This window comes from Salmo trutta, chromosome 32 (assembly GCF_901001165.1).
Source record: "Salmo trutta chromosome 32, fSalTru1.1, whole genome shotgun sequence".
Classification (NCBI taxonomy): domain Eukaryota; kingdom Metazoa; phylum Chordata; class Actinopteri; order Salmoniformes; family Salmonidae; genus Salmo; species Salmo trutta.
Window position 1 is genome coordinate 10519364 of NC_042988.1, and position 144179 is coordinate 10663542.

General features: G+C 44.3%; 6 protein-coding genes and 3 non-coding genes across 15 annotated transcripts in view; 7 read left to right on the forward strand and 2 right to left on the reverse strand.

The window, feature by feature from the left end:
- Window positions 1-344: 344 nt before the first annotated feature.
- On the reverse strand, window positions 345-11589 carry LOC115171044 (NEDD8-conjugating enzyme Ubc12). The gene is made up of 6 exons (XM_029727503.1): window positions 11271-11589; window positions 9445-9539; window positions 9097-9135; window positions 3244-3347; window positions 3053-3116; window positions 345-1328 (listed from the first exon to the last, which is right to left on the reverse strand). The coding sequence occupies exons 1-6, from the start codon at window positions 11383-11385 to the stop codon at window positions 1188-1190; spliced, it is 558 nt and encodes a 185-aa protein (XP_029583363.1). The 5' UTR covers window positions 11386-11589; the 3' UTR covers window positions 345-1187.
- Window positions 11590-18705: 7116 nt separating this feature from the next.
- On the forward strand, window positions 18706-48404 carry LOC115171045 (F-box/LRR-repeat protein 19-like). Its single transcript, XM_029727504.1, has 11 exons — window positions 18706-19427; window positions 27061-27246; window positions 36473-36616; window positions 36836-36922; window positions 38750-38932; window positions 40616-40648; window positions 40951-42176; window positions 42412-42575; window positions 42736-42897; window positions 47643-47864; window positions 48201-48404. Exons 2-11 carry the CDS (start codon window positions 27076-27078, stop codon window positions 48356-48358), a joined length of 2550 nt encoding a protein of 849 aa, XP_029583364.1. The 5' UTR covers window positions 18706-19427; window positions 27061-27075; the 3' UTR covers window positions 48359-48404.
- A 3989-nt stretch (window positions 48405-52393) lies between these two features.
- Window positions 52394-71850, forward strand: LOC115171046 (importin subunit beta-1). Of its 4 annotated transcripts, none has more exons than XM_029727505.1 (22): window positions 52395-52724; window positions 53699-53757; window positions 57182-57364; window positions 57754-57954; window positions 58190-58342; window positions 58617-58685; window positions 58800-58889; window positions 59204-59314; window positions 59707-59808; window positions 60663-60887; window positions 63947-64138; window positions 64675-64805; window positions 65342-65489; window positions 65727-65798; window positions 66182-66326; window positions 67213-67295; window positions 67663-67770; window positions 68080-68223; window positions 68652-68757; window positions 69273-69387; window positions 69802-69963; window positions 70348-71850. In XM_029727505.1, coding segments are annotated over exons 1-22 (2640 nt in total). In that variant the 5' UTR covers window positions 52395-52684; the 3' UTR covers window positions 70349-71850. The 4 variants fall into 4 exon arrangements, with proteins under 4 accessions (XP_029583368.1, XP_029583367.1, XP_029583365.1 ...); XM_029727506.1 differs by having other exon boundaries at window positions 58617-58676; XM_029727508.1 differs by lacking the exons at window positions 69802-69963; window positions 70348-71850 and adding an exon at window positions 68913-68981 and having other exon boundaries at window positions 52394-52724; window positions 69273-69362.
- Window positions 67389-67532, forward strand: LOC115172035 (small nucleolar RNA SNORA79). Its single transcript, XR_003871373.1, has one exon. It is a non-coding gene; the product is annotated as a small nucleolar RNA SNORA79 (small nucleolar RNA).
- On the forward strand, window positions 68281-68424 carry LOC115172037 (small nucleolar RNA SNORA79). The gene has a single exon (XR_003871375.1). It is a non-coding gene; the product is annotated as a small nucleolar RNA SNORA79 (small nucleolar RNA).
- On the forward strand, window positions 68933-69076 carry LOC115172036 (small nucleolar RNA SNORA79). The gene has a single exon (XR_003871374.1). It is a non-coding gene; the product is annotated as a small nucleolar RNA SNORA79 (small nucleolar RNA).
- Window positions 71851-74166: 2316 nt separating the features above from the next.
- LOC115171047 (suppressor of cytokine signaling 7) lies at window positions 74167-92466 on the forward strand. 4 transcript variants are annotated; one of them, XM_029727509.1, is made up of 10 exons: window positions 74167-76124; window positions 78515-78579; window positions 78853-78957; window positions 80397-80486; window positions 81748-81905; window positions 89118-89286; window positions 90236-90364; window positions 90674-90809; window positions 91217-91369; window positions 91550-92466. In XM_029727509.1, the coding sequence occupies exons 1-9, from the start codon at window positions 74557-74559 to the stop codon at window positions 91344-91346; spliced, it is 2550 nt and encodes an 849-aa protein (XP_029583369.1). In that variant the 5' UTR covers window positions 74167-74556; the 3' UTR covers window positions 91347-91369; window positions 91550-92466. The 4 variants fall into 4 exon arrangements, with proteins under 4 accessions (XP_029583369.1, XP_029583370.1, XP_029583371.1 ...); XM_029727510.1 differs by lacking the exon at window positions 80397-80486; XM_029727511.1 differs by lacking the exon at window positions 78853-78957 and having other exon boundaries at window positions 74168-76124.
- A 13067-nt stretch (window positions 92467-105533) lies between these two features.
- Window positions 105534-138225, forward strand: LOC115171048 (sterile alpha motif domain-containing protein 14). Its single transcript, XM_029727513.1, has 10 exons — window positions 105534-105789; window positions 112294-112346; window positions 121889-122046; window positions 123052-123385; window positions 123759-123858; window positions 123980-124048; window positions 124197-124353; window positions 129632-129760; window positions 131740-131895; window positions 137387-138225. The coding sequence occupies exons 2-10, from the start codon at window positions 112307-112309 to the stop codon at window positions 137549-137551; spliced, it is 1308 nt and encodes a 435-aa protein (XP_029583373.1). The 5' UTR covers window positions 105534-105789; window positions 112294-112306; the 3' UTR covers window positions 137552-138225.
- Window positions 138226-140750: 2525 nt separating this feature from the next.
- Window positions 140751-144179, reverse strand: part of mpp3a (MAGUK p55 scaffold protein 3a) — a gene marked incomplete in the record, with an annotated part of 14175 nt that continues 10746 nt past the window's right edge. Inside the window, 4 exon segments of the mRNA XM_029727514.1 lie at window positions 140751-143010; window positions 143349-143477; window positions 143806-143914; window positions 144026-144119. Coding sequence (XP_029583374.1) covers window positions 142831-143010; window positions 143349-143477; window positions 143806-143914; window positions 144026-144119 — 512 coding nt within the window.

Consider the following 144179-nt stretch of genomic DNA (forward strand, 5'->3'; position numbering starts at 1 on the left):
CAAAAGATCCTGTCACTGAATCCTAGCCACTAAAGTGAGAATGCATGGTTCATTTCAATAATCTAAATCACCACTGGCAGCCGTGAGATGATTACAACCAAATCATTAACAGAGCCTTGACTGGTTAAATGGGCCTGTGAGTAAACTATCACTGTTTTATGGCCACAACATTTCAGAACAATAACTATTCACTGCCTTGGTTTTGAGCACAGCTAAAGTGAAAAGGTACAATTAAATGTTATTGGTTGTATAACTCATGTTTCAAACCCTAAACCAAGGTTCGATTTTGGTTACAAAATAAACCTTTATTGAACTATGTTGTAATTTGTATAGACGCAAGAATTATAATCAGTTCATATTTTATTTAACATAATTCATATTGCAGTCATTGTGAACAGCTGGGATTTCAATATACACAATAGAATTGTAACATTGTAAGCCCCCACCCCTCTCCCTCCCCAATGAAATCTAACACCCACCCCACCCAGAAAACCATAACAAAACTAAAGTTCTCCCAATACCACAACAGCCCTGCCTCTGCCTGCATTACTGATCCTGTCAATCTGTCTGCGTCCGTCAGTCAGTCAGTCCTCTGCCAGTGTGGCTATGGCCTGTATTATGCCTCTGGGTTGGTATGTCTACCTGTCTGAAACACGTGTGCGCATGTGATAGCATATGCCTTGCGTGTCAGTAGGCATGTTGTTGAGGCGTGTGTGCGTGTGCGTGTGTATATATATATATGATAGGTTTTGCCACCAAGCATGTGTGCGATCCATCAGGTTCAGAGCTCTAGAAATCGAGAGGCGCTCGCATAGCGTTCAAAACATACAACGCAATTATTTTGTAAAAGGGAGCAAGAGGTGTCTAAGTGCATATCTCGTCTGTATATTTTTGTCCAAGTCCGCGAGTGTGAGGATCAGTTGGCATGTCTATCTCCGCAAAATAACAACTGTGGGCATCAGCGTAGTGGCATTTACCGATTCTCTGAGCGACATTCACTGACCATCCAAACCTGTCATCTTTACCTTCGGACCCCCTCCCTTCCCCCCCCATACTTTCCCCTCCCGGCCCCATGGATCCCCTCCCTCCCCGACCGCTCAAGTCTGTGTGTCAGTCAGTGTCTCAGCGTGTGTAAACGGTAATGCATCTTGGGGGGGGAAAAAAAGAAAATGTACATGGGCTAGGAGCTATTTGAGACACCGCTCAAAATACGTGGCACCCACATAGCCCCCCCGCAGCGACCGCTGGACATTCTGCTCAAAGAGCCGTCGGTTCGTCTGCAGGACCTCCGCCGCCTCTTTGTTCAAAGGGTCCTCTGGATTTGGCTCCTGAGGAGGAGTAGAAGGGCGTGGTTATTTGCCAGGTGTTCCTACCTGCTCCAACCAGTTGACCCATCTTTCAGAATCTGAAAGTCATAGCCAGGTCATAGGGCTTTTGGAAAGTATTCAGATCCCTTGACTTTTTCTACATTTTGTTACAGCCTTGTTCAAAAGTGGATCAAATCGTTTTCCCCCTCATCAATCTACACACAATACCTCCTAATGACAAAGCAAAAACATTTTTTTTAAAATATTTTGCTAATTTACAAAAAAATACATTTACATAAGTATTCTGACCATTTATTCAGTACTTTGTTGAACCACCTTTGGCAGCGATTACAGCCTTGACTCTTCTTGGGTATGACACTACAAGCTTGGCACACCTGTATTTGGGGAGTTTCTCCCATTCTTCTCTGCAGATCCTCTGAAGCTCTGTCAGGTTGGATGGGGAGCGTCGCTTCACAGGCATTTTCAGATCTCTCCAGAGATGTTCGATCTGGTTCAAGTCCAGGCTCTGGCTGGGCAACTCAAGGACATTCAGAGACTTGTCCCCGAAGCCACTCCTGCGTTGTCTTAGCTGTGTGCTAAGGGTCATTGTCCTGTTGAAAGCTGAACCTTCGACCCAGTCTGAGGTCCTGAGTGCTCTGGAGCAGGTTTTCATCAAGGACCTCTGTACTTTGCTCTGTTCATCTTTCCCTCGATCCTGACAGGTCTCCCAGTCCCTGAAAAATATCCCCACAGCATGATGCTGCCACCACCATGCTTCACCATAGGGATGGTCCCAGATTTCCTCCAGACGTGACAATTGGCATTCAGGCCAAAGACGTCAATCTAGTTTCTCATGGTCAGAGTCTTTAGGTGCCTTGTGGCAAACTCTAAGCGGGCTGTCATGTGACTTTGACTGAGGAGTGGCTTCAGTCTAGCCACTCTACCATAAAGGCATGATTGGTGGAGTGCTGCAGAGATGGCTGTCCTTCTGGAAGATTCTCCCATCTCCACAGAGGAACTCTGGAGCGTTGTCAGAGAGGTCATCTGGTTCTTTGTCACCTCCCTGACCAAGGTCCTTCTCCCCCGATTGCTCAGTTTGGCCGGGCGGCCGGCTCTAGGAAGAGTATTATTGATTCCAAACTTCTTCCATTTAAGAATGATGTCGGCCACTGTGTTCTTGGGGACCTTAAATGCTGCAGAAGGTTTTAGGTATCCTTCCACAGATCTGTGCCTCGACACAATCCTGTCTCTAAGCTCTACAGACAATTCCTTCGACCTCATGGCTTGGTTTTTGCTCTGACATGCACAGATGTGTGCACCTTCCCAAATCATGTCAAATCAATTTCATTTACTACAGGTGGACTCCAATCAAGTTGCAGAAACGTCTCAAGGATGATCAATGGAAACAGGATGCACCTGAACTCAATTTCAAGTCTCACAGGAAAGGGTCTGAATACTTATGTAAATAAGGTGTTTTTATTTTTAATACATTTTCTAAAATGTCTAAAAACCTGTTTTCCCTTTGTCGTTATGGGGTATTGTGTGTAGATTGATGAGGAAAAAAAATTGAATACATATTAGAATAAGGCTGTAACGTAACAAAATGTGGAAAAAGTCAAGGGATCTGAATACTTTCCGAATGCACTGTACATCCTGCTACATTCCTGATTCTAAGCATGGTGAACAAGCAAGAGTAATCAAACTATACTAGGCAAAATTGGAAATAGGATCATCCCTGTACTCACTAGAAATAGATACTGTAGTCCATATATGATGGAGTTTACTGTCAACACAGGCTTCCAGTCCTCTCTGTAAGAGAAAAAGAGATGTTAAAAGACACTGCTCGGTATAATAGTAAAAATGTAGAATTCTGTAGTCATTCTGAATTATCAAACGAGACAACGAAAACAAAGTGACCACCATGCAGGTGGTGTACCTCAAGATATTTAGGCAGACATTGCCCTCCAGGTCAATGTTCGGGTGGTACACCATTGTCTCACACTTGACCTTCGGGGGGTCATGAGGGTAGCCCTGTCCTACCTGGAAAACAGAGCAGTCACAAGAAGTCAAAGGAAGATATTCTCTAACTTTATATCCATTCACTTTCTTTCGACTAACAACTGAGTTATTAACAACATGCTTACCATCAAGATTCTTAAAGACATGATCGGGAACTTTGGCGACCACAAGTATTTTTAAAACCTCCCACTTAGGGCTGAATATGTCAATGTGTAGCTCATACATGCATAATCTATGATCTGAATTACTGTCTTACCTCAATTACCCATGAAATCCCTAGTTTGAAAGTAACTGTTTTTCCTGGAAGCTGTATTCTGCCATTTTCCACCACGTGAGCCAGCCCCTAGCAATTTGAGTTCTAGCCAATGAACTTCAGCCCTCGCCACCTGAGTGAGAGCTAGCAAGATGCACACACAGTCGAACCAGAGAGCAATGACGTGGTGCACATATCTTCACTTACACTGAGTGTACAAAACATGAAGGACACCTGCCTTTTCCATGACATAGACGGCCCAAGTGAATCCAGGTAAAAGCTATGATCCCTTACTGATGTCACTTATTAAATCCACTTCAAAAATCAGTGTAGATGAAGGAGAGGAGACAGTTAAAACTTTTTTTTTTTAAGTCGAGACAATTGATACATGGATTGTGTATGTGTGCCATTCAGAGGTTGAATGGGCAAGACAAAAGACTTAGTGCCTTCAGAAAGTATTCATACCTTACTTACTGCACATTTTGTTGTGTTACAGCCTGAATTTAGAAGAGTACCTTTCCCCCCCTCATCCATCTACGCCATAATGACGATGTAAAAATATGTTCGATATTTTTGCAAATGTATTGAAAATTAAATATCTAATTTACACAAGTATTCATACTCCTGAGTCAGTACATGTTAGAATCACCTTTGGCAGCGATTACAGCTGTGAGTCCTTCTGGGTAAGTCTCTAAGAGCTTCGCACACCTGATTTGTACAATATTTACCCATTATTACTTTCTAAATTCTTCAAGCGCTGTCAAAACTAGTCATTGCTAGACAACCATTTTCAAGTCTTGCCATAGAGTTTCAAGTAGATTTAAGTCAAAACTGTAATTCGGCAACTCGGGAACATTCACGGTCTTCTTGGTAAAGCAACTCCAGTGTATATTTGGCTTTGTGTTTTAGGTTATGTTTCTGCGGTAAGGTGAATTCATCTCCCAGTGTCTGTTGGAAAGCAGACAACCAGATTTTCCTCTAGGATTTTGCCTGTGCTTAGCTCCATTCCTTTCTTTTTTTTTTATCCTGAAAAACTCCCCAGTCCCTAACGATTACAAGCATACCGAAAACATGATGCAGCCACCACTATGCTTGAAAATATGAAGAGTGGTAACTCAGTAATGTGTTGTATTGAATTTGCCCCAAACATAACACTTTTCAGGACAAAAAGTTAATTGCTTTGCCACATTTTTTAAAGTATTGCCTTAGTGCCTTGTTGCAAACTGGATGCATGTTTTGGAATATTTTTTAAATTATGTACAGACTTCCTTCTTTACACTGTCAATTACGTTAGTATTGTGGATTAACTACAATGTTGTTGATCCATCCACAATTTTCTAATCACAGCCATTAAACTCAGTAACTGTTTTAAAGTCACCATTGGACTCATCGTGAAATCCCTGAGTGGTTTCCTCCTCTCTGGCAACTGAGTTAGTAAGGACGCCTGTATCGGTGTAATGACTGGGTGTATTGATACACCGTGCAGAGTAATTAATAACTTCACCATGTTCAAAGGCATATTCAATGTCTGCAATTGTTTTTTACCCATTTACCAATACAGTGAGAGAAAAAAAGTATTTGATCCCCTGCTGATTTTGTACGTTTGCCCACTGACATAGAAATTATTAGTCTATCATTTTAATGGTAGGTTTATTTGAACAGTGAGAGACAGAATAACAAAAAAATCCTGAAAAACGCATGTCAAAAATGTTATAAATTGATTTGCATTTTAATGAGGGAAATAAGTATTTGACCCCCTCTCAATCAGAAAGATTTCTGGCTCCCAGGTGTCTTTTATACAGGTAACGAGCTGAGATTAGGAGCATACTCTTAAAAGGGAGTGCTCCTAATCTCAGCTTGTACCTGTATAAAAGACACCTGTCCACAGAAGCAATCAATCAATCAGATTCCAAACTCTCCACCATGGACAAGACCAAAGAGCTCTCCAAGGATGTCAGGGACAAGATTGTAGACCTACACAAGGCTGGAATGGGCTACAAGACCATTGCCAAGCAGCTTGGTGAGAAGGTGACGACAGTTGGTGCGATTATTCGCAAATGGAAGAAACACAAAAGAACTGTCAATCTCCCTCGGCCTGGGGCTCCATGCAAGATCTCACCTCGTGGAGTTGCAATGATCATGAGAACAGTGAGGAATCAGCCCAGAACTACACGGGAGGATCTTGTCAATGATCTCAAGGCAGCTGGGACCATAGTCACCAAGAAAACAATTGGTAACACACTATACCGTGAAGGACTGAAATCCTGCAGCGCCCGCAAGGTCCCCCTGCTCAAGAAAGCACATATACATGCCTGTCTGAAGTTTGCCAATGAACATCTGAATGATTCAGAGGACAACTGGGGGGAAAGTGTTGTGGTCATATGAGACCAAAATTGAGCTCTTTGGCATCAACTCAACTCACCATGTTTGGAGGAGGAGGAATGCTGCCTATGACCCCAAGAACACCATCCCCACCGTCAAACATGGAGGTGGAAACATTATGCTTTGGGGGTGTTTTTCTGCTAAGGGGACAGGACAACTTCACCGCATCAAAGGGACGATGGACGGGGCCATGTACCGTCAAATCTTGGGTGAGAACCTCCTTCCCTCAGCCAGGGCATTGAAAATGGGATTGTGGATGGGTATTCCAGCATGACAATGACCCAAAACACATGGCCAAGGCAACAAAGAAGTGTCTCAAAAAGAAGCACATTAAGGTCCTGGAGTGGCCTAGCCAGTCTCCAGACCTTAATCCCAGAAAATCTGTGGAGGGAGCTGAAGGTTCGAGTTGCCAAACGTCAGCCTCGAAACCTTAATGACTTGGAGAAGATCTGCAAAGAGGAGTGGGACAAAATCCCTCCTGAGATGTGTGCAAACCTGGCGGCCAACTACAAGAAACGCCTGACCTCTGTGATTGCCAACAAGGGTTTTGCCACCAAGTACTAAGTCATGTTTTGCAGAGGGGTCAAATACTTATTTCCCTCATTAAATTGCAAATCATTTTATAACAGTTTTTGACATGTGTTTTTCTGGATTTTTTTGTTTTTATTCTCTCTCACTGTTCAAATAAACCTACCATTAAAATTATAGACTGATCATTTCTTTGTCAGTGGGCAAAAGTACAAAATCAGCAGGGGATCAAATACTTTTTTCCCCTCACTGTAGGTGCACTTCATAGCAAGGCATTGGAAAACCTCCCTGGTCTTTGAGGTTGAATCTGTGTTTGAAATGCACTGCTCGACTGAGTGACCTTACAGATAATTGTGTGTGTGTGTGTGTGTGTGTGTGGGGGGGGGTACAGAGATGAGGTAGGCATTCAAAAAGCATATTAAAACACTATTATTGCAGTCAGTCCATACAACGTATGTTGTTTTTCTACTCCTGAACATATTTAGGCTTGCCATAAGAAAGGGGTTGAATACTTATTGACTCAAGCCGTTTCAGCTTTCCATTTATAACTCATTTGCAATCATTTCGAAAAACAATTCCATTTTGACATTTTGGTGTATTGTGTGTAGGCCAGTGACAAAATAAATCTCAATTCAATCCATTTTAAATTCTTTAACAACTAAATGTGGAAAAAGTCAAGGGTTGTGAATGGTTTCTGAAGGCACTGTAAAGTGCATTTGAACCGGGTGCCAGGCGGACCGGTTGGTGTCAAGAACTGCAATGCTGCTGGGTTTTTCACGCTCAACAGTTTCCTGTGTGTATCAAGAATGGTCCACCACCCAAAGAACATCCAGCCAACTTCACACAATTGTGGGAAGCATTGGAGTAAACATGGGCCAGCATCCTTGTGAAATGCATTCAACACCTTGTAGAGTCCATGTCCTGACAAATTGAGGCTTGGTGGGGTGGGGGGTACAACTCAATATTAGAAAGGTACTCTTAATTAGCGTATGTGATATAGCACACAATTTTCAGAGGCCGCTTTTGGCTCGTGAGCTTTACTTTCAGAACTACTGGCTAAAAAGTATCGGAGAATCTCTGTAAGGCATTTAGAATTTAAAAAAACAAAAGAGAACAGTTTTAATCTAAAAACATGCAGCAGCACAACTTTTGTTAAAAGGTCCAGTGCAGCCATTTTTATCTCAATTTAAATTTATTTCTGGGTAACAAATAAATACCTTACTGTGATTGTTTTCAATTAAAATGGTAAACAAGCCAAAACAGCTTCTTGGCAAAGAACAGTTTCTCAAGCAAGAAATTTGCTCAGACTGTCTTGGAGTGGTCTGAGTGGAGAGGGGAAAACAAAAAAAATAGGTGTTATTGGAATTAAGGTTTGGAACTCTCGTTCTCATTAGTCAATGTCCATCTAGTGGATGTCACCAGGCAGGCCAAAACGCCATCCCACTAAAACAGGCTGAAATTTGAGGTGGTCTTTTCAAATCAGCTCTTACCCATAAAGGGCATTATCATAATTTTCACAGTATTATTCCAACGTCATTGTGTGGTCCATTTATTAGGCACACCACCCCGTTCATGAAAATGGTTCGCTCCTACAGACAGTTGCCGTGGCCTGCTATATAAAGCAGGCAGACAGGCATCGAGGCATTCTGATACTGTTTCATTGAATATAAGAATGGGCTAAATGAGTGACCTAAGTGACTGAGTATGGTATGATCGTAAGCGCCAGGAGCGCCGGTTCCAGTATCTCAGAAACGGAAGGCCTTTCACGCACGATAGCGTCTAGGGTTTACCGAGAATGGTGCGACAAACAAAAAACATCCAGTCAGCGGCACTCCTGTGGGTGAAAACCACTTGTTGATGAGAGAGGTCAAAGGAGAATGGCAAGAATCGTGCAAGCAAACAGGCAGCCCACAAATGGCACAGTACAACAGCGGTGTGCAGAACGGCATGTCGGAACGCACAACTCGCCGGACCTTGTCACGGATGGGCTACTGCAGCAGACGGCCACACCGGGTTCCACTACTATCAGCTATAAACAACAAGAAGCGCCTCCAGTGGGCACGTGATCACCATCACTGGGCAATTGAGGAGTGGAAAAATATGACCTGGTCCGACAAATCCAGGTTCCTGTTGCGTCATACTGATGGCAGAGTCAGGATTTGGCGTAAACTGCACGAATCTTCATCCTGCCTGGTGTCAACGGTACAGGCTGGTGTGGGGACTGTTTTCCTGGCACACATTAGGTCCCTTGATACCAATTGAGCAACGTTTCAACACCACACCTTATAGGATCCATACCCCGCAGAATCCAGGCTGTTCTGGAGTCAAAGGGGGGGGTCCGACCCAGTAGTTGGTGGGTCTACCTAATAAACTGGCCACTGAGTGTATATAAAACACAGGGAAATCACGTTTGACTGCACTGGGCCTTTAACCATTCAATACTGACATTAAAAACGTCAGATACCAAATTGTGACCCTAAATATACCACAAAACAATAGCCATCAAGCAGGTGTAATGCCATTAACAACAGTTTAGTGTGAAAGTAAAGAAGGGTGTAGTGACTCATGTCGTCCCGATGTCTGTCCACCCACATTAAGCCCCCTTACCTTAAAGCTGAAGACAAACTTTCCCCCTTTGTAAAAGCCCTAAAAAGAGAGAAAATAACCTGAGAATGTGTTTACATACGGGTTTCTATGAATGCTGTTCATAGCCTGTTTGGTGGATTGGCATGAGATAATGTCAATGTACAGTGCTAAATAATACATTGTGTACAAAGTATTTATCCTTGGATATTAGTTGATAAGCCACTATGTTAGCATTACAAACCATTCATTAGTTGCAAATGTACAAGTTTGAGTACAATAGTTAAATGTTTAACAAACACATATGACATATGGAGGATTCTCTCTGACAAGTAGCAGTAGCTACAGCTTGTTTCAGGAAAGAGTGAAGACCTCGTCTGGTGAGATGATGAGTTTGAAGTTGAGCAGATCATCTTGGTCAGGGAAGACGATCTCGCACGTCTTTGGGAGGTTCAGCTCATTGATGTCTGCAAGGAGAAAATGAATGTCTCAATGAATAGCAGACTTCTTGAATCAATTTCCCTTCAGTGGCATGCATGAAACCTGCCTGGTAGAAATATGAAAACCAAAGTGTTCTTATCTGCTTTTTTTTTAGGGACAAAACGTGGGGTGTAAATGGTATTGAAGGCACCCAAGCAGAGCAGTCCAATGATTCCTTCTGAAGTGCTGGGGTGATCCCACACCTGTGGTGGTATTTTCCCTCTCACTCTGAGGTCTTTCAAACTGTAATGGTTGCCCTCCAGTATTTCCTATATTCTGCTTTGAATAACAACTCTGATATTTTTCTACAAGTTTAATATGCGAACAGTCAGTTCACTTCAAAAGGAGGAAAACCAATTTGTGACTATGTGGTGGTCCTCTAGCCTAAAAGCTAAACAACATTCTTTAGGTATATAGGTCCTGTTGGTTTTAGACAGCCTTCATCCACTATGAATGGAGATTAGCTTAGTCTTTCAAAATCATGGGCTTGAGTCAAAGGCCAACTGGATATCTTATATGGGGTCCATGGTGTTACAAGGATCACGAACCAAACAAGTGAGCCATTTGAACAAAATCGCCACACTCATCACAGGGGTGGTTTGAATTTCATTATCCAAGTATCTGGGAAAACATTTGTTTACATGGCTGTGGGGGGCTTTTCAAAACATGATACATATGTCTTTTCACAGCATTTCCTCATTTTGGATAGCTGGAAATGTCACGTTCTCTTTTGAATCAATGTTATTAGCTAAAGACCTGGCTTAACAATTATGTAACTACTTCATAAGGCTGAGGTTATAAAACAATATTCATATTTCTTGCCATCCAACTCCTAGTCAGTCTTTCACTGTTCCAATTATCATGTGTTCTGTCATGAAATGTATGACACGTTTCAATGTCTCACATGCATCTTTTGTATTGATAACATTAACTATCCTAACTGTATGTCACACAGTTACTTTGTGACATACAGTGAACTGCAGCACATTGGCCAAAAACAGTTTGTAACCTAGGTAAGCGTGGCAAACATCCTGGCTAGTGATAGTTGTACTAACTAGAAGTAGCTAACTAGCATAGTATAAGTTGCTGTCTAATGAAAATCAAAGGTTACTTTTACGTTACTCAATAGCATCAATAGTGATATCCACAATAGTTTAAGACACGTTTGTGATATTCTGTTGAATAATGAACAACTATGCCCACGTTTTTGAGCTAGTTAGCATCAGACAGAAGTAGCAAGCTAACTAACTTTATCGGCTTAATGGGTGTAGCTACTGGTAGCTTGTGTTCTCTTTTGCACAAACTGCTTAGTGACACATCTAAATTGAAACACTGAAAACATGGCTAGTTACTGAACAAATAACATTATACAGTTATTTGTTCAGCTAGCTAACGTTATCTAAGTCACTGAACTAGCAGGGCAAATGAACCAACAAGGGTGCTAACTAACAAGTGTTGTAAATATGAGTTGACTCCCTGGCTTCACCATCTTCTGGCTGCGACGTTTGAGTTTTGTTTTCATAATAGCTAGCTAGCTAACGTTAGCCAGATGGCTAGCTAGCTAATTAGCCAACTAGCTAGTTCAGCCTCCTATGGCAATACAGACCCGTTTTTGTTGTTTCTTATTTATTAAACATGTGGACAGACACGTTAATTAAACAAACATGTTCATGGTTCAAAAATAAACCATCTGCTTTTAAAGAAGCCAGTTAGCCTACCTTTCTGTATTCGAAGCTGGGCCGCGCTTGCTTTTTTACCCCCGGCTCCTGTTCTGTTTCCTCCAGCAGATTCCTCGTCTTTCTTCTGCTGCTTCAGAGAAAAGAGCTTAATCATCTTCAATTAGTTTATTGAAGATCTATATTTCAGTTCCTTCAATTATAAACAGCTCTTTGTCTTAAATTTATGGAGAGAGTTATGACTCAATACAGCACCGTAATGTTGTTGGAGCCGGTGCGTCTCAGCTACAATATCGGAAGACAAGCTGATAGCCTAGCTCGGTAGCACTGGTGCGTGAGACAGTAACGTTACGATGCCAAGGTAGCGAGTGTGAAAGAAGGGGGAGTTCTGAAAGAACAGTGGCGGTACACAAACTGGACCAGTTTGTTTCTGTTGATATGAAATCATTGGATATTGCCTACTTGGGCTACTCATATTCATAAGCTTTATTTAACTTACACTCATGTTGGAGGGTTAGAGACTGCACGTTCATATTTTATGGTTGAGGAACAGCACCCTGAAGTATACAAGAATAAAGCATAACAGAAACTATTTCATTCAGATGTACAATGTTAAATCAATGTTGTACATAGCTTACACAAAATAATCATGTAGGATACACATAGCTATGTATTTGCAGCACCACACTGGACAGTATTTTGTCTCTCAGACAAAAACAATATGCTTACAAAATAAGTTAAAAAAATATATTTCTCACATTTAATTATTACTACCTCAGTACAGAGTACCACGGTATGAGTCATAATACCCATAAAACCTAGCGGTGAAACAAGGAAATCGTTCCAATAACTTTTCCATCATTCATTTTTCCCCATAGGGGATTTTAGAAACACTTAAAACAAGGGCTGTGTTTTGTGTAGGCTTACTCTGGAGTGACATTTTGATAACTGTAATTCACTCTAGGACAAGGAGACTTATCAATATATTCACCTGTATTTACCTGCCAAAAAATGGAATGCTAATTAGCTGATAATGTGACTATCATAAAGAATACAAATGCCATGATGATCTGGACGAGACTGCCAAATCAAAGCAAAGGTAAGAATCTCTGGATTAACCATCTAATGTTAGCTACATTTAGTAATGAATAAAGTGGCTTCATTTCTTTAAATTGACAATTTTGTGAACTGTCTTGTGCAAGTTTTAAGTTGACACAATACCTGTTACCAAAGGTGTCAGCTAGAGATGATGTGCAGGAGCATGCAGGGATTTGTAGTCTTGCATGATGTCTACTTTGATAACAATTAGCATTTTTTAAATCTGAGTAATAGAGCTGAAAATATTGTTAAGTCGACCTGGCCCGGGTATCCTGGACCTGGCTTCCGAGCTGGTCACGGGTGCACCTCAGCCATGCTCAAGGTACTAAACGATATCATAACTGCCATCGATAAAAGACAGTACTGTGCAGCCATCTTAATTGACCTGGCCAAGGCTTTCGACTCTGTCAATCACCTTATTCTTATCGGCAGACTCAACAGCCTTGGTTTCTCAAATGACTGCCTCGCCTGGTTCACCAACTACTTCTCAGACAGTGTGTCAAATCGGGGGGCCTGTTGTCCGGACCTCTGGCAGTCTCTATGGGGGTGTCACAGGGTTCAATTCTCGGGCCGACTCTTTTCTCTGTATATATCAACGATGTCGCAGACAACACCATTCTGTATACATCTGGCCCTTCTTTGGACAGTGTGTTAACAAACCTCCAAACGAGCTTCAATGCCATACAACACTCCTTCCGTGGCCTCCAACTGCTCTTAAACGTTAGTAAAACCAAATGCATGCTATTCAACCGTTCGCTGCCCGCACCCATCCGCCCGACTAGCATCACTACTCTGGACGGTTCTGACTTAGAATATGTGGACAACTACAAATACCTAGGTGTCTGGCTAGACTGTAAACTCTCCTTCCAGACTCATATTAAACATCTCCAATCCAAAATGAAATCTAGAATCTGCTTCCTATTTCAGAACAATGCCTCCTTCACTAACGCCGCCAAACATACCCTCGTAAAACTGACTATCCTACCGATCCTCGACTTTGGCTATGTCACTTACAAAATAGCTTCCAATACTCTACTCAGAAAACTGGATGCAGTCTATCACAGTGCAATCTGTTTTGTCACCAAAGCCCCTTATACCACCCACCACTGCGACCTGTATGCTCTAGTCGGCTGGCCCTCGCTACATATTCGTCGCTAGACCCACTGGCTCCAGGTGATCTATAAGTCTATGCTAGGTAAAGCTCTGCCTTATCTCAGCTCACTGGTCACGATAACAACACCCACCCGTAGCACGCGCTCCAGCAGGTATATCTCACTGGTCATCTCTAAAGCCAACACCAACTTTGGCCGCCTTTCCTTCCAGTTCTCTGCTGCCAATGACTGGAACAAATTGCAAAAATCGCTGAAGCTGTAGACTTATATTTCCCTCACTAACTTTAAATATCAGCTATCTGAGCAGCTAACCGATCGCTGCAGCTGTACATAGCCCATCTGTAAATAGCCCAAATACCTCATCCCCATATTGTTTTTGTTTACTTTTCTGCTCTTTTGCACACCAGTATTTCTACTTGCACATCACCATCTGCTCATCTATCACTCCAGTGTTAATTTGCTAAATTGTAATTACCTCGCTACTATGGCCTATTTATTGCCTTACCTCCTCATGCCATTTGCACACACTGTATATAGACTTTCTTTTTTTCTATTGTGTTATTGTGACTGTACGCTTGTTTATTCCATGTGTAACTCTGTTGTTGTTTGTGTCGCACTGCTTTGCTTTATCTTGGCCGCAGTTGTAAATGAGAACTTGTTCTCAACTAGCTTACCTGGTTCAATAAAGGTGAAATAATACAAAATAAGTCACCTTGTCCGAGAGTTTTACATGTTTATCAAAACGTCATGCCAGGATAAGCCTGCATGAAACATAGCCCATATTAAGTGTTTATAAAATTCCCTGTGGAAAAACAATTGGAACCATTTCCCTGTGACTGCTAGGTTTTATGGGTATTATGACAACTCCACTGTGGGGCTCTATAACTTTGTCATCCTACAAAAAACATGGTATAGAGGAGACAGACCCACTGGTTGCCCTCTAGGATACAGAGAGCTGGTAGTACCATCCACCAAACATCCAGGTGTGAAACAGGAAAGGGACTCAGGGGGTATGCTAATTTGTTATAGAGCTGACCTAACCCACTCTTAAATGAGTCAAAACAGGAACATTTTACATCTGGCTAGAAATTAATAAGGAAATGATCTCAACAGAGAAATGTCCTCATGTGTGCTACCTATATCATCCCAATAGAATCCCCATACTTTAACGATGACAGCTTTTCCATCCTACAGGTGGAGATCAGCCATTTCAAGACCCAGGGACATGTACTAGTCTGTGGCGACCTAAATGCCAGAACTGGACAAAAACCTGACACTCAGCACACAGGGGGACAAACACCTACCTGGAGGTGACAATATTCCTTCCCAAATATGCCCCCCCTAGACACAACTATGACAAAACCACCAACAAAAATGGATCATAACTCCTGCAGCTCTGTCGTACGCTGGGTCTGTACATAGTCAATGTTAGGCTTCGAAGAGACTCCTATGGTAGGTACACCTACAGCTCATCCCTTGGCAGTAGTACTGGAGATTACTTGATCATTGACCTCAACCCAGAATCTCTCAGGGTGTTCAGTCAGCTGACTAACACCCCTATCAGATCACAGCAAAATCACAGTCTACTTGAACAGAGCGATACTCAATCATGAGCCAAAGGAACTGCGCAATATTAAGAAATAACTGTAAGGAAAGTAGTGTAGAAACCTACCAAAAAACTATTAGGCAACAACAAATTCAATCCCCTTTAGACAACTTCTTGGACAAAACATTTCACTGTAATAGTGAAGGTGTAAACTTGGCAGTAGAAAGCCTAAACAGTATATTTGACGTTTCAGCTTGCCTATCAAATCTAAACATTTCAAAACAGACACCCAAAGAAAATTAACAGCAATGACAAATGGTTTGATGAAGAATGCAAAAACCTAAGAAAGAATTGAGATACCTGTCCAACCAAAAACATAGAGACCCAGAAAACCTGGGTCTACACCTTCACTATGGTGAATCACTAAAACAATACATAAATACACTACGGAAACAGAAGGAATAGCACTTCAGAAATCAGCTCAATGCAATTTAAGAATCCATAGAATCTAACTACTTCTGAGAAAATTGGAACACAGTAAACAAACAACCACACGAAGCGATAACTATCCCAAACAGAGATGTGTGGATAAACCACTTCTCCAATCTTTTTGGGTCTTTAACAAACAGCAAAAACATATACATGATCAATTACGAATCTTAGAATCAGCTATTAAAGACTACCAGAACCCACTGGGTTCTCCAATTACATTGAATGAACTACAGGACAAAATACAAACCCTTCAACACAAAAAGGCCTGTGGTGCTGATGGTATCTTACATGAAATGATGAAATATACAGACCACAAATTCCAATTGGCTATACTTAAACTCTTTAACATAATCCTTAGCTCTGGCATTTTGGAACCAAGGACTAATAACCCCAATCCACAAAAGTGGAGACAAATTTGACCCCAATAACTACCGTGGGATATGCCGTGGGATATCCATTGCTTGCTGTTTGGGGTTTTAGGCTCGGTTAATGTACAGCACTTTGAGATATCAGCTGATGTAAGAAGCGCTATATAAATACATTTGATTTGATATGCATCAACAGCAATCTTGGGAAAATCCTCTGCATTAACAGCAGACTTAAATTGGCTTTTTACCAAATTACCGTACGACAGACCACGTATTCACCCTGCAGACCCTAATTGACAAACAAACAAACCAATACGAAGGCAGTCTTCTCATGCTTTGTTGACTTCAAAAAAGCTTTTGGCTCAATTTGGCATGACGGTTTGCTATACAAATTGATGGAAAGGGGTGTTGGGGGGAAAAACATACATTATAAAATCCATGTACACAAACAACAAGTGTGCGGTTAAAATTGCCAATAAACGCACACATTTTTTTCCACAGGGACGTGGGGTGAGACAGGGATGCAGCTTAAGCCCTCTTCAACATATATATCAACGAATTGGCACGGGCACTAGAACAGTCTGCAGCACCCGGCCTCACCCTACTAGAATCTGAAGTAAAATGTCTACTGTTTGCTGATGATCTGGTGCTTCTGTCCCCAACCAAAGAGGGTCTACAGCAGCACCTAGATGTTCTGCACAGATTCTGTCAGCTCTGGACCCTGCCAGTAAATCTCAGTAAGACAAAAATAATGGTGTTCCAAAAAAGGTCCAGTCGCCATGACCACGAAGACAAATTCCATCTAGACACCCTAGAGCACACAAAAAAACGATACATACCTTGGCATAAACATCAGCGTCACAGGTAACTTCCACAAAGCTGTGAACGATCTGAACTTCCACAAAGCTGTGAACGATCTGCCATCAAAAGGAACATAAAATTTGACATACCAATTAGGATCTGACTAAAAATACTTCAATCAGTTATAAAACCCATTGCCCTTTTATGGTTGTGAGGTCTGGGGTCCGCTCACCAACCAAGAATTCACAAAATGGGACAAACACCAAATTGAGACTGCATGCAGAATTCTGCAAAAATATCCTCTGTGTACAACGTAAAATAATGCATGCAGAGCAGAGTTAGGCTGATACCCGCTAATTATCAAAATCCAGAAAAGAGACGTTAAATTCTACAACCACCTAAAAGGAAGCGATTCCCAAACCTTTCATAACAAAGCCATCACATACAGAGAAATGAACCTGGAGAGAGTCCCCTAAGCAAGCTGGTCCTGGGGCTCTGTTCACAAACACAAACAGAGCCCCAGGACAGCAACACAATAAAGCCCAACCAAATCATGAGAAAACAAAAAGATCATTACTTGACACATTGGAAAGAAATAACAAAACAGTGCAAACTAGAATACTATTTGGCCGTAAACAGAGAGCACACAGTGAAAATACCTGACCACTGTGATGGACCCAAAATTAAGGAAATCTTAATGTACAGACTCCAATTTTTTTTACTCTTTCTTGAACTGCATTGTTGGTTAGGGGCTTGTAAGTAAACATTTCACGGGAAAGGGTGCACATGTTGTATTCGGCGCATGTAACAAATAACATTTGATTTGACTCCGTGAGCATTGCTATTGAGAAAGGTTGCCGTAGGCAGACCTGGCTCTCAAGAGAATACAGGCTATGCGCACACTTCCCACAAAATGAGGTGGAAACTGAGTTGCACTTTCTAACCTCCTGCCAAATGTATGACCATATTAGAGATACATTTTTCCCTCAGATTATACAAACCAACAAAGAATTCAAAAACAAATCAAATTTTACTAAACTCCCATATCTATTGGGTGAAATACCAGTGTGCAAACATAGCAGCAAGTTGTGTGACCTGTTGCCACAAGAAAAGGGCAACCAGTGAAGAACAAACACCATTGTAAATACAACCCATATTTATTTATTTATTTTCCTTTTGGACTTTAACTATTTGCACATCGCTACAACACTGTATATAGACATAACGACATTTGAAATGTCTTTATTCTTTTGGAACTTGTGTGAGTGTATGTACTTTGTTTATCCATTTCACTTCCTTTGGCAATGTAAACATATTTCCCATGCTAATAAAGCCCCTTGAATAGAGAGAGAGAAAAACCACAATAAGTCTTACTTTAGACAGCATTTTCAAGTTTAGGGACCTCATTCCGAAACACATAATCTTATGTTGTCCCATAAACATCATACCTATATGTTCTATGTTGTCCCAAACCTAATGTTGTCTCCAGGCTCAATTGCTACCGCATATAGACAGGTTGCCCGAGAGCCAGGTGGTGGATGACATTATCCCATACCGATATGTTGTCCTAAGGGCATCATACCTATTTGTCCAAGGAACATCAACCTGGTGTTGGGTAACCTAGGGTTTCCCAAACTCTGTCCTGGGGCCCCCTCTGGGTGCATGTTCTGGTTTTTACCCTAGCACGACATAAGCTGATTCAAATAATCAAAGCATGATGTAGTGCTAGGACAGGACCAAATTTGGGAAACCCTGGGGTAACCTACCCTAATGTCTCTTCACCTTTTTTTAATGTAGTTTCATCACATACTTTTGTTTGTGGATATTGTAGAGACAAAGTACATGCCCACTGCTCTCCACAATCCTCCATCCATCTCAGAATACATAGATGTTAACTGACTATTTGAATGTCCAACAAGGCTTCCTTTGCAGCCTTTCAGTGGGACAATTAGAGCTTGGTTGGTTCTACACTCTTTATACTACAAATCCCACAACTCCATAGGCTTAGCTTCTGACGTCTTGAAGGGGAGGCGCGGCAATATTTTTCCTTCCCATATTTTATTTACTATATTTATTTATTTATGATTTTTTTTTTCTAGACAGAAATGGAGAACGATGGCCTCATATCTTACCAAGAGCATACGGACGATTAAACGTGTCTTCGATTCGGTAGCAAGGTAGCTGACGAGCTAATAAAAAACCCACAAAACAAGAATCACACAATAGAAAGCGAGAACAATAGCCACGTTCACCCGTCTATTCAGATTGTCTCTTTCATTTTGACTGGAATTTATAGGGAATACCGCAGCAGACATTTAAACTGCGAAATAAGATATATTTTTTAAATACGCTTTGTCTCGAAATCCTGTGCCATTTTGCATGTTTTGAAGACCTCAAGAACACGTTGGATGACGTTTGAGAGACCAAGAAACAGGGATAGGGGTCAAAGAAAGGAGTGAATGGCACCAAAAACGCTGTGTTGCGTCTTGAAATGTATTGTTACATACCCATTCGGCAACCCTTTACATCTCTGCCTAATCTAGAGTAGAGAGAACACTGGCAAGAAGGAAAAATCTAGCTATCTTTCTAGCGACAATCATCACTGTAACAACATGGAACGCATGTGAACGTGCCACACGGGACCCAGAATCTGCAAGGCTGCAGGAGAAAGAAACAAGGAAGCGATCCCCTAACAGCTAATATCAAAGCTAGCTAGCTAACTGTTGGCTAATAATATTATTTCTAATGCGCGACCAAGGAGTATGCGACTCGATACCAAGAGGTTAGTAATTATAACAGTTTACCACTAAACTCACATCTTCAATGTGATCAGGTATCTACTACATTGTTTTTGCAAGATGCTGAGCAATATGAAAGAGGAAGAGCATAGTGCAGGGAAACGAATTTAGGAGAGATGACGGAGGACTTTGTGTGTAATTAATTGATCATTTTCAGAATTTATATAACTAACCTTTTTTTTCAATGTTATTCATGTACAGCATGTTCATTACACAACATGTAGTGAACTAACTACGTACAGTAGCTAGTAAAGCAGCCACACTAGTTAGCTAGCTAAGGTTAGCTGCTAAGTTATTGGCTGCGCATCTTCATTGTAGCTAGTTAGCTAACATTAGTCATCCAACTCAATCTTGCGCTACAGGCCATAATATGTGCAGACATGTATTCTTACAGAAGTCCCTCCCAACAAACAACATTGCTATGAAAATTTCAAGCATGTTTTATCAATACATGATTTGTGTGCTAAGTAAATGCTTGTTGTGATTGTTAGCAAGCAGGCTAACAAGCTTGCTTGCCACAGCAGCTAGCAACGCCAATACTTCGTTGAATGATTTGTTTCCATCTAATGAATCAAACCCCAGTATTTACTGAATTACTTCCTATAATACATGTCACTGGATGTAAGTTTACTGCGCTATAACACACCCATTTAATGCCGTGGCTTGATTGGCAAAGGTTCCTCTGGTGAGGCACACATTGAAATTACTGTTTTGATTTCACGAGTGCCTGGCTGGTACTAACATCTATCTCAGTTCAGTTTCTGCAATATCATGCCTCTGTCCTTCCTTAGCCCCTCTTTGTGTGAGATGGAAAGAGACCGATTTTGGCTCTAATTTATAACATCCTATATTATCATCATCTATGCTTTTCACCCCCCCCCCAAGCCAGCAAGGTGTCATTGCATTAATGTCTCATCATATTCCACACGTATCTGTTTATCTACATTGATTCATGCAAAGTATAGCCTACAAATTAGGGTTGGGCTGATATATGATTAAATTGAATATTGTGATATTTGACATTGATGATATATCGGGAAGTGCACGACTATACTCTGTTTGATCTTTACAAATCCAAACTGCAGTTTTTATCAGTTAGGCTGTATCAATATGTTGTAAATTAAGTCCAAATGAATTAACAAAAATTATTTAATGAGAATGCAACTAATATTGTAAATAAGCACAAATTTTTACAGTCTATTATGATTTAGTCATTAACAGCGCAAAACGATTTTTGAATATCGTAGTATTTGGAGTAAGATATTGTAGAAGAGGTCTTCTCAAATGTGGCCCAACCCTACTACACATCTGACATGATATCAAATGTATTTTTATTCGTCACATGTTTCGTAAACAACAGGTGTAGACTAACAGTGGCAATGCAGATACAAAGAAAATAGAGAAATAATGGAAAAGTAATAATAGATACCCAATGAGTAATGATAACTGGGCTGTATACATGGGGTACCAGTAACGAGTCGATGTGAAGGGGTACGTTGAGGTATTTGTTCATAAAACTAGGGATAGAGTGACTAGGCGACAGGATAGATAGTAAGCAGTAGCAAACGGATATGTTATGAGAAATAAAATTTAAAAAAAGGTGTTAAAAGGGTCAATGCAGATAGTCCGGGTAGCTATTTGGTCAACTATTTAGCAGCCTTATGGCTTGTGGTAGAAGCTGTTCAGGGTCCTGTTGGTTCCAGACTTGGTGAATCGGTACCGCTTGCTGTGCGGTAGCAGAGAGAACAGTCAATGAATCGGGTGGCTGGAGTCTTTGAGAATTTGTAGGGCCTTCCTCTGACATCGCCTGGTATAGAGGTCCTGGATGGCTGGGAGCTTGGCCCCAGTCATGTACTAGGCCGGATGCACCATCCTCTGTAGCGCCTTGCAGTTGCTATACCAAGTGGTGATTCAGCCAGTCAAGATGCTCTCAATGGTGCAGCTGTAGAACTTTTTGAGGATCTTAGCGCCCACGCCATCTGAGGGCCCATCTTTTCCAGCCTCCTGAGGGGAAAAGGCATTGTCGATCCCTCTTTGCGACTGTTCATGTGTGTCGACCATGATAGATCCTTAGTGATGTGGAAACCGAGAAACTTGAAACTCTCAACCCGTTCCTCTACAGCCCTGTTGATGTGAATGGGGGCGTGCTTGGCCCTCCGTTTCCTGTAGTCCACAATCAGCTCTTTTATCTTGCTGACTTTGAGGGAGAGGTTGTTGTCCAGGCACCACACTGACAGGTCTCGGACCTCCTCCCTATAAGCGTTCCCATTGCCGTCGGTGATCAGGCTTACCACCGTCGTGTTGTCAGCATACTTAATGATGTTGTTGAAGTTGTGCGGCCACACAGTTGTGGGTAAACGGAGTACAGAAGGGGACTAAGCATGCACCCCTGAGGGGCCCCTGTGTTGCAGGTCAATGTGGCGGGTATGTTGTTGCCTACCCTCACCAACTGGGGGTGGCCCGTCAGGAATTCCAGGATTCAGTTGCAGAGGGAGGTGTTTAGTCCCAGGGTCCTTAGCTTAATGATGAGTTTGGTGGGCACTACGGTGTTGAACGCTGAGCTGTAATCAATGAACAGCATTCTCACATAGGTGTTCCTCTTGTCCAGGTGGGAGAGGGCAGTGTGGATTGCTATAGAGATTGTCATCTGGATCTGTTGGGGCGGTATGCGAATTGGAGTGGGTCCAGGGTGTCTGGGGTGATGGTGTTGATGTTTCATGGCTATAGATGTGAGTACTACGGGAGATAGTCATTTAGAGGTTACCTTGGCGTTCTTTTGCACAGCGACTATGGTGGTGAGCTTGAAACATGTAGGTATAACAGACTGGGTCAGGGAGAGGCTGAACATTTCTGTGATGACACTTGCCAGCTGGGCCTTGAATGTTAACCTGTTTTAAATGTCTAACTCACGTCGGCTACGGAGAGAGTGAACACACAGTCATTTGGAACAGCTGGTGCTCTCGTGCATGGTTCAGTGTTGCTTGCTTCAACGTGAGTTTACAAGGAATTTAGCTTGTCTGGTAGGCTGGCTGGGCAGCTCACGGCTGCGTTTCCCTTTGTAATCCGTGATAGTTCGCAAGCCCTGCCACATCTGACGAGCGTCAGAGCTGGTGTCATAGGATTCACTCTTAGTCCTGTATTGACGCTTTGCCTGTTTCATGGTTCGTCGGAGGTTGTAGCGGGATTTCCTATAAGCGTCCGGATTAGTGTCCCTCTCCTTGAAAGCAGCAGCTGTAGCCTTTAGCTCAGTGTGGATGTTGCCTGTAATCCATGGCTTCTGGTTGGAAATGTACGTACTGTCACTGTGGGGACGTCGTCATTGATGCACTTATTAATGAAGCCGGTGACTGATGTGGTGTACTCCTCAATGACATCGGATGAATCCCGGAACATATTCCAGTCTGTGCAAGCAGATGACATGCACGCATTGAATAGCTGGTCCTTCAAATCCAGACACTGCACGCCACAATGCCCCCGTAGGTAAAATTATTTTTTAAGTATCCACAGAAGTCCAAAAAAGCCTTTTGAATTCTATCTGAAAGGAATCAGTTGTCGTTGTGTATTACCTGTTAACAGGCAAAATATGCCTAACCCTCATGCAATTGTGCAGTAGATAGGCTTGTACAGTTGTTTCCTATAGGTTTTTAAATAAGCACTATGCCTTAAAGTACCATCCAGAGATTGTGGCACCAACATTAAACTTGGCCTCTTTTTAAAGGTTCTGTAAACAGAAGAAATGGATCCTAATGCAGTTCATCCACTGGCTGAAGGTCCACAGAGACAACGGTTGTGCCATCAGTGAGCACTTAATTTGAAACGCAGTTACTCAAAATGTCAGAGAGTGTAAACAAATGTCCAAGATCTAATGATGAATCATGGGACCATTAGACATTTCAAAGCCTATTATTCCCTCAGCCTAAAATATATCTGTTTAGTTGCCCACACAATGCAATTTGAACCTCCCAAAACCCCTCAACATCCTCAGTCACTCATGATGCAATAATGATCTTCCTGACCAGTCTCTTGTTCTAGGCAGGAACCACATTCTTCTTTACAGAAGAGAAGACCCAGGGCTTCAGTGCCTTCGCCACAGGCTCTTTGATACTGGCTGTTTTGAAGAAATGTAGGCTCACCTGTGATAGTTCCTAGAGTGAAGGGGCGAGGCAGGATTTGTTGTTACAAGAAACAATATCTGTTAAGGTCCCGAGGCGTTGTGTTCCAAGTTAAGCAAGCTTCAATGCCATACAACTCTCCTTCCGCGGCCTCCAACTGCTCTTAAATACAAGTAAAACTAAATGCATGCTCTTCAACCGATCGCTGCCTGCACCTGCCCGCCTGTCCAGCATCACTACTCTGGACGGTTCTGACTTAGAATATGTGGACAACTACAAATACCTAGGTGTCTGGTTAGACTGTAAACTCTCCTTCCAGACTCGCATCAAACATCTCCAATCCAAAGTTAAATCTAGAATTTGCTTCCTATTTCGCAACAAAGCATCCTTCACTCATGCTGCCAAACATACCCTCGTAAAACTGACCATCCTACCGATCCTCGACTTCGGCGATGTCATTTACAAAATAGCCTCCAATACCCTACTCAACAAACTGGATGCAGTCTATCACAGTGCCATCCGTTTTGTCACCAAAGCCCCATATACTACCCACCACTGTGACCTGTACGCTCTCGTTGGCTGGTCGCTTCATACTTGTCGCCAAACCCACTGGCTCCAGGTCATCTACAAGACCCTGCTAGGTAAAGTTCCCCCCTTATCTCCGCTCACTGGTCACCATAGCAGCACCCACCTGTAGCACGCGCTCCAGCAGGTATATCTCTCTTCACCCCCAAAGCCAATTCCTCCTTTGGCCGCCTCTCCTATCAGTTCTCTGCTGCCAATGACTGGAACGAACTACAAAAATCTCAAACTGGAAACACTTATCTCCCTCACTAGCTTTAAGCACCAGCTGTCAGAGCAGCTCACAGATCACTGCACCTGTACATAGCCCATCTATAATTTAGCCCAAACAAACTTCCCCTACTGTATTTATTTATTTATTTTGCTCCTTTGCACCCCATTATTTATATTTCTACTTTGCACTTTCTTCTACTACAAATCTACCATTAGTGTTTTACTTGCTATATTGTATTTACTTTGCCACCATGGCCTTTTTGCCTTTACCTCCCTTATCTCAACTCATTTGCTCACATTGTATATAGACTTATTTTTCTACTGTATTTTGACTGTATGTTTGTTTTTACTTCATGTGTAACTCTGTGTTGTTGTATGTTGTCGAACTGCTTTGCTTTATCTTGGCCAGGTCGCAACTGTAAATGAGAACTTGTTCTCAACTTGCCTACCTGGTTAAATAAAGGTGAAATAAAAATAAATAAATAAGCAACTAGCTTTGGGGCCTGTCACATGGGCTAAGAGTAAACCAACCCTATTTTTATTAGAGGCCATGGAATGTGGAGATTCCATACACTCCCTACAGTATGTGCCCTGTTGTATTTGTTAACATGGGGGTAAGGAGCATAGAGCATACGCTATAGCCTGTCAGCACTTATGGTGTCTGTCTGAGGAGTAGTCTAGAGAGCAGACTGGCCTCCTGTTGCCCACTAGTGTTTGCACTGTCAGTCTTTCTCTTGGTCTCTTACATGGGTCTATGAATGCACTGGCATGCGTGTTCAGTCTGTTCACTGAATAAGCCCTTGTCCTTTCTCCTCTTTCCTTCTCTTTATCTATCCTGCTCTCTTTGGCTCACACCCCAGTTTGTGTATGTTCCTGAACTGTTTGTCCTCCCTCCCATATGACATGAGGGGATATTCCGATTGGGGTGCTTATCTGTATTTGCAGTGCGTATTTGTGCTAACCTGTCTAATTTTCTTCAGTTATTGCAGAGTGGATGTCCGGATGTTAACCTGTCTCCCGTTTTCCAGTTGACTGTCGTGTATGTAAAGTTTGTTGACCTCTCTCCTCAGTTGACTGCAGACGGGATGTCAGACAGTATGTGCATATGGTATAGTCTTATACACTGCATATACAGTTACAGCCTATCTGTTATGTACAGTGCATTTGGAAAGAATTCAGACCCCTTCACTTTGTTAATTACAGCCTTACTCAAATGTATACAATTGTTTTTTCACCATCATCAATCTACACACAATACCCCTAATGACAAAGCAAAAACAAGTTTTAGACATTTTTGCTAATTTATTAAAAAGAAACTGAAGTATTACATTTTACAGTACTTTGTTGAAGCTCCTTTGGCAGCGATTACAGCCTCGAGTCTTCTTGGGTATGACGCTACAAGCTTGGCACACCTGTATTTGGGGAGTTTCTCCCATTCTTCTCTGTAGATCCTCTCAATCTAGTGTCAGGTTGGTTGGGGAGCGTCACTGCACAGCTATTTTCAAGTCTCTCCAGAAATGTTCGATCTGGTTCAAGTCTTGGTTCTGGCTGGCCCACTCAAAAACATTCAAAGACTTGTCCCGAAGCCACTCCTGCGTTGTCTTGGCTGTGTGCTTAGGGTCGTTGTCCTGTTGGAAGGTGAACATTCACCCCAGTCTAAGGTCCTGAGCACTGGAGGAGGTTTTCATTAAGGATCTCTGTACTTTGCTCCATTCATCTTTCCCTCATTCCTGACTATTCCAGTCCCTGCTGCTGAAAAACATCTCCACAGGATGATGCTGCCACCACCATGCTTCGCCGTAAGGATGGTGCCAGATTTCCTCCAGAAGTGACACTTGGCATTCAGGCCAAAGAGTTCAATGTAGTTTCTCATGGTCAGTCTTTAGATGCCTTTTGACAAACTCCAAGCGGGCTGTCATGTGCCTTTTACTGAGGAGTGGCATCCGTCTGGCCACTCAACCATAAAGGCTTGAATGGTGGAGTGTTGCAGAGATGGCTGTCCTTCTGGAAGGTTCTCCCATCTCCACAGCGGAACTCTGGGGCTCTGTCAGAGTGACCATCGGGTTCTTGGTCACCTCCCTGACCAAGGCCCTTCTCCCCCGATTGCTCAGTTTGGCCTGGTGGCCGGCTCTAGGAGTCTTGGTGGTTCCATACTTCTTCCATTTAAGAATGATGGAGGCCACTGTGTTCTTGGGGACCTTCAATGCTGCAGAAAGTTGTAGGTACCCGTCGCCAGATCTGTGCTTAGAGACAATCCTGTCTTGGAGCTTTACGAATAATTTCTTTGACCTCATGGCTTGGTTTCTGCTCTAACATGCACTGTCAACTGTGGGACCTTTATAGAGATAGGCAGGTGTGCCTTTCCAAATCATGGCCAATCAATTGAATTTACCACAGATGGACTCCATTCAAGTTGTAGAAATGTCTCAAGGATGATCAATGGAAACAGGATGCACCTGAGCTCAATTTTGAGTTTCATAGCAAAAGGACTGAATACTTATGTAAATAAGGTATGTTTTTTGTGTAGATAAAACCTTTTTTTTTTTTAATAAGGCTGTAATGTAACAAAACGGTGGTCTGAATACTTTCTGAATGCACTGTATACATTTGTGTTTACCTGTATCTTTTCTCCAGAGGGGAGGTCTGGCTGCTGGCATCTAGTATATGTAGTTTATGTTTGTATTGACCTGTGTGTCTCTCCTCTCCCCAGTTGACTGCAGAGGGGATGTCAGGCAGTAAGGCTCTGGGAGGGGCACGGCGGCGGCGGACGCGGTGCCGACGCTGTCAGGCCTGCATGCGGACCGAGTGCGGCGAGTGCCACTTCTGCAAGGACATGAAAAAGTTTGGCGGGCCCGGAAGGATGAAGCAGTCCTGTCTGCTCCGACAGTGCACAGCGGTAAGTTAGAACACACACACACTAGTGATGGGGGGAGAAATCAATACAGTTACATATCAGGATATTATTTTTGAGATGGTATCATTTTTGCAATATTGTTTTTTCTGCTAGTTGGCTGTACCTGCACCAAAACTCCAGTATTTTTCCTTCATAGCTTGTTCTCCATCTTTTTAAATAGACAGGCTATTTGTTTTCAGCAACTTACGCTCTTTCTTGTCCCTCTGCAGTAGACATATGGTGAGCAATATATATGAACATTGAATCGCAATAAAATCACAGTATCGAATTGCAATACATATAGAATTGAGAATTGCGATACATATCGTATCGGCACCAAATATTGTATTGTGAGGCCCCTGGCAATTCCCAGCCCCAACACACACTGCTCATTCTTGCCTCGTTACCAATATTTTTCTACTCTCACTAGGAAAAGTGCCACTGTTCTATTGCATCCAAAAGTGAATGCATTAGTAAATGTATCAACTGTACAACTGATGCCATTTTCTAGATAGGATGTAACATCTGACACTAACTTTTGTTAAATGCACAGTACATACAGTGCATTCGGAAAGTATTCAGACCCTTTTCCACATTTTGTTACGTTACAGCCTTATTCAAAATTGGATTAAAGAAAAATAATCGTGCCCCATAATGACAAAGCGATAACAGGTTTTTAGACATTTTTGCAAATGTATTAATTAAAAAAACAGATACCTTACTTAGGTATTCTGACCCATTGCTATGACACTCGAAATTGAGCTCCGGTGCATCCTGTTTCCATTGATCATCCTTGAGATGTTTCTACAACTTGATTGGAGTCCACCTGTCGTAAATTCAATTGATTGGACATGATTTGGAAAGGCACACCTGTTTTATATAAGGTCCCACAGTTGACAGTGCATGTCAGAGCAAAAACCAAGTCATGAAGTTGAAGGAATTGTCCGTAAACCTCTGAGACAGGATTGTGTCGAGGCACAGATCTGGGGAAGGGTTACAAAACATCTCTGCAGCATTGAAGGTCCCCAACAACACAGTTGCCTCCATCATTCTGAAATGGAAGAAGTTTGGAATCACCAAGGCTCTTCCTAGAGCTGGCCGCCCGGCCAAAGTGAGCAATCGAGGGAGAAGGGCCTTGGTCAGGGAGGTGATCGAGGACCTGATATTCACTCTGACAGCACCAGAGTTCCTATACGGCGATGGGAGTACCTTCCAGAAGGACAACCAGCTTTGCAGCACTCCACCAATCAAGCCTTTATAGTAGAGTGGCCAGACGGATGCCACTCCTCAGAAAAAGGCAAATGACAGCCCTCTTGGAGTTTGCCTGAAGGACACTTAGACCATGAGAAACAAGATTTTCTGGTCTGATGAAACCAAGATTGAACTCTGGCCTGAATGCCAAGCGTCATGTCTGGAGGAAACCTGGCAAGATCCCTACGGTGAGGCATGCTGGTGGCAGCATCATGCTGTGGGGATGTTTTTCAGCGGCAGGGACTGGGAGACTAGTCAGGAACGATGGAAAGATGAACAGAGTAAAGTACAGAGGTCCTTTATGGAAACCTGCTCCAGAGTGCTCAGGACCTCAGACTGGGGCAAAAGTTCACCTTCCAACAGGATAACGATCCTAAGCACACAGCCAAGACAATGCATGAGTGGCTTCTCTGAATGTCCTTGTGTGACCTGGACTAGAACCCGATCGAACATCTCTGGAGAGACCTGAAAATAGCTGTGCAGCGACGCTACCCATCCAACCTGACAGAGCTTGAGAGGATCTGCAGAGAAGAATGGGAGAAACTCCCCAAATACAGGTGTGCCAAGCTTGTAGCTTGCCAAAGGTGCTTCAACAAAGTACTGAGTAAAGGGGCAGAATACTTATGTAAATGTTATTTTTTTATACACTTGCAAAAAATTCTTAACCTCTATTTGCTTTATCAATATGGGGTATTGTGTGTAGATTGGGGGGGGGGGGACAATTTAATACATTTTAGAATAAGGCTGAAATGTAACGAAGTGGAAAAAGTCAAGGAGTCTGAACTTTCCGAATGCACCGAAAACGACAAAAGTATACAATGTGTAATGAGATTTGATTGGCATCTGGTATATAGAGCACATTACCTAACCTATAAGTTCTTTGAGATATCAGCTGATGTAAGAAGGGCTATATAAATACATTTGATTTGAATTAACCCCAGAATCAAATAATGTAATTTATCCACGCAAGACTGAAGCTAAGGTTGTTTTTCCTGTTACACAAACCTTCCACCCTGCCAAACAATAAACATAAAGAAGGGAGTCTCCACATACACTACTAACATGTGACCCGCGTCTTTTCCCGAACGTGAAAGGACGAGCTTTAAGAGCTTTTGGCATATCCTTCACACTCATTGAGATCCCGTCTAAACAGAAACCACTGTTTAGACTGGAATATAAACTCATGTTGTTTATGATACACAATTGATTGACAACGCATTGACTACGGTTACAGTGCCTTCAGAAAATATTCATACTCCTTGATTTGCATAAATATGCACACCCATTTGACACTACAAATTGAGCCCAGGTGCAGCCAATTTCCTTTGATCATCCTTGATGTTTCTACAACTTGATTGGACTCCACCTGTGGCCAATTTTAAATTGTTTGGACATGATTTAGAAAGAAAAAGACCTGTTGACAGTGCATGTCAGAGCAGAAACTATACCATAAAGTCTGAGGAACTGTCTGTAGATCTTTGAGATAGAATTGTGATGAGGCATATATCTGGGGAAGTGTATAAAACAATTTCTAGAGTGTTGAAAGTTTCCAAGAGCACATTGGTCTCGAAAAAATATGGAACTACCCAGACTCTGCCTGGAGGTGGCCGTCCGACCAAACTGCGCAAGAAGGACATTGGTCAGGGAGGTGACCAAGAACCCAATAACTACTCTAACAAAACTACGAAGTTCCTTGGCTGAGATGGGAGAACCTGCTAGAAGGAAAGCGGTCTTATATGTGCTTTTGTATGTATGCCAGTGGGTATGCTGTGTATAGGGTTGCAAAGGGTCGGAAACTTTCAGAGAAATTTCCGGAAATTTTCCATGGGAAGTTAAGCCCGGGAATTTTGCTTAAATTCATCAAAGTCAGTTTATAACAGTGAACTTTTTTTTGTGGGATACACAAGGCAATTCTAGGTCGTGTGGCATATTTTGGTTAAACTATCCCCAATGCAATGGAATTGCAACCCTCTGCATGCACGGTGCATTATTTTATCACATGTGCAGTGCACTTTTCTATCACATATGTACAGCTGATTCTCAAGATCTTGCACACTAATGAGATGCTATTGAGCCCACATTACTACACTGTCTGAGCCAAGGACTACATGCTTTCTGTTAAGTTTTGATTACAATACTGGATGGGGTGAATATATTTTATTACATACATGATTTTGTATTAACTATTAAATAGTAGCCTACAGCAAAGTGTTTAAATAATTTCTAACTTGTTAACAATTTCTGCTAGTTAGTTTATTCTACCATGTGGGTTTTAGCTTGCTTGAGCCTGCTAACTGAGTAGTGTTAATTCACTTGTTTCCATACATGTTTCATTTTAAAACATGTATCTTACAAATGAATTGTTTAATCTAACTGCGTAACTATTTATCTGTACATGGAATTTTAAACTCAGCAAATAAAGAAATGTCAATTTTTCAGGACCCTGTCTTTCAAAGATAATTCGTAAAAATCCAAATAACTTCACAGATCTTCATTGTAAAGGGTTTAAACACTGTTTCCCATGCTTGTTCAATGAACCATAAACAATTAATGAACATGCACCTGTGGAACGGTCGTTAAGACACTAACTGCTTACAGATGGTAGGCAATTAAGGTCACAGTTATGAAAACTTAGGACGCTGAAGAGGCCTTTCTACTGACTCTGAACAACACCAAAAGAAAGATGCCCAGGGTCCCTGCTCATCTGTGTGAACGTGCCTTAGGCATGCTGCAAGGAGGCATGAGTACTGCAGATGTGGCCAGGGCAATAAATTGCAATGTCCGTACTGTGAGACACCTAAGACGGCGCTACAGGGAGACAGGACGGACAACTGATCGTCCTCGCCGTGGCAGACCACGTGTAACAACACCTGCACAGGATCGGTACATCCAAACATCACACCTGTGGGACAGGTACAGGATGGCAATAACAACTGCCCGAGTTACACCAGGAACGCACAATCCCTCCAGTGCTCAGACTGTCCGCAATAGGCTGAGAGAGGCTGGACTGAGGGCTTGTAGGCCTGTTGTAAGGCAGGTCCTCACCAGACATCCCCGGCAACAACGTCGCCTATGGGCACAAACCCACCGTCGCTGGACTAGACAGGAATGGCAAAAAGTGCTCTTCACTGACAAGTTGCAGTTTTGTTTGACCAGGGGTGATGGGTGGATTTGCATTTATCGTCGAAGGAACGAGTGTTACACCGAGGCCTGTACCCTGGAGCGGGATCGATTTGGAGGTGGAGGGTCCGTCATGGTCTGGGGCGGTGTGTCACAGCATCATCGGACTGAGCTTGTTGTCATTGCAGGCAATCTCAACGCTGTGCGTTACAGGGAAGACCTCCTCCTCCCTCATGTGGTACCCTTCCAGGCTCATCCTGCCATGAGGGCTTGTGGGCCTGACAATACCACCAGCCATACTGCTCGTTCTGTGCGTGATTTCCTGCAAGACAGGAATGTCAGTGTTCTGCCATGGCCAGCGACGAGCCCGGATCTCAATCCCATTGAGCACGTCTGGGACCTGTTGGATCGGAGGGTGAGGGCTAGGGCCATTCCCCCCAGAAATGTCCGGAAACTTGCAGGTGCCTTGGTGGAAGAGTGGGGTAACATCTCACAGCAAGAACTGGCAAATATGGTGCAGTCCATGAGGAGGTGATGCACTGCAGTACTTAATGCTACTGGTGGCCACACCAGATACTGACTGTTACTTTTGATTTTGACCCCCCCCCCCCCCCCCCTCACCCTGTTCAGGGACACATTATTCCATTTCTGTTAGTCACGTGTCTGTGGAACTTGTTCAGTTTGTCTGTTGTTGAATCTTATGTTCGTACAAATATTTACGCATGTTAAGTTTGCTGAAAATAAACACAGTTGACAGTGAGAGGACATTTCTTTTGTAGAAGGAAAAGCTGTGTACATTTTGCAAATACTGTGCCAAATCAAATGTGAAGAATGCAACAAAGATGCAGAATCATCTGGCCAAATCCATAAGGTTTCCTCAGCGCTCACAACACGCAACGTCTGCCAAAAGTCCCTCTACTTCTATTCGATGTGAACATGATGAATCAGACACCTTGTCGATAGCAACAGCTCATGGTCCTCCTGGAATCAGGTTTTTTGACTCAATGGAGGAACGTAGTCAGAGAAATGCTGATGAATGTCTTGTTCGAGCTGTGTATGCAACTGGTTCCCCTCTGATGCTCACAGGCAATGTGTATTGGAAGAGATTTCTGAATGTTCTTTGCCCAGCATACACTCCTCCAACCTGTTGAACTCTGAGATGCAGAGTTCAAGTGGAGGTCAAGCAAATCCTAGAGAAAGTGGACTGTATTGCAATCATCTCTGATGGGTGGTCGAATGTTCGTGGGCAAGGAATAATTAAGTACATCATCTCTACCCTGCAACGAGTATTCTACAAGAGCACAGACACAAGGGACAACAGACACACCGGTCTCTACATTGCAGATGAGCTGAAGGCCGTCATCAATGACCTTCGTCCACAGAAGGTATTTGCACTGGTGACAGACAATGCTGTCAACATGAAGGCAGCTTGGTCTAAAGTGGAGGAGTCCTACCCTCACATCACACCCATTGGCTGTGCTGCTCATGCATTAAATCTTCCCCTCAAGGACATCTTGGCACTGAAAACAATGGATACATTCTACAAGAGAGCCAAGGAAATGGTTAGGTATGTGATCAAGGTCCTCAAGTTATAGCAGCAATCTACCTCACCAAGCAAAGTGAGAAGAATAAGAGCACCACATTGAAGCTGCCCAGCAACACCCGTTGGGGTGGTGTTGTCATCATGTTTGACAGTCTCCTGGAGGGGAAGGAGTCTCTCCAAGAAATGGCCATATCACAGTCTGCCGATATGGACAGCCCCATCAAGAGGATCTTCCTGGATGATGTATTTTGGGAGAGAGCGGTAAGCAGCCTGAAACTCCTGAAATCAGTAGCCATTGCACGCGTTGAGGGAGACAATGCCACCCTGTCTGATGTTCAGACTCTGCTTGCAGATGGAATAGGAGAAATCTGTACTGTCCTGCCCACTTCACTGTTGCTCCAAGCAAAGGAAACTGCAGTTCTGAAATGCATCAAAAAGCGTTAAGACTTCTGCCTTAAGCCCATACACGCCGCAGCGTACAAGTTGGACCCCAAGTATGCTGGCAAGAGCATCCTGTCTGTTATAGAGATCAACAAGGCCTATGGTATCTCGCCACCTTGGCCTGGATGAGGGCAAGGTTCTTGGCAGTCTGGTGAAGTACACTTCCAAGCAAGGTCTTTGGGATGGAGATGCAAACATATCTCATCAGCCATCTAGTGGAAGGGACTTTGGATCTGAGGCGCTTTCCCCTATTGCCTCCATCATTCTCCAAATCCCACCAACATCAGCTGCCTCAGAGCACAAATTGTCCTTGTTTGGGAACACACACACCAAAACATGCAACAGGCTGACCAATGCAAGGGTTGAAAAATTGGTGGCCATCCGGGAAAGTTTGAGGCTTTTTGAGCCTGACAACGAGCCATCCTCAACAAGGTTGGAAAGTGACAGTGAAGACGAGGCCTCTGATGTTCAAGAGGTGGACATTGAGGAGGTCCAGGGAGAAGACATGGAAGCCTGAGAGGAAGACAACCGAAGTTTCTAGACTAAAGCTATCATTTTACAGATGTATGTTGAAAATGTTTTTGGGAGATGCGATGGATCATTGGGGATCATTCAATATTCCCTTTTGTTGTTCAGTGAAATCATCCCATGTGAAGAGTCAACTCGTTTAATTAAAGTTCCAATTTGTAATTACATTTGTTTCTTTTATTCCTATTGGAACGATTTAATCATTTGCAATTGTCTTAAGGTAAAAGGTTTGTTTGTCTCCATATGATATGGTAAATATATCCAATGCAAAAAAAACATTTACATTTAAATGGTATTCTTTTGCATATATTTCTGTTAATTCCAATATTTTACCATATATTCCTGTTAATTCCCACAAAGTTCCCACCTCTGAATATTCCCCAAAATGTGCAACCCTAGCTGTATATATTTGTTTATGGATTCTATGGAACCCAGGACTCCCTGGAAAACAGTGGCAATTGTTACTGAGTGGACTATCCTGGCTAAATAAATTAAATGGAGGGGAAAAAAATGAGTTTCTACAGCACTTCACCAATCTAGGCTTTATGGGAGAGTGGCCAGACGGAAGCCACTCCTGAGAAATAGGCAAATTACGGCATACCTGGAGTTTGCAAAAAGGCTGAGATCATAAGGCAAAAGATTCTGTGGTCTGATGAGACAAACATTTTACTCTTTGGCCTGAATGCAAAGCGCTATGTCTGGAGAAAACCAGTCACCGCTCATCACCTGTCTAACACCATCCCTACCGTGAAGCATGGTGGTGGCAGCCCATGGTATGTGCAAATGACCTGAGACTGGGGCGAAGATTAACGTTCCAACGGGACAATGACCCCAAGCATACGGCCAGGGCAACGCTGGAATGGCTTCAGAACAAGAATGTAAAAGTCCTTGAGTGGTCCAGCCAAAGCCCAGACTTGAATCCCATTTGAAAAACTGTGGAAAGACTTGAAGATTGCTGTTCACCAGCGATATGAATCTAATTTAACAGAGCTTCAGAAAATCTGCAAGGAAGAATGAGAAAATCCCCAAATACAGATGTGCAAAGCTGATACAGACATACCCAAGACGACTCAGTTGTAATCGCCGCCAAATGTGCTTCTATTGACTCTGGTGTGGATACTTATGTAAATTAGATTTCTGTATAAAATGTTCAATAAAGTAGCAACTTTTTTTTTAAACATGCTTTCACTTTTTCATTATGGTGTATTGTGTAGTTGGGTGAGAGATCACTAATCAATTTTGAATTCTGGCTGTAACAACAAAATGTGCAATAAGTCAAGGGGAATGAATACTTTCTGAAGGCACTGTATGACATATACAATATGTCAACTGTTTTTTTGCTGCTTACATTCTGCAAATCGGCCTCTGGTTTAGCAAAGCTATTTCAGAGAGCGAATGTCATCAAAATAGAGTAGTCATCCCCTGCATGAAAATGGATAAGCTTGATCGAACACCTTTAATGATTTAGGGTGGGATTTTTTTTTTTTTTTTTTTTTTTTAATCGATTGGTTTGCGAATGCCTCAAATGGCATAGAGGGCTGGTTGCTGAGACGTGGGAAATGTGATGTGTTTCCTTGGTAACTGAGCACATTGTTACTTGGGTGTTATTTTTTGTGAGGGCAGCAATTTGCTTTGATCAGTTATGTTTTCTCGACAGATAGCTGGGAGACTGGTCTTGTGGCAAAGGAAGGAAATTAGGTTGGATGTATACAGAGATACTAATCCACAGAATCTGTGCAGATTAGGTCTTCAATCTCATTCATTTCTAGTCAATGGATCTTGGCCAGATTCTGTTGGCCTCAAATTTGTTTGGCTTGATAAGTGAGTAATTTTCACCTCAGTACAGTTTTTTTATTTTTTTGATAGTCAAAATTCCACTGTTGGCAGGTTCATGAAAATGTTGAGCTGGACAACTGGGGTAACGTGTCAAAGAAAATAAACCTAATAAATACAGTGATCTGTCCCTGTGCTTCTGAAAAAGCACTCCTCCCTTTACCTTTTTTTTAGTTTAAGTGGCCGGCAAATATCTCTATATTAATGCATTTGCTTTCATCCACGCACTCTCAATTAGCTAGGTCCTCCTAAGAGCAGCAGGTGTCAAATTCTTTTAATTTATTCCTGAGCTTCAATTTAGATACATAATAAATGTACCATCCATAATGAATACATGGTTACAGCTCCACCTCTGAGCCCTCTATCCTGAATGGACCCACATACAATATTTGATTTTATGTACAAATACACATTTATATTGGATACGCACATACAATATTTGATTTGTATTGAATAAATATTATATTGTGTAACATGGTTATATAACGTGTTATGTTATTTTCTTCCTTGCAGCCTGTGTTGCCCCACACAGCAGTGTGCTTCTCGTGTGGGGAGGCGGGGAAGGAGGACACGGTAGACACAGAAGAAGAGAAGTTCAGCCTCTCTCTGATGGAGTGTACCATCTGCAACGAGATAATCCACCCCAGCTGCCTCAAGGTGGGGCCAGATCCTCTGTGTATGGCCGGCTGTCAAAGACTCTCTCTCTCTCACACACACACACACACACACACACACACACACACACACACACACACACACTTCTCTAGCTATCTTCCATTCATACGGTCTTAAGTCAAATGTCTGCTCTATCTAGTATTGGTTATATACATTTATTGATTATTGTGATTTCATTGTTTTATTTTCTCCAACCTACAGATGGGTAAAGCAGAAGGCATCATAAACGATGAAATCCCGAATTGTTGGGAGTGTCCAAAATGCCACAAGGAAGGCAAGACCAGTAAGGTGAGAACTGTGACTGGGAACACTGGTCTGTCAGGCTCTGCTGATAAAACTAAACCAGAGAGGGTGACAAAGGACATCTATGATGTATGGAATAATCAGTGGTTGATAAGGTAGGAGGATTGATTTGGAATAGAACACGTTAGTCCTTTATAGAGAATTTATTTGTGTACATAAGCTCTTAAATTGGAATATCATTTTGTTTCATTGACCCGATCCCCATTTCATATACTGTAGTAGGCTATTACATATACAGTGCATTTGGAAAGTATTCAGACACCTTGACTTTTTCCACATTTCGTTATGTCACAGCCTCATTCTAAAATGGATTAAATAGTTTTTCCCCCCCCCTCAGTCTACACACATTATCCCGTAATGGCAAAGCAAACACAGGTTTTTAGAAATTTTTGAATAAAATAAACGGAAATATCGCATTTACGTAAGCATTTAGACCTTTTACTCAGTACTTTGTTGAAACACCTTTGGCGGCGATGATAGCCTCGTCTTCTTGGGTATGACGCTACAAGTTTGGCACACCTGTATTTGGGGAGTTTCTCCCATTCCTCTCTGCAGATCCTCTCAAGCTCTGTCAGTTGGATAAGAAGCTGTTAGATCGGTTTCAAGTCTGGGCTCTGGCTGGGCCACTCAAGTACATTCAAAGACTTGTCCTGAAGCCACTCCTGCATTGTCTTGGCTGTGCGCTGAGGGTTGTTGTCCTGTTGGAAGGAGAACCTTCGCCCTAGTCTGAGGTCCTGAGCACTCTGGAGCAGGTTTTCATCAAGGATCTCTCTGTACTTTGCTCTGTTCATCTTTCCCTTTATCCTGACTAGTCTCCCAGTCCCTGATGCTGAAAAACATCCCACAGCATGATGCTGCCACCATGCTTCACCCTAGGGATGGTGCCAGGTTTCCTCCAGACGTGACGCTTGGCATTCAGGCCAATGAGTTCAATATTGGTTTCATCAGACCAGGGAATCTTGTTTCTCATGGTCTGAGAGTCCTTTAGGTGCCTTTTGGCAAACTCCAAGGGGCTGTCATGTTAATTCCTTTTACTCAGGAGTGGCTTCTGTCTGGCCACTGTACGATAAAGGCCTGATTGGTGGAGTGCCGCAGAGATGGTTGCCCTTCTGGAAGGTTCTCCCATCTCCACAGATGAGCTCAGGAGCTCTGTCAGAGTGACCATCGGGTTCTTGGTCACCTCCCTGACTAAGGCCCTTCTACCCCAATTGCTCAGTTTGGCCGGGCGGTCAGCTCTAGGAAGAGTATTGGTGGTTCCAAACTTCTTCCATTTAAGAATGATGGCCACTGTGTGTTCTTGGGGACCTTCAATGCTGCAGTATTTTTTTGGGGTCCGTTCCTCAGATCTGTGCCTTGACACAATCTTGTCTTGAAGCTCTACGGACAATTCCTTAAACCTCATGGCTTGGTTTTTGCTCTGACATGCACTGTCAACTGTGGGACCTTTTATATAGACAGGTGTGTGCCTTTTCCAAACCATGTCCAATGAATTGAATTTGTAGAAACATCTCAAGCATGATCAATGGAAACAGGATGCACCGGAGCTCAATTTCGAGTCTTATAGGAAAGGGTCTGAATACTTATTTAAATAAGGTATTTCGGTTAAAAAAAATTACAAAAAAAATTGAAAAATGTCTAAACCTGTTTTTGGTTTGTCATTATGGGGTATTGTGTGTAGATGGGGGGGGGGGTTATTTAATCAATTTTAGAATAAGACTAAAGTAACAAAGTGGAAAAAGGGAAGGGGTCTGAATACATTCCGAATGTACTGTACATATTCTTCAATCCTCCTCCCCTTTCTCCACACATCAGGACGGGGGTGATGGCTCAGGGAAGAGGCGGATGGACAACGGGGAGGTGGGCCGATGGAAGCTGACCGACGATCCACCGCCCACCAAAAAGAAACCCCCCTCTTTAGATGACGGGGGGAGGCAGGACGGTCACAAGAGGAAGAAGGAGAAGGAGCTTCCCCAGGACAGCGGCCCCAAAAAGAAGGTAGGACGATCTTTGTGAAGTGTTGCAGTATGCAGACATTTAGCATGCACACCAAGTATACCAAACATTAGGAACACCTTCCTAGTACTGTGTTGCATCCCTCCCCTTTTGCCCTCAGAACAGCCTCAATTCATCGGGCATGGACTCTAAAAGGGGCAGAAAGCGTTCCACAGGGATGCTGGCCCATGTTGACCCCAATGCTTCCCACAGTTGGGTCAAGCTGGATGTCTTTTGGGTGGTGGACCATTCTTGATACACATGGGAAACTGTGTATCAACGCTGCTGTGAAAAACCCAGCAGCGTTGCAGTTCTTGACACAAACCGGTGTGCCTGGCACCTAGTACCATACCTCGTTCAAAGGCACTTAATAACCTCTGGTCCCACCTTGCCAACAGCCAGTGAAATTGCAGGGCGCCAAATTCAAACAACAGAAATCTTAAAATTAAAATTCCTCAAACATTCAAGTATTATACACCATTTTAAAGATAAACTTCTTGTTAATCCAGCCACAGTGTCAGATTTCAAAAAGGCTTTACGACAAAAGCACACCATGCTAGGTCTGCGCCTAGCCACAGAAAACCATACAGCCATTTTCCAACCAAGGAGAGGTGTCACAAAAGTCAGAAACAGCATTAAAATGAATCACTTACCTTTGATCTTCATCTGATGGCACTCCCAGGTCTCCATGTCGGACAATAAATGTTTGTTTTGTTCGATAAAGTTAATCTTTCTCCAAATACCTCCTTTTTGTTTGCGCGTTTAGTCCAGTAATCCAAATGCACAAGGCGCGCTCACAAAGTCCAGACGAAAAGTAAAAAAAGTTACATTATAGTTCGTAGAAACATGTCAAACGATGTATATAATCAATCTTTAGAATGTTTTTTTCATAAATCTTCAATAATATTCCAACCGGACAATTCCTTTGTCTTAAGAAAGGAAAGGGAACGGAGCTCGCGCTCACGGCCGCGCTCGATAAACAACAAGGCTTTCAGCCAGACCCCTGGTTCAAACAGCTCTTATTCGCTCCCCTTTCACAGTAGAAGCCTGAAACAACGTTCTAAAGACTGTTGACAACTAGTGGAAGCCTTAGGAAGTGCAATCTGACCCCGTATATTGGATAGGCAATCCCTTAAACTACAAACCTCAGATTTCCCACTTCCTGGTTGGATTCTTCTCAGGTTTTTGCCTGCCATATGAGTTCTGTTATACTCACAGACATTATTTTAACAGCTATGGAAACTTTAGAGTGTTTTCTATCCAAATATACTAATTATATGCATATTATAGCTTCTGGGCCTGAGTAGCAGGCAGTTTACTCTGGGCACCTTATTCATCCAAGCTACTCAATACAGCCTCCCGTTCCCAAAGAAGTTAAATCTTTTGTCTTGCCCATTCACCCTCTGACTGGCACACATACACAATCCATGTCTCAATTGTCTAAAGGCTTAAAAATACGTATGTAACCTGTCTCCTCCCCTTCATCTACACTGATTTTTGAAGTGGATTTAACAAGTGACATCAAAAAGGGATCATTGCTTTCAACTGGTCAGTCTGTCATGGAACGTGCAGGTGTCTTTAATGTTTTGTATGCTCAGTGTATTGTTGCTAAGAGGCCTACAAGTTGTGACCAGTTGTATGAACGCAGCTTGCCAACTCTTGTCTCTGTCTGACCTTTTACCTCAGATGAAAGGGGCGCATGAAAAACGCTTGAAAAAGGTAATTTCATAGGAACAACATTTTAAGCTCTGTCATAAAGCATATGGTAACTACGAACTGGATTCAATCTGTATCGCTGAAGATCCTCGTACATTTCCGATTGAGCCGACATCTGCAGTGTTTACTGTTGAAGGCAGTCTTTACGAATGCGCAAACATTACCTTTGAATCGAGGTATAACGCAAATCTTCCGGGATATGGACTGAATCCAGCTCTTAGTTGAGTTCAAGTTATATTTCTCAATGGTAAAGGGTTCATGCTCCTCTGTCACTCTCTTTACTAACGTTACCCCTCCCATGACAGAAACAGAAGCCTAACGTGTCAGAGACTGCAGAGTCCAATGGGCCCAACTCCTCCACCGGAGGCGGCCAGGGTTCCGGAGGGGGTTCCAACTCCACGCAGTCCCCCACCTCTACGGCCAGCCAGGACCAGCGCTCGCACCACCGTGAGAAATTGGAGCGCTTCAAGCGCATGTGCCAGCTCCTTGAGCGTGTCCGCGAGTCCAGCTCATCGAGCTCATCTAGTTCTGAGTCCGACTCGGAGTCCGACTCTGACTCGCCTTCCGGTTCAGATGGCCGCCGCGGCTCTGAACCCTCCTCCCCCGTACCCGTCACTTATAGCAACAGTGCAAGGGAGCGCAACCAGGAACGGGACAGGGAGAGGGACAGGAGACTGGCGGAGCTGGGCTTCAGTGCCAGTGAGGACTCTGAGGGAGAGGGAAGTGTTAAGGAGGAGGAGGAGGCGGTAGAGGAGCAGGTTGTGGGAGACAAGCCTCGGCGTAGAGGGGAGGGACCTCCACGGGGCCGCAAAGGGCTCACGACGGACGGGAACGACGAGGAGAGTGGGGAGAGGAGTCGGAAGTCTACCCCATTGCCTCCACCCTCCCCTCTCTCCTCCACCCAGCCTCCACTTTCCTCTGGCCACGGCCCCTCGTCAGGTTCCGAGGGCTTCTCCGGTAAGCGCAGCAACGGCTCTGAGACGCGCAATGGACGGACACGGGCGGGGGTGAGGGACCGGGAGACTCAGGAGAAGGAGAACGCCAACAACAGCAGCGGAGGCTCGGTGGCCAACCACCGACACGGAACTGGCAAGGGCAACAAGGGCAACAAGATCCGTAGCAACAAGCAAACAGGGTCCCAACCAACGTCGAGGAACAGTAGCAACTCTTCTGCTTCTACTGCCACTACCACATCCAATGGGGGAGGGGGCGGGCTGCTAAGCCCAGGCAGCAACTCCTCAGGGGGCATGTCAGCCCTCGCCGCCTCACCCCGGTCACAGCCGTCCCGGATGGCTCCACGTTCGCAGATGATGAAACGCAGCCCCCCTGCTGTGCCCTCGCCTCCCCGGCCTGTTCAGATGGAGCGGCACTTGGTGCGGCCACCGCCCGCCTGCCCTGAGCCCCACTGCCTGCCCCTGGACAACGGCTCCTCCCACGTGATGCCCCGCGACGTCTGGCTCCACGTCTTCCAGCACCTCAGCCAGAGGGAGCTGTGCGTCTGCATGAGGGTCTGTCGGACATGGAGCCGGTGGTAAGTCTAGACAAAAGGTTCAGATGTGGTCAGCATCCGGTTGGGCTGGAAGGGGGTGGTTCAACACAAACTTGTTTGGACTACTGAGAAATGCATCTTTGATGTTGAGAACAATAGAAAACCATCCCTGAAAGGATATTCATTGACTGCAGTGGCTCAAATTTTGTGGTGTACAGTAGACCAGACTTTCTTTTGTTCTCATCCCAGTCTTTTATTTTCTGTCGTGCTCTCTCAGGTGCTGTGATAAGAGATTGTGGACTCAGATTGACCTCAGCCGGCAGCGCTCTATCACCCCTCCTATGCTGAGTGGTATAATCCGCAGGCAACCAGTCTCCCTTAACCTGGGCTATACCAACATCTCGAAGAAGCAGCTCATGTGGCTTATCAACCGTCTACAAGGTATCTTGTGTTCATTCAACACCTCTGCCACCCTACCACATCTTTTTTCCATCAATATAGCCTGATCATCTCCTATTGTAGTTGGGCTGTCGTCACCTCATTGCTGTATTGCTAGTCTGCCTCAGGGATTACGCTAACTCCTGGCCTCTTTCTCTCCCAGGTCTACTGGAGCTGAATGTGTCGGGCTGTCCCTGGTCCTCTGTGTCAGCCCTGTGTCAGGCTGCTTGTCCCTGCCTGCGTCTGCTCGACCTCAGCCGGGTAGAAGACATGAAGGACTCGCACTTGAGGGAGCTACTGGCGCCCCCTGCTGACACAAGGACAGGTTAGTGACAAGTCACTCACATGATTGATTAGCCGTCCATAACCTGCAATACGAGGTGAGCGCTATATAGGTGCAAACGAAACACAGTTGCAAATGCAGAGAATTTGTCTGTGTTAACACAGCCCTGGCTTCCTGAATATTTATTTGAAATCCAGTTTGTTGTGATTTTGTTTAATTCATTTTGTTTTACCAGTTTCTCCAATCAAACTACTTGTTTACCGGTGAATACAGACAAGGGCATTAGTAGTGGGAGATTTCCGAGGAAGCGGACTGGTGTGAATTGTATTGGAAGGTCAGGAGGCCCAGCTTCGTTGTTATAGGCACGTTATTGGGCACAACTCTGGAAGGAGAAATGGAGTCCCTTGAGAAAGCAAGTACAAGATGGGTGTCAGGGATGAAGTGGCAGTATTTATCATACTTGGAAAACGGAGAAGGAATGGAGAGGAAGAAGAGGTCTAAGAGAGTGAGGGAAGAAGAGGGTGAGCTTGAGTCGGATAAAAATTGTGGAAAAAAGGGAGATGGTTTGTCAAAGAATGGTAGAAAGTGTAAGCAGAGGGAGCTGAAGACGAGGAGAAATGGAAGTGAATGAGGGTGAAGTATCGGAGGTGGTAGGTGCGGTTAAAGTTATCGGAGACTGAGGTATGCACCAAGGATCAGGATTAAAAAAGAGTCTGACAGTAGGCGTGAAGTTTTTGGAAAAAGGGGACTCTTGAATTTTGGCTGATCCATTTGTGGTTTCATGGTGGGTGGAAAAAGTGTTGGGTAATGTGGAATCGGTGAGGGTAAAGTGGTCTAGTGATAATTCTTTGTTTCTGTTGGGCAGAGGAAGAATGCGCTCAAAGTAAAACGAATGGGGGCAAGTAAAGTTAATTATTTTGTTCTCATGAAAAGGGCACCCATGAAAGGAGTGATAACTGGGGTAGCAGTAGATATACAGTTGAAATCGGACGTTTACATACACTTAGGTTGGAGTCATTAAAACTCGTTTTTCAACCACTCCACAAATGTATTGTTAACAAACTATAGTTTTGGCAAGTCGGTTAGGACATCTACTTGGGCATGACACAAGTCATTTTTCCAACAATTGTTTACAGACAGATTATTTCACTTATAATTCACTGTAACACTAAGTTGACTGTGCCTTTTTTAAACAGCTTGGAAAACTCCAGAAAAGGATGTCATGGCTTAAGAAGCTTCTGATAGGCTAATTGACATAATTTGAGTCAATTGGAGGTGTACCTGTGGATGTATTTCAAGGCCTACCTTCAAACTCAGTGCCTCTTTGCCTGATATCATGGGAAAGTCAAAAGAAATCAGCCAAGACCTAAGAAAAAAAGTTGTAGACCTCCACAACTCTGGTGCATCCTTGGGAGCATTTTGCAAATGCGTGAAGGTACCACATTCATCTGTACAAACAATAGTACGCAAGTATAAACACTATGGGACCACGCAGCCATCATACCGCTCAGGAAGGAGACGCGTTCTGTCTCCTAGAGATGAACGTACTTTGGTGCGAAAAGTGCAATCAATCCCAGAACAACAGCAAAGGACCTTGTGAAAATGCTGAAGGAAACGGGTACAAAAGTATCTCTATCCACAGTAAAACGAGTCCTATATCTACATAACCTGAAAGGCCGCTCAGCAAGGAAGAAGCCACTGCTCCAAAACCACCATAAAAAAGCCAGACTTCGGTTTGCAAATGCACATGGGGACAAAGATTGTACTTTTTGGAGAAATGTCCTCTGGTCTGATAAAACAAAAATAGAACTGTTTGGCCATAATGACCATTGTTATGTTTGGAGGAAAAAGGGGGAGGCTTGCAAGCAGAAGAACACCATCTCAACCGTGAAGCATGGGGTGGCAGCATCATGTTGTGGGGGTGCTTTGCTGCTGGAGGGACTGGTGCACTTCACAAAATAGATGACTCATGAGGAAGGAAAATTATGTGGATATATTGAAGCAAGATCTTAAGACATCAGTCAGGAAGTTAAAGCTTGGTCGCAAATGGGTCTTCCAAACGGACAATGACCCCAAGCATACTTCCAAAGTTGTGGCAAAATGTTTTCAGGACAACAAAGTCAAGGTATTGGGGTGGCCATCACAAAGCCCTGACCTCAATCCTATAAAAAATAATGTGTGGGCAGAACTGAAAAGGTGTGTGCGAGCAAGGAGGCCTAGAAACCTGACTCAGTTACACCAGCTCTGTCAGGAGGATTGGGCCAAAATTCACTCAACTTATTGTGGGAAGCTTGTGGAAGGCTACCTAAAATGTTTTACCCAAGTTAAACAATTTAAAGGCAATGCTACCAAATACTAATTGAGTGCATGTACATTTCTGACCCAATGGGAATGTGATGAAAGAAATAAAAGCTGAAAGAAATCATTCTCTCTACTATTATTCTGACATTTCACATTCTTAAAATAAATTGGTGACCCTAACTGACCTAAGACAGGAACTTTTTACTAAGATTAAATGTCAGGAATTGTGAAACTGATTTTAAATGTATTTGGCTAAGGTGTATGTAAACTTCTGACTTCAACTGTAAACATTGACCAGCTGAGGGCAAAGATTGCCAGTGTATGTGATGCTCGTCGTTTGATTCGACGCAGACCAGGTGGACAGAGTGGGGAAACAGTCATTGTCTGTTCTTTTGAGTATTGAAGTTGAGTCTTTGCCTGACAGAGTGAAGTTAGTATATAGAAGTTATTCTGTACGAGTGTATGTGCCGAATACATTAAGATGTTACAGGTGTCAAGCTTATGGGCGTGTGACAGTAGTGTGTAGGAGGGAGGGTCCAAGGTGTGAGAAATGTGAAGAAAGGCATGAGACAAAGGAATGTGTAATATTGGGGAGAGTAGTAGAATGTGTTAATTATAGGGGTGCCCATGGAGCTGGGGATCAGAAATGTCCTGTGCGAGAGAGGCAGGTTGAGGTTTCTAGGGTTAGAGTAGAGCAGAAGTTGGCATATGCTGAGGCATTGAAGAAAGTAGAGGAAGATGGGTTAAGGGAGAGGAGTGGTGAGAGTAGTAGAGATATACCAGTACAGAGGGATAGGCCAAAAAGTGAAACAAGTTTCAGTAAGATTGGATTTTTAGCATTTATAGCAATGGTTATTAATTGTACTGCAGGGATGGAACGGAAGTCTCAGTGAATTGAGGTTGTTGTGGCAGCTGCAGAGGTATTTGGGTGTTAAGTTGTGATGTCCCATCCTTTCAGGGTGATGTCATGAGGTAGGAACAAATATATTTAATTAGTGGAGTAGGGGGGTGTTAATTTTATTTTGTGTAATTTTGAAATTAGTGAATATAGTGTTAAATACCCTACTATCTTTCTTTTTCAAGTAAAGTATAAGGGAGTTGTACTCCAATCTAGTAGGTGGCGGTAATGCAACAAATTGGATGCCAACCGCTGTTAAACCTCATAGAAGAAGTAACCTGCACTACACTATGGAAGGGAAGATGCCATGCTGTGTTCATTGGCATTTGTGACATCGTCTATCCAATCTATAAAATGTACTGTTTAATTTCACTGTACTGTCATGCTTGTTTCCAGTGAATATTGTTGCAAGTGAACAACCACTCACTTTTCATAGTGCAGTAGTTCCCACACTTTTTATAGTCCCATACTCTTTCAAACATTCAACCTCCAGCACCGGGGTCAGCGCACTCTCAAATGTAGTTTTTTTGCCATCATTGTAAGCCTGCCACACACACTATCCGATACATTTATTAAACATCAGAATGAGTGTGAGTTTTTGCCACAAACCAGCTCGTGGGAAGTGACAAACAGCTCTTATAGGACCAGGGCACAAATAATAATAACCAATAATTTTGCTATTTTTATTTAACCATCTTACATATAAAACCATATTTGTTCATCAAAAATTGTGAATAACTCACCACAGGTTAATGAGGGGTGTGCTTGAAAGGATGCACATAACTCTGCAATGTTGGGTTGTATTGGAGAGTCTCGGTCTTAAATCATTTTCCACACACAGTCTGCCTGTATTTAGTTTTCATGCTAGTGAGGGCCGAGAATCCACTCTCACATACGTACGTGGTTGCAAAGGGCATCAGTGTCTTAACAGCGCGATTTGCCAAGGCAGGATACTCTGCAATTCACAGAACCGCTTGTTACAATTTCTATGAGTCTCTCTTCTTCAGATATCGGTAAGTGGACTGGAGGCAGGGCATGAAAGGGATAACGAATCCAGTTTGTCATCCGTTTGGGGAAAGTACTTGCGTAATTGCGCACCCAACTCACTGCAGTGCTTCGCTATATCACATTTGACATTTTCCGTAAGCTTGAGTTAATTTGCACACAAAAAATCATACAATGATGGAAAGACCTGTGTGTTGTCCTTGTTAATGCAGACCGAGAAGAGCTCCAACTTCTTAATCATAGCCTCAATTTTGTCCCGCACATTGAATATAGTTGCGGAGAGTCCATGTAATCTTAGATTCAGATTATTCAGGCGGGAAAAACATCACCCAGATAGGCCAGTCGTGTGAGAAACTCATCATCATGCAAGCGGTCAGACAAGTGAAAATGGTTTAGTAAAAAATGTAAGCTTGTCTCTCAAAAAAAGTGGCAATACTTTGCTCATTTTTTGTTTGTGAATCACATTTTTATTTGGCGTACCCCAATTTGGGAATACCTGTCATAGTGCATTACAATGATAAACACACAGACTGTGAATCTTAAAAGTCCTGTAACATGTTTTGCTTTGTTCTTGGTCGAAAAGCTCATGGCGAGAGCAGAGGGGGGCGGTTCCAGAACGTAACGGAGCTGCGATTGGCCGGGCTGGACTTGACAGATGTCACGTCCCGCCTGTTGGTGCGCTACCTGCCCCACTTGACCAAGCTGGACCTGAGTCAGTGTGGCAACATCACGGACCAGACCATCCACACACTGACCTCCCCCATGTCTCCACTGAAAGATAGCCTCATCCACCTCAACCTGGCAGGTAAAGACAACACGGTAGACTCACTAGCCCCAAATACACCGAGGTAGGTACCGTTTTTTGTTTGTTTGTGTATTTGAGTATTGCAGGTTATCAGACTACTGATGAGCAGGGATCTGCTCCAGATACTGACCTCTTCTTCCCTCTGAGATGTTTAATCATGCTAAAGTAGCAAGTAACAACATACAGAGATACTTGTTCTCTTATTTCCCAACGATATCAACCTGGCTCCTGGTTGAAATATTTAAACCAGGTTTACTGATTGAAGTGTTGCAGTCATTGTGGTTATGTAGGTTGACCGTTGGTTGTTAACCTCCTGTTGTTTTCTCCTGTCCGCAGGCTGTGTGAAGGTGACTGAGCAGTGCCTGCCCCTGTTGCGCCGCTGTGCCTCCCTGCAGAGCGCTGACCTGCGCTCCTGCACCTTGCTCACCCCCGATGCCTGTCAGCTCCTCTCCTTCCCTTGCCCTGACGATAGAGTGCTGCTCAAGAACAGCTAAGGGCCTGCGACGCCCTCCTCCCACCAACCCCCCCCCCCCCCCCCACATCAACCCCCGCCACACTACAGAGAGAGAAGAGAACGAGAGGGACCCTGCGATGTGGGCAGTGAGCCAGCCACTGAGGGAAAAGGACATGGAGTGGGAGCCACGAAAGAGAAAAGTGGGATTAGAGAATGAGAGCACCATAGACCTTTGCCTACATTTCTCTGGATCGACTTGTTTGTGAACGGACATCATTGAAAATGTTTTAGCATGTACATATTCAATATCTGTACAATGGGTGTGTGTATATAAATGTAGTTTACTGTAAATTACCCAATCCGCCCCTTCCCTCTCTCCTTCTACCCTCACACCAACCATTATCCAGCTGATGTGTAAAGGCACTGCACTGCGCCACTGTCTTGAACTAGCATCATTTGCACTCCATAATCAAAAGCTCCTGACGAACTAATCAATTTCCTCTTTCGTGGCGTCAGACTACGAAGAATGTACCCAATGCCAGAGGCTGCGCCCCATCGGAAGCCGTTTAATGTACAGACGGATGCTGGGCTCCTGTTAGTGTGTGTATGTGTGTCTTTGTAAGTATGTGTGAGATGTAAACGGTGTTAATGTGACAGTTGGAGCGAGAAAGAAACGGAAACATGACCCGTGTACGTCGCCTTCACCACTAAGCTCTCTGCTGCCCTCAATCTTTCTGGGGGTTAAGGACATTCAAGGCCCTACATATCTTGTTCAAGGCCCGGAGAGCCACTAGAGCCCATAACTCCTAGCCCCGACCACAACCCCTTATTTTCCTCTCTCTTACCTGCCCAACGTGCCGTTCTTATGGGGTCTGTCCATCTTGTGTATCTGATTGTCCTACTCTGTACCCTGGACTGCCCTTCCCATCACACTCTGTCTCTCTGCTGCCATAGCCCTTTTGCAGCTTGTGCTACCCACCGTCTGTGCTGTGTGCGTACATTATGCAGAGAGCTGGACCTTGCTGTGTCCGACTGCAATGAACCATGCTTACCGTACTGTTTCATACCAGACCTGGAATTTGCCAAGGCCCCTTTCTTCACTGCTTCACGATGCCTGGCTGATGTAACATTATCTTGTGTATATGTGCAGACGGGTTCAGTCTAGATCACGACCGCACGAACTTCCAGTGAATGACTGACACATTTTGAGTATGACTTGGGAAAACTGTGTCGATAACAGAGACCGTCCGTTGCACTGCGCTCGCTGCGCCACGTGGCAGGGGGGATTAAAACTAAGGCTGACCCTGGTTGGACTTCTGCCTCAGATGTGAGGGACTTTGAAGATTTCCCCAGAATTGGGTTGTCATGTCAGTGTCCACATGCTGCTTATCTTCCAAAGCCAGGAACATTCCAGCCCATCCAACCTGCCTCGCAGTGTCATTACCTTAAAGGTCTTGTAGGATGAGGGTTTGATTGAATCAGTTGTAGCAATTCCCCAAATCGTTTCTCCATTAGGGTACCCCTGTGCATGCTGGGTTTGGACTCTAATCACAAATCCAGTGCAGTATTTTTATTCAGGCTCAACTTTTTTAACCAATCAACTCTCAATCCAGTTCAGAGGCCAACGTCAACAGTCAGTTGTTCCTTTTCCTGCTCACCCTATCATTATTAATAATGGATGTTATCGGTTGAAACCAGCATGTACGGGAGGTGGTTCAGACCAGAGCCCAAGCTGTATTTTATTTGGTTGAGCTGTATTGAATTAACATGAGCAGTATTTGACATGAACGGTATTCAGCTGAATGGGACTGCATTGGACCAGTCCAGACAGTAGCTATCGGACTGAACGGGCCAGTTCATTCAGTATTGGACTGGACATCACTTTGTCGTGCAATGCTGGTCAAGTGTTTCCCTTGTCTGTCTCTCCTCCTTCAATAGCGGTTGTCCACTTCCTGAGCCATGTTGATCTGTATTTGTGCTTCAGTGCCACAGTGGATCTTGCTGCTGTGTGCTATCTGGAACTAAAACCCACCAACTCTAGGTGGGTTGGTGGACGGTCTTAAACCTCAATCTGTAATTCTCATCTAAATCACGTGTTTCCGTATCCTTTCAACTATTCTATTTGACTTTGTGATTCCATCCTCATCGTTTCAATTCCCAATACCATTATTAGAACTCAAATCAGCTTCCTTTGGGTATAACATGTAGGGCTAGAGACCTGCCAAGTAACTATAGAGCCACTAGACAAATGGTAGTTGTCCCAATGCATTCAGTTGTACAATTGACTAGGTATCTCCCTTTCCCTAAAAGGTTGGTTTGAAAGGTCACATGCCCAGCTTGGACGACAGTGATTTCATCTTTACCCAGTTGTGTATTCTAAATCGCTTCCAGTGTTCCTGTGTGAATTTATTGACTTGCATACAAAGCATTGGTACCAAGATTGCACTAACTGATTGATCAGAAGACAATTTAGGAGGGAACACTGAGCTATAGTGTGCTTTATTACTCTGAAAGGGTATCTAATAAAACAGGTCAAATTAAAACACAGCCAAATCATGAACCTTAAAAAAGAACTTGATTCAAAAGTAGAACTAATTAGCTATCCATGCTAGTTACCATTTAGCTGGGTAGTCCAGCGTGTTTCAATGTTAGCTCAGGTTGAGTCCTACTTTAGATCATAGATGAGTCATTGTTGTTTGCCACTAAGCTATGCTGCTTACGAAGCTGAGCTTACCACGTAGCAACTGTAATTGTGGTGGGCTGAGGCTTACAGCAAAGCAAATGTTCAATATATGGTGGGAAATTGCCTTGTGCCATACACACTCATCCAAATCAATATTTAACTTTTCATAGACTGAATGGGTCAGTTTTCCAAAAATGTTTACTTCCATCAGTAATGTGGGGTTGTTACTACTCCTCGTCATCCAGTATGTTCACCAGAGCACAATCTAGCATGCGAAAGCATATCAAAAGTTAAACTGACAACCACTTTCAGAGAGAAAATAAATGGGTAGCGGTTCATGGGAATTGATCCGGTAGTCCGATAAGGAAATGATTCCAGACTCAAATCTGTCATCTTTTTCACTTCCAACCTCCCAGCCTAGTCAAGTTGACTCAGATTTGACCCCTAGATCATACAGTCTTGTCTCTACCAAACTGTATTGCACCAGAGACGCACTGGATCAACATTGTCATCACCTCTTGCCAAAATTCCTGCTTTCTTTGATAAGGGGCATTTTATCCATTTGTTTTGCTCTTGTTTATTTGTTCATTGTTTCTTCCATTGTGTTGATCAAAATGAGAAAGAAAAGTAGAACAATGTGAAAAAGAGACAAAAAGAAACTCAAGGCAGCTACTTTTGAGTGACTACTGTAAAATGACTAACTAAATAAAGACAGTGGGCTGTTTTTTACACTGTGTGGCCTCTGCTGATTTCTCAGATTTTACATTAAGTGATGTTGCCTACATATCAGCTCACTCTTAGTCCACTCTCAATGTAGCTGCTGGCAGTTTGTGAACTGGTGCATAAAACAACTGGCCAGCCCTGGAGGGCAGCTGTGACGGATCAACCAAGACTATCACTGACCAAATCAATAGTGCCCCCTATGGACCTGGATGGCAGGGTAAGGGACGATTTATTTTAACTGTCCAAATATTATGATTATTATTGTTATGCAGGTGGACCTCCAAGTTCGGTGTCCTGGTTGCACTCTTCCATGGCTTATTTCACCACGTTCATTGGAAATTAAAATATATAGGCAGTACATTAAAGTATAGGGGGATTACTTACATGAGTCGTACCAACTGAAATGATGGTTAAATGTCATTACATTAGGCGAGCTAGCCATTTTGTCCACTCCACCTTTGGTTTAGAATTTACTGAGAAGTCATATAATTGTATGGTTGATTAAGTACAGGACATCAAAGTTACAACTTCGACAACAATTATACAGCAGTTGGCTAATACCTTACCTGTTTTGGTGAAAAATAAATATATTTATCGCTAGAGAAGGCGCGCGCACATGCTCGCGCAGGAGATAGGGAGGAGTTTTTTAAATTTATTTTTGCAATAGCAGCGGCGTGTGATATCCTTCCGCCGGAGTCAAGCGAGGCCCTTTCCCTCCCGACAACATAATGAACAAGCAGCATTGCTGCGTAAACCATTTTTTTAAGGTTCCGTGTTTGGAAATAGCGCATATCCAGAGTAAACTAATCGGCTGGGGGATACCGTGCGTGTATGTTTTTCTCCACCGGCTTTCATTGTTTTATCCACGGTCCTGTTACATTGGTTGAACACTGAAGAAATAAAATCCGGGGTTGTGCGCGGCAATCTAACTAGCGACTTTTGTTAAGTGGTTGGGACAGAATGGAGCTGATAACAATCCTCGAAAAAACTGTCTCTCCAGGTGATTATACAGCTCCATATACTTATCTTTAACATTTGTTATGTAAAGAGTTTAGGCCCAGCAACTTGACATATCTGTATTTGATAACGATTACGAGTGAAAGTTAAATCAGAAAAAGGGACTAGTGAAATGCCTTGATAGCTAGGCTGCTAATGTTACGGCCTATTCGGCTTCTGTTATGAACTCGCTAACATGCTAACTTTTAGCACTGTTAATAGTTCAATCTGGGCGGCATTGATAGAGCTGCCAGTTGTCAAAATGTATTATCTATTGAAAAAGTTGTCACCCACATAGTTTGTCATTTTGATGTTGTGTTTTTACTGGGTTGATACGTTTAGTTACCTATCAATTAACTTGGCTAACTAGCCACTCATGTGCAATTAAGTCGGCCCTGCTTGCACGCCAGCTGACTTTACAGTCTAGATTACTAGCTAGGTAATGTAGCTAGCATGTGCCGATGTGGGGAAAAAAATAGAATAGGCCTGTGCTCGATCATGTAAACCTTTATTAGTCGTATACGCTAGCTAGCTAGTGAAGTAAGCACTTGTGTATTGCCCGTGGTGATGTAACTTGGACAACTAACTACGTTAGCTAAAGTTGGATATGAGTTGGTTAGCTCGATGGCTAACTCAATCTTTGGCATCATGTAGCTATCCGCTAGTGAGCAAAGCATCCCTGGGAGCCAGCATGTTACCTGACGTGGGTCACCTTTCTAACGAGTAAGGCTTGATAAATTGGCTGTTTCATTTAGCTAGTTAACGAACTTATATCTCATCAGGAAATGAACCCCCAATTTCCCAAATAGATTATCGCAGTAGCATTGAATGTGATCACTGCTAATCGTGGTAGCCTAGCTAGCTAGGAATTGTAGATGTATGCTAACATAACTTTGCTGCTTCATGTTGTGGCTAACTAGCAAGTGCACTAGCTATTCACATAGTATAACGTTAACATTTCCCCCCTCGCCCCCTCAGATCGAAATGAACTGGAGGCGGCACAGAAGTTTCTGGAGCAGGCGGCAATTGAGAATTTGGTTTGTATAACTACACATTTATCAGTCAGACGGATAATTTATTCCAATCACATTCAGGTCTGGCGCCAGAAACACAGGGCATTGAAAATCCGGCGTTTTCAACTGGGCCGTTCCTTCTCCCATCTTAACATTATGGCAGCGAATGAATTGAGACCTAGCATTAACCCACGTTAGCTAGCTAGCACACCAGCTACACCCATGTAGGCATCCAGTACCTTTGCATGATCACTTGGCACAAACTAAATTACGACAAATTCTCGTTTTAAGGGATTTTTTAAATTCATTCAGTTGAATATCACTTGAGCAATAGAACCCCGGCATCGAAAACGAGTTCACTGCTTGTGATAGATCAGGATTACCCTGCTTTGATATGAACACATGTGGCTAACATGTTGTAATCCTATAGCTGGATTTGATTAAGTATGATATTCATGTACCTAATAGTTAACCAGAAAGCTGCCTAATAGGCGTTTAGTAGTGAGCAAGAGCACTCGTCCCCCCTGACAGATGGCCATTGCATTTTTGTAGTAGAAAGCAAGAGGGTGTAGCTAAAGAAGAGGAAGTAAAGGTAATCTGTCATTGAGCTACATTTTTGCATAGCTATATAGCTTTGCTATATGAGTACAAGCGTGTATGCACTCTGCCTTTTGAGAGCATTTATGCTATGATATTGTTTACTGTTTTGGGCCCTGCAGAAAAAGCTAGGTTATGCAAGGTGTGCAGGGCTCATTTGAACCGACATTGACATGCTACTTACATTTGACACTTACCCTTTCTCCTGCTCACTATTGTCCATGTGTTACATACAAGTTACATGTTTTGTATATTCTGCAGGGTACTCGAGCTACACATGTATTGTGTAATCTCTTTGGCCATACATCCGTATGTAGCTTATGTGTCAAAGCAATATAATAACATTTTGGTCATTTAGCAACGCTCTTATCCAGAGTGACTTACAGGAGCAGTTTGTTATGTGTATTGCTCAATGGCACATTGGTCGAATTTTATTTGTATTTTTTTTATTACATAGTTGGCTCAGGGATTCGAACCAGTGACCTTTCGGTTACTGGCCCTACACTCTTAACCGCTAAGCACCTCAAAGGTCTATGCGCTGTTTGCTGGACTGTGCAGCTCTGTTAATGATCAGTCACATAATTAGCTAGGCAGATCAAAAACTGTTAAGGGAGTTTTACCCAAATCAGTAGTCAGAAGATGCCATGGTACAAGTCTTGCTAAATGGTCTTTTGTGGTGCCCGCCTGTCTTTCATTATCATTGAAGACCACGTTGTGATTAAACCCAGTCTGTCTTTTAATCCATCAGCTAAAGGGACATAGAGATTTCCTCATCTAAATATTTGGACATACTTTTTTAATCTCCAGGAAGCCTAGTTGGTGACACCAAGCTAGACACTTGATACCTCATAGGCCCCACTAGTGGGATCTGGAATATGGGTCACAGGTGGTATCCACAGATGAACTCTTATAGCTAAAATTGGTCACAAAGAGTATACAGTGCCTTCGGAAAGTATTCAGACCCCTTGACTTTATCCACATTCTGTTACAGCTTTATTCTAAATTTGATTAAATTGTTTTTTTTCTCTTAGCAATCTACATACACTACCCCATAATGACAAAGCAAAAACGGGTTTAGAAATTCTAGCTAATTTATATAAATAAAAAAAACTGAAATTATGTTTACATAAGTATTCAGACCCTTTACTCAGTACTTTGTTGAAGCACCTTTAGTAGCGATTACAGCATCGTGCCTTCTTGGGTATGACGCTACAAGCTTGCCACACTTGTGTTTGGGCAGTTTCTCCCATTCTTTGCAAATCCTCTCAAGCTCTGTCAAGTTGGATGGGGAGTGTTGCTGCACAGATATTTTCAGGTCTCCAGAGATGTTCGTGCTCTGGCTGTGCCACTCAAGGATGTTCAGAGACTTGTCCCGAAGTCACTCCCGCTTTCGCTTGGCTGTGTGCTTGGGGTCGTTGTCCTGTTGGAAGTTGAACCTTCGCCCCAGTCTGAGGTCTGATCTCTCTTTTCTTTGCTCCATTAATCTATCCCTCGATCCTGACTAGTCTCCCAGTTCCTGCCACAGCAAAACATCCCCACAGCATGATGCTGCCACCACCATGCTTCACTGTAGGAATGGTGCCAGGTTTCCTCTTGGTTTCATCAGACCAGAGAATCTTTTCTTATGGTCTGAGAGTCTTTAGGTGCCTTTTGGCAAACTCCAAGTGGGCTGTCATGTGCCTTTATCTGTGAGGTGGCTTCCGTCTGGTCACTTTACCATAAAGGCCTGATTGGTGGAGTGCTGCAGAGATGGTTGTCCTTCTGGAAGTATCTCCCATCTCCACTCTGGAGCTCTGTCAGAGTGACTGTCGGGTGCTTGGTCACCTCCCTGACCAAGGCTCTTCTCCCCCGATTGCTCAGTTTGGCCGCTTTAGGAAGAGTCTTGGTGGTTCCAAACTTCTTCCATTTAAGAATGATGTTGGCCACTGTGTTCTTGGGGACCTTCAATGCTGCAGACATTTTTCGGTACCCTTCCCCAGATCTGTGCTTTGACACAATCCTGTCTCAGAGCTCTACAAACAATTCCTTCGACCTCATGGCTTGGTTTTTGCTCTGACATACACTGTCAACTGTGGGACCTCTTATATAGACAGGTGTGTGCCTTTCCAAATCATGTCCAATCAATTGAGTTTACCACAGGTGGACTCCAATCAAGTTGTAGTAGAAACATCTTAAGGACGATCAATGGGAACAGGATGCACCTGAGATCAATTTCGAGTTTCATAGCAAAGGTTCATGAATACTTATGTAAATAAGGTATTTTGGTTAATTTCTTTAAATTTGCCAAAATGTCTAAACCTGTTTTTGTTTTGTCATTATGGGGGTATTGTGTGTAGATTGCTGAGGATTTTTATTTACTTAATCCAGTCTAGAATAAAGCTGTAATATAAGAAAAAGTCAAGGGTCTGAATACTTTCCGAAGGCATTGTATATGTAAAACAGACCTAAACAACTCACCAGGACTTGTATGAGTTTAGCAGTTTGTTGTTTTGGTTACACAGACGCATTACAGATCTGATTTAAAACAACCACATACGGATCATTAGTGTTTTAGGGAGCTCACTGCTGCCACTCACTGACTGCAGCATGAACGGAATTTAGTGTCTACATTTTTTTGCTGTTGCATCCGTACCTGCTCCGTCATGTCTGTTGATTGCTAGCCTCCTACATCTGTCAGTTGCTGAATGTAACTGTTGAACACTTCAGTGTCACTGCAGTGAAATATTACTCATGCCAAGGACTGAAAGACTGTGGTGATGAAATTTTTTCTTACCTGTGTTTTGCTAAACCACTACCATCTTATGGCCTGGTTTTAAAATACATTTTAAAATCTCTCCCTTTCTTTCTCCAGCCCACGTTCTTGGTGGAGCTCTCCAAGGTGCTCGCCAACCCTGGCAACACCCAGGTGGCTCGCGTGGCCGCAGGGCTGCAGGTGAAGAACTCGCTCACCTCCAAAGACCCGAATGTGAAGACGCGTTACCAGCAGAGATGGCTGGCCATCGACGCCAACGCCCGGAGGGAGATCAAGAACTTTGTAAGGAGAAACTCATCTTCCACCTCTTAGTACAGGTTTATTTATACTTTCTTGCTTTTGTGGCCTCCTGGCTCCCCACCACCCCCTCCTTATTTTTTTGGGTTGAAGTATATTAAAGCCTATTAAGGTTTTAAGTGACAGTGTGGGTTACACAGTGACAAACATTTAATTCAAATATCCCCTGGGGGGGAAAGAGGATCCAGGTGGTGAAGTTGATTACTCTTCGACCCCCCCCCCTCCAAGATAATTCAACCTCAAGAAACCTACCCAGCCTAATTACTTATTCTTCTTAAGCCCTTGGCTCCTATAAGAACCAATGTCCTCCGTCTCACTCGGCCTCACCCAGCCAAATGCACCAGTTGATTCACCTTCCTTTCACTCCCCTCCAGGTTCTGCAGACCCTGGGCACGGAGACGTACCGGCCCAGCTCGGCCTCCCAGTGCGTGGCCGGCATCGCCTGCGCAGAGATCCCTGTCACACAGTGGCCCGAGCTCATTCCTCAGCTGGTGGCCAATGTGACGGACCCCAGCAGCACCGAGCACATGAAGGAGTCCACCTTGGAGGCCATCGGATACATCTGCCAGGATATAGTGAGTGCTTCTGACACGCACACACTTGCGCATGTGAGGGACACAGGGGTTATAACCTAAAAATCTAACTACTGTAATATGAAACGTGTGACATTGTGTCCTCAATTACAATTGCACAAAGACAAGATTTCAAAATCAAACCTAGACTCGATGTTTGTTTTCATGTGCATGTTCCACTGCAGAGCAGACGTAGCTTCCATGAACAACTGTCTTCTCTCCTCCCCCTGTGCCGTAGGACCCTGAGCAGCTGCAGGACAACGCCAACCAGATCCTGACAGCCATCATCCAGGGCATGAGGAAGGAGGAGCCCAGCAACAACGTCAAGCTGGCTGCCACCAACGCGCTGCTCAACTCACTGGAGTTCACCAAAGCCAACTTCGACAAAGAGGTGTGTTTGTGCCTCCTGCCCGAGTCCCACTATATTAGTGTTTAAGTTCCTCCTTTGTCACATGCTGTGACCCCAAAAATGGAAAGATGAAATGGACGAATCTGAGCTTGTTTATCGACTTAACTGTCTGGTCTGTGATGAGGAATCGTGCACCACGCTTGACCGTGTGATGGATAAACCCCTACCACAATATCTGAGACCTTCACACAAGGCTGGGTTTTGAATGCTTTGTCAATGTGCCTGTCGTAACAGTGAACGGGTTTGTGTTTTCCAGACGGAGAGGCACTTTATAATGCAGGTCGTCTGCGAGGCCACACAGTGCCCAGACACCAGAGTGAGTAACGTGAGTTTTTCTTTTCTATTTAAAACCTTTTTTTGGCACATTTTATTCCATGCTTTCAGCCAATAATCATATTCTTAACCGATGTTGGTGAAATGCGATGTCTGTCTCCCACAGGTACGAGTGGCTGCCTTACAGAACTTGGTGAAGATAATGTCTTTGTATTATCAGTACATGGAAACGTACATGGGCCCAGCACTGTTTGCGGTAAGCAACCCCCATGCAGCAACTTGGTCTTTAGATGTTCTTCTTCTTTCTGAAGAACCTAAAGCGGAGAACTCCAAAACGAGGTCTTGATGGACCTTATCGGTTACTGATATTGTAGCGTCGCTTGTTGACCGCGTGTCTGGTCTGTGGTGAGAAATCATGCACCACGCTGAAAAAGCCTGATGTGTAACTCCTACCGCAATATCTGAGACCTGCACCAACACCAGTAGTCCGTATCAAGGACGCTCCTTTTTAAAATGAACATCCTGACCCCCCTTTTGGTCTCTGTCCTCTCCCTCCCCTACCCCGAACAGATCACAATAGAAGCCATGAAAAGTGACATTGATGAAGTTGCCTTACAAGGAATCGAGTTCTGGTCGAACGTGTGCGACGAGGAGATGGACTTGGCCATCGAAGCGACTGAGGTGAGGCCCCCCCCCCCCCCCCCCCCCCAAACACACACTTTCAAACGTGTTTCAACTCTATAAATAAAAACAAGGCAACACTCCAGCCCACGAATGTAAACCTACATATGTTTTATGTATTATAACACCAGAAAGGGTCCCAGTTAGCCATGTTGCTGAGTGACGATATAACTCACCTGTCTGGTCTGTGATGAGAAATCATGCACCACGCTGAACGCCTGATGGATAACCCCTACCACTATCTGAGACCTGCATGTACCTTGTTATTTTGCTAACACTCTATTATTCAGCCATTAAGCTGACACCCTTGAGGGTGTTTATGTTAGATGCAAAATGCATTCAATGGACAGCAAAAAGGTAAATATTCCTCTAAGCTTGGTACCTCTCCCCAGGCATCGGAGCAGGGCCGGCCTCCGGAGCACACCAGCAAGTTCTACGCCAAGGGAGCCTTGCAATACCTGGTGCCCATCCTCACCCAGACGCTCACCAAGCAGGTACGCAGGAGAAGAGCACGCGGCAGACATTTTACACCTCGTTAACCTCTTCATTACACGTTAGGGATGATTGATAAGGATGAATCATTTACTGGTATTAAAATCTCTATTTAAACACCACAGCCGGCAGAATAGCTGGCAGAATTCTCAATCTTTAGATTAAATGGAGATTCTGACTCCTAGGAAAACCTGTCTGGTCTGTGATGAGAAATCATGCACCACGCTGAACGTGTGATGGACAACCTCTACCACAATGTCGGAGACCTACATAGACATGTAACCAGTCAGAATTAGGGGGGGGGGGCTCACCCATCCGGACACCACCATTTTGTGTCTAATACCACAGATGGTCCCCCAGGAAGACGGTGTGCTACTGCTACCACCCATTTTTATAATTAGTACAAGTGTACCATGTGAAGTCTAGCGGGGAGGTGTGAGGGTTTCTGTACGTGCATCCCAGTTTATCTATTAGGGGCTTTAATGAGAGGCACTGGACTTGTCTACCTGAGTTTCTGTCCTTTGTGTTGTTTTCTGTTCTTTCGTTTGTGTCCTTTGCTACTCAATGTCCTTGTTGATATGCTATTGGTACCTGTTCATGTAAATATATGCCATTTTCCTCTGGATCTCCTTCCCCTGTGTGTACGGTCAGGTCATCTCTATGTAAATGCCTGTCTTTCCTCTCACCTCTCCTATGTGCAAGTCCAGTATACATTCCTTTCATACTTCTCCTTCCCTCCACCCCCCCCTTTATGCTCCTCTGTCATGTGACATTGGTTTTATCCCTCCTTTCTCAACGTCATAACGTTTCATGTAAGTACGTCTCCTCTCATTCACCCCTCTCGCCTCCTCCTCAGGACGAGAACAACGACGACGACGACTGGAACCCATGCAAGGCGGCGGGCGTGTGCCTGATGCTGCTGGCCACGTGCTGCGAGGACGACGTGGTGCCTCACGTGTTGCCCTTCATCAAGGAGCACATCAAGCACCCCGACTGGCGCTACCGCGACGCCTCCGTCATGGCCTTCGGCTCCATCCTGGAGGGGCCCGAGCTCAGCCAGCTCAAACCCCTCGTCATCCAGGTGACTAACTTCACCACATGAAGACACACATTCAACGTGCTGTAAACTATTCTTTTAACGGTTTCGCTCAATTCATTCTAATTAACCTAATAATTATGATACAGCCCCTCACTAATGTCATTGGTTGCAGTCTTTCTCCACCTAACCTGGTTCAAGCATTCATGACATTACCCCGAAGGAGGCCCAGTGATGCTGAAACGTAGGTTTACCCAATAAATTACTGGGAGTTTTATTTATCACATTTTATTCGCCGTTAGTCAGCACCTCGACGCAAAATAATTTTCTGTGTGCGCGCCAGCTCATGTTTTTTAGACATGAAGTCATGCCATGAACGGAACACCACCATATTAGGATCTCAACCAGCAGCCTGCTATAAGCTAACATATCAGATAGAGGAGACTTGACTATCTGCTAGGAAATTATCTTTGCATTTTATGCATAGTAGTGATGGGATGTTCGGGCTCTTTTGACTGACTCAGATATGTTTCGCTCGTTCAGTCAAAGGAACGACTCGTTAGACGCCTTTTTGTTAGTTTTGAGTCGGTAATACCCCGCGCACGCAGGACCCCTACCGGTGAACGATGAACTGAAAACTCAAGTCATGATTCTACAAGCGTCTCGTTTACCATAGGGGGGGCTAATTGGAGCTGTCATTTGTGATTGAGACATGTGAAACTGTGCTTTAAACAATGTACGCTGGTTGATTTGCTAGGCACACAGCTAAGCTTGTTTCTTTATACATTTGAAACGAGGTATAGTTGTGTGCATTGCTTCAATGTCTCCTGTGAGGGTGATAAACACAATGTTCAAACTGCAGCCCCCAGAACGATTCATTCTCGAGTTTGAGTTTGTTGAGCAGTTTGTTTTGGTTCTAAAAATAAATAAAAAATACAAAAAGCTGTGTCAATGACATTCAATAATCATTTAATTGCAGTCGTTCTTGCACCATGCGATCAATTATCAGTTCTAAGCATTTTTCTTCTCGAATCTTATGATCTATTTCCCCGTGCGCGTATGACCGACGGTTGGTGGTCGGCGCACGTCTCTGGAGCCGCTGAGCCAGGGTGTATTAATCCTGCTGTAAGTAGGACTCACTGCGGCCAGTACTAGCAGGTCAAAACAAAAGACTAAAATGAACCGGTCACTCAGGAAAAACCAATCATGCGTCTCGAGTCAGTAAAAAGATTTGTTCAAAAAGAGCGATGTGCAGTTTGAACGATTCGTTAAGGCACGGCCCAACCAGCTCAAACCCCTTGTCATGCAGGTAACTACACCAGCTGCCGCTGTATAAGGATACCTACTTACTGATGCTACTGATTTTCCCAAGGGGATGTTTCGGTGGAGTTTGACAGCAGCGTAGACTAACATGCGTACTAACAATCCACCGTCTGATGGGTGTGGCGAGCAAGGAAGAGGATAGCTTGTGGCCAAGTAGAAATGTATCTGTGGTAAAGGTCATCTCTAGGTTGCAAGGATTTCAGTTTCCTTGTGTTGCACGCCCATCAGGTAATACATTGTCTTTTCTTTCTGCTCTAAAACTTCCCTATGGTTTATAATGAAACTATCTACAAGTTGGGCTTTCAATACATTTTAAGTTAATCTTTAGATGAACCACAGTCTACCCTAAGTTGTTGCAAGGGCGATCGGGTATTTACAGACATGCTCACTCACAAGTAGGGTGGACTGGAGAGGCTGTGAATAGGGTGGTATCAGCTGAACCATGTTCTTTCGTGTGTGTGTGTGTGTGTGTGTGGCTGCGTTTCAAATGACTCTATTTAGTGCATTGCTTTCTACCAGGGCACATAAGTAATGCACCATGTCGGGAATAGGGTGCCACTTGGGACACGGGCTATGCCCAAATCCTTGACCCCCCAAGCCCTATTGAACTGATAACTGAATTGGGTGCTTGTCTCAGTGAGCTGGTGATAAGCTTGTGCAAGTGTCTATAATCACACTGCTAAAACCTGTCATTCACTAGGCACCAAATTCAAGACAACTGACAAACGGGACGACCTGACGTTGTCCAATAAAATACTCTTGTTTCCGTTGTAAAACGGAACTATGTGAAATCTAATGAAGCAAAAAATGTAGGCAGTGGAACCTTGTATCTGGTCTGTGATGTCTTGACAACCCTGATGTTTAATAGGATTTATCTGAGATCTGCACAGACATGTTCAGTAAGGCTGGATTTAGACATTTTATGTAGTAGTGATGCGGGGGAAAAATCGATAGTTGTGTATTGGAATGTTATTTTTGGTAACTCATATCGTTTTGACAATGGCAATATTTTTGTGCTTTCCTTCATAGCTTGTTCATCTTTTTAAGTATGGAGACAATTTGTGTCATCACTTAATTCCATGACTGATCAAAACGTATTTTCTCATGGCTATCTCTTGTGCCTCTGCAGCAGACATATGGTGAACAATATGTTTGGAACATCGAATCGCAATAAAATCCCACTATCAAATTCTCAGCCCTACTCTGTAGAGCAGGGGTGGGCAACTCCAGTCCTCGGGGCCTGATTGGTGTCACACCTTTTCTCCATCCCTAGCAAACACAGCTGATTTAATCAAATTGCATTCTAAACTGAAGATCATGATTAGGTGATTATTGGAGTCAGGTGTGTTAGCTGTGGCTGGGGCAAAACTGGGACACCAATCGGGCCCCGAGGACTGGAATTGCCCACCCCTGCTGTAGAGGCTCTGAGACAATCCCTGGTGGCCCTTTCCCCGTTTCTGTAGTCTGACGCACTACTGCTGTAAAATCTCGCCCACTGCCCTCCCTCTCCTTCCAGCCCATGCCTCTCTCGCTACACCTGAATACTGCTGTTATATAAACAGTACCGGTCTTTCTCTGCCCATCCATGCCTGTATTTTTACTCTTGAACACTGGTTAGCAGTACTTAATAATAAATAAATTATAATATATTACATTTCTGTAGCGCTTTTCATAGAATCTCAAAGCTCTTAAATGGGGAGACTTCATGCATCTCTGCTCCCCTCTGCTTATTGACACTACTGTGGTTAACGACCAGTCTGCTCTTGTTTCTCCCCTCCCAGGCGATGCCCACGCTGATTGAGCTGATGAAGGACCCCAGTGTTGTGGTGAGGGACACCACGGCCTGGACGGTGGGCAGGATCTGTGAGCTGCTGCCGGAGGCGGCCATCAACGATGTGTACCTGGCCCCTCTGCTGCAGTGCCTCATCGAGGGCCTCGGGGCCGAGCCACGCGTGGCATCCAACGTCTGCTGGGTGAGACCCAAGCTGGAGCCGCTAATTAATTTATTTGACCATTTTTCTTAAAACCCAATTCAACAACACGTGGATATACAATGCATTTAAAATCATTGAGGATAATGCCAGAAGTTGAACAGCTTATTTCCGTTGTTGTCCTCTTGTGGGCCTCCACCACACACATAGCAGGTGTTCTTTGTTAATCCCACAGATAAGGATTTTATCACCACAAGCATCAACGATATACTGCACAGTACAAAGACACTTGCTCAATTATAACAATTGATCTCAGTCCACCCCACTCGAGTGGAATATGTTGCATCAAAGTTTCTATAGTTGAGAGAAATACCTGTCAGGTCTGTGACGAGGAATCATGCACCACGCTGAACATGTGATGGATAACCCCTACCACAATATCTGAGACCCGTTAAAGATGTATTTATTTATTATTATTTGTATTTTTTTGAAGGACAAAATAATGATGATTCATGATTATCATTTGAATTCCCTCATAACTTCTCCCTACATCCCTCTCCCTCCTTTCCCTCCCTCAGGCCTTCTCCAGCCTGGCGGAAGCCGCCTACGAAGGCACAGATGCAGCGGAGGAACAGGAGGAGCCTGCCACGTACTGCCTCTCCTCCTCCTTCGAACTCATCGTCCAGAAACTCCTAGAAACCACAGACAGGTAGGCAGGACTGTCCAGAAACCGCAGGCAGGACTGTCCAGAAACTGCAGGAAAGACTGTCCAGAATCCGCAGGCGGGTAAGCAGGACAGTGGGTTGGAACCGGCACCTTCTATTGTCAGGACTGTAGAGGTTTTAGAAACCTCTCAACTTGGCTAGTCAAACTAGACATTTTGTATGGAGGAGTTCTAGACTTGGCAAGAGACTAACTCTCTCTGGTCTGTGATGAGGAATCATGCACCACGCTGAACGTGTGATGGATAACCCCTACCACAATATCTGAGACCAAAAATGAATTTGGAGATGTAGAATGGCGTTAAAATCTACTTCCTCACGAATTCCTTTTTGAAGCCCTTAGCTGTACATACCCATTTTGGAGGCTGTGAGTTTCTTATCCAGTCTTGTCATCCTAGATCGATCAGGTTTAAGTGCACCAACATTTTTGCTAAGAATTGTACACATTTCTATATATTGTTTTGCTGCTGCATAGTAATGATTGAAGTGAAATAAATCAATGTTCTCCCTCTGTGTCCACCAGGCCGGACGGTCACCAGAACAACTTGCGCAGCGCGGCCTACGAGGCCCTGATGGAGATTGTGAAGAACAGCGCCAAGGACTGCTACCCAGCCGTGCAGAAGACCACCCTGGTCATCATGGAGCGCCTGCAGCAGGTTCTGCAGATGGAGGTGGGTCCCAACCGAGTGAGGAGGGATGGGAGAGAGCGATGGATTGGGGGATGGCAAAGGGGGGGGGGGACCTTTTTGGTCTGTGATGAGAAATCATGTACTCACTACTCTGAAAACCTCTGATGTTTACTTAAGGATTTATCTGAGACCTACTTTAAACTATTATACATTTTGCTTGGAGTCTTTTCTATATTGAGTAAACTCCCATTGTTTTTCATGCGTTCTCTCTCTCCTCAGTCTCACATCCAGAGCACGTCGGACAGAATTCAGTTCAACGACCTCCAGTCTCTGCTGTGTGCCACCCTGCAGGTGAGACGAGCTGACTTCATTCAGTTTCACCCTCAAACTATTTCCACCTCCTCGAACAAGAGGTAGAGGAAGGATACCTAGGGCGTTCCGTTAATATATTATGCTCTCTTGAGTATTTTAAAGCCTTAGAAAAGTTTGATACACATTTTAGTATCTGTCTGGTCTGTGACGAGAAATCGTGTACTGAAAACCCTGATGACACTAACAGGAAGATCTAAAACATACTAGGGAAGGAGAAGGCTTTATGAGGAAAGGTACCGGCAAGGAAACAACGTCTGGGTTGGACTTATCCTCTTTCCCGCTTGTCCTCACAGTAGTTAAACGAAGTTCAAGTTAGCCTGTGCTATGTTAGGTTAACCCTTTCCCTCCCCACTTCTCTGTAGAATGTGCTGAGGAAGGTGCAGCACCAGGACGCGTTGCAGATCTCAGACGTGGTGATGGCCTCTCTGCTCAGAATGTTCCAGAACACCGCCGGCTCCGGGGGCGTACAGGAGGATGCACTCATGGCCGTCTCAACCTTGGTGGAAGGTGAGCCGTTTTAAAACTGTCACTCTATAGTGGATGGGTTAATTTAAATATTTTTTTTTAACATAAGTCAAACACACTAGGGTTTTCTACCGACACACTCCACCCATTTTAGTGGGATGAAGTATGTTTGTGAATCTACGCTGTAAAATCTCGTATCTGGTCTGTGATGAAAAATCTTGTACTCAAAACGCTGAAAACCCTGATGTTTAATAGGATTTATCTGAGACCTGTTTCCAGCCACTTGGTCAATGTTAAACTGATTTCCACGCTTCTTACAGTATGTATATGGTGTGTCGCATGTCCAGTGTCACATGCCTCACTGAGCACGTTTACATGCACACTAAACATGTGGTGTTATGGCTTTGGTCATATAAACACCTTACTCTGCTGATCTTAATCGCTGCACGGTCACGATCAAAGTAAACATAAGCCAATTAAAACAGCTCAGAAAGCCCAGGTATCTCTCGAAAGATTTAGGCTATAGAAACGGCTGTCGGTGTTCCAGCTGTGTATTTGATCTGTGCCTGTACTAGCACCAGCAACTCAAGCCTCGCTCGAATGCCTGAGTTTGATACTTTTAGTTTGTCCAATCTTAGAACTAGTTTTCACGTCGAAACTTTGTCCGATCTCCGAATCAAATAGTTTTCCCTAAAATGACATGGTCGCCATGGGAGAACGCTTATTTTGATTGAAGATTTTCTACATTTATCAAATTGCCGTCAGCTAGACTGATTTTAGATATGTCCATGTGTACAGGATTATTAGGGATATTCTTCTTGCAAAGCATGTTAACATTTTAAATTTGAATTGTCATGTTAATCCTACTATTCACAATCGTATTGTGTGCATTTAACCATACGTAATGTCTTCTATGTTTCCTCCTCAGTATTGGGTGCTGACTTTCAGAAATACATGGATGCCTTTAAACCCTTCCTGGGAATTGGATTGAAGAATTACGCAGAATATCAAGTGCGTTCTATGATTTTTCAAGGATTATATTCATATTAATGTAAAATATTAATCTCTTTAAAGTAGAAAAACAAACATTGTCCTCCCTTCCCCTGACGCCTGTTCCTCTCGCTGCTCTGAGCTGTGGCAGCTGGGATTTTAGGTCGTCACAGAGTAAAGCAGGGTCTATTTCACCCAGTGTTCATGAGGTAGCAGGGCTGCCATTGTCTACACTGGACTTTGCTGGATCCCACACTTGGAACTGCACTGATTTAGTAGCTAAGTTACTTCTAGTAATAATTGAGTGTTGACTCTTACAGCAAGCATTTCACCTAGCTACACCGCTCACTCGCCCACCCACCTTCCCTCTCTCTCCCTCCCTTGTCAGGTGTGTCTGGCCGCGGTGGGCCTGGTGTGTGACCTGTGCCGAGCCCTGATGTCCAACATCCTGCCTTACTGCGACGAGATCATGCAGCTCCTGCTGGAGAACCTGGGGGTGAGTTGCACTTTAGTTTCTGCCATCTGCGTTGGTAATGACAAGGCTACCATTATCAATCCTGGAATGTGCAGGACCATACATTTGGAGTCTTATTGCAGATTTACAGCCTCCGTTTTATTGATCGGCTACTTTGTAGAGACATGTCAATGCCTTCATGTCAAGCTGACCGTGGACACCAAAAAATAGGTTTTATCAGAAAGAAAATGGTTATGATTCCAGCTGTCTTTGTTTAATAGGTTAAGTCTTGTGGACACCAATGCAGTTTGTCACCAGTACTGACTAAGGGCGTGTGTGTTGCCCCTGCAGAATGAGAATGTGCACCGGTCAGTGAAGCCTCAGATCCTGTCAGTGTTCGGCGACATTGCCCTGGCCATCGGAGGAGAGTTCAAGAAGTACCTGGAGATCGTCCTGGACACGCTGCAGCAGGCGTCGCAGGCACAAGTCGACAAGGTAGAACAGATGGACACGCACTGTACCACATTGGCATCCCCTTGTTTCGTTTGACCCTGACGCCTGTTCTTCTCGCTGCTCTGAGCTGTGGCAGTTGGGATTTTAGGTCGTCGCAGAGTAAAGCAGGGTCTATTTCACCCAGTGTTCATGAGGTAGCAGGGCTGCCATTATAGACACTGGACTTTGCTGGACCCCACAAGTTTATTCCTTGAGCAACCTTGTTAAGCTTGCCTCTTCCAGAGTTTGTTAGTGATATTAGTAATATGGTAGTCAATAGATAACGATGGTTCATTCTAGCAAAATTGTTAATTGACCAGTTACTCTTATGAAGCCCTTTTGGATTCCTCAAATGACCGTTGTGCTCCTCGATGCGGTCTGTCCTCCGTCCCTCTAACCTGCTGTGTGTGTTGGTTCCTTCCCCCTGGCAGACAGACTATGACATGGTGGACTATCTGAATGAGCTGCGGGAGGGCTGTCTGGAGGCCTACACTGGCATCATCCAGGGCCTGAAGGGAGACAAGGAGAACGTGCACCGTGAGTCCCCTAGCCACCATCCTCCCAGCATCATAACGAATCTACAGATTTTGTGGATCTAGTATTTTGGCGTATTGCTGACTATGGTATTGATATTGTGTCTTTAATTGTCTTGAGATGCCAATTGTAGGATTTTCCTGCACTTGTGTTTACAGTGGAGACTGAGTCCTTCCGCTGACGCCTGTTCCTCTCGCTGCTCTGAGCTGTGGCAGCTGGGATTTTAGGTCGTCACAGAGTAAAGCAGGGTCTATTTCACCCAGTGTTCATGAGGTAGCAGGGCTGCCATTGTCTACACTGGACTTTGCCGGACCCCACACTTGCACATTGGCATTTGCTGATTTTCGGTCTTTGCAGTGTGCCACATTTTCCTAACAATCATCCTTAATCACCTCTTTGCCAGAATTATGGCAACTTTGAGTGAATATTGGGCATCTGTCACCTCTCTTAATTCTCATGATTGTGCTGAACATTGTCTTCATTGTATCTTTCTGTCTTGCTCTCCGTTCTACCTGTAGCTGACGTGATGCTGGTGCAGCCCAGAGTGGAGTTCATCCTGTCCTTCATCCATCACATCGCTGAAGACGAGGACCACTCTAATGGCGTGGTGGCAAACGCCGCCGGACTTATAGGGTAAAGCAACGAGGATTATCTCAGTGGTGGTGACGCTTGCTTTGTGGATCACAATAATATTGAAGATGCTTTTGGTCTGACACAGCCCAAGCTGCCCCTAACATTTTTATGCTAAGATGCATGAAAAACACTGAATTCTTATCATTTAAATTATTTATTTTTAATCTAAGGAAATCCTGTCTGGTCTGTGAGATCTTGTACTCTAAACCCTGATGTTTAATAGCATTTATCTGAAACCTGCACAGACACTGTCAGAGGCCTGAGAAGGAGTTGAGGTAGCAGGCATCTAAATCAGAGTCGTGTTTCCAGCGACTTGATCAATGTTAAACTGGTTCCTCTGCTTCTCCTTACAGTATGTAAATGGTGTTGTTCCTGTGATGTGCTTAGTTAACCCTTTCCCTCCCCTCTCCTCAGAGACCTGTGCACGGCCTTTGGGAAGGATGTGTTGAAGCTGGTGGAGCTGCGGCCCCTCATCAACGACCTGCTGACGGAGGGCCGGAGGTCCAAGGTCACCATAACCAAGATGCTGGCCACATGGGCCACCAAGGAGCTGCGCAAGCTCCAGAGCCAGGCCTGGTGAGTTACTGACCTAATGACCTACTGACTGACGCTCACCCCTACAGCACCTCTAGGGCACCACAAAACTGCCAAGGGAGATTTTTTATTTTTTTTAAACAATGTACATTTTGAAAGTTAATGTTGCGTTGGGAGATACTTATGCAGGAAATGCTAGTCTTGTCCATTTTATTTTATTTCGGAGATGGCGTGAAATTGTAACCATTAGTGATTTCATGAAAGGGCATGTATCGTGTAAATTGGTGACCAATTCTGATATCTATAAAGCCACCAGAATTTCACTGGAGCAGCCTATTGAGAGAGATCACTTTACATGCATTGAGCGCTTGAACACAGGACTTTGGCTCCTACAGCTAATAACCTTTTCTTCTTTTCCCTCTACAGATTTCATGCTTGTTGGGGATAAGCTTGACAACAATGAAAACGCCGAACTGGAGTTTCTTCTGTCTTTTGCGTCGTGTCCGTGTTAAAGCGGAAGTGAAGCGTGCGCTGAGATGAGTGTCTGAGAATGTGAGTGAGAGCGAGAGTGAGCGAGGCTTGACGTCACACCACCTTCTGAGTACAATTCCAGCAGTCGCCGGCAGACCAGCAGCGCCCCACCCCTGAACCCCCACCACCACTTCGTTAGCCCCCTCCCCCAAAACCCTCTTCTTCGGCCACCTGCGGACTGATTCTGACTTGACGACAAGGACTCCGCACAAAAACGTGGATCGCTGTAGCCGGCTAGTTCTAGAACTCTTCTGAAAAACGAATATTAGTCTACAACAGGATCACCAGAGTAGAGAGAAATGAACTGCCAAAATGTGGTTTTCTTTTGAGGGGAAATTACAAACAAAACATATGAAAGAACTCAACTACTTTGCTCTTTGACCGATCTGTGGAAGACTTTTTCCCTTGTCTTTTTTGGTTCCTTCAAGCACTATATGGTTGTGGACTTCGAAAATGGTGATGGTCAATTTTACGCAAACATGAACTGAACCGGAATCAGAAAAATGCGCCCAAAGGATCACTGCTGGAGTTGAAAGAAGATGAAACGAGGGGGACGAGCGGGCGGTCTCCACCCCCCTCGTCTCCTACCTCTAGCCTCTCTGATATCCTCCAGCCTGCCCCTGCACGGAGCCCCCACGGAGCCCCCACAGTGCGGCAGGGGTAGAGCTGACCAGCCTGGATGATGGCATGTGTCTGTGAGGGAGGGGATTCACTCTCTACCCCCCCCCCCCCACCACCACCAGTTATTTCATATAAATAATAAAGCTTGAAGCAAACTCGGTAAGATATATTTCTGATGCTGTTTGGGAGAGGGCTGTGGGGGCTTGGTAGATGACTTATTGGCAGCACTTGAGTGAATTGGCAAGAAGGTTTTCTTTATTTCCTGCAAGAGAATCAGTGACAAATGTTCACCTTTTTCTTTTAATGGCATCAGTTGTTTCTCTTCGTCTTCAGTGTGGGCATCTAGATAAAGACCCATTCTTGCCAGCCCTGTTAATAAGAATCGGTGAGGACTTATGCGTTGAGTGCATCAGGATCAATCAAGGCTAGGGAACACTCCCAAAATAACTACATTTGAAATGTAACACTGACATCTTAATGTTAAGATGAGCAAGGAGTAGAAAACGAGTGCCAAATTTAGACTACTTGTCATAGGGTAAAATACAACAAGCAAACACACACTTGCCTACAGCATGCAGTTCAGAAATAAATCTATAATTGAACTACATGAACTAGTGAATTGGGCTTGTTTCAGTTCCCATTTGTTGGTTTCTCACTGCATTTAGTTGGAAAAGGGTCACTCACCAAGCTGTTAAAATGAGAATCGAAGACGTTTGTACAATGTTATATTTTTCCATTGCTATGAAAAACAATAAAATTATATCAAACATTCCCCAAGCAGTTCTGGTACTTTGGTCTGTATTTTGATTCTTGCAAATGTCTGTAATGCACTGTGATGACTTCAGTTTCCATGGCAACACTTGGTTGGTGAGATCTCTAAACTTCCAAAAAAATGTATCTTTCTATACAGTGGCGGTTCTAGACCATTTCAACTGGGGGGGCCAAGCTGGGGCCAGTTGTACTGTTAGAGGGGCCAGTTACGTTAGACGTTATTGTTGTCATATCATTTTCTTCACTGCATTGCAGGCATTAGCAGGCATAAGACCATGTTCATAATCATCATCGTTGCCACTGTCTAACGGATGTAAAAAAAGAACGATAGCGAAAATGTATGTTAAAAATTATTTCATACTCCACATTTAGGGGGGCCACAAGGGGGTCCAAAAATTGTCACAGGCGCACCCCCCCCCCCCCTCCCCAGAACCGCTAGTGTTTCTATATTTACATAATCAATCGGGTTCAATTTCACTTGTCTTCACAGTTTTGTACTGTTTACGTTCTCCAATACATAAGTGTTGGATATGAGCGGTTTTCTATTTGATTTGAGATTGGATATTTTTTGCAGTGACTTTGGTTCTCACGCGACTTTGGATTGTGTAACATTGTCCCCACGGGCTTGGCTGTTTACATGTCATGTGTTGAAGTTATAAGAATTGCAACTTGAATATAGAATTGTGAACATTAACCTGCTTGTTTTTCTTAATTTCCAACCTAGTAAACTAATAAAAATCTATATTGTACTTAATACTGTAACCTTTCCATTCAATGTTCTTCTGTAAATGGCTGTCACTTGTGCCTGCTGACCTTATACCCTTGCATTGAGTGTGTGTAGAATAATGATCCATCTTGGTTAAAATGAAAGTCAGCAAACCATAATTAAACATGACAGGTTGATCATGTTTGCAAGTGACAGTAATACAACATTTGGGGTGTCCCCAATGGCACTTTGTTCACCACGTAGTGCACTACTCTGAACAGGGACCATAGACAAAGTAAATATGACATGAACAGAATTTGGAATTGCTGCTATGTTTCATGTTAGAAGTTAACAAACACAGATGTATGATATTACTTGATCCAATCCTAAGGATAATAGGAAAGAAACATGGAAGTGCAGTACACTGTCAACTACCATATACAATCTATTATCAGGTATCAGGTCACCTCTAGTGCCTAGCTGACTGAACTACAAGTGTTTTTTTTATTTCCCCACAACTTAATTTAAATGTTGAAATGATACAGTGCTGTCTCGTAAACCTGCCATACTGATTTAGCCTGAAATGTGACTCCTTATAAACGGGTCAAATGCAGAACTCGACTCATTGTGGAGGCTACATTTTCTAAGAGAGAGACAATGCATCTAAATAGCACCTAGTGTAATAAGAAACTGGGTGGTTAATTTACACTTGACCATGAAGAGAGCGAGAACATCTGGGTTGAGCAGAGCAGCAACTGATGACGTTGTACACAGTCACTTAAAAGGCTCGAGGACCAGGGTCAAAGAGCACACACTAAGTAAAAATATTTTAAGTAGTGCGTTGTTCCAAAGAGAGAGCAGGAAGTGTTTACGGAAGTGGAAGAGGTTTTATTTTTTATATGTAACCTTTAACTAGGCAAGTCAGTTTAGGACAATCCTTATTTACAATGACGGAACTGTGGGTTGACTGCCTTGTTCAGGGGCAGAACGACCGATTTTTACCTTGTCAGCTCGGGGATTCGAACCAGCAATCTTTCGGTTACTGGCACAACGCCCTAACCAATAGGCTACCTGCCCTGGGGTTTATGTGTGACGGAAGCAGAATCTATGGGCTTTTGGGGTCCTTTCTACTTCAGGAAGTGATCAGTGCATGGGCAGAGACACAGATTATCTATTATATTAACCAGATACTCAAGTGGCCGCTCTAACAATGGAAAGTTATGTCTTCAAAAACGGAAGGCAGAGGAGGCAAACTCAGGTGGGACCATTCTAGCCAATGAGAGGGCAGATACGCGTGAGAACAAGAGGCACAACTCATATATATATATATATATATATATAAAGTGTTTTATTCTCTCAAAGTTGTCGGGAAGTCACGTGTCCTACTTTTATCAGTACGCTCGTAACAACCTAAGCATTAAGACAATCATATTCGACAAATAAGCCATTACATTTTGGTTAACCAAATTCGACACTCGTTGACCTCCATATAAAAACCCCTCGCTTGGTGAGCAAAAAAAATACATAAAACGCCACCTACTGGAGAATACATAATACATGGGCCCAGTTATCACTCGCTTCGAGGCATAAATCGGCCCAAAATCAGATTTTTCCAGCAGGTGGCGGTTTTTCGTTTTTTTTTCGCTCTCAGAGCGATTAGTTTTTGTGGGGGTATGGGCCTCCTTTATTACCAGAAGAAGTAGATTATTGATGTCGCCTCTGCGCAGCCGCCCCGCGAGCCCTAGTGTGCGAGCCACCCATTACATCCATGTTGTCTACGAAGAGGGAATCGGCGTCAGCAATACTGACGGAACGTTTTAGATGTGTTTTTGTTTATTCGCATACATTTATCAGATTTTTTCCCACGAAGAATATGGAACTTCAAATGGCTGTCGTTAGGTAGAATGATGTGTTTGCAGTCAGCAACCGCGCTATTTATTTATCTTAATGTTATGTAAGAACAGAGACGGTACGCGGCGCCTCTTGTACCGAATTGAGGCGTAATAATGAATAACGCGCAAGATATGTCTCCTGATTTTGTCTTGATGCGCTTGGTTTCTGCGGCTGAATATGACCGATTGGACGAGGAGAATTTGACGTCGGGCGGTGGAGTGGTTTCCGGATTCGGGAAAGCTGTCTTGGGTAATCATGGCAACAATATCAACAATGGGTTTGAATTTGATCCGAACAACCCCACAGCAGGCCCGGCGATTCAGAGCAATCCCTCCCCGCACTATAGTTCACAGGTCGAGAGCCGGACGGGAGCCCTTGACAGCCGCTTGATGCTGACTCGACCCTTAGTTTCTGATGCGCCTCAACCTCCCGACTTCGCCGTGGCTCAGCGCTTCGATTTCCCTCATGGCGCGGGCAGAGGCTCGCGGGCTCAGCTCATGGTGTTTCAGAACGTCATTAGGACAAGCGACGGTATTTTAGAATGCGGCCTCGAGCAACCTCCTGGCTTCCAGGTAAGTGAGGCTGATAAACAGGAAGCCAGTTCTGCCTGTGTCATGATGACCAGTGACAACAATATGGATGTGCAACATCAGAGGCTTCAGTGGCACCCCATTATGAAGCTGTCCAAGGTGGTCGCAGATGCAGGTGACCTGGCTGGAGAGGGAGATGGGCTCTGCCACCGGCACCGCCTGGTCACTGATGCCATGGACTGGCCTCCGCTCCTGGACAAGTCCCTCCGCTTCTGCATCCTGGACCCCAAGAAGACCTGTTCAACGGGGAACACGAACTACCACCACCTGGACGACACGGTGCTCAACCTGGCCCGGAGGCTGGGGGAGCTGGGCCAGGCCTCAGAGATGCTGCTGAAGGAGGGTGGAGAGATGCCTCGCTGTTCCTGTCAGAGCATCCTGGCTTCGGCAACGGGGGGAATAGGCCCCGGAGAGGACCCTAGTGAAACCAGTGATGCCCTCCTGGTGCTGGAGGGCCTGGACTCTAAGGAAGTGGGGGAGCTGGGGATGGGTGGGGAGGAGTTTAAAGGTGGTGTCCCCGGGCAGGAGGGCGAGACGGACATGGGGCAGGACGGGCGGGGGGCTTTCTCAAGCGGTTCCCTCACGGGGCTAATGAGGCAGGTACGCAGGCTTGCCGGGGAGTCCTGTGCCTGTGACCCCCAGGTGTGTCCCTCCCCGTTGGATGTCATGGGCTCTGCTGCAGCCATAACATCTTCGTCCCTGTCTCTGACCTCCTCTAACATCACGGGGCGGCCGGCAGCAGAAGCCTCCGCCACCCTATCTGGCACCTTACCTTCACAGGACCCTCCCAGCCAAACCTCCCAGTCCCAGCCCCAAAGCAGGGCTACCACGCCGAAGTTAGGGGTGATGTTGCGAGCCGCCTCACCCTTAGTAGTAGAGGGGGCGGCAGGGGGCGAGAAGACAACCAGAGGGAAGTCCAGGAAAGGCTCTCTGAAGATCCGTCTGAGCAAACTATTCCGGACCAAGAGCAGCAGCGGCTCCACTCACCTACTGGACAAGAGGCCCTCGCTGGCCTCCTCCACCTCTTCCGGGGGCAGCCTGATGGATGTGTGGGGCTCCGGATCCACCAGCACAGACCAGGACACAGGGAGGTGAGGTTAAGGGAAGGGGACAGCCCTGTGTCTCTGTCTGGGTCAATAGTGTTTTTCTAGCTGGGGGGACTGGGAGAGGACAGGGTGGTAAGGCTGAGGGCGTGCGACAGCTCTGCAGTCTCAGCTGGTGTTGGTCTAGTACAGTTATCATTATAAGCTATTAGTGGCTTTACAGGGGATTATTATAGTGCTAGAGGCACTCAAACAATGTGGGCGTAGTAGAGTTATTATTATAGAAGTTAAGCTATTAGTAGCCAAATGAAGGATATTTATAGTGCCACAGGCACTAAAGGTAGACTAGTGGTTAGTGGAACTGCAGTCAATTTTCCCAGTGAGAGACAAACATTTTAGATATGAGAGCTTTTAGCTCACCTCGTCAACAAAATCACGTTACTCCTCTTATCCAGCTGTTTCATGATTAGCGCTGAAAACAGCACAAGAAAGGTGATTTAACTTATCATGTTCTTAAAGAAACATGCTGGGACTTGGGCCTATTGAGTAGACCATATGCTATAGTATGACTCCAAGTAATTCAACTTTGGTTACTCACTTCATCTCCCTTCTTAGGCATGATGGCTTTATCATGTTCTAAACTCCCAAATCAATGAAGATTCAAAATGTCAACCAATGTTGCCATAGTTGTGTTTGTTCACAGATAAATGCCGTTTAGAACTGTTACCTGTAAACGCCTGACATCATGCTCCATAGTTACTGAGATATTCTGGCATCCAAAATACAGTGCATGTTGCATTTCACTTCCTGGTATTATTTGGCATACCTCGGCACCATCCTGGTTCTATACTGTGTGTGGTGAATGTGGCTAAAAGCACAAGCAGAAAGCAAAGAAAGCAGCTGGCCATAGCAAGGACATGAACGTAGTTCAGCATTATAGCCTTTTTCATTTTGTAGATGCCCTCAGTGCATTGTTTTGCTTTATGTTGTCAAAAGTCAGGGGAAACAGTTGGAGCTAGTTTTAATGAGTTCAGCCCGTGGATGTCGGACCAACTGCCAGTACAGCATGTGCATTCATTCAACATGTCATTTGAGAAATGTTAGTATCTAATTTCATTCATGTTTTGGTTTTATATCTTTTTTTTTTCCTTCTTTTTTTTACTGTTGGGACAACTGGCGTCTTATTTGACCCTTCAAACGCTCACTGGCTGACTTTCTGTAGTCAAATATAGGCCAGGTTCATGATCTAACCCACCCTGCCAGTCATCATCATCATGTCTGTCTGTCTGTCTGAGCACTGCTCCCACGAGTTCCTATAGTCTCAACTGTGTTCTCATGTTTCCTTTGATTCAGTATGCACAAACCTGAGGTGTGCCGTTACTGAACATGATGGGGGAAACCAGTGTTCCACTCCAGGCAGTTTCCTCTTTCCCTGCTCTCGGCGAACATGGCTCCTCTTTTAAGTGAGGGAAAGGGTGTGGGGAGGGAGGTAGGATTGTGGGAAGGAGTTTGAAGGTAGCGGGGGGTGAGTTTCAGCTGCTGTTTACCCTACTGTGCATCAGGCTTAGCTCAAGCGGCATGCTGGGTTTTCCCCACTAGCACTGTCTCACTCTCACACACACACACCACACACACACACACACACACAAGCTGGCCCCCGCTGCACAGAGCAAAGGAATCTGGCAGCCAGCAAGGCACAGCTATCACCCAGTCAGGCCTTCCAGAAGCTTCCCAAAAAAATCCCCAAATGTGAAAAACTGTGGAGTGGTGCTGTGTTTTAGGGGGGAAGAGTTAAGCTAAAGATGGCTATCCAAACAAGAAGTTACAGCACAGAAATGCTCCAATCAACGAAGGATCGTGTAATCGGAGGAGCTCGTTGTGCTTCTTCATATCAGTTTAATAGCGTAAATCTTAAGTATGACTTCTTGCTTCAGAAAATAGGCTATTTTAAGTCCAATGCTGTTTAAATAAACTGATGCTCAAATAATAACAAAACTGAAAATGCAAAACCATCAAGAAGGCACAACTGACTTCATTTCTAACCAATCAAGTCTGTTGGAATAGACAACACCCTCAATGATAATTCTGCATCGCTGGCTGCTGACTTCGCAGGGTCAGTGTAAGTGACTCTGCTTAAAAAAGAAACAAGCCGAATCGAGGGCAGTCCGGGAGATCATGGCTGGTCAGGTTCACTATCCAGAGGTAAGCGTCTGACCCACTACAAACCAGAGATGGATCTCAGTCCTTGGTGTTGAGGCACAGTGTACCCTTGAGAAATAGGCCACTGGTTTCATACAGTAGAAGGGTTAAAAAGGCATGAGGCTGAGCGAGATGGTTCAAAATGAATGTTGTGGGATTGAAGTCTAGCGGATAATACTGGTTCTTAGGACCATATAAGGGCTTCTCTTATGTTTGACCCTCTCTCTGTCTCTCCACAGCAAACTCCAGCTCTCCAGGCCCCAAAGTGCCTTCTCTCCGTTGGCCTTCGGTCCTGCCTTCACCGGTAATTGTGTGTACTTGAGTGTTTGTGCGCTTCTATTTCTGAATGTGGCGTTAGCTTTATGTCGACGTATATGGGTTGGTAATGGGTTGCTTGTGCTCGGGAGAGTGTGCCACTCGCATACGCATGTACACTTACGTGCCATATAGGATCTCTTCATCCTTTTTTCTCTCTCTCTCTCTCTCTCTCTCTCTCTCTCTCTCTCTCTCTCTCTCTCTCTCTCTCTCTCTCTCTCTCTCTGTTTCTCATTTTCTGTCCCTGGATCTCTCCCTCCAGGTGAGACTGTGTCCCTGGTAGACGTGGATATTTCTCGTAGAGGGGTGAACTCTCTGCAACCCCCGACACCTCCACCTCCGCCCAGACGAAGCCTCAGTCTGCTGGGTACTTTCCTCTCTTTCTTGCTTACGTTTCCTTGGTGTTTCTTCTGTCACGTCACCCTCTTCTTCTGCATGTGCTGCCGGGCTGCCTCTTTTCACGTTCTTTTTTTTTCCTGGGCTTTTCTCGTTTTCCACAAAAACATTGATGCAAAAGTACATTGAGGATTTGTGTAAGGGTCAGACGTTTAAAAGAAATATCTTAGGAGGGTTAGAAAAGGTGACTAGGAGTTAAGCATGGTTTGTTTCTCCAATCTCAGTAGCAGTAGACGCTGCCTCAATGTTTTATAGTTGGCATGTGTGTAACGGTTCACTGTGTAAACCAATTTCAGAAACTCAATAGGAATATACGTGATCGGACAGACAGTAAAACATGAATGGTTCGGTGCCACTTGGGTTTGCAGTACAACAATGACTCGTTGGTTTTCTGTGACTTCAAATGCGTTAGGCCTTGTGACTTATGGTACAGGGTCAGAATTGCGGAACTGAATTTGTTTTAAGAAGCACTCAGTTGTCTCTGTCTGTTTGTCTCTCTCTGTGTGTGTGTGTGTGTTGCTCCTAGCGTTCCTGTCTGTATTGCAACTGAGTCCTCCTCTCTGTTCCTCTTTCTGTCGGCTGTGTTGACCTCAGACGACGTGTGGGTTTCTTTCTTTAGACCATGTTCTAGTAGGTTAGCACCCAATTAGCATTAGTAATGTGGTCGACGCCAAGGCTGAGACCGTCATCAGACTGAAGACGCACACAAGTCGCGACGCAGTCAGGATCAGACAACGGTCTGGAGAGCGCTTGCGTTGCTGAGGTACAGGTCGTTTTCGTATGACTAAAGAGCCCACGTTTTCCCTATTAGCCAACTTCATACCTCTAGCAACTAAAGCCATTTCTGGTTCCTCAGCCTGGGCATCTGGGCACACTTCCTCAACACACGACAATCATTAGGGGCTTAACATCCAGGTTGTGGTAGAGGTTTTGTCCATTTTAATGTAGGCTGACGATACTGGAGCTCCAGCAACATTTTGGAGGACAAATGAGACTGAGGGAATGGGGGGTTACAGATGGGTATTTGCTCGATGCCTTGCTATGCCAATGTCTGTCCAGCTTGGTGATCTGTCACTGCTTTCTTCATATGCTCTGCCTGGTGTCATTGTCGCTCTGTGGCCTGATTGTAACATCACTGTGTCGGGATCCCACTTCTGATACCAACAGTGCCCAGTTTGGATGTGAGACAAACAAAGAATATCCATTGGTTCTTTTGAGGCAAAACGCTACCTATATAATGTGACCACCACCAGTCCTTTATCTTATAGTGTGACATTCAGCCATCAGTATGATCAACTTGAAAGGAAGCCAGAGGAAGAGGAAGCCCACATTGCCATTTTGATCTGCGTAAAGTTCAGGGTGGTGGCTGGCCTCTTAAAAGCCTGTGCATCCCGCTGTGCTCTGTTCCAGATGACTTTGGTGGGCCGCAGCCTGGGCCTTTCCTAGAGAGTGGCGTTCATCCCTCCCATGCCTTCATCCAGCATAGCCTCAGCCTCAATGGTAAGAGCAAAGCTGGGGCAAGAGAGGTCAAGGGGGCTTACTAGTGGGGCACAGAGAGAGACTCTTAAAGACATAGTCTATGATTTTTTTCAATTCTCCAGCCTATGTACCATTCTAAAACATTTTCTATTTTACTGTGACATGGCTAACTCATTTCAGTTGGTAGGCTGTTTTTACATTGTTAGAAAGTATGTGGTAATTGCGTTGGTGCAAAGCCAGTATTGTTTCTGGACACTTTTAATAAGTTTGGTTAACAGATATTCTGCTACAGTAAGGTTCATGATTGGGATATTATTGCTTTCCTTGACAGGGTTTCTTCTTCCTTCTGTAACCATTTGCATATGCACATACAGACTACTAGCGTTGGGTATTGTATTATCTACTGAGCTACGTTATATAATCAGAAGTTATAGTGTGTAGGTAGAGCTGACGCATTTCCGTATTCTGACGCAGAATCAGATATTTTTCTACATTGGTATCCGAACATTGTGAAACATTGCAACCTCCTGAATAAGCCCCTGCAGCTTTACAGGACCATTTCTTTTGCTTTAATAGGGTCGGCTCAAAGAAAGGCCTTGGCAAAGTGGTGTGATCAGAGGCAGCAGGGAAGGAGAAGTAACATGGGGATCCCTAATGAAGAACGAGATTTAGAAAGAGGCAGATAATGATACTCATTACCATTTCAGGAAAAGGATTGCGTCGATGACCATCTCCTGAAAATGGCGAAATTAGAGTTTAATCGTAGATATCACATTGTGCACACGGAACGTATGATTGTGCCCAGTTAAGCCTGGTCAATTTGCATTATGTTAAAACGTGTCTGGTTGAATGATTTGGTGATTTATATTCAGACAGACTGGTGAGATTGTCAGAGACCGAGGCAGATGAATTGACTGTAACCGTTTGATGGCCATCTGTACCTGAGACGAGAGATTAACTGATAGGCTACTTCAGTACATGCGTGATACAGACATATTTGTTATATTATCACAGATGTGTTATTTCACACACTAATTTAATCTATAACGGTGGCTCCAATTGTTTTTTTGTTTGTTAGGTCACATAGTCAGGACAATGACGCACAAGTACTTACCCTGAGGTACACCACTTGCTCATGTTTCTTTTAAGCAGGGTGAATTTATGGCTAATTTGGCAACAATTTCTGTTTTTTTTTTTTACCGAATGTTCTCCTATCCACCAGTAAGAGTGAATGATGAACCCTGGATCTGAGTGTGTGTGTGTGTGTGGCCCTGTGTTTCAGATGCGTTCCTGCGGGGCCTCCCCCGGCCCATCCCTCTGCCTGGCGACGCCCAGAACCCGTCTCGGGTGGACCAGCGCCCACTGCTGTGCCCACTGAGCCGCCCCGATGCCAGCAGCTTTGCCAGCAGCTTTGCCACCAGCCTCCGAGAACTGGAAAAAGTAGGACATGTCACGTGTACATAGGCACATTGACATTCTTACAGACGCAGTACTAGGCTCAGACAATGTTCCCTCTAAGCTGCGTACGGGCGCGCAGCTCCCCCGGGACTGCCGCGCATAAGAATTATCAACCCGCGCAGAGAAGCACGAGATTGAACTTGAATTGCCAATATTAACCACTTTCAATTCAACATACCGAAACAAAGTGAACTATGCAAGACTTAGTATGCTAAACTAACTATGCAAGAGATTTTCTTGTAGGCAGAACACACCGGAGTAGCATTCTATTTCATTGACAGGCAGGACTCAGCCTGTACTCTACAGACCAGTGCGGCAAAACCAATCAGAGCTGCAGTATCCCAATGTGCAAATAGACCTTTGCCATATATGGATCTGTGTCATTCACTTTGAACGGGACTGTGTTTACACCATGAGTGGTCGCAAGTAGATATGCACATAGATATGCACACGTGCACCTTTGTTCATAATCTTTGCTAGTAAGTAAGTTATTAGCCCATATATAGCTAGTCAGCAATGGGGCGGTGGTTGCTTCCTACAAGAGCTCAAAAGTGAGTCAGGTAAAGGCCTTTTTTTCTGTCTTAAAGGGGTAGTGTTTTATTTTGAGACAGGCTTGAATATTGGCTACTTAGCATCATTTGTCTGATTCTCTGTAATAATGGTATGGGAATAATTAATTTTATTTTGTAAAGTGGTTTCTTGCATCAAATGACACATTTTCAGTCACCTCTGGATCTGAAGGACAAGTGGATAAACCGGTTAATGTCAAGCCCCGCATATTTTTTCCAAAAGTCTCATGGAATGTAGGTCTTCATTGAACGCCACACATTGGCTACTACTGTAGGCTGAATGATGGAACAGCTATTTCCATGTTAAAACATTATGGGACGCATTTTCTCCATTGTTTTTTATGGCAGGCCACTCTGATAGGCCTACATTATGATCAAATAACCACAGTTACACAGAATGTTCACAGGTTTGCGCTCAGCAGGCCCTAAAAATGTGTTCAGTACCGAAAACAAAATAAGAGAGAACATTGGACACAGTGCTAGGTTCAGACACGGTGCTACAGTAGGTTCAGATACAGTGCTAGGTTCAGACACGGTGCAACAGTAGGTTCAGACACGGCGCTACAGTAGGTTCAGATACAGTGCTAGGTTCAGACACGGTGCAACAGTAGGTTCAGACACGGTGCTACAGTAGGTTCAGATACAGTGCTAGGTTCAGACACGGTGCAACAGTAGGTTCAGACACGGTGCTACAGTAGGTTCAGACACGGTGCTACAGTAGGTTCAGACACGGTGCTACAGTAGGTTCATACACAGTGCTAGGTTCAGACACGGTGCTATAGTAGGTTCAGATACAGTGCTAGGTTCAGACACAGTGCTACAGTAGGTTCAGATACAGTGCTAGGTTCAGACACAGTGCTACAGTAGGTTCAGATACAGTGCTAGGTTCAGACACGGTGCTATAGTAGGTTCAGATACAGTGCTACAGTAGGTTCAGACACAGTGCTAGGTTCAGACACGGTGCTACAGTAGGTTCAGACACGGTGCTACAGTAGGTTCAGATACAGTGCTAGGTTCAGACACGGTGCTACAGTAGGTTCAGACACGGTGCTACAGTAGGTTCAGATACAGTGCTAGGTTCAGACACGGTGCAACAGTAGGTTCAGACACGGTGCTACAGTAGGTTCATACACAGTGCTAGGTTCAGACACGGTGCTATAGTAGGTTCAGATACAGTGCTAGGTTCAGACACAGTGCTACAGTAGGTTCAGATACAGTGCTAGGTTCAGACACAGTGCTACAGTAGGTTCAGATACAGTGCTAGGTTCAGACACGGTGCTATAGTAGGTTCAGATACAGTGCTACAGTAGGTTCAGACACAGTGCTAGGTTCAGACACGGTGCTACAGTAGGTTCAGACACGGTGCTACAGTAGGTTCAGATACAGTGCTAGGTTCAGACACGGTGCTACAGTAGGTTCAGACACGGTGCTACAGTAGGTTCAGATACAGTGCTAGGTTCAGACACGGTGCAACAGTAGGTTCAGACACGGTGCTACAGTAGGTTCAGATACAGTGCTAGGTTCAGACACGGTGCTACAGTAGGTTCAGACACGGTGCTACAGTAGGTTCAGACACGGTGCTACAGTAGGTTCATACACAGTGCTAGGTTCAGACACGGTGCTACAGTAGGTTCAGACACAGTGCTAGGTTCAGACACAGTGCTACAGTAGGTTCAGACACGGTGCTACAGTAGGTTCAGATACAGTGCTAGGTTCAGACACGGTGCTACAGTAGGTTCAGACACGGTGCTACAGTAGGTTCAGACACGGTGCTACAGTAGGTTCAGACACGGTGCTACAGTAGGTTCATACACAGTGCTAGGTTCAGACACGGTGCTATAGTAGGTTCAGATACAGTGCTAGGTTCAGACACGGTGCTACAGTAGGTTCAGATACAGTGCTAGGTTCAGACACGGTGCTATAGTAGGTTCAGATACAGTGCTACAGTAGGTTCAGACACAGTGCTAGGTTCAGACATGGTGCTACAGTAGGTTCAGACACAGTGCTACAGTAGGTTCAGACACAGTGCTAGGTTCAGACACGGTGCTACAATAGGTTCAGATACAGTGCTAGGTTCAGACACGGTGCTACAGTAGGTTCAGACACGGTGCTACAGTAGGTTCAGACACGGTGCTACAGTAGGTTCAGACACAGTGCTAGGTTCAGACACGGTGCTACAGTAGGTTCAGATACAGTGCTAGGTTCAGACACGGTGCTACAGTAGGTTCAGACACGGTGCTACAGTAGGTTCAGACACAGTGCTAGGTTCAGACACGGTGCTACAGTAGGTTCAGATACAGTGCTAGGTTCAGACACGGTGCAACAGTAGGTTCAGACACAGTACTAGGTTCAGACACGGTGCTACAGTAGGTTCAGATACAGTGCTAGGTTCAGACAAATCAAATGTATTCATCAAGCCCTTTTTACATCAGCAGAAACCCAGCCTAAAACCCCCAAACAGAAAGCAATGCCGATGTAGAAGCACAGTGGCTAGGAAAAACTCCCTAGAAAGGCAGGAACCTAGGAAGAAACCTAGAGAGGAACCAGGTTCCAAGGGGTGGCCAGTCCTCTTCTGGCTGTGCCGGGTGGGAGATTATAAGAGTACATGGCCATTAAGGTCAGATCATTCTTCAAGATGTTCAAATGTTCATAGATGACCAGCAGGGTCAAATAATAATCACAGTGGTTGTAGAGGGTGCAACCGGTCAGCACCTCAGGAGTAAATGTCAGTTGGCTTTTCATAGCCGAGCATTCAGAGGAAATTGTAGAATTAGAGGGAGCATACCTAAGATCACACAGGACACCAGATAAGACAGGAGAATTTCACCAGATAGGACCGACTGACCTTAGCCCCCCGGCACATAGACTATTGCAGCATAGATAATGGAGGCTGAGACATGGGTCGGGACACTGTGGCCCCGTCCGACGATACCCCCGGACAGGGTCAACCAGGCAGGATATAACCCCACCCACTTTGCCAAAGCACAGCCCCCACACCACTAGAGGGATATCAACAGACCACCAACTTACTACCCAGAGACAAGACTGAGTATAGACACAGAGCTAGGTTGAGAGGTCGACCGATTATGATTTTTCAACACTGATGCCTATTATTGGAGGACCAAAAAAAGGCGATACCGATTAATCGGCCTATTTTTATATATATATAATTGTAGTAATGACAATTACAACAATACTGAATGAACAATGAACACTTTTATTTTAACTTAATATAAGACATAAATAAAATCTATTTAGTCTCAAATAAATAATGAAACATCCTCAATTTGGTTTAAATAATGCAAAAACACAGTGTTGGAGAAGAAAGTAAAAGTGCAATATGTATGTGCCATGTAAAAAAGCTAACGTTTAAGTTCCTTGCTCAAACATGTGAAAGCTGGTGGTTCAATATTCCCAGTTCTTCAATATTCCCAGTTAAGAAGTTTTAGGTTGTAGTTATTATAGGATTTTATAGGACTATTTCTCTCTATACCATTTGTATTTCATATACCTTTGACTATTGGATGTTTTTATCGGCACTTTAGTATTGCCAGCCTAATCTCAGGAGTTGATAGGCTTGAAGTCATAAACAGAGCCGTGCTTCAAACATTGCAAAGAGCTGCTGGCAAACGCAGTAATGTTTGAATGAATGCTTATGAGCCTGCTGCTGCCTACCACCGCTCAGTCAAACTGCTCTATCAAATCATAGACTTAATTATAATAAACACACAGAAATACGAGCCTTTGGTCATTAATATGGTCAAACCGGAAACTATAATTTCGAAAACAAAATGTTTATTCTTTAAGTGAAATATGGAACCGTTCCATATTTTATCTAACGGGTGGCATTATTAAGTCTAAATATTGCTGTTACATTGCACAACCTTCAATGTTATGTCATAATTATGTACAATTCTGGCACATTAGTTCGCAACGAGCCAGGCGGCCCAAACTGTTGCATATACCCTGACTCTGCTTGCAATGAACGCAAGAGAAGTGACACAATTTCCCTAGTTAATATTGCCTGCTAACATGAATTTCTTTTAACTAAATATGCAGGTTTAAAAAATATATACTTCTGTGTATTGATTTTAAGAAAGGCACTGATGTTTAGGTACATTTGTGCAACGATTGTGCTTTTTTTCGACAATGAGCTTTGTTAAATCATCATCCTTTTGTCAAAGTTGAAGTAGGCTGTGATTCGATGATAAATTAACAGCCACCGCATTGATTATATGCAACGCAGGACAAGCTAGTTAACCTAGTAATATCATCAACCATGTGTAGTTAATTAGTGATTATGTGAAGATTGATTGTTTTTTTAGAAGATAAGTTTAATGCAAGCTAGCAACTTACCTTGGCTCCTTGCTGCACTCGCGTAACAGGTGGTCAGCCTGCCACGCAGTCTCCTCGTGGATTGCAATGTAATCGGCCATAATCGGGGTCCAAAAATGCAGATTACCGATTGTTATGAAAACTTTAAATCGGCCCTAATTAATCGGTCATTCCGATTAAATGGTCGACCTCCTAGTTGAGACACTCGGAGCTAGGTTGAGACAAAGAGGGTGTGTTCGTAAATCACAACGGCAGTCAAGTTCTGACTTCAACGGCAGTCAAGCACCCAAGCTAACAGGCTAAGGTTGGCTAGCTTGCTAGCTACTTCCAGACACAAATGAGAGAACACCTCACTCTGAGCAGTTTACTTGCCCTAACAAAGCTGGTTAGGCTGTTTTCATGTTATCCAGAACATTGCTGACTAACTGTGATGTTGGCAACAATTTAATTAAGCTTTTTTCCCCAACGTTTACTGGCACCGGCCATATTCAAAGGGTGTTGGGCGTTCGTAAATTCATCAGTTATTCTGCGCTCTAGCACACTCAGACGAGAGTGCTCTGAAATCGGAGTAGATAGCCAGAGTGAATTTACGAATGCGCCCAGAGCTTGGTTCAGTTAGATAATACTAAGATGATAACAAACACATCCCGTAACACAGGCAGATACTTCTAATACTTCTAGTCTTTAGATGTGCGTGCATGCATGCGTGTAAAAAAAGATCGGACACACCTACTCAATCAAGGGTTTTTCTTTATTTATACTATTTTCTACATTGTAAAATAATAGTGGAGACATCAAAAGGATGAAATAACACATATGGAATCATGTAGTAACCCAAAAAGTGTTAAACAAATCAAAATATATTTGAGATTCTTCAAAGTAGCCACCCTTTGCCTTGATGACAGCTTTGCACACTCTTGGCATTCTGTCAACCAGCTTCACGAGGAATGCTTTTCCAACAGTCTTGAAGGAGTCCCCACATATGCTGAGCACTTGTTGGCTGCTTTTCCTTCACTCTGTGGTCCAATTCATCCCAAACCATCTCAATTGGGTTGAGGTCGGGTGATTGTGGAGGCCAGGTCATCTGATGCAGCACTCCATCACTCTCCTTGTTGGTCAAATAGCCCTTACACAGCCTGGAGGTGTGTTGGATCATTGTCCTGTTGAAAAAGAAATGATAGTCCCACTAAGAGCAAACCAGATGGGATGGTGTATCGCTGCAGAATGCTGTGGTAGCTACGCTGGTTAAGTGTGCCTTGAATTCTAAATAAATCACAGACTATGTGACCAGCAGGGCACCTCCACACCATCACACCTCCTCTGTGTTTCACGGTGGGAACCACACATGTGGAGATCATTTGTTCACCTACTCTGCGTCTCGCAAAGACACGGCGGTTGGAACCAAAAATCACATTTTTGAACTCATCAGACCAAAGGACAGATTTCCACCAGTCTAATGTCCATTGCTCGTGTTTCTTGGCCCAAGCAAGTCTCTCCTCCTCATTGGTGTCCTTTAGTAGTGGTTTCTTTGCAGCAATTCGACCATGAAGGCCTGATTTACGCAGGCTCCTCTGAACAGTTGATGTTGAGACGTGTCTGTTACTTCTGAAGCATTTATTTGGGCTGCAATCTGAGGCTGGTAACTCTAATGAACTTATCCTCTGCAGCAGAGGTAACTGGGTTTTCCTTTCCTGTGACGGTCCTCATGAGAGCCAGTTTCATCATAGTGCTTTATGGTTTTTGCGACTGCACTTGAAGAAACATTCAAAGTTCTAGAAATGTTCTGTATTGACTGACCTTCATGTCTTAAAGTACTGATGGACTGTCATTTCTCTTTGCTTATTTGAGCTGTTCTTGCCATAATATGGACTTGGTCTTTTACCAAATAGGGCTATCTTCTGTATACCACCCCTACCTTCTCACAACACAACTGATTGGCTCAAACCCATTAAGAAGGATAGAAATTCCACAAATTAACGTTTAAGAAGGCACAACTGTTAATTGAAATGCATTCCAGATGACTACCTCATGAAGCTAGTTGAGAGAATGCCAAGAGTGTGCAAAGCTGTCATCAAGGCAAAGGGTGGCTACTTTGAAGAATCGCAAATAGAAAATATATTTTGATTTGTTTAACACTTTTTTTGGTTACTACATGATTCCATATGTGCTATTTCATTGTTTTGATATCTTCACTATTATTCTACAATGTAAAAATAAAGGAAAACCCTGGAATGAGCAGGTGTCTAAACTTATATTTGATGTGAATTTGCCTAAATCTGTGTGATCATAGTGTGGCTGGTACTGGGGTCCTATGAACTGGGAGGATGCAGAGATGAAGCTGAAGGCCAAGCCAGACGGGGCGTTCCTGGTGAGGGACAGCTCTGACCCCCGCTACATCCTCAGCCTGAGCTTCCGCTCCCAGGGAGTCACACACCACACACGCATGGAGCACTACAGAGGTGAGTTACACACACACACCACACACACACACACACACACAAGCAGGCATGCACATACACGCACACACTATATGTACTCTACGTTAGGGGTGTTCCAATCTGGCTTTACTCTAATCGTATCTGTAAATTGACAGTTGATGGTCCAATTAGATGATACTCGTGATCAGAAAAACGTGGAAGTGTTTAATATAGTAGATGTTGGCAAAATGCCCATCTCTCTGCACGTTTAATGATCGAGGTAGAACCCGCCCATTTCTTTACAGACAGGCAAACTAACCGCTTGAGTTATTTAGACCACGTAGCACCTCACACTTTATTTAAAGATGCACGCTGGCACCCGAGAATGTTTTTTTTTGTTCCGTTCACTGATAATAAAAAATAAAAAAATGCATTGGTGTCAGAGCAATTGCCCATATCTGTTACGATCCTGTTCTGTCAGACTACTCTGCGCGCCCCTACTCTACATGCACTCTCATGCAGCACTTTTTACTGAAGATGTAACCCATGTACACACGTTGGATGGTTTCACGTCGGGTCTTGCCATTGGATGTTTCATGTCGGGTCTTGCCATTGGATGTTTCATGTCGGGTCTTGCCATTGGATGGTTTCATGTCATGTCTGGATGGTTTCATGTCCTGTCAAAAACATGAGCTGTCGCACACCCAGAGACAATTATTTTATGTAGAGGTGCTGACTGACGGCAAATTAACTATAAGCTTCAGAAGAAGGCACAGTGATGCCGAAACATTGGTGATTTACCCAATAAATGACTGTGTGTGTGTATATATAGAGTGTGTGTATATATAGTGTGTGTATATATAGTGTGTGTATATATAGCGTGTGCAACTCTCTTTATTATTTGTGTAGCTTATAGTTCATGTTGTGTCTTGCCATTGGATGATTTCATGCCGTGTCTTATTGATTGGTCTTTTTCTCTCTTTCTTCACAGGAACCTTCAGCCTCTGGTGTCACCCAAAGTTTGAGGACCGCTGTCATTCTGTGGTGGAGTTTATCGAACGGGCCATCATGCACTCCAAGAACGGAAAATTCCTCTACTTCCTGCGCTCACGGGTCCCAGGTAAGAACCTACCAATCAGAGTGGGACCATGCTAAATGACAGCTCTGTCACTGTATATGGATCTGAATCATAGGTTACATACAGCACCATTTTAAAGTTGCTATTACTAACACCTATTTATCACTGGGTTGTCATAATTAATTAGGCCTTAGGTTTGTTTTGACTTTACTGTATTTTCACAATTAGTGTTGTATTTATATATGGTGGAGGATGTAGTTCACTATCTAGGGTAGAATTTAGTATGCTTATGATGTGTGTTCCTGCCAATGATGTACATTAATATGTGTGTGACCATGGTTCCTCCTCCAGGCCTCCCCCCGACCCCGGTCCAGTTACTGTACCCAGTGTCCCGCTTCAGCAGTGTCAAGTCCCTGCAGCACCTCTGTCGCTTCTGCATTCGCCAGCTGGTCCGCATAGACCACATCCAGGAGCTCCCGCTGCCCACGTACGTAGAAACACAACACATAGATCTGCCCACATTATAGAAACGCAACATATAGACCACATCCAAGAGCTCCTGGCTGCCCATGTACATGCACTGCCCTGCCTGTAAAGACCAGTGACCCAGGATATAGTGCGACATATAGTGCCCTCTAGTGTACAAAATAAGTGAAACATCCAAAGACAGACTAAATATAATCAACACAACAAATAACCACATAGGCAGGCCAAAATGGCTCCACAAGATGTTGGGATTTGTGTACACTGGTGGGAGTGTTTAAGATATTGACATAATGGAAGATTTTGATCGTGTGTATTGGGATGGTTATATTTTCTATCCATTAATACACACAGGCAGACAGTTTTGTATTGGAAGGGCTTGTGTAAAATGTACCCCGTCTCTTCCCGTAGGCCCCTCATAGTCTACCTGCGAAAGTTCTACTACTACGATCCTGAGGAGGAGATGTACATGTCAATCAAGGAGATGGGGCGGGACACGACCAACCAACCGGCGACTGGCCAGCCGGAGTCTCAAACGTAGCACTTGGAAGATCATTGGATCAAGTGAGTGATGGATGCTTGGGCCACCAATTGAGCAGTGTTGTTAAATATGTTTATACTGAAGTACTGTATTCGGTACATTATACAATTTACTTTTACATATATTTTCAATGAAAATGGTGTGGTGTGCATTGTTTAGTGTGGCCACAGTGTATACAATGTCCTTATCCTTTGTTGTTGCAGGGTTTTTATACACGTGGACAGCTTACCTGAGACTGATGGTGACTGTGATTGGGGACAGTCTCGCTCAAACCCTCTTGTGCCAGACTGCACTAATCAGCACTCTTGGTTGACTCGGTATCTGGACGTCTGGGGGCAGGCTTTTTGATGATCCACCCTCCTCCCTTTTTGATTGGCCCACAGAAACTGGAGGAGGTGCAAGGGATGAGGAAACTCCACCCACCCGGCCAGTGACGAAGATATCTGACCCCGGGGCTGAACTGGAAGAGCTAGCTGACTACTTGCCATTGTGCTAACTACAGTAAGCCCCCCAGCTAAGACAGGACATCACTGCAACGTTGTGGAAACGTCACATGTACTTGAGTAGGAAGAACATTTCAACCGAAACGAGCGCACCCTTGAGCCTGGAGGCTAAGACGATAGGTTGAGGGTTGAAGTATATGGAACCAAATCAGTTTGGAAAACGATGCACTTGATCTTTTTTTTGTACCCCTGCTCTGAAAAGGTCTGGGAAAAGGGACAGCTCGTTGTTTGGACCAGAGTATAAAAAGTTGTCTACTGTATATCAGCCAAGGAGGAGAAACTGTACCCACCTTTCTGATATGATGCATTCTCAACTACAGAGAAATCAAATTTTGTTGTTTCATCTTAAAATATTTGGTTGCCACTGATTTGATCTGCACCTTTTGAATTGACTGCCTGAGCTGTGTGTGTCTGCGTGCCTGTATGTGTGTGTAAATACTGTGCGTTGGCGTTAGCGGTTGGTGGCTAACCAGAGTTATTTGGTGGTGTAACATCACTGGAGGATATCATGGTTGTCTCTCAACTCTGGAATCCAACTGGAATTCTCTTGCTATACTGTTATTGAGCAAATGCGTTACCAGAACAAATAATAATAAAACTGTTGATGGAATTTAAAACATGACAAAAGCGGCTTACTTTATGTCTATGGCCGAGATTCAATCCAAGGCTCCCAATAGAAAAGGCACATTGTTGGCTGTTCAGTGCGCTGCTATATAACGTACCTTGGATTGAGTATTGACCTGTCTGTCTGTGCGTGTGATTGTCTCTCCAACCAAATACACCCTACCACAAATATACAGTTAAAGTCGGAAGTTTACATACATTTAGGTTGGAGTCATTAAAACTCGTTTATCAACCACTCCACATATTTCTTGTTAACAAACTACAGTTTTGACAAGTAGGTTAGGACATCTACTTTGTGCATGACACAGGTAGTTTTCCAGCAATTGTTTACAGACAGATTATTTCACTTATAATTCACTGTATCACTATTCCAGTGGGTCAGAGGTTTAAATACACTAAGTTGACTGTGCTTTTAAAGAGCTTGGAAAATTCCAGAAAATGATGTCATGGCTTTAGAAGCTTCTGATTTGACATCATTTTAGTCAAATGGAGGTGTACCTGTGGATGTATTTCAAGGCCTGCCTTCAAACTCAGTGCCTCTTTGCTTGGCATCATGGGAAAATCAAAATAAATCAGCTAAGGCGTCAGAAAAACAATTGTAGACCTCCACAAGTCTGGTTCATCCTTGGGAGCAATTTCCAAACGCCTGAAGGTACCACGTTCATCTGTACAAACAATAGTACGCAAGTATAAACACCATAGGACCACGCAGCCATCATACCGCTCAGGAAGGAGATGCGATCTGGCTCCTAGAGATGAATGTACTTTGCGAAAAGTGCAAATCAATCCCAGAACGACAGCAAAGGACCTTGTGAAGATGCTGGAGGAAACGGGTACAAAAGTATCTATATCCACAGTAAAACGAGTCCTATATCGACAACCTGAAAGGCCGCTCAGCAAGGAAGAAGCCACTGCTCCAAAACCGCCATAAAAAAAACAGACTACGGTTTGTAACTGCACACGGGGACAAAGATCGTACTTTTTGGAGAAATGTCCTCTAGTCTGATGAAACAAAAATAGAACTGTTTGGCCATAATGACCATCGTTATGTTTGGAGGAAAAAGGGGGAGGCTTGCAAGCCGAAGAACACCATCCCATCTGTGAAGCACGGGGGGTGGCAGCATCATGTTGTGGGGGTGCTTTGCTGCAGGAGGGACTGGTGCCCTTCACAAAATAGATGGTATCATGAAGAAGGGAAATTATGTGGATATATTGAAGCAAGATCTTAAGACATCAGGAAGTTAAAGCTTGGTCGCAAATGGGTCTTCCAAATGGACAATGACCCCAAGCATACTTCCGAAGTTGTGGCAAAATGGCTTAAAGACAACAAAGTCAAAGTATTGGAGTGGCCATCACAAAGCCCTGACCTCAATCCTATAGACAACTTGTGGGCATAACTGAAAAAGCGTATGCGAGCAAGGAGGCCTACAAACCTGACTCAGTTACACCAGCTCTGTCAGGAGGAATGGGCCAAAATTCACCCAACTTATTGTGGGAAGCTTGTGGAAGGCTTCCCAAAACATTTGACCAAAGTTATACAATTTAAAAGCAATGCTACCAAATACTAATTGAGTGTATGTAAACTTCTGACCCACTGGGAATGTGATGAAAGAAATAAAAGCTGAAATAAATAATTCTCTCTACTATTATTCTGACATTTCACTTTCTTAAAATAAAGTGGTGATCCTAACTGACCTAAGAAAGGATTTTTACTAGGATTAAATGTCAGGAATTGTGAAACTGATTTTCAATGTATTTGGCTAAGGTGTATGTCAACTTCCGACTTCAACTGTCTAGCTGTCTGAATCGGCGTGTCTCCAGCCAGCTTAACTACTCACTGGACCCCTACGATCACTCGGCTACACATGCCTCTCCCTAATGTCAATATGCCTTGTCCATTGCTAGTGATTATTGGCTTATTTCACTGTAGAGCCTCTAGCCCTGCTCAATATGCCTTTGCTAACCCTTCAGTTCCACCTCCCACACATGCGGTGTCATCACCTGGTTTAAATGATGTTCCTAGAGACAATATCTCTCTCATCGTCGCTCGATGCCTAGGTTTACTTCCACTGTATTCACATCCTACCATACTTTTGTCTGTACATTATGCCTTGAATCTATTCTATCGCCCCCAGAAACCTGCTCCTTTTACTCTCTGTTCTGAACGTACTAGACGACCAGTTCTTATAGCCTTTAGCCGCACCCTTATCCTACTCCTCCTCTGGTCCTCTGATGATGTAGAGGTTAATCCAGGCCCAGCAGTACCTAGCCCCACTTCCATTCTCCAGGTGCTCCAGGGGCAGCAGGTAGCCTAGTGGTTAAAGCGTTGGACTAGTAACCAAAAGTTTGCAAGATCGAATCCCTGAGTTGACAAGGTAAAAATCTGTCATTCTGCCCCTGAACAAGGTAGTTAACCCACTGCTCCTAGGCCATCATTAAAAATAAGAATTTGTTCTTAACTGACTTGCCTAGTTAAATTAAGGTAAAATAAAAAAATAAAAATAATTGTTGACTTCTGTAACCATAAAAGCCTTGGTTTCATGCATGTTAACATTAGAAGCCTCCTCCCCAATTTTGTTTTATTCACTGCCTTAGCACACTCTGCCAACCCGGATGTCCTAGCCGTGTCTGCATCCTGGCTGAGAAGACCACCAAAAACCCTGACATTTCCATCCCTAACTACAACATTTTCCGACATGATAGAACTGCCAAAGGGGCGGAGTGGCAATCTACTGCAGAGATAGCCTGCAGAGTTCTGTCATACTTTCCAGGTCTGTGCCCAAACAATTCAAGCTTCTACTTCTAAAAATCCACCTTTCCAGAAACAAGTCTCACCGTTGCCGCTTGCTATAGACCACCCTCTGCCCCCAGCTGTGCCCTGAACACCATATGTGAATTGATTGCCCCCCATCTATCTTCAGAGCTCATGCTGCTAGGTGACGTAAACTGGGACATGCTTAACAATGCGGCCATCCTACAATCTAAGCTTGATGCCCTCAATCTCACACAAATGATCAATGAACCTACCAGGTACAACCCCAAATCCGTAAACACGGGCACCCTCATCTTAACCAACTTGCCTTCCAAATACACCTCTGCTGTCTTGAACCCCGATCTCAGCAATCACTGCCTCATTGCCTGAATCCGTAATGGGTCTGCGGTCAAACGACCACCCCTCATCACTGTAAAATGTATGCATCACCTAAAACACTTCAGTGAGCAGGCCTTTCTAATCGACCTGGCCCGGGTATCATGGAAGGATATTGACAACATCCCATCAGTAGAGGATGCCTGGTTATTCTTTAAAAGTGCCTTCCTCACCATCTTAAATAAGCATGCCCCTTTCAAAAAATGTAGAACCAGGAACAGATATAGCTCTTGGTTCACTCCAGACCTGACTGCCCTTGACCAGCACAAAAACATCCTGTGGCGTATTGCATTAGCATCAAATAGCCCCCGTGATATGCAACTTTTCAGGGAAGTTAGGAACCTGTAGCACAAACTAAAAAAAGTTCTGGGACACTGTAAAGTCCATGGAGAATAAGAGCACCTCCTCCCAGCTGCCCACTGCACTGAGGCTAGGAAACACTGTCACCGCTGATAAATCCACGATAATTGAGAATTTCAATAAGTATTTTTCCACGGCTGGCTATGCTTTCCACCTGGCTACCCCTACCCCGGTCAACTGCCCTGCACCCCACACAGCAACTCGTCCAAGCCTCCCCCATTTCTGCTTCACCCAAATCCTTATAGCTGATGTTCTGAAAGAGCTGCAAAATCTGGACCCCTACAAATCAGCTGGGCTAGACAATCTGGAGCCTCTCTTTCTAAAATGATCTGCTGAAATTGTTGCGACCCCTATTACTAGCCTGTTCAACCTCTCTTTCGTGTCATCTGAGATCCCCAAAGATTGGAAAGCTGCCGCGGTCATCCCCCTCTTCAAAGGGGGAGACACTCTAGACCCAAACTGCTACAGACCTATCTATCCTAACCTGCCTTTCTAAGGTCTTCGAAAGCCAAGTTAACAAACAGATCACCGATCATTTTGAATCCCACCGTACCTTGTCTGCTATGCAATCTGGCTTCCGAGCTGGTCATGGATGCACCTCAGCCACGCTCAAGGTCCTAAACAATATCATAACTGCCATCGATAAGAGACAATACTGTGCAGCCGTATTCATCGACCTGGCCAAGGCTTTCGACTCAGTCAATCACCACATTCTTATCGGCAGACTCAACAGCCTTGGTTTCTCAAATGACTGCCTCTCCTGGTTCACCAACTACTTCTCTGATAGAGTTCAGTGTGTCAAATTGGAGGGCCTGTTGTCCGGACCTCTGGCAGTCTCTCGGGCCGACTCTCTTCTCTGTATACATCAATGATGTCGCTCTTGCTGCTGGTGATTCTCTGATCCACCTCTACGCAGACGACACCATTCTGTATACTTCTGGCCCTTCTTTGGACACTGTGCTAACTAACCTCCAGACGAGCTTCAATGCTATACAGCTCTCCTTCTGTGGCCTCTAACTGCTTTTAAATGCAAAACTTAATGCATGCTCTGCAACCGATCGCTGCCCGCACCTGCCCGCCCGTCTAGCATCACTAGTGTGGATGGTTTTGACCTAGAATATGTGGACAACTACAAATACCTAGGTGTCTGGTTAGACTAACTCTCCTTCCAGACCCACATTAAGCATCTCCTATCCAAAATTAAATCTAGAGTCGGCTTCCTGTTTCGCAACAAAGCAACCTTCACTCATGCTGCCAAACATACCCTCGTAAAACTGGCCATCCTACCGATCCTCGACTTTGGCAATGTAATTTACAAAATAGCCTCCAACACTCTACTCAACAAATTGGATGCAGTCTATCACAGTGCCATCCGTTTTGTCACCAAAGCCCCATATACTACCCACCACTGCGACCTGTACGCTCTCGTTAACTGGCCCTCGCTTCATACTCGTCGCCAAACCCACTGGTTCCAGGTCATCTACAAGTCTTTGCTAGGTAAAGCCCCGCCTTATCTCAGTTCACTGGTCACCATAGCAGCACCCACCGGCAGCACGCGCTCCAGCAGGTATATTCACTGGTCAACCCCAAAGCCAATTCCTACTTTGGCCGCGTTTCCTTCCAGTTCTCTGCTGCCAATGACTGGAACAAACTGCAAAAATCGCTGAAGCTGGAGACTCTTATCTCCCTCACTAACTTCAAGCACCAGCTGTCAGAGCAGCTCACAGATCATTGCACCTGTACATAGTGTTATGTATGGTACGACGTGCTGTACGTCATACTATACGTTGTTATGGTTTACGACAGTGTGCTGCTTTACGGATGAATGGGTTGTCAGGATGAGTGGCACATGTCATTAAACGACAGAGTGATGTACAATGTGAAACCGTGCAGACGTGTGTTCTTCTACAGCTAGGCTAGATATAACATTGGCGACGAAGATGGCTGAATTCAGTTTACCACCGCCGGCACCATTCCTCGCCGTGCCTGGCGAACCTCCAGTCCCGTGGAATAACTGGCTTGATAGCTTTAACACTTATATCGAAGCTATGGACCTTTCTACAATCTCCGACAAGCGGAGGACAGCACTGCTCCGTCACTGCCTTGGTACAGAGGGACAAAGGATTTTCAGAGCGCTTGGATCGGCTCCTACATTCACTGCTGCAGTCAGCCTCCTACGGAACCACTTCGCCGGGAAAGAGCGAGTGCTCCTCCGACGCTACCGGCTACGGAAGAGATACCAACGGCCGGGTGAGTCCATTCAAAGCTACGTGGCTAATCTGAGGGATTTGGCTAGCTCTTGTAACTATGGGACACTTCAGGACGAGATCATCAGGGATCAGTTGATAGAGGGGACGTTATGTGAAAAGACAAGGGAGAAACTGCTTTTGGAATCGGATAATTTACAACTAGATGGAGCTATTAAAATAGCACTCCAGGTTGAAGCGGCGTTGGAATGCTCTACTATGCTAACAGACAGATCTGCAGCATACACTCGGCCCCCAGCCATTCTCACACAGCAGCTTCAGCCCGAGCAGGCGCACTACAACGATCACGCGCTGTGCATGGCCTCCCACGTTGATAGCTGCATGGACACAGACACCGGCATGCCCGTGCAGCAGGCACACAGACAAACGAACAGAAGTAGCTGTGGCAACTGTGGGGCTAGCTCTCACAATTCAAGGGCTTCAAACTGCCCAGCCCGTGGGAAAATATGCAAGAACTGTTCAAAATACAATCACTTTGCAAAAGTGTGTCGTTCTGCCCCAGCTACTAGCTCCACCCAGCACAGGCCCTTAGTTTCATCTCACTCTCAACATGAACGCACGGAAATTCGAACTGTCTCCACCAACCATGTGTCATTCAGGACATGCACTGTGCAGCTGGGTGAGGTGGGTTTGCCTTTACTGCTGGATACTGGCGCTGCGGTGTCATTGCTCAACCTTGCAACTTACTACAAGTTTTTCAGTCACCTACCACTCCAACAGCCCTCCACTGCCCTGTGTGGGTACGGTAGATCCAAGATAGACATTGTAGGCACCCTCCAGGTCCCAGTACACTACGGCACCAAGCATCTGCCATCATACACATTTCATGTTGCAAAGCGGGGTGCCAACCTCTTGGGCCTCGACCTCTTCACAGGCTTGGGATTCACGCTGAGAGATGACAGTGGGTCAGCTATCCACCAGGTTACCTGCACATGGCAACAGAACTGGCCAACTCTGTTTGATGGACTGGGCTGCCTCACAGCCTTTACTCACAGGCCCCTAGTGAATCCGGAAGTGACCCCAGTCATGCAGCCCCTGCGGCGCATTCCCTTTGCACTTCGTGATGACGTCACAAAAGATCTCCAGGCACAGTTGGATGCAGGAATCATTGAGCCAGTCAACGCTGCCCCCTGGATTTCAAACTTAGTCATTGCAACCAAAAAGTCAGGTGGAATCCGGACCTGCGTGGATCTTCGTGCTGTGAACAAGGCCGTTGTCCCGGATAAGTACCCCTTGCCTACAGCTGAGGAGCTGACCGCACAATTCCATGGCTCCACAATCTTCACGAAGCTTGACCTTCGTCAGGGTTATCTTCAGGTACCCCTCCACGCAGCTAGCAGAGATCTCACTACCTTTGTCACACATGCTGGCGTGTTCAGATATACACACATGCCTTTTGGACTTAACTCCGCCCCCAGCTGCTTCCAGAAGGTGATGAGCACCATCCTCGCTGGAATACCTGGGGTGGTGGTTTATCTGGATGACATCGTGGTCCACGGTCCTGACCTCCACATCCATGATTGTCGACTCCACAGAGTATTCAGCGCTCTACTGCAGAACAACCTGACCCTTAACGGTGGAAAGTGCACCTTTGCAGCTCCAGCCGTCGAGTTTGTGGGGTTCCGCCTGTCGGCCAAAGGCATTGCCCCACTCATGTCGAACATTGAAGCCGTCCACAGGATCCCGGAACCGACCTCAGCCTCTCAGGTGGCGTCATTCTTGGGCATGACAGCCTACTACCTCCGGTTTCTGCCCCACTACTCCCAGACCACAGCGCCCCTTCGCCAGCTCCTCAAGAAGGATGAGCCATGGGCCTGGACGGCAGCCTGCTCAGACGCGGTCCGCTCACTGAAGAGCCAGCTCTCCACAGCCCCAGTCTTGGCTCACTTTGACCCCGTCTGCCCCACCATTGTCACATGTGACGCCTCAGCTGGAGCACTAGGAGCTGTCCTCTCACAGCTGCAGAATGGCATTGAGAGGCCCGTCGCCTTCGCCTCAAGGGCCCTGAGCCCCACAGAACAACGGTACTCTGTGGGCGAATGAGAAGCACTGGCCTGTGTCTGGGCGTGCGAAAGGTGGCACCTCTACCTCTATGGCCGTCTGTTCACGCTCCGAACCGACCACCAGTCCCTCACAACGCTACTGTCGGCATCAGGAACTGGCCACAAGCCACTTCGGCTGCACAGATGGGCCGACCGCCGCAGACAGTACGACTATCAGCTGAAGTTCACTCCAGGGAGGGATAACGTGGTGGCAGACCTCCTCTCACGCTCCTTTGACGCTCCTACTCCGACCGTCTTGCCAGACGACAATGAAACAGACCTCGTACAAATGCTTTACGCTCCTCTTCAGTCAGTCGTCTCACTGGAAGAGCTGAAGCAAGCATCGGAACAGGATCCCACACTGTCTACCCTGCGCACCTACATACGCACTGGATGGCCAGCACACGTGCCGGAAGAGCTTGCGACTTTCGCCAGGGTGAAGCACGAACTGTCTTGCTGGGAAGAAGTCTGTGTCTCTCGAGGGTTTTGCACTGTGGTCCCAAGTGGTCTGCGTGCGCGTGTTCTATCCATGGCGCACGAGGGGCACTTGGGCATAGTGAAGGTCAAACAGAGATGTCGAGACCTTGTGTGGTGGCCAGGCATCGACCACGACATTGAAGCCCTGGTCAGGGATTGTGCTGCATGCCTCCTCAGTGGGAAAACAGGACAGTCCGCCCCACCCCCCCTGCAGCCTCTCGCATGGCCGTCCCGCCCCTGGGAGCACATCCAACTGGACATCTGTGGCAAGATCCATGGTCACGCAGTCCCTCACCATCAGCGCTTCCTGGTGGTGGTGTATGACCTCCACTCTAAGTGGCCAGAAGTGGTTCCTGTCGGAACTGTCACAGCACAGGCCATTGTGGACATCCTAGACAGCCTGTTCACAAGGTGGGGCCTGCCCCTCACCCTTACCACGGACAATGGGCCCCAGCTAATCTCTGCCGAGTTCTCCTCATATCTCAGCAACAAGGGAATCAAACACATCCGCACGGCCTACTACAACCCACAAGCTAACGGAGGGGTGGAACGCTTCAACCAAACGCTGAAGAACGGCATCAGAGCGCACCTGGTCCAGGGGTGCACGTTCCAAACTGCTTTGAATCAAACGCTAATGCACTACAGAGCAAGCAAACACACAACAACACAGGCCTCCCCGGCATCTCTCATGCTAGGTCGTGAGATGGAACTGCCACTGGACAGACTCAGAACACAGAGAGTTGCAGAACCGGCGACTAGGTGCACCCAAGAAAAACAGGCAGTGACTAGGCACCAAAGAGAAATGAAACAGCGTTTCGACAAGGCACACAAGGTGAAGAAGTCGATCATCCAAGTGTCTGACTGGGTCCGAGCCCGACGGCCTCAGCGGTGCAACAAAATGGCCTCATTCTGGTCGGACCCCCTGCAGGTCAGTCGACAACTGGGGCCCGCCACATTCATGTTGAGCAATGGATCACGCTGGCACGCCAGCTGCCTCAGGAAAGTCCCTGCTCCTCAAGGAATACGAATGCACACAGAACAGACATGCAGGCCAGAGACGCCACCGGATGGACCTCCCCCACCACTACCACCCGAGCCCCAGCCTCTGTGGGCTCCCCAAGGGCCAGAGCCACAAGCGGTGGCGGTTGAAGAAAGGCTTATGCGGGCACGAACTCGCCCTGCTCATCTGGGGGACCACTTAACCTCTTTTCATTCTTAGGCTCCGATAGGGGTCTTAGTCAACCTCCAGGTTAATGGACTGAACTGGTTAGTTTGGAGGGTCCTTCCGTTTTAAAGGTTAATGTTTTATTTCTTACAGTTATCACTCTAGGTTCTTGCCCTATGGACATTTTATATATGGTACCAGTCCCTGGTTTTGTAAAGGGGGGGGAAATGTTATGTATGGTACGACGTGCTGTACGTCATAATATACGTTGTTATGGTTTACGACAGTGTGCTGCTTTACGGATGAATGGGTTGTCAGGATGAGTGGCACATGTCATTAAACGACAGAGTGATGTACAATGTGAAACAGTGCAGACGTGTGTTCTTCTACAGCTAGGCTAGATATAACACATAGCCCATCTGTAAATAGCCCATCCAACTACCTCATCCCCATACTGTATTTATTTATTTTGCTCCTTTGCACCCCAGTATCTCTACTTGCCCATTCATCTTCTGCACATCTATCACTCCAGTGTTAATTTGCTATACCGTAATTACCTTGTCACTATGGCCTGTTTTATTGCCTTACCTCCCTTATCTTACCTCATTTGCACACACTGTATATATACTTTGTTTTCTACTGTATTATTGACTGTATGTTTGTTTATTCCATGTGTAACTCTGTGTTGTTGTATGTGTCGAACTGCTTTGCTTTATCTTGGCCAGGTCGCAGTTGTCAACTAGCCTACCTGGTTAAATAAAGGTGAAATTAAAAAAATTAAAAACTGTACATGTTGTTCTTCTTCACTACAGTAATGTTGGTAAGTAGACACTAGTTGGCGCCAGAACCTTGAGGATCAAATGATACCATCCTGCAGTCTACACTCCCAGCTCCTCCCCACACCCCCGACAGTAGCTAACAATATTAGGGTGGTTGCAGCATCTCATTTCCATCTCATCAGGATCTCCCCCTTGAGTAGGTAAGACTGGTTGGAAACAATGGCATGTGAAGAGGTATACACGCCATATCCGTATGTTCGATATGATAAAGCTTTACATCTTAGAGATATTCCTGTTATCAGTTAGATGTAACCAACCTTATTTTGTAGATATTTTCAAGGTTATATTTTAGTGTGTGTGTGTGTGTGTGTATGTGCTCTGTTGCTCCCCCATGTCCCTCTGATAACTTGAATTCTCTGGCAATATCACCGCAGGGGAACAGTATGCTGATGTGTAAATTGACAAAGCATTGAGGGTGGGCGGGTGTGCATGTATTTAGTGTTGGTGTGCGCATGTGTTCGTGCGTATGTGTATGTGTGCACTGAATGCGTCGATGTATCTACCTGGTGGAGTGTGTACTAATACAGTATGCACGCATGTCCTTTATGTAGGCTAACGTGTGAGATACAGCACATAAATAGACAACTTGACTAAAATAATAGTTGGTGATTATAGACGGTTAGGGTGTGCGCAATGACTTTGTGTGAGGATGACATGAGTTAGTACAACAAGACCCGAGCTGAGAAAGAGGAAGGGCCAGAATTTGAATAGAGCTTTATGAGAGATCAGCAGCAACGCCTGGGGAGTGATTCACTCATTTCATCAGGGGCATATTTATGCTCTTGTGTTACACTGAGCCCCCCCACCACCACACACACACACACACACACACACACACACCAGTGGAGGCTGCTGAGGGGAGGACGGCTCATAACAATGGCTGGAACGGAGTAAACGGAATGTTATGAAGCACATTTGATGCCATTCCATTTACTCCACTCCAGTCATTATTATGAGCCATCCTCCCCTCAGCAGCCTCCACTGATGCACACACACAGTTAAGTGCTAAACAGCTAGGCGGGTATTAACGACCCAGGAATGCCTGTAGGATATATAGGACTGGTGAAAATGGATGCTTACAAATTCACAGCACATCATGGTACTGTGAGAAAACATCAGACTACCATCGAGAAGCAAGCATTTGTCAAAAGATCATGTGCATGCATCAATGTACTTAGTTCTTGTATAATGGCCTTGAGCATACGAATATCTGCTGATGGTCATGTGGATGCATGCATGCATGTCTAAAGCCAATTGAACTGTCTACATTTAGCTAACTATGCAACCAAGTGAGGGCACCAGAGTTATATGTAGAGATACTTGCTAACGTCAGACATTCTATAAAGCAGGGCTAGGCAACGACATTCAGGTGCAGGCCAATTATTTTCGGACTGGATATAGGGGGGCCGGAATATATTTCTAATAATTTGTACACTGCAAATTGACCACAACCAAGCCCAAAAAGAGATTGTTATTTTCAAATAAAATCATTTCATACCTTGATTACATTGAGACACGATCACATATGCCCCTTTTTTTATTCATGGGGAATACTTTTAAGGTGAATTCCTGGACACAGATTCCCAAAACACTTCTTATGCAAAAAGCTGCTCAAGAAGAAAAATATGTTGATATTCCTCAACAATATCTTAAGATTGAATGATTTTCTCATGAAATCCTCAAATATCTTCTTACAAATTTAGCTCGCTATCTAGCTAGCAATGGCAATGATGTTAGCATATTTCCTGCTGTTCTAAAACATGTTCTTGGGTTCAAAATAATCAATACTGAAACTTTCAGATGAAGTTTGTGAGTGAATTAAACATGTTAAATTGCTTTCATGAGTTTATTCTCTCACTGCCCTGAGTTTAAGGCAAGGGTTTAGCTAGCTTGGAATTAAGAACAAAAACCCCAAACTTTATTTTTTAAGATTCTATTTCTTCTTAACTTTTCGCTTAAGGAGAAACATAATAGTGCAAGAACATTTTCAATAACCTTTTTGAGGAATATCAACTTTGCTTAACTTTCTTCATAAGTCTATAGTTAGGGAAAACATTTCACTTAAGAAGGTTTTGTGAATCTGGGCCCTGGTCTTCTGGAGAAAACAAAAATGCTTGTTGCCGAGCCCTGCCATAATGTATCTCACCAGAGCTCCACCTTAATGGCCAGGCGCAACTGACATCTCTATTGGAAGACCGTAGCAGATGCACCTGTCTTGAGAAGTGCATCTCCTTTATCCTCCCTCCATCCCCTTTTAAACCTCCTCTTCCTCGTTTTCAATGTCTCCCCAGGCAGACAAGAGAGGCATCTCACATCTCCTTGAGTGGCCTGATAATAAGCTGAGTGGAGTGCTGCTGACGGACACCCCCCTCCTTCCCTCCTCCCCCTCCCCATCACTTCTTCCTCCTCCCCTTAGGCTCTTACTGCCCTCATCCTCCCCCTACACACACACACACACACACACACACACACACCAGGGCTGAATCACCAGGACCTGCTTCAGAGCGCTGCCGTCTCCATCATACCAGACAGCTGTGCTTGAGTGTGTGCTTGTGTGTCCCTACCTCAGCCTACCTCTCTCTCTTTCTCTCTCTTGATTTTTCTCCAGTCCCTCTCTCTCTTTACCCCATCCTTCTCTCTTTCCTTTCCCTCTGCCTTAGACACTGTCATCCACTTCTCTCTCTACCCTCCCTCTCTCTTTCAGCCCTCTTCCCTCTCTACCCTCCCTCTCTCTCTCCTACCCGCCCTCCCCTTCTCCCTCTCTCTCTCTTTCTCTCTCTCTCTCTCGGCTGTCCTTGACGGTGCTCTGTGGCAGAGCAGAGCACTGTAGTGCTGGGTTGTGCAGGAGGAAGCAGGCAGCCAGCCTTTGCCCAGTGGATACATACTGTTCTGTCACTTCCAACGCTGCTGCCGTTACCCGGGATACGCAGTCGGCCTGCCGTGCTGCCAGTGGAGTCGAGGGCCGATGCCAGTCTGCCATGTCGACTGAGTGCCAACCTAAGGGGAACGCGTTTTAAGGTGAGCTGCACTGCCTTTACCGCCCGGACTGTGTACCTTGTTGTTGTCTCGATTTCGATCTTGTTTTCTAGTCTTTTCCTCTCTCCGCCCTGCTCTGTTCTCATCTCTATTTCTGCTTATCTCTTATCATCTCTGTTCTCCTCGCTTGTCCTCTCTCTATCTCTCGCTCCTCTCTCTCTCCCTCTTCCTCTCCCTCTCCCTCTCTGAGCCTGCCAGCCCTATCCCCCGACAATGCTTTTTGTTGTTGTGAACAAACCCCCTCTTTTGGGAACAAGCTGTGCTTGCTTTGGGATGTGTTTGTCTCATTTGGTGCGGTCACTCAAGCCAGGGCATCCTCACTCTGACTGAATAGAGAGCTTATTAGATATTCAGCTGCATTGACCCATGTAGTTCTGTCTGGGTTGTTGTCAGGCTATTAAAGCTACTGTTCACTGTTTTCCTTCACTCCCCTCATTTGATTTCTCCTGAGGTATATACCCTCCTGAAGTCTGCTGCAACATTTAGCAATCCTCTGAAAGTGAGATATTTTAACTCTAAAATGCAGGAGCTTAATGTGTTCTATGCATTTCTTTTTCTACTGGGTATCTTTCTAAATATCTGCCTCTCCATCTCTCTTTCCCTCTCCCCCTCTTTTTTCACTCTCTTCCTCCATCTCTCCATCGTCCTCCTCTTCCTTCTATCTCTCTCTCGCCGCCATGTGAGAGAGTGTCCGTCTTCCCCCAGGGTTGTTTGTGTTGTTCCCAACACGTGAACACACAGATGGGACATGGCGTGTTCACACAGCCTAACGAGCAAGCCCCTCTCATCATGTCCAGTGGTAAAAAACTGCAACTAATGGGGAAAGATACACCGTCCTTATAAACCATGACACCACATAGGACTGTGTCATTGCAGTCTGAAATGTCTTCCTTTCCTCGTTTCCTTTCCTTCATGGGCACTGACCTGTGAGGACTCAATTTGTTATAATGGTACATGAAGTTGTCTTGGACTGAGCTCTCGTTGTAGGCCACTTTCCTCCAACTGTCTGGCCCCATGGCTGTCACTCAGCCTCTAAACCTGTCTCTGTCTGCAGGAAGTGATCAGGCCATATTTCCTGCCCCTCCCTTCATCCATCATCCCTACCTTCTCTGACCCCGTTGACTCCTCCTCAAGAGGGTGACTGGTTGTACGGCTTCATCGAACCTCTGAGAAGCCGGCTGTTCTCATTCTTGTTATATCACACAGGGTTAGAGAGAGAGAGAGAGAGAGTGTGTGTGTGTGTGTGTGTGTGTGTGTGTGTGTGTGTGTGTGTGTGTGTGTGTGTGTGTGTGTGTGTGTGTGTGTGTGTGTGTGTGTGTGTGTTCGTAAGGCCATTATCGTTGATGCCCACGTTGTGTGTCTGTCTTGTGATTTCTTTATCATCAAGGTTTAGTGTGTGTGCACGTGTGAAATGCCATTTGTCAAATATATAGAGACCATTCCCTGGAGGCAGAGACAGTATATTGCCTCAACACTCATTCTCTCCACTCCCTAGTTTTATGTGTCTGTAAGTTATCCATGGCGGGACGCTCGGTCTTGGGACCTGGGTATGAACGCGTGCTGTGTGTGTTGAGTGTGTGAGAGCATGTATCTCTATATCTGTGTGTGTGGCAATCTGTGTCCTGTCCACACCTCATGCATGTTTTAAGGAACCATGTTCTGGCAAAGAGGCCACCCCATAGATTTGTTGGAATAGGGGTCATGAGAGGGAAGTGGGGGGGTTGGGTTGAGGCCTGCGCTGCCTAAATTGCATCCCCCAGAATCGACTGTTAGCCCCCACTCCCTTCCCACATAGCGTCAGAGTGGGGCAAAGCGAGACTCAATTCTGCTGCTAATACTATGAGACATTCCCTCAGACATCCCGCCAAGGAGGGAAGGCAGGGACATTAGTTTTCCCAAACAAACTATGCGATGTGAGTAGTTTGAACCAAAATCACAGATTTATGCAGATTGCATATGAAGTATCTTTCACCTTTAAAGGTGGACTTCAGGATTTTGGCAAATAAGTATTTATCTACTTCCCTAGAGTCAGATGAACTTGTGAAGAAAAATGTTATGTCTCTGTGTGCAGTTTGTATCCCTTTAAACCATCAGTACAGCACGTCCTACTATTCAATCATCTGCTGGCTGTACTGCTACGGCTCACTAGCTAGTTGGTTTATGGAGGATGATGCTCTGCTCATCACTGTCTTTCTCCTCATCTCAGTCATCTGCTGCACTACACAACAGACAGGAAGTTCCCTCCTTTGAACCACCCATCCATTTGTGCGCTCTCTCTCTCTGTGTGTTTCTCTCTCTCTCTCGGTGTTTCTCTCTCTCTGTGTTTCTCTCTCTCTCTCTCTGTGTTTCTCTCTCTCTCTCACACACTTTCTCTCTCTCTCTCTTACTCTCTTACTCTCTCTCTCTCTCTCTCTCCCCCCTCTCCCTCTCTCTCCCCACTGGGTGTGTGTGCGCGTGTATGTGTGTGTGTGCGACTGTTGTATCTGCCACACACACAGCTCTATCTCTGGGCGTTTCCTCTACGTGATGTACTGCAACACCCTGCTCTGTCAGGAATCTCTGTGTGTGTCCCTCTTCTCTCCCCAACAAGTGGATAGATTGATACACTAACTTCTTACTAGAAGAGGTTATGGAATGGATGACTCATTCAGGCTGTATCACAACCGGTCGTGATTAGGAGTCTCACAGGGCGACACACAATGGCCCTGGCGTCATCTGGGTTTGGCCGGTGTAGGCCGTCCTTGTAAATAAGAATTTGTTCTTAACTGACTTGCCTAGTTAAATAAAAAATGCAATAAAAAGCACTTTATGATTTATTTATTTCCAGACAATATTAGTCATCTCATTAAGTGAGTTATTATGGAGCTGTAAAATGATTCCTTCATTAAGCTAACATTGATGCTTTCATCCCACTTTTGTACGTGTTTTTCTTGCCCTTTTTGTCTGTTTATCGATGTCTGTCTTTTCTAATACGGGACTTATCTTTGCATTCCGTATGTTTTCTGTCTCTTACCGGGACTCACACCTACATGCAGGCACAGAGAGCATTCATCCCCCTCCCACACACACATATTCCTGTGCTGCGCTAACCATGCTGCTGTGTCCTACACCTATCTATGGTGTCCCCTCCTCCAGTCCAGGTCCATATGGAGACCAAGGCAGCCCTGCCAGGGATACAGGACCACGGGCAGTAGGCAGCAGATGGCCTCTCCCTCCTGGGCCCCCTGCCCACTCACCTCTCCTCATCCCCTCTTCTCCTCTGGGCCTGGTAGCTGGTGCAGTCAGCACCCTGTTAGTGGCTTCTTCATCTACAAACCAGGGGAGATTTAGGCTGAGTCCCATTACTATCGAATTGCCTCCTCTCCTCATCTCCTTCCTCTCTGATGATCATTGATTTAAATTACTGGCTGTCCATTACTATCAGATGGTCTCCGTTTCTATCCGTTTTGACCATGGCTCTAAGACTGGATAGGTGGAACCAAGGGGTTGCTTGGCTTTCATGTGGGAAACGATAGGAGCATGGAGCTATCTCATGTCACATATTCAACGAGTCCTTCCATGAGACTCTTGATAGTGTCGTAAAGGGGATGCTATGTTGCCTAGCACTCGCTGTATTAACGGATGAGTATCAGAATGTCTAAAAACAGACGGGGTATCATTTATGATGACGCTGCACTTTTGGATAATACTTTCTTTGTCCGAAGTTGTGCAGAAGTGTCTTGAGGCAGTTTCTCACAGATGTGATGTTTGTTGCAAACTCAAATGCGGTAAGTTTATTATCAGTTGTGGTAGAAGTGGATTTTGAGGAGAAAAACAAAAGCCCAGCTATGTTTTTAAAGAAAATAATCGCCCACTGTTCTCACAGACTGCAGCAAACTACTCTATCCAATGCTTACGACTGTTACTGTAGCCATATAATGACCAGTACTGTGTTCCCCAAGCATCCATTACAGCACAGAGCAACCATCCATTAGAGTTGTCTGATAAGGTAGAATACAGTGCCTTGCAAAATAATTCATCCCCCTTGGCATTTTTCCTATTTTGTTGCATTACATCCTGTAATTTAAATAGATTTTTATTTGGATTTCATGCAATGGACATACACAAAATAGGCCAAATTGGTGAAGTAAAAAATACAAAATAAACCTTATTTAAAAAAATTCTCAAAAATAATAAACGAAAAAGTGGTGCATGCATATGTATTCACCCCTTTGCTATGAAGCCCCTAAATAAGATCTAATGCAACCAATTACCTTCAGAAGTCACAAAATTAGTTAGATTCCACATGTTGACTTTATTTAAGTGTCACATGATCTGTCACATGATCTGAGTATATATACACCTGTTCTGAAAGGCCCAGAGTCTGCAACACCACTATGCAAGGGGCACCACCAAACAAGCAGCACCATGAAGACCAAGGAGCTCTCCAAACAGGTCAGGGACAAAGTTGTGAAGAAGTAAAGATCAGGGTTGGGTTATAAAAAATATCTGAAACTTTGAACATCCCACAGAGCACCATTAAATCCATTATTAATAAATGGAAAGAATATGGCACCACAACAAACCTGCCAAGAGAGGGCCGCCCACCAAAACTCATGAACCAGGCAAGGAGGGCATTAATCAAAGAGGCAGCAAAGAGACCAAAGATAACCCTGAAGGAGCTGCAAAGCTCCACAGCGGAGATTGGAGTATCTGTCCATAGGACCACTTTAAGTCGTACACTCCACAGAGCTGGGATTTATGGAAGAGTGGCCAGAAAAAAGCAATTGCTTAAAGAAAAAAATAAGCAAACACGTTTGGTGTTTGCCAAAAGGCATGTGGGAGACTCCTCAAACATATGGAAGAAGGTACTCTGGTCAGATGAAACAAAAATGTAGCTTTTTGGCCATCAAGGAAAACTCTATGTCTGGCGCAAACCCAACACCTCTCATCACCTCTAGAACACTTCCCCACAGTGAAGCATGGCGGTGGCAGCATCATGCTCTGGGTATGTTTTTCATCGGCAGGGACTGGGAAACTGGTCAGAATTGAAGAAGTAATGGCGCTAAATACAGGGAAATTCTTGAGGGAAACCTGCTTCAGTCTTCCAGAGATTTGAGACTGGGACGGAGGTTCACCTTCCAGCAGGACAATGACCTTAAGCATACTACTAAAGCAATACTCGAGTGGTTCAACAAAGCCCAGACATCAATCCAATTGAGAATCTGTGGTATGAAGATTGCTATACAACAGCGGAACCCATCCAACTTGAAGGAGTTGGAGCAGTTTTGCCTTGAAGAATGGCCAAAAATCCCATTGGCTGGATGTGCCAAGCTTATAGAGACATACCACAAGAGACTTGCAGCTGTAACTGCTGCAAAAGGTGTCTCTACAAAGTATTGACTTTGGGAGGGTGAAAATTTATGCACGCTCAAGTTTTCAGTTTTTTTGTCTTATTTCTTATTTGTTTCACAATAAAAAATATTTTGCATCTTCAAAGTGGTAGGCATGTTGTGTAAATCAATTTTAATTCCAGGTTGTAAGGCAACAAAATAGGAAGAATGCCAAGGGGGGTGAATACTTTTACAAACCACTGTAGAAAGGATACTGTCCAGAGTGTCGATTGGAGTTCACAGATAAGATAGGGGGGTTAACGGGCACAAGATTGGGTGATTCGCAGGACAACCAAAGCTAGCTTGGGGCAACTTTAATCATCTTCATTTGCAACAACCTTATGTGTCTTCATTTGATCCTGAATGTTCTATTCATTTTATTTGTGTTGCTAGGTCTAAGATATATTTCCAATTTGATCCACTAAAATGTCTATACTTTATAAAACAGTGTAACTCTCTCCATTTGAGATGTAATGCATTAACCCACCTTCAAACCCCTTTCCAGCCCAAATACACACATCATCCATCTTTATCATGCAGCCATTCCTTTAGGAAAGTGTGGAACCCCCTGTGTGTGTTTGTGCTCTCCTCTCATCCCTCCATTCTCTCTTCTTTAGCTGCATGTTTAATTACCTGGCTCGCAGGGAAATGGGTCAGCAGTGTGATGATCAGCTCAGCCCTCGCGATCAATCACCCTGATGACTATGCTCCCGGGCATAAAAACACACTCACTCATTAGCGCATGAGTGTGTTTTTATGTGTGTGTGTGTGAGTGAGTAGAAATGGGGGTCGCTGCTCATTTTCTGGTAAATTCCTAATGTGATTTCCTTGAGGGTTCTTCCAGGGAGAAAAAGCCACAGGGCTAAGCATTGCAGCAGACAGACGAGACGAGGAGGCTTGTTAGATGATGGGGTGGTGAAGCTAAGCTAAGGGCTGCAGGCTGGTCACACGGCTGACTAAACTTGTCCATATACATAAATGCAGCAACTGATTGCACTCTCTGTCTCTCTCTCACTCTCTCTCTCTGTTAGGTTTTTGTTTCTACAGTACCTAATCTAGAATTCTATCCCCCTCGCCCTCTCCGTTTCTCTCTCTACCCCCTCTCTCTTCACAGTGCCCATTGCGCCATGTCTGCCACACAGCTGGAGGAGACAGAAAATGTTTTTGGTGAGTGTTTCTCTCTCTCTCTCTGTGTTTGTGTGTGTTTGTGTCTTGCACGTTTAATGAGTGTTGTATATGTGATGCACGAATGAAGATTGTGTGTTTGTGTGCGCACATCTCTCAAAGAAAGATACACGACATGAGGCACACAGAAATAAAGGGCTTGTGTGGTGTGTGTCTGACATAAACTACAGTATGTGTGTGCTGTGCGCTGGACCTATAACTTTCTGAATACCATGGGTCAGGGAAATCTGTGGAACATGAGGGCGTCTGTTGTTGTAATGATACGTGGGAAGGCCTATGCTACGAAATCTCATGACTGCTCTTCTCAGCTTAAAGGGCGGTCTAGTCAGGCTACACATGCATGCAGACACACACATACACACACAAATACCCCATGTTCTATTTTAAGAAAATCAATTCCTAAAGAGGCTATGACTCAGACTTCTACATCACAGCACCTTTGTATTTAACGTTGTAACCAGCAAGTGACCAAGCTACCTCTGTCAGAGTCCTATAAATACTCCCTATTCCCCTTCGGAACAGCTCCCAGGTCACCTCTCTCTCCCTGAATAGGACACCCCAGCACTAATGTGGAACATCACCCTTTGTGTGGACTCAGCCGTTTGGGTCTCAGCGGTGACAAGTCCAATTCCCCAATGTGCCGACTTCTGCATACCCGCCCCCCTCTGACCCTCTGACACTGTCTTATTGGCCCAGATCTGCTCAACTCCTCTGAAAACCATATATTTCAACGGTATTATGGATTCACATAGCTAACATTGAAGCGTGCATCTACCTGCCTGTCATTCGCTGGCTCGGATGTGAGTTATTTTTAGAATGTGTTCGCATGCATGTGTGTGTGTCTCCACAGCACATCTTTCAGATATCCAGTCACTAAATTAGACAAAACAATACAGCCGGTGGATCAGCCTGACAGCCTCGAAATGTGGCAGTGGGCGACACCTAATAGACATTTTTGAACTGACCGTATCTTGTTTGCTTCGCCAGCTCTCTGGCGTTTTCTTAATATACTGTGCACACTTTCCTCTAGTGATGCGGGCTGTGAGATTGACCTTCATACCTCTCTAGAAAGGCCCACAGGGAAATATAGAGTCGGGGGTAGTGCGCTCAGTAGACCTATAGTGGGGGTGGGCTGTAGTATATCTGTCTCCTACCTACTCTATGTGCGGTCTGTGTAGAATCCAATAAGGCGTGGGAGGATGGCTTATGGGGGATGACGGGGGTCTTGCTTGGTTTGGTCAATATTTAATGGTGCCTCTTAGCACAGAGACTTGGTCTAATAAGAGCAGGGCGGATAACGTGCACCGCTGGGGCTAACAGAATGGGGGGAAAAATGAAGAGGTGATTCACCCTCCTCCTTCACCCCGCTTTACTCCTCCTTGTTGTCTCGTATAATGTTGTCAACAATGTGAACAGGAGGGTTGAGATACTGGAGCTAAGAAATGTTGTTGTTTAACGTGAGGGATTCACCCGGTAAAATAGCTTGTTGCGGTTGTTGTCTGTTGTCTTTGGGGTCGCTGTGCTTGGTCTCCCTTGACTCGCTCAGTGGAAACGTGGTAGAGAACGTAGGCGGGGGCGAGCAGAACAGTTTCCCTCTGCGGCAGTTCGGCCTGTCTGCCTTCATTACTGGCTGTGTACATCCTAATACTGAACCACGGAGCCAGCCAATACACAGCTCATCCAATGAACCACAAAGACAATGTCATACTGAACTAGCAGTCACACTGCTATCGTAGCACACAGCCCATAACCCACTGAACCCAACATAACGCAATATAGTTTCAATCTTATAGGCTGAGAATTTATATCCACTCAAACCTTACACTGATATTGTTGATATAAAGCTGGTTTAAGGCTTCAGTTATACTGAACCAAACCTTGCTTCTGGATACAAGGCATGTATCATATAGTAAACCAACCTTTACATTACCACCCAGGGAGCTAAACCAAATATGTACAACCCAAAACAGAGCCTGTATCATACTCCAACCTAACTCCTCTCCAACAGAGATAGAAAATTACCTGTTTTAGGGCTGAATCAGGGCCTGTAGTATGGATGATTATCAGTCAGACCGCTACAGACAGAGATGGTTTGGTTGGCCTGCATCCCACAGGGAACTCACTCTGCTGCTGCTGTAGCTGTAGCATTGATTGCTAGCTTTACCTCAGCCACCACCACCTAACCAGCTTGAGGAACGCAGCACCAATCCGAAACGGCAAAGCGCTTAATTCCATTCACCCCCAGATTGCGGAAAATTGAATTTAATGAACCTGAGTGTTGTGGTTTTGGACTCGATAGCCCAAGCTAGACCCAGTGGTGTATATCTATACAAATTAGCTTTGAGTGCTGCTTGAGTTTTAGCCTGCTGTGCAAGGATGTACCACTCGACAACACTACTAGAGCAATTAACTTCCGTGTTCAATTCCATTTGTGGAGGGAAGTGTGACTTGCAGGGGTTGGAACCAATTTTTTTCCCCCAATCGTATCGTTCATAACAGAACCAATATTTTTTTTGTTCAGTTCCACTGTTCCGACCGGAAAAAGAAAGTTTTGAACCGGTTTGAACCAAAAGAAAGTAACCATTAATAATCAGAATTATACCTCTGGAGGAGCAGCTTCTATGAAGGAACATTGAATGTCTTTGAACTTCAGAGAGATGGTTTAACGTTAGACCAAAACTAGCTAGCTAGCTTGTGTGTGCAGAGCTGCACCAGAATCGAAATAAAACATTTGTAGTTAATAAATCCAATGTCAGACGTGATAACTATTTAGTATCCTTAACTAGCATTGAAAAAGTTAATCCATTCTTCTCTAATAAAAAATCTCTCTCCCTAATTTCTGAATCATACTTGTACCAGTAGTAGGCTAGCAGGCAGGCAGACACTGGAAAAAGAGTGAGGGCTTTGCATAGAAGCTTTGTTGCATTTTTTTTTTTTGCAAATGGATGCCCGGAACGTAAAATAATGTTATTAACTGGTTCCCATGGTTCTGTTCCAGAATAGTATAGATCACTTTCGTTCCAGGTTTTGATTCTGTTCCTTGAAAAATGACGTTCTTTCCGGTTTTCGTTTCTGTTCCCTGAATTGGTTCCGACCCCTGGTGATATGTACTGTGTGCTGTTTTTAATTTGGACCGATTACAATGCTTCTGTAAGATAGCAGATGGCTACTGTTGAGTCGTGATTTCCGAAGCAAAGGAGGTTCCCTTTCATCGACTGTAAGGTGCATGAAAAGGTATTGGAGACAGGTCTCCTCCATCTCTGAGCATGTAGCGCTTAACATGCACAGAGCGGGCGAAAGGCCAGTTGGGTGTTCAACCTTCCTTGTCAGTAGGCTGATGACAGAACTACGGGTGGAAAATGTCACTCTGCCTCCATTTGACCCTGCTGGGTCACTGAGCAGCACAAACATTGATTTACAGAGTGCACCCCAAATGGCACCTTATTCCCTAGGGCCCGTAGAGCTCTAGTCAAAAGTAGTGCAAAAGTAGGGATCAGGGTGCCATTTGGGATGCAACCAACAATTTGAATGGATGAACAACAGGGATTTGAATATAACCATAGTGAGTCATATAGACATTATACTGTCATTCTCAAATTCAACCCCTCATGTTAAAACAATGTCGTAAGCTAGGACAGAGTAGAGAGAGCGAGGTCCAAATTTGCCCAACCACAGTCAAGTGGAGTCCAATGGAAGTGCTGCAGTATTTTGGAGCTCATTGTGCATTGTGGTCTTCTGAGATGAGAATGGATCTCTGGTCATTTAGTGTGATCTGCCACACCTGCCCTTTTATTCAGACTGCTCAAGAAATCAAATCCAATTGTATTTGTCACATGCGCCGAATGCAACAGGTGTAGACCTTACAGTGAAATGCTTTCTTACAAACCCTTAACCAACAACTCCCCCCCCCCAAAAAATAACAATAAGAAATAAAAATAACAAATAATTAAAAAGCAGCAGTAAATAACAATAGCGAGGCTATATACAGGGGGTACCAGTAGAGAGTCAATGTGCGGAGGCACTGGTTAGTCGAGGTAGTTGAGGTAATATGTACATGTAGTTAGAGTTATTAAAGTGACTATGCATATATAATAACAGAGAGTAGCAGCAGCGTAAAAGAGGGAGGGGGGCAATGTAAATAGTCTGGGACTATGGTCGTCTGCCTGAAAGTAGTTGGTATTACAGACAGAGAGAGGTTGAAAATGTCAGTGAAGACATTTACCAGTTAGTCAGCGCATGCTTGGAGTACACGTCCTGGTAGTCCGTCTGGCCCTGCGGCCTTGTGAATGTTGACCTGTTTAATAAAGGTCTTACTCACACCGGCTGCGGAGAGCGTGATCACACAGTCGTTCGGAACAGCTAATGCTCTCATGCATGCTTCAGTATTACTTGCCTCGAAGCGAGCATAGAAGTAGTTTAGCTCGTCTGGTAGGCTCGTGTCACTGGGCAGCTCTCGGCTGTGCTTCCCTTTGTAGTCTGTAATAGTTTGCAAGCCCTGCCACATCCGATGAGTGTCAGAGCTGGTGTAGTACAATTCGATCTTAGTCCTGTATTGACCCTTTGCCTGTTTGATGGTTCATCGGAGGGCATAGAGGAATTTCTTATAAGCTTCTGGGTTAGACTCCCACTCCTTGAAAGCGGCAGCTCTACCCTTTAGCCCAGTGCGGATGTTCCCTGTAATCCATGGCTTCTGGTTGGGGTATGTACGTACAGTCACTGTGGGGATGACGTCATCAATGCACTTATTGATGAAGCCAGTGACTGATGTGGTGTACTCCTCAATGCCATCGGAAGAATCCCAGAACATATTCCAGTCTGTGCTAGCAAAACAGTCCTGTAGATTAGCATCTGCTTCATCTGACCACTTTTTTATTGACTGAGTCACTGGTGCTTCCTGCTTTAATTATTGCAGGAATCAGGAGGATAGAGTTATGGTCAGATTTGCCAAATGGAGGGTGAGCTTTGTATGCATCTCTGTGTGTGAAGTAAAGGTGGTTGCACATTTAACATGCTGGTAGAGATTTGGTAAAATAGATGTAAGATTCCCTGTATTAAAGTCCCCGGCCACTAGGAGCGCCGCCTCTGGATGAGCGTTTTCCTGTTTGCTTATGGCGGTATACAGCTCATTGAGTGTGGTCTTAGTGCCAGCATCGGTCTGTGGTGGTATGTAGACAGCTACGAAAAATACAGATGAAAACTCTCTAGGTAGATAGTGTGGTCTACAGCTTATCATGATATACTCTACCTCAGGTGAGCAAAACTTTGAGACTTCCTTAGATATTGTGCACCAGCTGATGTTTACAACTATACATAGACCGGCAACCCTCGTCTTACCAGAGGCTGCTGTTCTATCCTGCCGATACAGTGTAAAACCCGCCAGCTGTATATTCTTCATGTCGTCGTTCAGCCACTACTCTGTGAAACATAAGATATTACAGTTTTGAATGTCCCGTTGGTAGTTTAATCTTGCTCGTAGGTCATCGATTTAATTTTCCAATGATTGCACGTTGGCCAATAGAACGGATGGCAGTGTGGGTTTACTCGCTCGCCTACGAATTCTCAGAAGGCAGCCCGACCTCCGCCCCATTTTTGTCTGTCTTCTCTTCTGGCAAGTGACGGGGATTTGGGCCTGTTCCCAGGAAAGTATATCCTTCACGTCGGACTCGTTAAAGGAAAAAGCTTCTTTCCAGCTTGTGGTGAGTAATCGCTGTTCTGATATCCAGAAGTTATTTTTGGTCATAAGAGACAGTAGCAGCAACATAATGTACAAAATAAGTTATAAAAAAATAACAGTTGGTTAGGAGCACGTAAGATGTCAACCATCCTCTCCGGCGCCATTCTACAGATAGGTGTCATGACAGTACAGTAATGTGTCATTACCAATGCTATGAGTCATATGCAGAATCCTATACCGCATAAGGTTTACATGAAGAGTCCTTCTTGATGTTAGGTTCAATGACCATTAACTGTAATACTGTTTAAATTGTTTGTCTACATTAAATTAAAAACAGTAGAAGTCGTCTGCACCACAATTCAGTTCAGGGAAACGCTTCCTCACATTCTGACTCAGAATATTTTTAAAAAACTATTCTAAAACAATGTATTTTAATGAGCTGTAGATAAATTGGCCACATTTGTGTTGCTAAGGAGTAGAAATCGATGTAAAAAAAATACTTCATTGAACCTCATGTCCTTGGTGTCTGGGGGTGCTCATCAACACTCCCTTATCGTTATCCCAGTGTCTCTGAACCTCACTGAGTGCCTGCATGGACAGTGTGCTGCCTGCGCATTTTTACATGATTAAAGACCAATTATATTAGAGTGAACACTCAGCCATGGGAGAGAGGGAAGAGGATATGCTCGTCAAGAAATATGAGTCGATCTTTAGATTTCCTCTTAATTCTCACACAAATCACAAACACTTGAGTCCTATTTTCTCTCTCTCTCTTATTTTTTCTGAGTTGTACTACTTTTGGTGTCGGTGGTGGGATCCTTTGAAAATAGGTTCTTAGCTATTTAGCCTAATATTGTCCAGGACATGATAGTAATGACTATATACCCTATATTTCAAAAATCTTGCCCAAACCTGAATGGCTTCAGTGAGCATCAGAGAGGAGAACTTCAGTGATAATGTGTGGTTCATAGCTGATGAAAGGTCTCATCCCTTTCCTCTGGTGTATCTTATTTTTAGTCTGTCTCGGCAGACTGGCTGGTGTTAGATCCTCTATTATAGAGCAGTCAGTGCTGTTCTGTGCATTACAGTATAGTACAGTATGTGATGAGATCTGAGCGTCAGCATGGTGAGAGAGAGGTATCAGATTAATCCTGTTAGTTGGCGCTTTCACTGCAGCGTGGCCGACAATGAATCATCACTGGCCTCCATTCTGAACCAACACCAGTAACAAGAGCACTTAGCTGTTGACTCACTCACATCTGGACCCTCTGTGTCTCTCCATAACTGTACTGATGCCCCTGTTCCTGAAGAGGGAGAGGGAAAGAAAAAAACACTAATACAATTTAATTAGATATTTCTCACAAGTAATAGATCAATTGTATTATGTCAATTGCTTTGACTTTTATACATGTTTGATTAGGTAATTGTGGTACATGAATCCCCACTACAGTGCCAATGCTTCCTAAGCAAAAAGCTCATGTTTAGTAGAGGGATTGAGGCACCGTGTTTGTGGATTGATACAGTGCCTTCAGAAAGTACTCAAACCCCTTGACTTATTCCACATTTTGATGTGTTATAGCCTGAATAAAATAAACAATTCTCACCCATCTACACACAATACCCCATAATAACAACGTTTTTAGAAATGTTTGCAAATGTATTGAACATGAAACACAGACATCTAATTATGGGTATGCTTGAAAATATGAAGAGTGGTACTCAATGATGTGTTGTGTTGGATTTTCCCCAGACATAACGTTTTGTATTCAGGACATAAAGTTAATTTCTTTGCCACATTTTTTGCAGTGTTACTTTAGTGCCTTGTTACAAACAGGATGCATGTTTTGGAATATTTGTGTTCTGTACAGGCTTCCTTCTTTTCACTTTGTCAATTAGGTTAGTATTGTGGAGTAACTACAATGTCGTTGATCCATCCTCAGTTTTCTCTTATCACAGCCATTAAACTCTGTAACTGTTTTAAAGTCATGGTGAAATCCCTGAGTGGTTTTCTTCCTTTCCGGGAACTGAGTTAGGAAGGACACCTGTATCTTTGTAGTGACTTGCTACACCATCCAAAATGTAATGAATAACTTCACCATGTTCTAAGGGATATTCAATGTTTGCTTTTTTTTTACCCATCTACCAATAGGTGCCCTTCAATGCGAGGCATTGGAAAATCTCCCTGGTCTTTGTGGTTTAATCTGTGTTTGAAATTCACTGCTCGGCTGAGGGGCCTTACGGATAATTGTATGAGTCGTGTACAGAGATGAAGTAGTTATTCCAAAATCATGTAAGGATCTGCCCCTTTTTTTCAATTTCCCCCTTAAATGACATACCCAGATCTAACTGCCTGTTAACTACACTTTGAAGTTTGTGGAAATGTGAAAGGAATGTAGGAGAATATAACACAATAGATCTGGTAAAAGATAATACAACAAAAAAAGTTTTTTTTTGTATTCTTTTTGTATTTTTTTTTTAATCATCATCTTTGAAATGCAAGAGAAAGGCCATAATGTATAATTCCAGCCCAGGTGCAATTTAGATTTTGGCCACTAGATGGCAGCAGTGTATGTGCAGAGTTTTAGACTGATCCAATGAACCATTGCATTTCTGTTCAAAACCTTTGTATCAAGACTGCCCAAATTTGCCTAATTTGTTTATTAATAACTTTTATAGTTCAAGACTGTGCACTCTCCTCAAACAATAGCATGGTATTTTTTCACTGTAATAGCTACTGTAAATTGTACAGTGCAGTTAGATGAACAAGAATTTAAGCTTTCTGCCACTATCAGATATGTCTATGTCCTGGGATATTTTCTTGTTACTTACAACCTCATGCTAATCGCATTAGCCTACGTTAGCTCAACTGTCCCGTGAGGGACCCACCGATCCTGAAGAAGTTTTAAGCACTATTATTGCACACAGAGTGAGTCCATGCAACGTATTATGTGACTTATTAAGCAACATTTTACTCCAGAAGTTACTACGGCTTGCCATAACAAATGAGTTGAAATGCTTATTGACTCATACATTTCAGCTTATTATTTTTAATTAATTTGTCAACATTTCTAAAATATAATTCCCCCTTGACATTATGGGGTATTGTCTGTAGGCCAATGACACAAAATCTAAATTTCATGAATTTTAAATTCAGGCTGTAACATAACAAAATGTGGGAAAAGTCTAGGGGTGTGAATACTTTCTGAAGACACTGTAAGAGAGGACCAGGTCATAGGTCAATGTTCATCCCCCACAATCCTCTGCTGACTCAGTCACAGGGGAACGTCCAATGTGATTAAATAGATTAATTGTCATGTATTTGGGGGCTGGGGGCTGGATAAATGGAGTGAAAGATGGAGGGATAAGGGGAGGAGAGGGAGAGATAATTGATGGAAACGCTGAAGGGCTCTCAGATTGGGGTCAAGAGGTCAAAGGCAAAAGGATCGTTCCTCTGGGGTCACCACAGATAGAGGATGTTACAGCAGGGGGAGGATCAGATAAACATATTTCATCTGATCAATTAAACTCCTCAGTTTGACATGCAAAAGGTGGTATAACGGTATATTGTACCTTCTTGTAACATAGACATTAGAGGATTTATTTTACATGCAGGGAATTAGCTTTTGCCCAGTAGTTTATCTTTCTAGGTCCCAGGTGAAATTAATATATTATAATAGCTGTAGCCTAATGTTTAGGTCTGGGCTTTCCTTGTAACACATTCTGCATCAAATGGATCTGTTGAAAGCACTTCTCAAATCTGTGTCCAGTACTTATTAGAGTTTTTCTCTGTGATCTTCCCTCAGACCTGAATGATCTTAATATCATAATTTTCTCTGTGATCTTCCCTCAGACCTGAACGAGGCCATCCCAGAGACAGAGCTGCTGGACAACAGCATACAGAAGGGGCGTGCCCAGCTGTCCGTCAAAGCCAGGAGGCACCGCCCCTCTCGCTCTCGCTTCCGAGACAGCGTCAGCTCCACAGAGGGAGATGACAGTCTGGAGAGGAAGGTGGGTGACAGGCGTGAGAGCCAATCAATCGATGACATGGACTCTCAAAGGGACAGGCACACCCACAGGACACATTCCTTTGTAATCTGATGATGACCTTGTAGCATGTGATAAAAAAGACAAGGGCCCTGTCTTGTCTTGGTAATACAGTATAGATAGACATCTTTGTATAGACAGTACCAAGGGAGATTTTAGGTATTTATTGCGCATTTTATATAGTTACTATACCATAATACTGCACACATGTAGCTAAGTAACATAGCAACTATAGCTCTGTAACTAACAGCACTGTGCATGCCTATACTTGTGAGTAGATCCTGATTGGTGAAAAACAAAGCTTGACTCAATCAGGCATTGAATCACGTTTCACTGCTTCATTTGACAATCAGATTTTATGGTTGAATTCTTTATATTCAAACCCATTTAGTTGTAGATGGTAAAAGACCATGCAACCATCCATATGAAATCCGTTTCTTAGTCCTAGAACTCATTTCAGATGACATGGAGATTATCAGATGGGAAAATGTCTCTATGGCCTAGGCTATATTGGAGGGCATTGGAGAGTGTGTCTCGCTCTCTTCATATCTGTTGTTTGGTCGTTTTGAGTATTTTCTCTCACTAGAGTTACGGTCAATTCAAATTGCATTCCAGCCCATTCAGGCATTTCATTGGACTAGCACTTAATTTGAAAAGTACCATACTACAGTTATTAGCATTTTCCCATTCAAATGTCATGTCCAATTATTCCTTACTATACAAGAGGTGGAATGGAATTGACCCAAACTCATATGTCCCTAATTGTGTTCATGAGTGGGTGCGTGCATGTGTATATATGCGTAAGTGCGTGCTTGTGTGCGTGTATGTCTGTCTGTCTGTCTGTCTCTCTGTGTCTGTGTGTGGGTGTGTTGGTGTGTGGTTGTGTGTGTGCGTGCATGTGTGTGTTTGTTTGTGTCAGTCAGTTCCCATATAAACATGTTGTGGCGTTTCTGAATCTTTGTGCCATAGTGTTTGGACAGCCCTCTGCACTCCGTCCGTTCCCCACTCCACTCCACCCTGCGAGGAGGCTCCTCCCCTTCGCCTGATTCGCTCCTCTCCTCGTCCTCCCCTTGTCCCACCTTACGGAGCCCCGTCTTCTCCTTCGACACCTCCTCCTTACGGCGCTCCCCGGAGGAGGGCGGGACCGGGTCGCCAGCCCCTCGGGGGCGGTACCGCCAGCTTACAAATGCCACGTCTCAGGAGGCCCTGGTGACCACGCCCAACAGCTCTCCCTCCAAGTCGTGTCCCAGTTCGGACTGCTCGCCTGTTTACATTCGACGGGCACGACGCCCAGACAGTGAGGGTACGAGAGGCAGACATCCGCATTGGGCAAGAAAATCCTCATCCTAGTTATTACAGTCCAAATCCCCACACTAAGAATTAAATTCCCTGTGATATTAACTGTGGTATATTAAGCCTAAAGAGGCAAAGCACGCACACACACACACACACACACACACACACACACACACACACACACACACACACACACACACACACACACACACACACACACACACACACACACGCACAGCCATAAATGTATTGATACACAACCACCATTACTGCCATATCATTAAGGCCATACCAAAATGTTGGTAATGGTGGGTTAATGTGTAAAAAAATGCTTTGATGAATCAATAATGTGCTAATTGCCATTTTTCATTATTTCTCAGTGTTAGTTTCAGAAGACAGTCGAGACACCAGCCCGGCTGACCCCGGCAACAACAGCCTTATCTTCGACAAGAAGACCAAGAGGAGATTCTTGGACCTGGGGTAAGTGCTCAATATTCAGACATTTAAACGGTTTACATTGTAAACACATTGTAAATTTGTCAGTTTCAAAACTGGTGCTTTCTGTTGATTTTAACCCACAATTTTTTTTGTTCATCTGAAGGGTCACGTTGAGACGCTCCTATGTGAGAGTCAGAAAAGACAAGTCAAACAGACTGTCAATGGGAAGCCGGTGAGTCCATGAGAAGCCATTTTGGCTATGTCCCTCTGTTTCAATACAGGAGGCAAAATTTTGGCTCCATTAGACCTAGTTAGTATATGAGAGGCACCATTTTGGCTCTTTCAGTTAGCATATTGAATATCTCTCTTTCTCTGCACAGGGAGCCATCTGAGAGCCCGTCCAGGTCCTCTGGCTCTTTCGTGCCTTTCTCCTGGTTCACTGACAGCACCAGGGGCTCCGTGTCGTCCGGGGCAACTCCGCCCTGCTCCCCTAAACTGGTCTCTCAGGACTGCAGCCCCCGCAAGTCCAACTCCCAGGTAACTCACATACACAATAACATACTGATATCATATTTAGGTCAGACTGCACTATTGTGTTACTCCTACCATTGTCCACTTTGTGTTTTTATCATTATCAGAGGCCTCGTGTTGATGTTAGCATTAGCGTATAGGCTAGTATTCATTTCATGTCTGTCATTAAGATTTCTGCCACATCTGACAACGTCACAAAAATGATGCTAGTGCTTCAAAGGGACAGAAGGTCATGTGTTGTTATGGTTCTGGATGGACAGATAGCTAGCAACAATTTTAAGAAACTGTCATATGGTGAATTTTAATTGGCTCATTTCAGCTCATTTAAACTTGTTCTTGATACCATGTCTTGTTTTGAGGTGTTTTGGCTGTCACCTCTATGCTAACATGAAGAAAAAAATGGCTAGATATCTAGCTAACCGATAACTGTAATGATGTATTTGAGAGATAAGTGCTCATTGTGCAACTGTATTTTTGTTTTCAATAAACATTGGAGCCGAAATATAGTTTACATGTTGTCAACAATCTAGGCCAACCCTTGTTTTGCCCCATACTATAGTTGCACATGCGTCGGTTTTGTTGCTAAACAACCAAACCGTCTATACATTCCACAGTTTAAATAACCGAGAAACGGATGCTGCTGTTACCCTTGGAGATATACAAATTGTCAAGAAGGAGAAAACTTTCTCCTACTGGGTCTTAGCTTCAAATGCACATCAAATGAAAACAGTCACCAGATGAGAGAAGCAGACACCAGAGATATAAAGCTGCTACACTGCTATAAACACTTTTGCGTAGACGCGACTAGCATCTCTCCCTCTCTTCTCTCTCTCCCTCTTTCTTCTTCTCCTTCCATCTCACTCCCACCCTCTCTCTCTCCATCCATCCATCAATCCATCCATCCATCTCTCTCTCTCTCTCTCTCTCTCTCTCTCTCTCTCTCTCTCTCTCTCCCATGGTGTGACTCAGCTCCTGTGGAGAGTCTGAGGGATTGAAACTCAATTAGGAAACAGGGCGCGTTTTCCTCTGTGTCCAAGAGGGTGCTGCTATTCGACGTTTATCGACAAGCACGGCTACATTTACACAGAGGGGAAATCGATGGCCCTTTGTGCGGAACATTGTCACATGCTCGTGTCAAATGTAACCTGTTTCAGAAGACATATTGACGGATGACTTCGGGAGTTAAAACAAGAACATGGCACCGATGCAAGAGACTCTTCAGTTGTTAGATCCGATTGACCACGTTGAGTGATTTTGGTGTTGCTGTCTTCCTCTTACATGGTTTGGTATATGCGCATCTATTGGATGGAAAACATAGCTTAATATACAGAAGAAAGAAGCTGAGGTACAGGGTTATAGGAAGAAGATAGGCTGTCCGTTCAAAATACCCAAGAAGGCAGACATATGCCTCCCACTGACTTTGCACCAGCTAATTAAAGTATCTGCCAAAGGCCTGAGTATTTCTAAGGGAAATAGATTATATTTCAGAAGCTTGTGGGCCAATGGCCGTTTAGCTAAGAGGCACAGGAAGGACTGATAGGAAATATACAGCTGTCCAATCACACCGTTGATGTAACAAAACAAGGTGTGTGTTCCGTATATCAAAGTGCTTTTATTTCACTGTCAAACGTATAGTTAAGAGCATGTCTGGCTCTTGGAGCTTTATAGTTTTTCTGCTTATGTAGACAAATTGCTTTATAGATCAAAGGTGTTATAAGCCCTTGTCAGCACAACAAATATGGTATGTTACATATTGAGATATATCTCTGCCATAGATGATATATCTTTCTGCTAATATGTTCACGTGTAGCCTGTCCATATCCTTGCCATGAAAACATATAACCAGTAGGTACACCCACAGGACACCTAACAATACATATATTTCTTGTTGGATGTCTCTCTTTGCACACATTTGCTGTCGTAGGCAGAAATCCCATGATGCGATCGATGCTGTTGATTTACTCACCTTGGTGACTTGACCGCTGCGATGCTTTTAGCTAACCACAACATCAATGTCAAGACAACTAGATTACCGTTTAACAAAAGAAGGAAAGCAACATAGCAGAGCATATTTCCACTTGGTGGTTAATAAATATTCGAATGCCCTTGTTTACATACGCTTTAAAAAACAACAGCTTTTGAATTAACCATTGGCAGGCTAAGTTCGGTGAGTTCATCAATATAGCCCTCTATGGGAGAAAATACCCATTCACCCCTCTCAGCTTCACTTGGTTTGATCCATTCTGAGTCAAAACTCTACCAAATATTGGTGCAGGGGGAGTGTTTATACATACTCTCTAACACCTGCCACATGACACATCTGAAAACCCCAGGAGCAACATGTTGGGAGCATGGGCCTATCCCAAACAGAACATTTATTTCCCGTAAAGTGCAATACTTTAGACTACAGGGCAAATGTAGTGAACTTTATAGGGACTAGAGTGCAATTTAGAACTGAGCTCCATGGGGTTTAATAGTGAGGAGTAGCTATGCAAAGCATCCCAGATGCACTTAGTCATCAGCATGGAGGCCGGGGTCCTTTGCTCTGCATAGCAATTAAAGCTGCAGCTTCCCATTGAAAGCAGAGGGCCGTTAAATCCCTTTCTACCACTATGTGCCTGTCCAGCTGGGTTAATAGCTCTTGCATGCATCCCAAATGGCACCCTATTCCCTACATAGCGCACTACTTTTGAACAGAGCCCTATGGGCCCTGGTCAAAAATCAGTGGTATAAAGTACTTAAGGAAAAATACTTGAAAGTACTACTTAAGTGGTTTTTGGGGTATCTGTACCGACTCACTAAACACTTTGTAAATGACGGCTGAGTGTTGGAGTGTGCCCCTGGCTAACCGTAAAAAAACATATACAATAAAATGGTGCTTTCTGCTTTGCTTAATATAAGGACTTTTAAATGATTTATACTTTTACATTTGATACTTAAGTATATTTGAGCAATTACATTTACTTTTGAAACCAAAGACTTTTAGACTTTTGCTCAAGTATTATTTTACTGGGTGACTTCCAATTTTACTTGAGTCATTTTCTATTAAGGTATATTTACTTTTACCCAAGTATGACAATTAGGTACTTTTTTCACCATTGTCAAAAGTAGTGCACTATATACACTACCGGTCAAACGTTTTAGAATACCTACTCATTCAAGGGTTTTTCTTTATTTTTACTATTTTCTACATTGTAGAATAATAGTGAAGCAATCAAAACTATGAAATAACACTTATGGAATCATGTAGTAACCAATAAAGTGTTAAACAAATCAAAATCAAATAGCCACCCTTTGCCTTGATGACAGCTTTGCACACTCTTAGCATTCTCTCAACCAGTTTCACTAGGAAGTCACCTGGAATGCATTTCAATTAACAGGTGTGCTTTGTTAAAAGTTAACTTGTGGAATTTCTTTCCTGATTGCGTTTGAGCCAATCAGTTGTGTTGTGACAAGTTACGGGGGGTATACAGAAGATAGCCCTATTTGGTAAAAGACCAAGTCCATATTATGGCAAGAACAGCTCAAACAAGCAAAGAGAAATGACAGTCCATCAGTACTTTACGACATGAAGTTCAGTCAATATGGAACATTTCAAGAACTTTGAAAGTTTCTTCAAGTGCAGTTGCAGAAACAATCAAGCGCTATGATGAAACTGGCTCTCATGAGGACTACCACAGGAATGGAAGACCCAGCCAGAGTTACCTCTGCTGCAGACGATAAGTTCATTAGCATTACCAGCCTCAGAAATTGCAGCCCAAATAAATTCTTCACAGAGTTCAAGTAACAGACACATCTCAACATCAACTGTTCAGAGGAGACTGTGATTCAGGCCTTTGTGGTCGAATTGCTGCAAAGAAACCACTACTAAAGGACACTAATAAGAAGGAGAGACTTGCTTGGGTCAATAAACACAAGCAATGGACATTAGACTGTGGAAATCTGTCCTTTGGTCTGGAGTCCAAATTGGAGATTTTTGGTTCCAACCACCGTGTTTTCGTGAGACGCGGCTTGTGGGTATTACGGATGATCTCTGCATGCGTATTTCCCACCGTAAAGCATGGAGGAGAAGGGGTTATGGTGTGGGTGTGCTTTGCTGGTGACACTGTCAGTGATTTATTTAGAATTCAAGGCACACTTAACCAGCATGGCTACCACAGCATTCTGCAGCGATACGCCATCCCATCTGGTTTGGGCTTAGTGGGACTATCATTTGTTTTCAACAGGAGTATGACCCAACACACCTCTAGGCTGTGTAAGGGCTATTTGACCAAGAAGGAGAGTGATGGAGTGCTGCATCAGATGACCTGACCTCCACAATCACCTGACCTCAACCCAATTGAGTGAAGGACCACAGAGTGAAGGAAAAGAAGCCAACAAGTGCTCATTATATGTGGGAACTCCTTCAAGACTGTTGGAAAAGCATTCCAGGTGAAGCTGGTTGAGAGAATGCCAAGCGTGTGCAAAGCTGTCCAAGGCAAAGGGTGGCTACTTTGAAGAATCTCAAATATAAAATAGATTTTGATTTGTTTAACCCTTTTTTGGTTACTATATGATTCCATATGTGTTATTTCATAGTTTTGATGTGTTCGTTATTATTCTACAGTGTAGAAAATAGTCAAAATAAAGAAAAACCCTTGAATGAGTAGGTGTTCTAAAAGTTTGGACCGGTAGTGTAGGGAACAGAGTGCCCTTTGGGACGCAGCCCTAATAAGCCTGGTGTCTGGAGAGGAGGCAGATACCCATGACTTTGCCTTCCTCCTCTGCATTGGAGATTTGGGCCTCTGCACTGTGGCTCTCAAGGGGACTGTCAAGGGCTGTTATAGGGCTGTGTGTCTGTGTGAGTTTTTTGTGTGTGTGTGTGTGTGTGTGTGTGTGTGTGTGTGTGTGTGTGTGTGCGCATGCGCGCGCGTGCGCGTGCGTGCGCATATGTGTTTGCGGGGGCATCATTTGAGAAGGCAATTCATTCAAAATATGATGCTTATGTATTATTTTTCAGTGTTACTGCTGTGACCAAACATGTTATATTTCTAAGCTACAACTGTTTGAAAGTAAGGTTTACAAACAGTACATTAATATCCTACTAATGCCAGATGTAATTGATCTTGAACTGGACAAATCAATCGATCCAATACTGTTTGACCACAGTGGTCACACTCAATAAAAATATCACTATGCACATGTACTTAATCCCAAAGGGTCAAAGAATACTGGAAACAACGTGGAGAAAACTGTTTTCATTTATCATGATTGGATAATTTCCCTCCCTCCCTCCCTCCCTCAGGAGTCTGCCCTGAGTGATGAGTTCTCACCGCCCCCCCGTAGTCCCCCCCACGCCTCCAGTGGGACCCCAGCCGACTCGTCCTCCCGCTCCTCACAACGCTACCAGACCCTCTCCCAGTCCTCAGACGAGGTAAGGGGCTTCCTAATGCAGTTGTGGTGGTGGTAGTGGGCATTCTCTGCCTAGGACTAAATGGATCTCAACTATATTTCATTTAGATACAGTATATGAGACAGAGGGTTTGCCTGAGGCCTGGATCACTGTTCAGAGAGAGAATGGAAGATACTGTTTTTGATTACAGCAGCGTTCCACTCAAATCTCTAATAGTGTACCAACAAAACTCTGAATTCTTCTTTAGTTAAATGTGTACCATTACCTGAAATAACCCCAACTGGACATCCTGTAGTTATGTCTTCTTGGTTACCTGTGGCAACTAGCTTACACTATTCATACTATAGCACACACTGCATTCAGTTAGAAGTTCCAAGCAGTTCACTTAGATCCATAACAGTAGGAGTGCAGAGTGTGTAGTCCTGGTGTTTTTAAAGCCTGAGTCTGGTGAGTGCTCTGCTCTCTCAAAAACACTCTCTGGCCAGATGCTGTCAGACACGGCTGCACAGTGATTAGGGAATCAATTACCTCCGGTAAACTAGTTCTCTCTCTCCCGTCACATCTGATTTCGCTCAGCTTGTTGGAGGGGATATTGGGTTTTCAGAGGGGCGTACCACGTCAGACCTAGCTACAGATAGTATTTGCTTTTTTTTCGAATACTTTAACTGCACTTGATTGTGTGGCGCGTGTCTGGCACAAAGGGACCAATGGAATAGTCTCAAAAGTGCGAACCCTGCCCATCTGCCACTCCAGAGGTGCGCTCAACTGGGTTTCCATTTGTGCCGAACATCTTCCATTAGTTGCAATTTCAGTGGGATGATTTCAATGAGCATTCTAAAATGTTACAGTGAAACGTCCAACAGCACATTTTTGTAAAGATTACTATGCCATTTCAGCGGCAATAATCAAACTGCAAATAACTTTGCTATTCCTGCTACATGTACAATAATAGAAAGCCGCAGTATTATTTGTAGTGGCAGTTTAGACCCAAAACAAACCATCTTCTCAGACATAAGATAATGTTACCTTATGTTCTCGGCTAACACTAAGCTAACATTAGCTAACGATCAACATCTCTTCCCCTCGTTAAACACACCTCAGGTTCACTCAATGAAACACTCAAAGTATTTAAAAGAAAAATCAATTGTATTTGAACCCAGGACTTTATCACATCTGATTGAGTAAGGGTGTGAGAGTCCCAGTTGTTGGTGAGATGGAAAATCCCAATGGGGAATGTGCTGTTTTGCCTTCCAGCAGAGCACATTACCTGAATTAGCATGGTTGAAGTAATGGAACAGTGTTTGTATATGGTAGCCTAGGTTATGTAATCCACTTTCTATAAAACCTTTGGCTAATAATGTAAAATAGAGGGGCTCTCAAACCAACCACGTCCCATAGGAAAAGTCTGCCTGTATGTTGATATCATGTTTATTCAATGCTAATAACATGAGGGAAAAGGGAGAATATGCAGAAAGAGAAGATGCAGAGAGAGACAGAGAGACTTCTCAACCGGCTGCCTCTTCCATCACCCTGAGTTAATTTTAGCAGCGCTTCGCTTGTTCCTGTGCTTCACCACCGGTGGAGAGACATTCTGAGAACACCTCAGTGTCTGGCAGACGGCCAACCTGGCAGGACCCTGCTAGCCACCAGGCTAACAACACCAGACCAGCGGTTAGATCAGTTAAACAATGTTGATTGTGTGTGCGTGCGTACGTGTGTGTGACTCAAGGGGGTCTAGACTATAGAGGCAGCTTTGTAATTCAGTCACTGCAACCTAAAGAGCCATATCAGTGGGTGTAATGAGGCAGAACGTTAGCTGTATGTTGCTGCACTAAGGGGCAAGGCTAAATTGTTTTGTGTTGTGTTATTCATGACCACCAGGGGGCAGATTAACATGCTCTTGAGACTGCTAACCCACAAAAAGCTATTTTTCATATTAGGGAGCTGAAGCAATGCAATTGTACTCAATAACTGAATATCTTGGGCAACCTTCCTTCCAGCCTATAGACGAGCCGCTGTGCCTAGTGTCGTCGTGGAGCACCCAGCAGGTGTGCCAGTGGCTGAAGGGGTTGAACATGGAGCAGTACATCCCAGAGTTCACTGCCAGGGACATCGACGGGGAGCAGCTCCTCCTGATGGACGGCACCAAGCTCAAGGTGAGAGGATGGTTCAGGGAAGGAGAGGAGGAGAGTGAGGAGGATAGAAGGAAGGGAACTAAGTTCAAGGTGGGAGGAGAGGAAAGGAAGGGGAGCAGAGGAGATGTGGGTAAATGGATGGAGAGGGTCAGCGAAGAAAGGAGAGGAGAGGAAGAAGAGCACATGGATGGAGAGGATGGTACAGATGGTGAAAGGGGAGAAGCGGCCATGAGAGTGGAAGAGAAGTGACAACAAGATTAGAGGAGAGGGTAAGGTACAGGAGAGGGATGAGAGGAGGTGAGAAGATTAGAGGAGAGGGTAAGGTACAGGAGAGGGATGAGAGAAGGTGAGAAGATTAGAGGAGAGGGTAAGGTACAGGAGAGGAGGTGAGTGCATGTAGGATCAAAGTAAAACATAGAGTATCTCTGACTCTCTGATTGATCCACTCAAAAACACTCAAAACAAACATGAAACACCCACCAACAACAACATACAGATAGTCATTCTCTTTCAGTAGGATCTCACTGCCCTCTGCTGTTGAGAGGGACCACTTTCATGCTATCTGTGAACTACGCTGAACAAAAACATAAACGCAACATGCAACAATTTCAAAGATTTTACTGAGTTACAGTCCATATAAGGAAATCATTCAATTGAAATAGATTCATTAAGCCCTAATCTATGGATTTCACATGCCTGGGAATACAGATATGCATCTGTTGGTCACAGTTAAAAAAGGTAGCGACATGGATCAGAAAACCAGTCAGTATCTGGTGTGACCACCATTTGCCTCATGCAGCGTGACACATCTTCTTTGCATAGAGTTGATCAGGTTGTTGATGGTGGCCTGTGGAATGTTGTCCCACTTCTCTTCAATGTCTGAGCAAAGTTGCTGGATATTGGCGCGAGCTAAAACACGCTAAAACACGCTAAAGCACAAGTTGATCCGGAGCATCCCAAACGTGGTCAATGGGTGACATGTCTGGTGAGTATGCAGGCCATGGAATGAGTCGGAAATTATCAGCTTGCAGGAATTGTTTATAAATCCTTGCGATATGGGGCAGTGCATTATCATTCTGAAACATGAGGTGATGGCGGTGGATGAATGGCACGGTAATCACGGTATCTCTGTTCATTCAAATTACCATCTATAAAATGCAATTGTGTTTATTGTCTGTAGCTTATGCCTGCCCGTACCATAACCCCACCGCCACCATGGGGCAGTCTGCTCACAATGTTGACATCCACACACTGCTCGCCCACACGACGCCATACACACTGTCGGCCATCTGCCCGGTACAGTCTAAACCGGGATTAATCCATGAAGAGCACACTTCATGGATTCGTGGCCATCGAAGGTGAGCATTTGCCTACTGAAGTCAGTTACGATGCCAAACTGCAGTCAGGTCAAGACCCTGGGGAGGATGAAGAGCATGCAGATGAGCTTCCCTGTGACGGTTTCTAACAGTTTGTGCAGAAATTCTTTGGTTGTGCAAACCCACAGTTTCATCAGCTCTCCAGGTGTCTGGTCTCAGAGGATCCCGCAGGTGAAGAAGATGTAGAGGTCCTGGGCTGGCTTGGTTACACGTGGTCTGCGGTTGTGAGGCTGGTTGGATGTACTGCCAAATTCTCTAAAACGACATTGGAAGTGGCTTATGGTAGAGAAATGAACATTCAATTCTCTGGCAATAGCTCTGTTGGACATTCCTGCATGCCAATTGCACACTCCCTCAACATTTTAGACATCTGTGGCATTGTGCTGTGTGACAGAACTTCTCATTTTAGAGTGGCCTTGTATTTCTCCTAGCACAAGGTGCACATGTGTAATAATTATGTTGTTTAATCAGCTTATTGATATGCCACACCTGTCAGGTGGATGGATTATCTTGGCAAAGGAGAAATGCTCACTAACAGGGATGTCAACAAATTTGTGCACCAAATTTGAGAGAAATAAGCTTTTAGTGCACACGGAAGATTTCTGAGATCTTTTTTTTCAGCTTGTTGACACGTGTTGCACATGTTGCATTTATATTTTTATTCACTGTAAGTACCTAAGGCCTAGATGGCGCCGGAGAACAAGGCTGACATGTTAGCTATTCCTAACCAATTGTGTTTTTTTGTTCATTTCTTTGCGTTGTTTGTAACTTATTTTTTAACTTGTTTTGTACATAATGTTGCTGCTACCATCTCTTACGACCGAAAATAACTTATGGACATCAGAACTGTGATTACTCGATTACTCACCACGGACTGGCTCAATCCTTTTTTACCTTTAACGAGACCGACGAGCCCGATGTGAATGATATACTGCTTTCCCGTGAACAGGCCCAGATCCCCGTCATTTGCGTGAAGAGAAGGCGGAGAAAAAGGGGCCAGAGGGTGGGCTGCCTTCTGAGAATTCGTAGGTGATTGAATAAACCCCCACTTCCTTCCATTCTGCTAGCAAACGTGCAATTTTTGGAAAATAAAATCGATGACCTACGCAGAAGATTAAACTACCAACGGGACATTCAAAACTGTAATATCTTATGCTTCACGGAGTCGTGGCTGACCGACAACATTATCAACATACAGTTGGCTGGTTATACGCTGTATCGGTAGGAGAGAACAGCGGCGTCTGGTAAGACAAGGGGCGGTGGACTGTATATTTTTGTAAATAACAGCAGGTGCATAATATCTAAGGTCTTGAGGTTTTGCTCGCCTGAGGTAGAGTATATTATTATAAGCTGTAGACCACACTATCTACCTAGAGAGTTTTCATCTGTATTTTTCGTAGCATGCCACCACAGACCGATGCTGGCACTAAGACCGCACTCAATGCTCTGAATACCGCCATAAGCAAACAGGAAAATGCTCACCCAGAGGCAACGCTCCTAGTAGCCGGGGACTTTAATGCAGGAAAACTTAAATCCGTCTTATCAAATTTCTATCAGCATGTTAAATGTGCAACCAGAGGGAAAAAAAACTCTGGACCACCTTTACTCCACACACAGAGACACATACAAAGCTCTCCCTCACCCTCCATTTGGCAAATCTGACAAAAATTCTATACTCCTGATTCCTGCTTACAAGCAAAAATTAAAGCAGGAAGCACTAGTGACTTGCTCAATAAAAAAGTGGACAGATGAAGTAGATGCTAAGCTACAGGACTGTTTTGGTAGCACAAACTGGAATATGTTCCGGGATTCCTCCGATGGCAAGAGGAATACCTATGTAAGAATGCTGTTCATCGATTACAGCTCAGCATTTAACACCATAGTGCCCTCCAAACTCGTCATTAAGCTCGAGACCCTTGGTCTCGACCCCCTGCCCTGTGCAACTGGGTCCTGGACTTTCTGACAGGCCGCCCTCAGGTGGTGAGGGTAGGAAACAACATCTCCACCCCGCTGATCTTCAACACTGGGGCCCCACAAGGGTGCGTTCTCAGCCCTCTCCTGTACTCCCTGTTCACCCATGACCGTGTGGCCATGCACACCTCCAACTCAATCATCAAGTTTGCAGACGACACTACAGTGGTAGGCTTGATTACCAACAACAACGAGACGGCCTACAGGGAGGAGGTAAGGGCCCTCTGAGTGTGGTGTCAGGGAAATAACCTCACACTCAACATCAACAAAACAAAGGAGATGATCGTGGACTTTAGGAAACAGCAGAGGGAGCACCCCCCTATCCACATCGACGGGACAGTAGTGGAGAAGGTGTAAAGTTTTAAGTTCCTCGGCATACACAACACGGACAAACTGAAATGGTCCACCCACATAGACAGCGTGGTGAAGAAGGTGCAACAGCGCCTCTTCAACCTCAGGAGGCTGAAGAAATTTGGCTTGTCACCAAAAACACTCACAAACTTTTACAGATGCACAATCGAGAGCATCCTGTCGGGCTGTATCACCGCCTGGTATGGCAACTGCTCCGCCCACAACTGTAAGGCTCTCTAGAGGGTAGTGAGGTCTGCACAACCCATCACCGGGGGCAAACTACCTGCCCTCCAGGACACCTACACCAACCGATGTCACAGGAAGGCCAAAAAGATCAAGGACAACAACCACCCGAGCTACTGCCTGTTCATTTGGAAGACCCATTTGCGACCAAGCTTTAACTTCCTGACTGTCTGAATGTCTTGAGATGTTACTTCAATATATCCACATAATTTCCCTCCCTCTTGATGCCATCTATTTTGTGAAGTGCACCAGTCCCTCCTGCAGCAAAGCACCCCCACAACATGATGCTGCCACCCCCGTGCTTCACTGTTGGGATGGTGTTCTTCGGCTTGCAAGCCTCCCCCTTTTTCCTCCAAACATAACAATGGTCATTATGGCCAAACAGTTCTGTTTTTGTTTCATCAGACCAGAGGACATTTCTCCAAAAAGTACGATCTTTGTCCCCATGTGCAGTTGCAAACCGTAGTATGGCTTTTTTATGGGGCTTTGGAGCATTGGCTTCTTCCTTGCTGAGCGGCCTTTCAGCTTATGTCGATATTGGACTCGTTTTACTGTGGATATAGATACTTTTGTACCTGTTTCCTCCAGCATCTTCACAAGGTCCTTTGCTGTTGTTCTGGGATTGATTTGCACTTTTCGCACCAAAGTACGTTCATCTCTAGGAGACAGAACACGTCTCCTTCCTCAGAGGTATGACGGCTGCGTGGTTCCATGGTGAATATACTTGCGTACTATTGTTTGTACAGATGAACATGGTATCTTCAGGCGTTTGAAAATTGCTCCCAAGGATGAACCAGACTTGTGGAGGTCTACAATTTTTGTATGATGTCCTTTTTCCAATGATGTCAAGCAAAGAGGCACTGAGTTTGAAGGTAGGCCTTGAAATACATCCACAGGTACACCTCCATTTGACTCAAATGATGTCAATTAGCCTATCAGAAGCTTCTAAAGCCATGACATGATTTTCTGGAATGTTCCAAGCTGTTTAAAGGCACAGTCAACTTAGTGTATGTAAACCTCTGACCCACTGGAGTTGTGATACAGTGAATTATAAGTGAAATAATCTGTCTGTAAACAATTGTTGGAAAAATTACTTGTGTCATGCACAAAGTAGATGTCCTAACCGACTTGCCAAAACTAGAGTTTGTTAACAAGAAATTTGTGGAGTGGTTGAAAAACGTATTTTAATGACTCCAAACTAAGTGTATATAAACTTCTGACTTCAACTGTATTTGTCACATGCACCGAAGAAAACAGGTGCAGACCTTACCGTGAAATGCTTACTTACAAACCCTTAATCAACAATGATCTTAAGAAAAATCGAGTTAAGAAAATATTGACTAAATAAATTAAAGTAACATAATAACAATAACGAGGCTACAGTGTATATATATGGTGCTTCAATCCTCGTTATACCTTTTTTTATTAAAACAAATATTTTTCATGTTTAACTCTGCATTGTTGGGAAAGGGCTCGTAAGTAAGCATTTAATGGTAAAGTCTACACCTTTTGTATTCGGCACATGTGACAAATAAAATTTGATTTGATATTTGATTATATTTTATTCTCAGGGTTTGGGAGTAAACAGTTCGACGGACCGCAGTGCACTGAAAAGGCGGATCAAAGACATTCACGCAGCAGCGGAAAAGGAACGCAAGGCCCTGGACAAACTGGAACGCCAGAAAGAGAAGCAGCGCAAAAAGGAACAGGAGCTACGCAAGCTAAACACAAGCTAAACACAACCACCAGATGGCGCTAAATGACCACAGAAATACTCCTGACCAGAAACTGGTGCTGGTGCACAATCTCCAACTTTCACATTATCATGATAGCATTGATGCTAAGTGGAGTTTTGTGCAAAAAGTTGGAATTTGCACATAGACTTTTGTACTGTACCTCTGGTTTGGATGTGAGGCTTTGAACCCTGCGACGGGCGGGACAGTGTGTTGTCGATCACTGACACATGACAAATAACAGAATGAAAGCTCCATGCTCTTCTTGTCAAATGGCTTTATTTTAGACCAAGATCGGAAACCCAAAGTGGGCATGTGAGAGGTGGGTCGCGAGTTATGAGAATACATCTACAGTCACACACTATTTATTCTTAATTTGGGTAGTTGGAGGACAATTGGGTCACGGCAGGACTGTCAATTTGTAATTTGGGTCCCGAGGTGAAAAAGCTTAAGAACCCCTGCTTTGGACAAATCAATCAGTGGTTGACGCAACAGGATAGGTCCCGCCCATATTGAGGTTCAGACGTCTCATTCTTCCTGGCTATGAGAAATGTGTTGTTCTTTGTCAATCAGTAAGGTTATCCACCCTTGAGGAAAAAATCTGACTAATATTTTGTTACTGGAATTGAGTATGTGTTATAAACTCAGCAAAATAATAAACGTCCTCTCACTGTCAACTGCATTTATTTTCAGCAAACTTAACATGTGTAAATATTTGAATGAACATAAGATTCAACAACTGAGACATAAAATGAACAAGTTCCACAGACATGTGACTAACAGAAATGGAACAATGTGTCCCTGAACAAAGGGGGGGTCAAAATCAAAAGTAACAGTCAGTATCTGGTGTGGCCACCAGCTGCATTAAGTACTGCACTGCATCTCCTCCTCATAGACTGCACCAGATTTGCCAGTTCTTGCTCTGAGATGTTACCCCACTCTTCCACCAAGGTACCTGCAAGTTTCCGGACATTTCTGGGGGGAATGGCCCTAGCCCTCACCCTCTGATCCAACAGGTCCCAGACGTGTTCAATGGGATTGAGATCCGGACTCTTCGCTGGCCATGGCAGAACACTGACATTCCTGTCTTGTAGAAAATCACGCACAGAACGAGCAGTATGGCTGGTGGCATTGTCAGGCCCACAAGCCCTCATGGCAGGATGAGCCTGGAAGGGTACCACATGAGGGAGGAGGATGTCTTCCCTGTAACGCACAGCACTGAGATTGCCCGCAATGACAACAAGCTCAGTCCGATGATGCTGTGACACACCGCCCCAGACCATGACGGACCCTCCACCTCCAAATCGATCCTGCTCCAGAGTACAAGCCTCGGTGTAACACTCATTCCTTTGATGATAAACGTGAATCCGACCATCACCCATGGTGAGACAAAACCACGACTCGTCGTTGAAGAGCACTTTTTGACAGTCCTGTCTGGTCCAGCGACGGTGGGTTTGTGCCCATAGGCGACGTTGTTGCCGGTGATGTCTGATGAGGACCTGCCTTACAACAGGCCTACAAGCCCTCAGTCCAGCCTCTCTCAGCATATTGCGGACAGTCTGAGCACTGATGGAGGGATTGTGCGTTCCTGGTGTAACTTGGGCAGTTGTTGTTGTCATCCTGTACTTGTCCCGCAGGTTGGATGTTCGGATGTACCGATCCTGTGCAGGTGTTGTTACACGTGGTCTGCCACTGCGAGGATGATCAGCTGTCTGTCCTGTCTCCCTGTAGCGCTGTCTTAGGCGTCTCACAGTACGGACATTGCAATTTATTGCCCTGGCCACATCTGCAGTCCTCATGCCTCCTTGCAGCATACCTAAGGCACGTTCACGCAGATGAGCAGGGACCTTGGGCATCTTTCTTTTGGTGTTTTTTTAGAGTCAGTAGAAAGGCCTCTTTAGTGTCCTAAGTTTTCATAACTGTGACCTTAATTGCCTACCGTCTGTAAGCAGTGTTTAAACCCTTTACAATGAAGATCTGTGAAGTTATTTGGATTTTTACGAATTATCTTTGAAAGACAGGGTCCTGAAAAAGGGACGTTTCTTTTTTTGCTGAGTTTGTGACTTCTACACACGTTCAATGCATTGACAAAGTCATACTTTTCCCATAGCTTTTGACCATACACACATACAGTACATTCTAGCAAATTACACACTATCAAAACCTAACCGTGGTCTGAGTTATTATAGAAAGAATATAATTACAGAAATGAGCATTTATTTATTTTTACAAAGAAGATAATCACAGAATTAAGCTTTTTTTTTTTACTCATAACCACAAGCCAGTAACACCCTACCACATTCATATTGTAGTATGCATCAATACTCTGTCAGTGGACAGGAGTTAAACTTGAAGTAACATGAAGATTTGTCCGAGACATTGTCAAGATAAGATGCTGATGAAACAGATGTGATTTTTGAGCATATTTGTATATACTGTATGTTTGTGGTGTACGTGCATGTTTTTGGCGTGTGATATACTGTCTGTTTATGTGTGTGTAAGTGTGCATATGTGCTATCTGAGGTAATTTCCTTGGTAACGACTGTATGGGGATGGGACGGGCTCTCCCGAAAGGAGTCTTCTGAGGTGGCCACTTTAGAATTCTGGGTGTTGTCAATCTTCTGTCTACTCTCACGTTACACCAATCGTCATCTTAGATGTTTTTGTCTTGTGAGTCTCCAACTTTTTGGATCCTCCTGGAACAAGACAAGAAAGGCACCGATCATCTTTGGAGGATTCAGGGCCCTGTATAAGGACTGATGCTGGGACATGCTATCCAAACCGTATCCCCATTTTGCCCAGTTTTCACACTGAATTCTTGGACTGGTTTGTGGTCAGAAGAACCAGTGACATGGATATTAGCTCCAGGTTTTACACATACATGGTCCTTAGGACTCGTTTCTTGATTTCCATCCTCCCATGATGCGGTGACTTCATTTATTTTCAACTCCTGTGTCAAATGGAAATATATAATAAATATGGTTTAAAATGCAGAATGCATGTCAGCACTTCTGCTGCTACTGGTCTCTCATCTCTGGTCTCTCAGTTCAACATGTGACCTGATTCACACTCGGTTTGTACAACTGATATGCAACACATCTGACACATCGGGGGTATGGTTAGAAACCGAACCCAACTCAAAATAACAATTTAGTCCAACTCAAAACTGGTAGGATTTGACGATAACAAAACGTACACAATGTAGCACTTGCTTCATCTGGTTTTACTATGGCACTTTATACATGTCACGTTACAAAGTCAACATTCTGGGTTTCTTGGTTTACATAGCACAGTAAAAGATTAAGAACACATTGCATTGTTAAAAAGAGAACAGGATGAGAAAGGAGTCTGGAAGTTCCTGTTGATAGTTTATCAGTTCTCCACAATGAAACAAGACTTGAAATCCACGCACCCGCACCCACACCCACACACAAAGAAAGAGCACAGAGCTTTGATGCCTCTACTCAAAGATCACCAGTAGCTCAGAGCGACAGAGCCAATATACAGACTGAGAACAGGTGGAGTTTCACAAAACCTTTCTGATTGCTTCAGTCAAGTAACAACAGTTTGACTAGCGTGAGTCATTGTTTTTTGTCTTGTGTATTACCTTGTAACCTTGAAATGGCTTTTAACATTGTTTTTGTAAACACCAAGATAACGTAAAAGAAACACGTCACATCTGTGTGTATTTATAATGACGGCTTGAACCCACAATCACACTTGGAGCAGGCCAACCCACAATCACACTTGGAGCAGGCCAACCCACAATCACACTTGGAGCAGGCCAACCCACAATCACACTTGGATGAGTCCATGTCCCACTAATCCCGGAGTCCTCACTTGTAGATAAATACTCATACAGAACAATTTAACAAGGACCCTGATTATCAAGATGGACTATAGAACACCCCCCCCCCAAAACCCTATTACCCACACTGCACCTGCATCTTAAAAGTGTCTGACGTCAGCTATATAAAGGACATTCCTATGTACACAAAAAGGAGCATAGCATGTTTTAGTGCACTTGTACATGACATCCACACATCCAGAGTCTCAGAACTGAAATAATTCACACCAACTGTAGATTAGACAGGATTAGACACTTAGGGTCGAAGTTCAACAGGTTGCATTGAAGTGCTATGAGATCGTTCGTTGGCACGGTAGGATTTGCATGTGCAATATTTACATCTGCGATTAAATAATTCAACCGTCGTGCACTTCCTTAAAACACATCCAAGTCATAAAATAATTTATCTAAAAAAGCATTATGAAATAATATTCTATTTCACATTCCACATTTCTGTACCATTACATCTATCCTACTGTACTATTTACAGAGTGTGTTGGTTAATAATACTACGTATGTATTTCTACTCATTCTCCAGGTATAATGGAAGCAGGTGGATTGGATTTTGGATAACATTTCAATAACATTATAATAACAATGGCTAGGCCTCACTCAGAATGCTTTATACACTTTATAATAACAATGGCTAGGCCTCACTCAGAATGCTTTATACACTTTATAATAACAATGGCTAGGCCTCACTCAGAATGCTTTATACACTTTATAATAACAATGGCTAGGCCTCACTCAGAATGCATTGTATCAACGAGCAACGGAAATAGGTGAGGAAACACTAAGTGAGGAAACCTTACAAAACAGTCATGTCTTTGTGAAGGAATTGTGTTGGATTTCCTGCAGGATTCCTGTACAATTGTTTTGACTTGAAGTCGCTTTGGATAAAAGCGTGTGTTAAATGGCATATATTATTATATTAAGGGGAACTCAAGTACTAGACACTGCGGGCCAAAGAAAGCTACAGATGACACTCCATATGGAGCCACAATAAAGATGTCTGTCTGTCTGACATAAATAATATGACATAAATAATAATAACAAAACTTTAATAAATATATGAAAAACCTGAATTTGAACAATGGATTGCATGTACTGTACGTGTGTGTGTGTGGGGGGGGGGGGGGGGGGGTAGCCAGGACAACAGTCTTTCCCTCTGAACATCCCAAACACAGAAATGTTCCAAAGGGTTTTGCCGCATGCCCTTCTTCCATAGTGCCAGTGTGTGGCTGGCCAAGCATCAGGTATCAGGCCAGGTTTTGGGGCAGTATCCTCCACACCCCACAGGCTGGCCCATGGAGCCAAGGGGAAGGGATCCAGGAGATCAGGAAAGGGATGAGGGGGTAGGGTAGGGGTCCTGCTGGAGGAAGGGCTGGGGGGCTGTGATCCCCCCTCTGGAGGGTGGTGGTTGGGGAAAGGTTGGTTAGGTCCGCACCCAGCAGAGGGGCACCCAGAAGGTCTCACGCTCCAGCCGCTCCAGAATGCCTCGGAGTTCTGTGCAGGCGCTGGCTGAGTCCTCCTTTATTAGGACCCGGTCAACCAGGTGGCCGTACTGCTGGTCCATCTGCTGGGCTGACTGACGCATTTCCTGCAGGTCCTCATCCTGACACACACACACACACACACACACACACACACACACACACACACACACACACACACACACACACACACACACACACACACATACACATACATACATACATACATACATACATACATACATACATACATACATGAAAATGAGGAAGAAGCATAAGAGTGAGTAAGGATATACAGGTGATATCAGATTAACGAGAGGAGAAAATAGGGAAGGAGAAAGCAAGCCACCCAAAATAAAAGATTGAGTAACAGAAAAAAGGTTAAATAACTCATTGATACATTCATATGAGCACATTTCAGACTCAGCTCACTGTAATAAAAAGAGACAGCAGGTCTCACCGTCACTCGCCCATGATCTCCCCCTGCTGGTGAGGTGGCAGCACTACGACGGCGCCTGCTCTCCGGGACGCGTGGCTTGACGAAGATGACATAGGGCTTGAACTCAGATGTCCGCAGCGTCTTCAAAGCCTGAGGGGCCAGGACACAGTCAGACACAATATCACACAGTCTGTGTTGGTTGTCACGCAAGAGTGCACAGGGTTTAGAGAACAGATACTATCCGAGAAATGTCCTCTTGAGATGTCAGAGATGCTACGGATAACCGTGACAAGATAATACGGCAGCCTGCCTGACTGAAACAGAAAGTACTCTCACCCAGAGACCGCAGGAGAAACGTCAGGGTCCGTCGTCATAGAATAGGGTGTGACACAGACTGCATGTGACAGCCGTGGTTACATTGTACAGTGCATTATGACTGGGATATGCATCACTGCAGAGGATGTGCCTTGCGCCCTACCTCTGGCTGCACGTCCACTAGGCACATCTTGTTCTTGGCCTGTACAGAGCGGATGGCCTCTATACTGGTACCATACTGGTTCTCCTTGTACTCCCCATGCTCTATGAACCTGGACACACGGGACACAACTAAGCACGAAACAGACAAAACAAAGCAGAGTACTATAGAGACGGACAGTATGGCCTTACAGATCAGCCATATGGTATCAAAGAGAACTCACTTGTTGCTCAGAGCGTCTGCGTCAAACGCCTGTTTGGTGACAAAGTGGTACTCCACCCCCTCCTTCTCATGAGGCTTCTTGGGCCTGGTGGTATCTGGAGACACAGGTGATAGGGGAAATGGGGAAAGCTGGGATTGTTTTACTGGTGTAGCAG

What these genes read in the sequence shown, in the direction of transcription:
- LOC115171044 (XM_029727503.1), bottom strand. Translation starts at nt 11,385, where the DNA reads ATGATTAAGCTCTTTTCTCTGAAGCAGCAGAAGAAAGACGAGGAATCT. An exon ending in AGTTTGTCTTCAGCTTTAAG is followed by an intron (nt 3,348 to 9,096) that starts GTAAGGGGGCTT and finishes TCTGTTTTCCAG; the next exon opens with GTAGGACAGGGCTACCCTCA. An exon ending in GTCTGCCTAAATATCTTGAG is followed by an intron (nt 3,117 to 3,243) that starts GTACACCACCTG and finishes TTTCTCTTACAG; the next exon opens with AGAGGACTGGAAGCCTGTGT.
- LOC115171045 (XM_029727504.1), top strand. Translation starts at nt 27,076, where the DNA reads ATGTCAGGCAGTAAGGCTCTGGGAGGGGCACGGCGGCGGCGGACGCGG. An exon ending in TGCTCCGACAGTGCACAGCG is followed by an intron (nt 27,247 to 36,472) that starts GTAAGTTAGAAC and finishes TCTTCCTTGCAG; the next exon opens with CCTGTGTTGCCCCACACAGC. An exon ending in CATCCACCTCAACCTGGCAG is followed by an intron (nt 47,865 to 48,200) that starts GTAAAGACAACA and finishes TCCTGTCCGCAG; the next exon opens with GCTGTGTGAAGGTGACTGAG.
- LOC115171047 (XM_029727509.1), top strand. Translation starts at nt 74,557, where the DNA reads ATGAATAACGCGCAAGATATGTCTCCTGATTTTGTCTTGATGCGCTTG. An exon ending in ACAGACCAGGACACAGGGAG is followed by an intron (nt 76,125 to 78,514) that starts GTGAGGTTAAGG and finishes GTCTCTCCACAG; the next exon opens with CAAACTCCAGCTCTCCAGGC. An exon ending in GCCTCCGAGAACTGGAAAAA is followed by an intron (nt 81,906 to 89,117) that starts GTAGGACATGTC and finishes GTGTGATCATAG; the next exon opens with TGTGGCTGGTACTGGGGTCC.
- LOC115171046 (XM_029727505.1), top strand. Translation starts at nt 52,685, where the DNA reads ATGGAGCTGATAACAATCCTCGAAAAAACTGTCTCTCCAG. An exon ending in CCCAGACGCTCACCAAGCAG is followed by an intron (nt 59,809 to 60,662) that starts GTACGCAGGAGA and finishes CCTCCTCCTCAG; the next exon opens with GACGAGAACAACGACGACGA. An exon ending in TGCTGTGTGCCACCCTGCAG is followed by an intron (nt 65,799 to 66,181) that starts GTGAGACGAGCT and finishes ACTTCTCTGTAG; the next exon opens with AATGTGCTGAGGAAGGTGCA.
- LOC115171048 (XM_029727513.1), top strand. Translation starts at nt 112,307, where the DNA reads ATGTCTGCCACACAGCTGGAGGAGACAGAAAATGTTTTTG. An exon ending in AGGAGATTCTTGGACCTGGG is followed by an intron (nt 123,859 to 123,979) that starts GTAAGTGCTCAA and finishes GTTCATCTGAAG; the next exon opens with GGTCACGTTGAGACGCTCCT. An exon ending in TGGACGGCACCAAGCTCAAG is followed by an intron (nt 131,896 to 137,386) that starts GTGAGAGGATGG and finishes TTTTATTCTCAG; the next exon opens with GGTTTGGGAGTAAACAGTTC.